General features: G+C 40.8%; 1 protein-coding gene and 1 long non-coding RNA gene across 4 annotated transcripts; both read right to left on the reverse strand.

The window, feature by feature from the left end:
* Nucleotides 1-2,527: 2,527 nt before the first annotated feature.
* ZNF827 (zinc finger protein 827) lies at nt 2,528-111,043 on the reverse strand. 3 transcript variants are annotated; one of them, XM_065688159.1, is made up of 15 exons: nt 110,826-111,043; nt 110,281-110,349; nt 83,884-84,894; nt 78,863-79,035; nt 64,625-65,108; nt 52,553-52,786; nt 41,896-42,144; nt 41,137-41,194; nt 36,402-36,505; nt 16,172-16,309; nt 14,459-14,630; nt 12,804-12,970; nt 9,767-9,958; nt 9,495-9,672; nt 2,528-6,634 (listed from the first exon to the last, which is right to left on the reverse strand). In XM_065688159.1, exons 1-15 carry the CDS (start codon nt 110,977-110,979, stop codon nt 5,827-5,829), a joined length of 4,191 nt encoding a protein of 1,396 aa, XP_065544231.1. In that variant the 5' UTR covers nt 110,980-111,043; the 3' UTR covers nt 2,528-5,826. The 3 variants fall into 3 exon arrangements, with proteins under 3 accessions (XP_065544231.1, XP_065544233.1, XP_065544242.1); XM_065688161.1 differs by lacking the exon at nt 110,826-111,043 and adding an exon at nt 110,586-110,718; XM_065688170.1 differs by lacking the exons at nt 110,281-110,349; nt 110,826-111,043 and having other exon boundaries at nt 83,884-84,200; nt 84,355-84,445.
* Nucleotides 111,044-122,713: 11,670 nt separating this feature from the next.
* Nucleotides 122,714-126,333, reverse strand: LOC136007284 (uncharacterized). The gene is made up of 3 exons (XR_010609583.1): nt 126,270-126,333; nt 124,750-124,848; nt 122,714-123,004 (listed from the first exon to the last, which is right to left on the reverse strand). It is a non-coding gene; the product is annotated as an uncharacterized LOC136007284 (long non-coding RNA).
* Nucleotides 126,334-142,570: the final 16,237 nt, after the last annotated feature.

A 142,570-nucleotide genomic window follows, 5' to 3' on the forward strand; every position in this document is an offset into this window, starting at 1 on the left:
AAAAATGCTGAAGGAGGCGGTGAGAGCAAGCCGAGGAAAACATGCTCACATTCATTCATGGAGTTATGCAGAAATAGGTTCTAAAGTAAGTCCCACTCAGCTGTGTGTGAGCATGTTAGTCACAGCTTTGACCCTCCTGACTGGCTTCCTGTTAAATCTGTTAAAAAGCAAATTCTTCAGTCTAGTGTGTGAATGAGTCAAGAAAGTATTTGATAGTTTTTTGACCAGCCAGAAAGCAAAGCTTATCTATAGTTTTGATTGCATTAGGCTGTGCTGTGAACATTGGCATGAAGCTCAGAGAGCTCAGAGATAGAGAGCATTTTTCTATTCTTTAAACGGGTACCTTCCCAGAAGAGTAACAATCCAAAGTTTGCAATTCCAGTGAAATACTGTCTGAGAAGTGCTGGAAAAAAAGTGACAGCACTTAGAGGTTTGAAAAGCAAAGTAGAGCAGAACTACATGCAGACAATAGAGGATACTACAGGAGCTCAAAGTCTGTTTTCATTAACTGTAGCCTAAATTGGAAAAACTGTTGGGTTTGCAGGTTTTTTCAGAGTTGTGCTGTATGTTGTGTGTTAATCACAGTTGAGAGGGAGGGAAATGGAACAATAAAAAAAAAAAAAAATCAAAACCAAAATAAAGCAAACCCCACAGCTATCATGGAACATCCTCTCCCACCACATCTTAAAGGAGAGAAATAGGCCACAGAGGCTTCACAAGGCTTCAGTGATGTTCCAGAGCATCACTGTCATCTTCCACGGCACAGATGTTGGAGGGGTGGGTGTGTTCTTCAATTTTGTTTTTGTTTTTTTCATTAATGAAACATTTCCAGTTGGTGTCCCCCATCCCCAGCTACTGCTCAGCTCTAAATTTACTTTTATTTTACTTTCCTTTGCTTCTTTAAAACAGTAGGTACTTAAGAACACCATACATGTAAATATAGCCACTGCTGTTGCACAGCAGCTGTTGTGCACATGTGAAAGCACAACAGCTGTATTTCTGATGCATTGCCTGGTGTCTAGCAACTGGATGGCTTCCTAGTATACATAGCAGTAGGTTTCTAAGAGCTACTAGACAAGCCCACAAGCCAAGTGAAGTCCTGGTCTTTGTTTCAGTTGTAATGTGTTAACTCAGCTTCAGTTTGTCAGGACACATGAGGTCTGAACCATCCTGCCCAGTTCAGTGCCAGCAGTGCTGTCCATACTGCAGCCAGAGCATGCTCCTGGGGAAACAGGCTGCACCCTGCAGCCCCAGACAGGATTTTTAGGCCAGGATTTTTGAAAGCAGTTAGTGCATTTGGTTAGTAAGGATGAATTACCTTAAAGACACTCAATTTTCTGGGGCATTGAACTTAGGGGACTAAAGCCGGCCCCATCCCTCTTCCAGGGTCTCTTGCTGGGCACTCAGGCCTCAGCTGCCCCATGTCCAAGGTCATCAGTCACTTCTAGAATATTTAGATGCTTCACGGGTAGTGTCTAAAACTCTGATGCAAAAGATGGTGCCACTTCCCTTGCAGACTCTGCGAGTGCCTCTGCGATAGACAAGGACATCCTGCTTACTGCAGCTCCACAGATGCGTGGCAGTTGGCACACCTCCAGGTAGGAGCGGTCACGCCGGTGTTTTATTAGCTCTCAGAAAATATACAGCAGGGAAGAGGCCCGGCAGGCTCCTGAAGGGTCTGCCTGAGCGCTGACCCCTCGAGCAAGAGGCTAGATTGCTTTTACAGCCAGTACTTAACCTTGCTGCTGATCCTTGTCAACAAGGAGTCCAATTAGCAGTAGAGATGATGGTGGATGATATAATTCAGATGTCTGTCTGTTACGAGCACAACTGATGCATTTTTAAAACATGTATTTTAAACCATGGCTCTGCCATCCCCTCCAGAAGAATCCCTCTCTACAGTCATGTTTTACAGAAAATATTGGGTTTTTTTTCCCCAAAGTCTGTCTTACACCGTGTTCTGCTGGGTTCATGATGACTATGGCAGATGTAGGATTATAAGAAATAATTCTGCTTAAAAAATGTCCACTTTTAAGTTAGTTAATTATTGATTTTTTTTTTTAACATATAAGGCATGTTTAAAAAAATGCATAGATGTAAGATGAACACAGGGTGGTTCCTGCTGTCCTGATTTCACTGGGGCTCCCTCCAAGCAAGGCCAGGTTCACCAAACTGCTGGGTAAGGATCTGATATTTGAACTGTGGGGCTGAGGAGGGCAAGGCCAGAGAACACCATCATCCTTATGGCTGAGCCAGCTCCTCAGAAGAGGTGTTATCCCCCTTGCAGAACGGATATGAGAGAAGGACAGAGGGAAGTCCTGTAGCCATTCCAGGAGTGTGTGCTGTTATTTCTTCATGAGCAGTAAGAACTGGTGCTTTCTTTCTCAGTTTCAACCACTGATAACACCTTCCCTTTTTACTTCATACCTTCTTGTCTTGAAGAATCCTTTCCCCCTCCCTCTAAATCAAGACTGAATCTATTTAAGGTGAAAAAAGAGAGGAAGGAAAACTAAAAACCAAACCAGAATATAGCCAACCTTTTTAATTAGAGTATATTGTACTTCCAAACTGGATACACTAGAAATTGGCAATGCAACGTAAGATGCAAAGAAATATACCAGTTACTGTCAAAATGACCCTGTACAGCCTTATAATGCAAAAAGCTTTATACAATACAAATTTTTATTAATGTACACAAACCTTGACAGAATGATAGTTGAACATAATACAACAAGTAAAAAAAAAGAGAAGAAAGTGCTGAGAACTTTAACTGAATTACTGAATGGAAAACCATGCTAGCTTTCCTTAAAGAATGCATGGTGAAAACAAGTATGAAATTACCTCCATGGTGGGGGGGAATTGATCAGAACTGTTGGTCATTAGTCGGTGGGGGGAGCCTCTGGAGAATGTTAATTTCTTTAGCCTTGAACTGCAAACCAGTTGTTTTAATATGCACGAGCTCTGATAAATACTGTATTTTTTTTCCTTAAAAAAATAAAAACCTCCTCACACACTTTTCCTTACAGAGAAAACTTCTATAACTTGCCAGAAAGAATTAATTTATCCTTTCCAAAGTGCTAAACAAATTCCCAGATATATTAAACATTACTATATCAGATACTGGTACAGCGGAACATTGTTGCATGCTGACAGTTCATTCTTGGAAGTTGCAGCCCTGTTTAAACTGCCATTTGGTTTACATAAAGTGTCCTACTAATATTCCTACATCCTCCTCCTAGACTTTACCTGTTGTACTTTACCTGCTGGTTTGGAAAATAAGCTTTTTGATTTGGAAGTGGTTGCTCATCTATGGTGGGGTCAGAGATCTACGCACTGGGTGTATTTTAAAGAGCAGGTATAGCTTCTGGATGCAGACTGCATATTTCATGCTGGCAAGCTACTCAAATTTTTATGCTTCACATATTTACTAACCCAGCATTTTCTAGTTTGTCTGTACTCTGGGGGGGCAGATGCGTGTTACCAGGAGTTCTGATGGAGTAAAGCATGGCAAGCAGGGCCCTGAGTTAGGCAGGTTGCTTACAGACATTTGTACATACCTTGGAACAAATGGCTTTTCCTTACTGCTGAGACAGACAGAACTGCCACATGCTTGGTAGAACCAAAACTGCCTGCTGGAATGTAAACAAAATGGTGGGACTTCTCTGTCCTTTAATTAGTAACTTCAAATGCTGACCTCCTCCTATTTTGGGTATTTCCCCCTTGTGAGTAGCTTCCAGTATGTTAAGAGGAGTGCACAGATTAGGATGTCCTCCCCAAAAAGGAAGAGTTTGGTCATGACAGTGGAGAATGTTTGGCCATCTCAGTGCAAAACAAATGTAGGAATCTTGCAGATAGGTTAAATGATGAGTTTTGCATCAAAAAAGTTTTCCTACACAAGCTTCATGTATAAACTAAGGAAGATTGAATTCTGTTTCTAGTTGTGTATACAGCTAAGAGCCTTTGGGGACAAGAAATGCATTCCTGAACTGGGGCCTTGCTTTCATGCTGTCAAGAACAAGGGGTTGGCCTGTCGGATCCTCCCGTCCCACAACAGCCTGCAGAAGCCATTCCTTCAGGACAGCATGGAGGTGGGTGGATGCTGTGTAAGATGTGACTCAGGGTACCTCCTACAGCAGCTTGGCCAAGGGATAGAGAGGGGACTCTGACACAAGCTGGGTCAGACATTCTAATTCCTGGTGAAAAGACAATGAGATCTGAATCCAAGAGCTGCCATGGAAAACAATAATCCAGTAAGAAAGCATTCCTGTAAGTCATCTGATAATTTTGAAATGTTTCATACTTTATACTTCCAATTTTAATGCAGAGTATTTTTAATCCTGATCTTCCTTCCTGGATATTCAGTTGTCTAAGAAACACAAATCCATTAACAGTCAGTTAGCTTCTCGGAAATTAAGACCGCTCCTGGCTTTTTGTGATTAACAACGGTTATACAACCAATCCTCATTTGCTTCTTCCTGTGATAAAGTGCTACATAGAACATGTCATTTTAATGACCATGAGTAGGAGTGTTAAATAAGTATAAAGTTAGCTTCCTAGCAGTGTCCACTCTCTCTGCCATTAACAAAAAGGAATAAAGTATTACTAATAACATGTAGGGTAGCAACAGGACTGAGAATTTGCAAGTACAGTTAAAATACTGAGGGTATAAAAGAGAACTGTGTGGTTCAAACAGCATCTTTTTATAGCTTTATATTTCAAAGAAGTTACTGGTACCTTTTCAAATGAACAGTCATCTTACCTTCAGCCCACATTTGGGATATTTTTCTTTTTTTTGCAAGTGAGAAACAAACTAGTGCAAGACTAAAGCACTGTGCAAAACTGCCTTTTTTTTAGTCTGAGTATTTATACCCAGAATTTATCCACACCTTTTTTTTTAATCCCCTTGTTGGATTTTCCTTTTTTTTTCCACCATAGGATTCTAGTTATACAAGTTGTTCCTGCAAACTAAAAGGTAACCACTGCATAATACAGTATATATATATATATATATATTTATATGCCCTTTTAAAACAAAAGATGTACGCTATGGCCCAGAGGTGGGTATTTGTTAACACCTGTGTAACAGTTAAGAAGCGGGCCTGCTGTGTGAGTGCGTAGACTGCGCACACTGTATCTGCATGCACGTGCATACACACGTTTCATTGTCATGCTCTGATCCTGCAGTGCTGAAAGCAACTTTTTCCTCCTCAGTTCTACCCCAAATCCTCAAACCTTGACAACTGAGCAAGCACAAGGCATTAAACAACTGAAGAAAGCTGCAAACAGTGCTGAAATAATAGACCAACCCACCCTGAACCAAATGTTACTCCTTCCACAACTCTGCAGTTCAGGGAGAGATGGAAGGCAAGGGAGGGAGCATGTGTGTGAAAAGGGGAAAATAATAAGAAATAAATAAGCCAGTACAAGGGATGTGCAAAAGCAATGTCATGGCACGCTACAGGTAGACTCTCTTCCACGCACCCACACACACACCAAGCCCCAAAATAAAATGCATCAATATGTAATCTTACAAGTGCTGATTGCCATTAAGGACACTCTTTTTTTTTCAGCTTAACAAGACAAAATAGTTTCTTAGATAAGAGTACTGGGAACATGCCTCTGAAGGTAGAAGTATGCAGTAGGTCACCTCTTGGAGATTTAATAAAGCAGCTTTCATGTCAATGCAATAAGTATACACACAGAGCCATTTTCTAAACCTCACTAAAGATATAGTACAAGTGTTCGTTACCTCTTGGGTCTACGTTTTGCAGCAATGTATACCTGCTGGGTTTGTTGGGGTATTTTTGGTACAGAATGTAACTGCCCTCAGACAGTTTCTGCCCTTTCTGTTAGTCCAAGGTAGGCAAGGAAGGAGTGTTTAGGTGAGGAGGCACCTCCTGGCGCAGTCTGAGGTCTGGGTGGATGGAATGTGAGCTCGTAGTGGTTTTTGGGGAAAAACATTGTTAAAGGAATAAGGTGGGCATACTCTGAGTTCCAGTATTTATCAAAGCACAGGGAAGTGCCATTGATGGCCAAGGCTTTCACTGCCAGGTTTGGCTCTGCCCCGCTGCCATGTGCAGCTGACATCGCCACTGTTTGCAAAGCCTGGGAGGCGGACATAACTGAGAGGGGCGACAGGAGGTTTCTGGAGCTATTCACTGGTAGGAGCGGACTGGCTTCCTTGGAGGTTGAATACTGGCCCTTCTTCTCCTCTTCAGAGCAGTCCCCATTCTGGTGCTTCTTCACATGGCGGCTGAAGACAAAAGGGTGGGTAGTCTTGAACAGGCACTCATCGCAGCTGAAAGTCTGGCGTGGAGCATGCTTCAGTTTCTTGTGCAAGTTGAGATTGTCTTTGCGTTTGCAGCTGTAGCTGCACTGGTCACAGTGAAAAGGGCGCTCACCGGTGTGGACACGCACGTGTTCAATCAGCTTGTTGGCGGTCTTGGACAGGTAGCCACACTGGTCGCACTTGTAATGGTTGCCAAGGCGGTGTTCTCGGATGTGCATCTCCAGCTCCAGCTGATTGGCTTTCACTGTCTGGCAGATCCGACATTTGTACTCCATCTTGTAGTGAGTCTTCAGGTGGCACTCCATCGCTGCAGGGCGGTTAGTGGAGTAGATGCAGAATGGGCACCTGGCAACACAGCAAGGAAGGGCATGGACAGAGAAAAGAGAAGTCACTCAGCTTGAAGGCCTGCATTCCTGGTTTAACCCTGTCGCTCAACCCCTCTCTGACCTACTGAAGAGGGGAAAAAGGCACTTAGTTCTCCCTGTGGAGCCTCTTTCGAATACTCAGTTTACCCTGACACATTTCTGCCTAGAGGAGTTTTGCCCATCCAATGGCAATAGCACTCACGCGTTCCTAGGAAAACACTGATTCACGCTGAAGGAGCATCCCTTTAATCTTCTGGCTTACCTTGATGGGGAAGATTCTGCAAAGCAGGCCGGGTAGTGCAGAGTGGGTGATTGATTCACAGGTACTTTGTGTAACGACATTCCTAGTGTCTGCACGAAGTCACTTTGGCCATTTTTTCCGTTAAGAAGTGGTTTAAAGTGAGTGTTTACAGATGAGTATGAAAGCAGCTGTTTAAGTAAAGATGGAATAAACTTGTAATACCACATGTACAGCAAAAGCTTAGGAAATTCCTCTTATGTGACCTTGAACAATAAGCTTGCTGGGTATCCTGCTAGGAGCAGCTGAAAGCCAGTCTGTTAGGATGTTTTGTAGGGATTCCCATTTCTGGGAGTTGATCTAGCCATGCTCAAAGGGGGCCAGTGCTTGGCAGCATTTGCCTACAGCTGCCTCTGCCACGGCAGGAATTGTTCATGTGTGGGAACAGGATGTGGGCTCTGCTTACTCACAGCGGCAAGCGTCCGGACCGGGGTGGATGTGGCAGAGGGCCTCACCCCTGGTTCCTGAACCAGGAAGGGCCTAGAAGGCTAGAGGAGGGAAGCTTAAAAGCTTGGAAGGAAGCCCGAGCTGACCAAGCCCAGACACCAACAACTCCCAAACATACCTCCTTTTGGTTGACGTAGCTGAGAGGAAATTGGTGAGGACAGCTACCTGCCAGGGATCTCTGCTGTGCTAAACAAAGCTGCTCCCTTCCACAGCTAACTGTGAGCTAAAAGAGCAGGTCTATATAAAGAAATACAACTGTAACTACAGCACCTAGCTGCTGTCTTACAATTGTCTCCACTGCCGTTGGTCTGCATTAACAGTGAGGCAGGTCTGCCAGTTGTGTTCTAGCATTTCATATAATTTCCTATCAGAGATCCTCTCTCTCCATATGTGTTTTACCTTGCTACAACTGGTTGCCCATACAGGTATAATATTAAGTACCTGCCAATCAAGAGCACAGTAAGTAATACAGGAGGACAAACGGATACTAAAACATCCAGACACTTTTCCTGATGCACATCAAGCACTCTGATCCAGAGAGGGAGCCTAGCACTGAGGCTGCTAACATAATCAACTCTATTGCAACAGAGGACTCATATGTCTGTGCACACATACCTCTTCTGGGCTGGGTGCTCTCTGGATCAGAATCTCAGATTTTGACCTGGAGCAGGAGGAATCAATTTTTTTCCTCTTCCCCCACAGCAAACAGGAGACAGAAAAATACAGTTTACTTAGATCTCTTCAGGCTCTTCTGGATGCCTTAAAAAAAAATAAATCACAGCTTTTTCTTGGGTGCACCTTTCAAGATACCCAATTATTACTTGAGTTGGGCAGGAATAACTTCTCTAGACTGAGAAGCCCATTCTGTCAGGAAGGCCTGAGTCATAGGTCATGGTTTTTCCTTGATAAATAGAACAGATTCTGTGCAGCTTAACCCAAAGTGCATTAGACAGCTGGTCTGTACATCCAAGACAGACATCCCGCTGTTCTGGCACACTACTTGTTTCTCAATCTGGTCATCTTCCCAGATTCAGTCATCACATCTCAAGTGACCACAGATCCCAGTTCATGGAACTACTGAGCTGGAGACCAGATGCTGCCTGGCAAACAAAACCAGTTTTCAAAATCAGCAGTGCAAACTGATTGAGCTACTCACGGTAACGTTAACTGTGGTGTGCTCAGTCACAGTGCACTGAAAACAACAGTTTGCTTAGCAAGAGCAGTAGAAGCAGGGAGCCCTGTGCTGAACGCTGCCTGGGCATGAAGTGGTTCCAGACTCTTTTCCTGCAGCAGCTGGAACACAGAAGAGGGACGTGCATCTTGCATAACTGTCACATTTCCCGCCCACAGAGAGCAAGCATATGGCCCCAGCAGTCCCTCCTTCCCTCAAGGGCCCAACTTTGACATAAGGGCACACTCATTCTCTAGAAACACTGCTCTGCACCAACAGACTTTCAAGGACACCATCTCAGCCAAAGCCAAAGGGCTCTTCTTCTTAAAAGAGTATATTACTTATTACATGTTAATTTATACAACAGTAATTATCCTGGGTCATGCAAACCAAAGCAGAAAGCAGCCAAGTTATTAATTCTTGGATAGGACTGACTTTGTATTAGAGCCTACAAAGGTTATAACCTTTAAGATTATAACTTCATACCTAGTTGCAGAGATCGCACAGGGTTTAGTTTCTTTGAGCTGGGGGAAGAATAGAGCCTGTGCTGTGTGCTGTCCTTTGCTCTGATGCCTTGAAAAAAAAGCCCCTCTTAGTCTGCAAACAAGCACCTCTGTGTAGTGCTCCATCATTCTCTGGAGGACACATCACATATTGTCTCCTGTTTGACTTGAAAAGGGAAAGGATCATGGTTTGCTAAAGCTCTACAACCAGTAGATACAACATCTGCTGTTAGGTTACCCATCTGCTGTAATGGTGGCAGCCTACACTAAGGACTGGGTTGAGTCACCCCAATAAAACGAAGCTCCAACTCTGGATTATCAGACATCTAACTGACCCTTCCTAATTGACTTCCTTCTGTCCTAGCCACATAGTATTAGGGGTGCTTAACACAGTAAAAGTTTGTGTACTTGCTTTCCTTACTTGAGCCCACCGGTGGGGACAGTGTGGCATTTCTTGTGCTCCAGCAACTGTTCAGGTGTCTTCATGAACTTGTGGCACACATCACACTCGAACATCCGTGTGATCAGGTGGATTTGCAGATGGCGCTCAAACATGTTTTTCGTTTTGCAGACAAAGTTACAGAAAACACATTCAAAGCCTGGAAAATAAAGCAGTAAAATGCATTCCTTATGTTGGGGCCAGACTGACTGTGTAGAAGGTGACGAGTCTCTATTTGTTTAGCAGTGTTTTACCTTTCTCTGACTTCTCTTCAGTGTTCACTGAGGTCTGACTACCAGGCACTACCGAAATGACTAGCAGGTTGTTTGAACCCTTGTTTTTTGGAGTTATGTCTGCATCTTCTTTGCTGTTGGCAGAGTCACTCAGTGCTGACAGCGAAGATGAAGATGGACTCTTAGATTCGCTGGGTGTCTTCCTCTCTTCAGCTGAAAAACAGAAGTAAAGAACACTAGTACAGCAGATCAGATGAAATTTCAATAATCCCATTTTACATTTCAGAAAATTATATTTAAAGTTAATTCAAACATGCTTATAAACAAGTCTGAAATTAATTAATCTGGTAAGATTAATTCGGTAAATTTGCACCTACTTCCTTTTTATTAGCGTTTACAACAGTACATCTCTCAGTTTACCCTAGAACTGAGTGTATCTGTAATGGCAGTGGGAAGGACATGTGCAACTCTACCTCATTACAAGTCTGAAAATATCTCCAGAAAACACTTTGGTCAGCGCAGAGTTCAAAAACAAAGAAAACCTTGTCACCCAGAAAGGAAGCAGAGCTTCTGTAGCTTTGGGATGTGGAAACCAAAAATGCCTACTGGTCCAACCTAAACTTCCCATTTTTCTGCTTATGTGGGTCCAATAGCTAAATCTGGGAGAAAGGGTGAAGGAGAACAATTTCACTCACTGTACTGAGAAGCATCCTCCCTAATGATTATAAGAAATAACAGCTTATTTTATTGAAGATAATGAATTTAAAAAATGTTGTTTAACTGGATCTAAAACTGAAACCCATTGGTTTCTTTATGCGTGCAATAAATGCATGAAGTTCAAATCCCAAACCATGTCACACACTAGAAGTGAAGCAGAGGCGACAGTTATCATATGAGAACTTCTGTGAGCCAATGATGTGCAAATTATTACCTCCCACCTATGTCTTGGTTTAATCAGAGCTGTGTTAAAAAGAAACTTTCCTAAAACTTCATATTCTCCATGTGATCAAAGGCCTCTGCAAACACCAGTCCCTGTGTGCCTAACTTTAAACTGATGAGCGGCACCTTTAAGTCTAAGATAAAAATGTAGGAATGCACTAATGAAATCTGATGACCCGAGCTGTCAATAGGGAGGATGACTGGGATATCATATAGAAAGATTTGCTGACCTTGGGGACCAGAGTAATAGAAATGGAATGAAATTTAATAGCACAGAGTACAAGGTTATGACCTGAAGGGCTAGTAACAAGAATTTTTGCTACAAATGAGGAGTGCTTAGGTTGGAAACAGTCAAGGAAAACAAAAGAAGAATTTGAGCAGAACATGGGATGAATATGAGCACTCAGGGGAGTCTTCCAAAATAGGTAAATATGATCACAGAATGTTATTGTGTGATTTATTCCCAGTAGCTGCTACTGTTTTACACTGCCACCACTACTTATTTCATTTCACCATGTACAGGCTGTGATTGCATATGTCGAACAGAGGTTCTAACAAGAACATATGCAGTGAGGGATTGGTACAGTGAGAAAACTGTGTTTCATCTCAGAAAAGGCTCCACATACATTTAGAGGGGAGAGGGTCATTCTCCATAAATATACTAAGGGAATAAATACAGTGGTAGGAGCGAAGAAAGGTGGAGGAAGCAAGGGGCAGACTGCTGTTTCAGATAAAGGACTGTTCTGGCACAAGAACAATGTGCATGTATTCTGCTTCTCAGTAAGACACACTGGAAATTTCTTAAAAGTCCCTAATGTTTAATGCAGAAAAATCTGCAGCTGCCTATCTATGGAAGTAGTTGGTTTAAAACAATTACACTTGTTTGAAGACATATGCCAACATCCTTACAAACAGGCCTTTTATGACTTGCTAACATCACAAGGTAAGGGACTGGATTTGAGTGACCCAGAAAATCCATTCTATTTTTTACTCTCTGTATTTGCCATAGTTAAGCATTTGGCTGAATCACCAGCTGAATGGCTCGGTTTGACAGGGTGAAGGAAGAACAAGGGAGTTTTTTTCCCAGTATAAGCTTGTCACATGGCTACAGGTGGCATTTCTCATTTGCCTTGACTTCCTATATGTGGAGTAAGATGCTAACATTATCAGGGAGCAGTGCTGAGAGCTATGCTGGCATAAAAACCCTTGAGAGCTCTCCAGTACTGTGTGTTTCTGTAGTTACATTTAACTCATGTATCTGTAGCACAACAAACTGCATTCTTCTCTCCTTTCTCCATCCCTCCCTGTTTTCCCAATTTTATTCCTGGTAGGACAGGAAAAGCAATTTAGCAATGGAAAAATTATGCTGGATGCAATTCAGGTTCAGTATTGTCAACACAATTGCTAGTAGTTTTGTGGCAGCAAAATGCTTCTGCCTGGTGTTGTAAGACAAATTAATTAAAAGGATTCTAATTTTCTTCTCCTTAAATTATGCCAGACTTCATTAGTTGCACTAAGCATATGGAGCTTGTTTGAAAACTGCTATTGCTCTTCTCTTTGGCTATTAAGTGAACAGGGCCAGGGAGAGAACACAACTTGTTCTGTTATTTAATATAAAGTTACATTTATGGTATTGCTGAATCACAGTGTCAACTAAACATCCGCCTGAGATTCCAAACTGACAGACTGTAGAGGCAAACACACGGAAGAGCGAAGCTCAACATATTGTGTATTTCAAATTTGCAGCCAGGTATGCACAGTTAGCACTTAAAGTCACCTTATCACCACTGAAGTCAGACCAGGATTTTGATGAAATAGTAAACCAGTCAGAAAAACAAACGAAATGTGCTGACTTCAGTGGGGAGGGGATTGGGGGGGATAAGGGGGATAGCAAGAACCAGGGCTAAGTAGTCCTTCATTTATTTCACTAAGCCTGGAAATTGATCTGCGCTGCCAGATTATTTGCCTGGCTGGAGTCCAATTCACTTTAACTTTGAGAGATAAGGCCTTAATTAGCAAGCATTTCAGTGAAAGTAGAGTGCTAATGGGAAGTGTGAAGGTTGCACCTAAAAAGCAAGGAAGAGAGAGATCACTGCAGCTGGGAGAGAGGGATCATCACCTGTGTGCTTGCTGTTGACATGAGCCTTCATATCTGCCTCTTCCATGGTGACAAAATCACATGCTGTGCAGCAAATGGAGAACATCCACTGCTCTTTATCCACATGGAGGGACATATGACTGACAAACTGGACATTCATTTCGGTCTCAAACCCACACACATGACAGCTGCAGGCAGAAGGGAATTCAAGAGTAAGAAACATTAAAGCCCAAACCACAAACAGAAGCATACTGCCTTTCCCTGAATTTGCAAGAAAAACTCTGCACAGATTTCTTCTCTTCCTCACTGTTGAATGTTCACTGCAAAATTCATTTGTCTGCTGAACTGCCTTTGAACTGATGGCCATGCCAATGTGATTAAGGGCAGGCACAATGCAACAATCCTGTACATGCTATAATGACGCTAAATAATCATAAAGTTAATTAAAAACTACAGATTCCAGATGCTGCGCATCACCTAACTGATTCCTTTGGGCAATAAGAGACATTGCAGCTCTGCCAAGATGTTTAGTATGGCTGATACACTGACAAACGGAGAGCTTGCTGCACACTCCAGGAGTTATTTTCAAGCCCTGGAATGGTTCCCATGCCAAACTGGGATCTTGTGCAAAACTGCCTGGCAGTTTCAGTGTAAGCAAGTAAAAATGGGTTCAAACATTTCTTATGCTTGACTGCAAAACAGCAGTCATCAGATATGCAAATAATTAGCAGGGATACAGATTTCACAGCCAGTGCATAAACACAGGGATATTGAGAGGCAATGGAAAGGACCCTTTAATTTAACTTTCTTTGCAGAGTCCTCCTCTTGCTTTGATTTGGCCATTAACATTTAAAACAAGCAAAAAATATTTTAAAAGGTGAAAGCAAAATACTCTAGGGTGCTATCTTGCTTTCCTGAGGAGGATGGGCTGGATAATCTAATCCAGCAGGTCTCATTCACTTCTTACTTCTATGATTTTATAATTAAATCTGCCCTTGGCACTTTGACTGAAAGTAAGAGTAATTTGGTAATCTGCTTGGCCACTGGAGTGCAGATCACAGTTTGCAGAGCACACAACATTGTGTGCAACAAGGAGAGCATCCAAATATCAATTTTATCTGGACAATTCCTTTTAATTTTTCAGGCAAATGCTCATAAAGGTTTTCTTTCTTTCTTTCTTTCATCATGTTGGGCACTGGATGTATATACCTCTAGCAAATGGAGGAAATGTGTATCTCGATATGAGAATTCTTACTATGTTTTACTATTTGATAGCATAGATTCGGCTAAAAACAATGGAGCTGTCAGAGGCAACTGGAAGCACAGTGCTTTAGATTTGCCATGAATCCATGCAATGGGATGTTTCCAAAGACAAAACTTAAATGAACACTGCATAAAAAGTTAAAGAGGCTTTTAAGAGCCCAGCTGCCTTACAGAGCTGTTCAGCAAAACCAACCCACACCAACCCCCAGAGTTTCTCCAGGTGGCCAGCCAAGTCAAACAGCACTAGGCAGCCAGCTGGGTTTTGCTACTAAGCTCAAATCAGACATGAGCAAAATAAATACTTTCATCACAGTTCTGCCCTGTGACACCAGAAGGGGTGGCCCTGCCCTTAGGAGGCAGGTAAGACATTCAGATTCCAGTGCCTGGTGCACAGCCCCTATTTGGGTCCTCACCTGTAGTAGTAAGGGTGCTTCTTCCCATCGCTGCCTTCAGAAGTGACAGCGCTGACAATGTCCTCAGTGTCTGTACTCACCAGCTTCACAGAATGGACGGTCAGGTGCTGGTTCAGATTAGCACGGCACTTAGCAGCATAGGGGCACAAGTGGCATTTGTACTTTCTCTCTTCTGGAAAGAAACAGAAAATCTTACATGTATACTTCATTTTGAAGCAAGCTATTTTTAAAGCTGCCAATAACCAAGCATGCATTCCTTTGGGCTTCCCCAACCAGCTTTCAGAATGAGGTACTTTGGGGGCTTGACTTTTTGGAAACTTAGAGGAGTTCACAGCAATTACTCAGAAAACAAAAAACCTAATTTGGAGGTAGTTTAGGGCTGTTTATTTTTAACCTTCTCTACTATTTGTAGTCAGATAATGTAAAACTTTATAAACTGGAAAACTAGGGCAACTGCTGCTCTGAGAGCTGCAGAAGAGCCAGTAGAGAAAGAGGTCAATAATCTACAACTACTTTCTTTACCTAGCTTCTTTTGTTTGTTTTTTGTCCTGTTGAGGTTGTCCCTGTGATCAATCACAGACAGTGGATGGTTGAGGATTCTGTATTAAAATCTTAGGCTTAGGAAGGAAGGGGACACTGTATCATTAGGCCAGTTCCGAACACAAAACTAATAAAACCCCCTCACTTTGAGTTGAAGAAAATAAAAGATTAAAATAAACAAACATTACATCAGCTTTTACAACCTTTCCCTTTGAGGAGCTGCTGCTCTAAATTTGAAATATAACACTACAAGTGTTAGGGGAAAGGCATTCAATATAGCAGCTATTTGACTAAGGAAACCCCAAGACACCACGGAACAGAGCATTTGAACTCTTTCAGCATGGCCCTACTAGGTACTGCAATGTACACTGCCATTATACTAATATTTTTCAGCAGTGCATGAGAAATTCTTGCTTTCAAGTCTTCTTTTGTGCAGTACACCTCAGCAGGCTGACAAGGTGCATCTTCTGTATAAAAACTCTTAGTCTCAGTTGAAGTGATTCACTCTAAGAAAGTTGGTACGGGGTAGAAGAGCCCCTCTTCCTCTCATAACTAGATGATGAAGGAAAAGATAAGTGGCAGATATCAAATCCTTTCAGTTTCACCAGATCTGAGACATCAAGGCCAAATCATTTGTTGTTCAGTGGCACTTAAAAAGCTTATCGGGTGAATGTAAGAAAGGCTGTGCCTTCTCTTCAGAACTCCATTAACGGGCTTGGTTAATCAAATGGTATCTACAGGCTGGTCTACTGGAACCTGGACAAACTGGAATTTACACATTTTGTAAAGATAAATTACAAGTGGGCTGTAAAGAAATAAAATGTCAGTTAACTCCCTGAACCCCACTCTGACATTCTGTCCTGGTTTAGTGCTTGGCTCTGCTCTACGTGCAAGGGGCCGAGGATGGTTCTCACACTCTTCTGCTCGCATTATTCTCCCTCCACTCAAACAGAATCACAGAATCACAGAATCCCAAGGGTTGGAAGGGACCTCAAAAGATCATCTAGTCCAACCCCCCTGCAAGAGCAGGGTAACCTACAGTACATCACACAGGAACTTGTCCAGGCGGGCCTTGAATATCTCCAGTGTAGGAGACTCCACAACCCCCCTGGGCAACCAAACCATGATGACTTCCTCAGCACTGTAACAACCAGCCACAAAGCATCGGCTTACCTGTGTGCAGTGAGAGATGCCGGGACAAAGTCTGCTGTCGACCAAACACTTTTCCACACACATCACAGGGAAAGAGCTGGTCGTTAAATTTCCAAGATGGCAATCCATTTCCCACTTCCAGACCCAGCTTTTCTGTTTCTGTGCCAAAAAACACATCAACAGAAAGTTGTATTTTAAGAACTCTGACGACTTGCAAATTTCATTCAGCAGAATCCTGTAGGTGTCATATAAAATGCAACACCTCGGCTGCATGCTGTGTGATCTGGCATATGAGTTCATGTAAAAAGGAAACTCCCAATGATGGAAAGGAAATTAATCTTTCACACAGCATCTTTCATACATACTCTAAAGCGGAACACTTACTCAGAGTGTTCTAGACATAGAGGTAGTTAAAAGAATTAAACCAAGTTATGTAATGAGAGAAAGTCAAGAGTAAGCAGTGCAAAGCATTAACCTCTAATTCTGTTTTTGTAGAGAGGCTGCTCCATTGGCTTTTTCAATCACCCACCTTTGCCTAGTGCATGAAGAAGGCCTAGTACGAGATGGTGGTCTGTTTTACACTGGATTATTATTCATGGCTGAAGGAAGATTTCCAACCCTTTTCAACTGACAAAAGAATTTTTGCTTCATGAGCAGTCTTACATTGGAGGGGAACATAAGATTGCTCAGCCAAACATTAAACCAAGAGGACACAGCATGCCAACAAGTGGCTGGTATCCAGCATTAGCTCTACCTAGCACCTGCTGTTCTTGGGCATCAGAATCCCCAGCAGCTTAGAGGGCCATCCAATGATAAACTGAGACCCAGAGTGAGCCATTATTTTTAAAGAAGAGGTTTTAATTGTTTCAGGGACAGAGCCTGCCATACAAAAAAGAAACTCCACGCAGCATAAAACACAGACATGAAGGCACTGTAAGGAGGTAGAGAGACAAGGGCTGGCAATGAGGAAGAGGAATAAGGGTCACACTGTGCTTCAAGAGGATAAAAGCATGACCAGTTTTTATCTTGACATAAGGGAGCAGAGAGCCAATGGAGACCAGGTATAGCAGTGAGCTACTTAGCTCAGTAAGAGAAAGAGTATCAGCAAGCCTTGTGTAAAGAAATATTCTCTGCAAAGGTCCTGCTGAGGAGAAGGGACCCCTGTGATGAGAGGTGCATGAAACTGTAAGGGTACTCAGCAGCTTTCCAAATACAACAGCCAGTGGTGAGGGGGCTTGGTTTAAGACTTCTGGTAAAAGACCTTCTATCTCCACTGGAATGACAGATGCTACATGCAGAGCACCTCTCTAACCTGACACCGCCTGTGAGAGTGCTGCCCAGAACTAGCTCCACCAGTGCATGTGTGCATACCGTGATGGAGGAAAACCATTTAGTCGGGATTTTCAGGTAAGCAGGAGAAAAGGAGCTGGGGACAGGAGTACAAAATCATTGTACTGAGTGTGAGTTACTATCATGGAGGTGGGCACAAACCAGTAAAATCTTCATCTGATGAAGCACTGAGAATGAACACCCCCTTGCACAGGAAACCCCTCACTGAGAGAGCCACCTACCACTGCAGATTTGACTGAATGTGTCTCTCCTTCACAGATAGGTGTCCAGATGGTTTCACTGTGATTTAGGCAAAGAGCTGTTAAATACTGTAGTTAATTTAGGCAATAATAAAAACATGCCTCATTTGGGACAGAGATTCCACACAGCGATCTCAGCAAGTGTAGGGATGGCTGTTGTTGCCAGCCCCTTTCCAGCTGCAGTAACTTTCTCCTGTGACCCTGTAATATACAATATCCAGCACATATTGTACACATAATGTACAATATTCAGCACACCTGAGGAATTCAGGGCTTCTCTGAGTGCTACCACCCAACAACACATTTTTCTTAAAAGAATTATAGAGAACAAGTTCTGCCTATTCAAAATAGTAATTTTGTGAAATTAAGAAGGAAGAAGCCTTCCCCCCCCCAATCCCCTAAATGCTGTAAGTGACCTCCAAGAACTTCAATAACGAATTATTGCTTTTGTTACTATCCTTGAATTAAAAACAATAGAAAAATCTGACTCTCTACTAATGCTACAGATATTTTAGCAGAGCTTTTTGAGTACATAATCAAAACAGTGCTTCTAAAGAGGGAGATGGTAGTAATTATAAGAGAAGGTCACAAGGGCATAGGTTGCTTCGATGTGGTCACAACAAAAATGAATTAATTGGGACACATACCAAACAAGCAGGCTCAATTAAGTAAGTTAGTCTCTTAACAATTCACTTCAGCATTAGTCATCAGCCCTCTTTCATCTCTTAAGAGGAAGAAACATAATATCCTCTTCCTATGGTGGATTTATAGCTATCAGTTCTGGAAGGCTCATGGGAAGCTGGAAAAATATCAGCTTTCTGATTATCTTGAGCTGTTCTAAGCTAGTCCCTTGCAAAGTGGCTGCATATTTTTCACTGATGCAAAAGAGGACACTGTAGGTATTTTGAAAGTACTTCTGTTTAAAGATTTACTCCTGGAGTCCTAACTACAGTGCTTCTTTCTTCTCTTTCGGCTGAACCTTCTCTCAATGGCAAAGTGTTTTTCCTATTCAGCAAGCTGCTTAGCTTATTCATGGGAAACCAGAGTTGGTCTCTGGTGCAACGGGAGCCTCAGTGCTTCATTCTCAGCTCCAATGGAAACCCTGTGCTTCCACCCACCTTACCCTCTGGGCAGCTTTTCCTGCAGCCTGGCAACTGGAGTTCTGTGTCCATACAGTGGTCCCCAGAGCACACCCAGCCAGTGACCTGAAGAATCAGGTGAGTCAACATCCACATTCAGTCCTTGAGCTCTGTCTCTAATTAACTGTGGAGAATGGTGATTTCTGCCAAGTGAGTGTGTGTCCAGTGACTGAGACCATAGCAGTGGATGTACACAGATGTATCCCAAAGCACTCTACCCAGTCAGCATCATTATCCTCTAAGAATACCTTACACAATGGCCAGGAAGAAGATGGACTGAGACTGACTAATCTTAAATAACAAATCATCATTGTAAGAGATGTCCCACAGAAATCCATCTTTCACCATGACATGCCTATACTAAAATGAAGGGGAGAAAGGAAAGAAAGAAAAAGAAAATAAAAGGACTTATAGAATCATAGAATAGTTAGGGTTGGAAAGGACCTCAAGATCATCTAGTTCCAACCCCCCTGTCATGGACAGGGACATCTCACACTAAACCATCCCACCCAAGGCTTCATCCAACCTGGCCTTGAACACCACCAGGGATGGAGCACTCACTTCTGCTTTAAGCAAATACTCCACAACAAATTCCAGAATTTCTGCGTTCCTGGAAATGATAAACATTGAAATTACAAAATAACATTAAAATTATTAAGTAATAGACTGCTTTTCTGTATGGGTTCTGGAGTTTAAAACAGAGTACTCTTAGTACAATGGAAGGCCTCCAAGTTCTCTGGTACATCATTAAAAAGTGATAGAAAGATTAAAACTCAGTATATTACAGGCTAGTGATGAAATTATTTTGAAATCATTTTGTGTAGAAGTCTTAAGAGCTAAAAACTTTATGTGAAGCTAAAACTTAATTCTCAATGAAACATATTGAAATACATCTTTATGGACACCTTCCTTGCCCTTCTGTGTCGTCTGGTATCATTTCCCTACTACCCACAAGTCAACTTCATAACAAGTGGCTGTGTAAAGCTTTTCATCCAAGATGGGGTTACAACTGCCAGGACTGTCACCTTGTGTATTTTCCCTGAGGTGAGGATAAGGTGGACATTAACTGGAGAAATACTGTTCTGTCCCTGTTCTTGCCTCTCCAAATAGATGAATCTCTGGCAAACAAAGCCCAGCTGCTTATGAGAGTCACTATTTACCCCTTTCCTAAACTGTTGGGCATAATTCTGGCCATGAATGCATCTTCAGTTTTCACATTATTTTCCTTCTCCTATCCTCAAACTGGTAACAGCAATACGATGAGTGCAGTAACCACCCCTTCTGAAAAGCCCTTAGCCAGAGTTTTGTCAAGAAACACTGAGAGAAGATACCATATCTGGTTGAAGCTGTAACTGAAGAAAACAAAGTGTGACCTGAATACGTAAGTAACTGTCTAGAGTCACCAAATCAGCTTTGTGACTGCTAGGAGCTATCACGCACAAAAAGTTCCCCAGGGACCGGTTGCTGGTTGTGGATTCTGCTATGTGGTACTTTGATTACTTACTTTCTTTTACTTAGCTTACGTATTTTTCAATTACTGCTTCACAGTGTTTTATGCTACATTATGCTTTAATCTGTTGTTCAGTGCCATGTCTACCTTTGTATCTTTATGCTAAACTCAAAGAATGAAACCACTATTTAACTGGAAAAGTCAAAGCTAAAAAAATAAACCAAACAAAAAGTATGCTGAAGTGTTATTCAAAGAAGATAAAATTCATATTTATAACCTTTGCTGGTTTACTGTCTGCTCTCGCATCCTACAACTCACTTTAACAGCTGCTGCTTGGTTTCATCTTCACACCTCCATAAACCTCAGAAGTAGCAAAATCCACAAGGGCAGATCAGTATGGTCACACGGAATCCTACAGATATAAATTAAATAGACTGCCCTTTGCAGTAAGTATTCCTTAAAGAGGGGGAAGTGAGAGGTGCTGATGAGTCTTTCCAAGGAAGGTCAAAATTTATTATTCCTCCATTATTCTGGAAGTGTAGGTCATATTTATACTTTGGGTTATTCAGACAGTTTGACACCACACAGATGGTCAAGAAGAAATCAGGTAAGTAATTTTGAAAATGAAAGTAACAGCAGTCCTGTGAAGGGAGAAAACAGAGTGCTGGTTAGGCTATTTTCACTTAGTCCTCCTTGCAAACCAAATACAATGAAGAAAACAAGTTAGATGTCTGGAGGATCTGGTGACAGAACAGCCACCTAGGGTGAGTCTGACAGCTAAGAGGGAAAGATGGCTAAACTCAGACTAGGAGATAAATTAGGAATAGGTAGATGATAGCTGATACAGAAAAAAATGGAAGGAAGTAGGCTGTACCTCCTCATACTCCAGGGGCTAAAACTTGATGTGAAGCATACAAGATGCAGAAGGAAGCTCCCATGGGAAAATGCATCTAAAAAATGCCACCAAATCAGCAAAATGAATAAACAGTGCTGGAAAAGATAACTGGGTCTCTGTGAGCTCACGGCAAGAGGATGAATGCGTCCAGTAGTGCGGATGTCCCATAACGAGGCACCTCACTTTCCTCTGAAAGACTTAGGACACTAAACGGTCATCAGATAACTATTAGTTCCTACCAGCCCGAAGCAGATTGCTGCTAGCCTGTCCTCTGCAATCTTTCTAGTACCCCGTTTACACAAGAGGTAAATATACTCTATGCAGCTCTGTATGAACATCACAAAAACTTGTTCCATTTGTAAGGTTGTTCCTATTTTGACAAATAGTTCAAGAAATGATTTCTTTAGAAACAAGGTATTCAGGTCAGGCAATTGTGCAAATACTGCTTTAAAAAACATTTAATTTGGTTAAAGAAATTTTATTTCATTTTTCTGTCTGCATTCATCTATATTATTATAATGTCTTTCTACTTTCTGCAGTGTCTCCATCATCAGATATGCATTTTATAGCTTTGGAGCCTTCCACTTACATGTTCATCTATCACCTCTGGCAAGCACACTGTGTTTAAAAATCGAGAGCGCCTTTTGTGAAATATGTAATTAAGTCTCTGCTGCAAGCTTGTTTGCTGAAAGCCTGCAAAAAGATCACAAGCTCAAAAATATATTGACTACATGAAACTGCAGCATCTCCAAATAGCATATATCTTACTCCCTTCCCAACTTACTTTCACAAAGGTTTCATTTATAGCACAAGAATTCTTATTTTTAGGAAGTCAGTTAAAATAAATGGTGGAATATTTCCAGGTACTCTAGTTCCCAAGTAAGTTATGTCTTGCAACTTGTCCAAGGTATCTGTGATCCTGAGTGGTCCTGCAGGCTTCATTTGTCACTGCCAGCATCACAGCAACCTGTCTGGTCTTGTTTTAGGATGTATCTTTTACTATGAGCAGACTCATCCACTATTAGCCACCGATAAGCAACTTTTTTTGGCGTGAGATTTTTCTATATTCCCCACAAAAAAAAAAGAAGAAAACTTTTTCTTTTTTAAAAAAAAATAACCCTCAAGTTTCAGCTGAACTCACACTAGCTCTGCCTGACCCCTCGGTGGTCTTTTTTTTAGTGCTTTTATGCAGCTATTAAAAGTAGTCAGTGCTGTCCCCTCTAATATCAATACAGGGCGTCTGTTCAGACAAACCCAGGTCCCTTTGTGAGTGTGGTTGGCTGGCCAGTGGTGAGCTTGCACCAGCCTGGGAGGGTTCTATGTAGCCATGATCCCATTCACAACTTGCATCAGGTATGAGAAGTTATTTAGAGGGATTTAATGATACTGTAATAAGAAAAAATTAAAATGAACACAAAATTATTGCTCAAATAAAAGAACCCAAGTTCCACTTGTGAGTGGAACACATACTTTTTGTTTCCTAAGTCCTGAAAAGCTGCACATAATCAGACAGCCTGAAGGACAGAGCAACTGCACAGAGGAAGCAAAGAAAGGCTTCTTGATAAATAAAAAACTTTACCAACTAACGCTCTTATTTTTGCTCAAATGCATTTGCAAATATCTAACATTACTATGGAGTATGGTAAAAAGCAACAATGTAATGATAATTTTAAATCCCTGATATGGAAGAAAGAACCCAAGTGAATTTATGTTTCAGTAGCAGAGTGCTTAAGTTGATCTTTCTAAAAGCATCAACCATGAAAGTTGGAAATGTTTCAGTAAAGAGCTTGCATGAACCACAAAAAGAAACATTAATATTGTACACAGAAGTATTCCACATATGCAATGCTAGGCAACAAGACTTTAAAAGGTCACTGAGAAGTGATAAAGATGTTGGGGCTTGTGAAGAGAGTAATAACAAGGAAAAGGCGAACTTTAAAATGCCTCCATAGAGGAACATGGGAAAACAGTGAAGCCCACTTCATCACTAGGACTGAGACTGTTGCTCAGAAACAGTCAGAAGCAGTTTGAAAGAACAAAGCCTGAGTTAGGGCAAAGGTAGAGACACACTGACTTCAAAACCCAAGGCCACTCCCCACCATCTACCTTTGCGTCAAAACTAACACGTATTTTAACCTAACTTATATGACAGAAGACTTCCAAGTAAACTGTGGGGCTTATGATAACCTTCACCTGCATTATAAAGCTTTTGAGATTTGCTTTTATTTCTGTATTAAGCTCAAAACATATGAAAACCAAGAAGGGAAAAAATCTCCAGTTTAAAACTTAAGCCAATCTGTGTAAATTCTGTGCAAGGCAGCTGGAATTGCAGATTTTTAAGGAACCCTAAAGCTGCAATAAAGTTGAAGTCATTTTCTGAAGATTATTTTTACAACACTGACATCAAATTGAGGATAACACTGGACAATACCATCTATTCCCCCAAACTTGTAATATCCACTGTACAGACAGGATTGTCTTGGTGGTAACTTCATTCCTTATACAGTAGGAAAGGATAAACTATGTAAAACTCTTGACATATGCAAAGTAAGGCCTTGAGCTGTGAATTTACTGGCCAAAAAGAAGCAGTCATGGAAGAGTCCTTGTGGCTCACTGCCCTTGCTCCTGTAGTTCCTTAATCATTCACAGTTACCACAGTGAAGGTGCTCAGTTTGGTTTCATGGCTATAGATGATGAAATGCCCAGATGGAAAGTAGTTTAGTTTTTTCACTGAAGGAGTTGAGACATAGCAAGAAAGGGATAGGAAGCACCAACAAATCCACTCATCCAGAACTGTTTTTAAAGCTCACCTGATCATTGTTGGTCAAGAGAACCATCAGTTCTTTCAGCAGCAAAGAGCTCCATCATCAACTTTACATTTTTGCTTGTTTAGAAATAATAACTACTGTAAATAAAAGTTAAATTCTGCATCTATTGTCAGAGAAAAACCTGATAATGTGCTGTTACCTTGCACAATATATTGTTTCAATATAATGTGAGAGTATCCTTCTGAAAATATCCTCATGGTAACCGTAAGATGTGCCATAATGAATTTACACAAGCTCTCTCTAATTCACTCCCAAATAGGTGGCCCTTGCATTCGGTTCGACCATTAACACTGCTTGTAACATTTATTTTGGATGGCACAACACTGGGTTCACATGAACTTATGAAAGCATAATTTGCTTCTATTTTAAAACCACAATTAATTAATTTCCATAATGCCAACAGGTTTCTACCCTTTTAATTTCTTTCCTACAATTCTGCTTAAATCACACTTGCTAAGAAACCCTTTTAAGAATCATGCAGACCCATCTGTGCACATTTAGGACCACTGTGGTAAATGCATAAATTTTCCCTTTTTTGCTTTCATATTTGTTACTGTGCTTCTACTTGGAAGCCCACCTGAAATAGGGGCTTTTCTTTCATAGAAAGAAGGTAATAACACATCCAGGGCACTTTGCAGAGGCTAATGCTAGCACTCCCCATCCAACACTCAAGACACAAATAAAGACAAACTGGCCTTTACACTGTATTTTGTTTTCCAGCCTTCTGCAGCCTTTTTAGTGAAGCAAAACGTGCTGTACCAGAGAAACTGGAAGCTGGTGATCAGCACCTCAGTGGAGAATGCAAAGTAAAGCCCCAGCTGCAGGCTGAGTCCCTCTTCCTGAGTTGACTGCATTAACACGAGTCAAAGCTAGATGAAACTAACTGCCAACATTTGGCCAGGTCCACCTTTCTGTGTTTCAGCAAGGTGCCAGGGAGAGGCACCACCCTTCACTGTACGTGCTTGTTGCTGTATAAGAAAACTTCTTACTGCTTTTACTGCAGATTCCCCCAGTGATAAGCAGTGAATCTGCCATTTCCTTAAAGCCCTTAACTCATTTTTTAAAGAGATTTACCTCTTTCCCTGCTCTCTCCATTATCACAAGCGCATGCATCTACTTCTGAACCATCTTCCTCTTCCTTCTGCGCTACTCTCCCATCTACTTTCTGCTTGGGTTGTATTTGCAAGGCACTAGTCAACACGACGACTGCCCCAAACTCAACTAAAACACCCAGCAACCAGGAGGGCAAATTTGTACCCTGACTGAAATCATGCTGTAGAAGACAAAAACCAACTCCTCGCCTTTGCTGAGTTTAGTTTACGTATATATATATATAAACTGTCCAAGTAGCCTGATGAATTTTGCATTGAGTTTACTCTTAGGCAGACAAGTATTTTAGAAGACAACCTTGTACAAGATAAGACAGGTGAGGGCTGGAGAATCCCAAGGTAACTCTAAAATGTCAGGAATGATCTGTTCCAATCCCTTTTGCAGAGCAAGAAAGTAATTTTAAAACCTGTCTTTCTGTTTCATGTTGAGATTCTATGTGGAAAAGTTTCATACCCAGGAAACAGCCTGACTCAGTGCTGATGTTCACTTCTATAAAAGATTGTGGTATTAAGAAAGACAAAAGAGGATATGAAACTATAGATGGGTTTGAATAAGATGCAGAGTCTAAAACACAGCATATTGACTATTTATAAACCAAAAGCCTCATCTATCAAATCTGTTTCAAGAGGCTATTTAATCACCACTGAAGATTTGCTACTGAATTTATATCACAGAATTAGAGCTGGAGGGGACCTCAGGAGGCTATCGTTACTGTCCCCGGCCCAGAGGCATGCCAGCCACACACCAAACATATCCATCAGTCCTGACACTGCTTGTCTGACTTACTTTTTTAGAAACCCTCCCATGACAGAGGTTCCACAACCTCCTGTCATGGCTGTACCAGTACAAAACCACTCCGGTGCTACAAAGTTTTCCTTGGTGTTTAACTTAAATTTGCCCTATTGTCACTTAGCCTGTTATTCTGTATTCTGCTCACATGAACATAGGCAAGGTCTTTTTCTCTCAAGGCTGTCATTTTACATATTTGAATACCATAATCATGTTCCCCCTCTTTTCTCCTCCAAGTTGGTTACAGTTGTCCTTCCTGAAGCCAGCTGCTGTTATTTTGCTGCTTTCCCTTCCTCCTTTCCCAAACCACACATTCTATCAATTCATGGCTATTCTTCACCAAGTTGCCTTCTGTCAGCTGCGCCAAAACACACATCCCAAGAACCTGCCAGACCTTGTGTTGTCCGTAATTCACCCTCCAGTAAAAGACAAGGTAGACAAAATCCCACATTTCTCATTCTGTACTTCAGATGAGTGCAGCTGCTTAGGATGCTTTTCTTAAGTCTGACCCCCACTTGTGTTACGTACGTATTTTGAAACTATTTTACTTTAAAAGTAACATATGAAAAAAAAAAACCAAACCAAAAACAACAAACCAACACAAAAAAGGTTAAGAGATGCCAAAACCTGCCCTGGTTGAAAGGATAAAAACCCCCAATTGCTAGTTTTATTTTTGCATGCGGGATGAAACCGTTACCTGCTGCTGTTTTGCTTTGAATTTGAAGTTGGTGATATTTCTTAACAGCTTTTGGGTTGCTGGGTTTTGTGAATGGGGTCTGGTCTAGGTTTGTTCTGAATGAAACCTGAAGGTATTTGTTCTGAGTAAAGCACTTTGCTCTTCTGTCATTTACCATGAGGTTGATCCTGCTTTAGGAGGAACAAACACGAAAGGCAAATGAAATATAAATAATTTTCCCTGTATGAGTGCACTGTATTGGAGGGGGAAAAGTTACCCTGTGTAAAGGCAGCCCATAACAAAAAAAGGATCACAGATTTTCAGATAGATGTCAAGTGCCTTTCAAGACAGCCATTAGACGTGGACCTGAAGGCGCATCTTTCTGTTTGTCTATTTTAATTAACACCTTTCATCTTGAAGGTCCTGTAAATAATTGGCAAAGTAATTAGTGCAGTGACTTCACAAGGAAAAGAAGTGAACTCTGTATGCCCATAACAATTTATTCAAAGTCCTGCTATTTAGCATGTGCTGTATTGAGAAAGGGACTGGCCAATTCACCAGGAGTTTTGTGTGCTCCTCAGAATGATCTGATTGCATTCTCCTTAGATGTTGTGGGAATAGCCAAAATTTCTTAACTGATTGTTGAGAAAAAACATGTACAACAATGCTGCACATTTCACTTGTCCTATTTAGCCTAAGAATGCACTGTGCATGTTTGAGCAAGAGGCAATATGCTGATTTGAAATGGTCTGCTCTGCGTAATAGTATTTTCAGTTCTGAAAGGGACTTTGTTATGAAGACTGTGTGCCTGTGCTCAAGACACAATCTCTATTACTGTATCACAGATCTACAGTACACATGCAGTACCTGCAAACTGTTTGGCAGCAGACCCGGAAGAAGCTGCAAGGGAAATGTAATGCTGTAATCAGTTGCAGCCTCATCGGTTATGATCCCATTAAATGAACCAGAAATTTGGAACCCTCTGCTCAATGTCTGTAGTGCAAAGCGGTTGTCAAGGCAGCTGGGTGCAGAGCGAGAGAATGCTGCACCCAGGCAGATGATCATGGGAATCTGAAGACAGGATGCAAGAGATAAAAACCCTGCCAGAGCCAGAACCACTGTCACATTCAGTTTAGCACTGAATTATGTTGAACAAATTCTGCAAAATCTGTCTTGCTTTGCAGAACTATGCCAAGCATAGCCCACTTCTATAGCAGCCCAACTATCTCACCTTCCTAGAATCACTCTCCACAGCTTGCCAGCTATCTGTCTCTTGCTATCAGACTTCGGAGAGCAACCACGGTGGCTGACAGACCCATGTCTTCCAGAGAGTGCAAAGACAGAGAGTGTACACCAGTCAATGTGTACCCAAAAGACATTCTTTTTGTGTGAAGAATGAAAGTAAAATGCATGTTGGAGATAAGGAACTAAAATCAGTTACTCAAATGAATCTCCCAACTCTGCCACAAAAATCTTCCTACTATCTATGAAGCTGTCATACAAGTTGGATTTGTCAGAGGGATCTCTCCATATTCTTTTTCATGCATCTGCATGGATTTTGACACAAACATACACATGCATACACATATACGAAAGGAGAATATCTGGCTGAATCTTAACCCAGACAGGTACTGGAAGAGGAATGGAATAAACCCAGTGCTTTTGAGGACTGAGAGAACCAGACTTTGCAAGGCTTAGTGAGTACCTACCATTGTGTTCTGCAGGCAACTACTTCCCACACTGCTTTCAACAAGCACATTTCACAGAAATACAGATAGAAATGAACAACAGGACCAAGGGCCACTCTTTTCCACCCTGCCAGGAAGGCAATAGGGGTCAGACATTCTCCTCATCAAGAAACTGAAGGGGATATGTAATGTCCTGAGTAGGCAGAGCTCACAACTCAGATCAAACCTGAAAGCAAATAAAATAACGGGATAAAGGAGGGGGGAAAATGTGCTATAAAATTCACATGCACGTGCACTCGCTCTGCAACTATACTGGCAATAAAAATTGCTGTTCCATCACAACACAGGGATGGAAACTGCTGCCAGGATCTTGAAATACTCTTTTAGACTTTCAAAGCAGTCTGAAGTCTGGTAAATATTAAGGGATTGGAGCATCTGTCATACAAGAGAGCCTGAGAGAGCTAGCACTGTTAAGCCTGGAGAAGAGGAGTCTTGGTGGGATCTTTCCACTCTATATAAACTCCTAATGGGGGAGAATAAGAGGAATTAGTCAGGGTCTTCACAGTGATGCTCAGTGAAGAGGAGGAATGGCACAAATTAAAACACAGGGAATTCCATTTAAATGTAAGAAAGCACTCCTTTTACCGACTGCCCATAGTCTCCATCCTGTGGTTCTCTCAAAAATAATAATCCACAGGTTCTGTTGTCCTGAATTAATTGTGCTCTTAAACCCTCGATTTCCTCTACCAGTTCCAGCACTTAGGACTGTGAAGAGAGCCTTCCTAAAGTAAACAGAGGATTACCCGCAATGTGAAGTTAGATGCTTTTTGGCAGATGTAAGCTAAGAAACCATAAGGAGGTGTGAATTGTTCTAATTCACTCCATGCCTACACAGCTGGGAAGCTATACAAAGGCAATTTAAATGCCAACATTTCATCGCTGTTCACTTTTGCAGAAATCCTCAGGGCTTATGCCTTTCATAGTCCCCTAAGACCTGAGGACATTTTCCAGGGTGACAGAAGTGCCAACAGTCTCCTTTGTCCTGGTTTAAGCCCAGTCAGTAACTCAGAACCATACACCCACTTGCTCATACCCCCCTTCCCCACCCCTCCTCAGAGAGAGATGGGGAGGAGAATGGAAAAAATGTAACTCCCAGGGATTGGGATAAGAACTGCTCAGTAACTAAGGTATAACACAAATCACTACTGCTACCACCAGTGGTAATAATAAGGGAAATATCAAGTGGAGAGAATATGAAACTAAAAGGGGAAAAGGAAAAGGAAACAATACACACAAGTGATGCACAATACAATTGCTTAACACCAGCTGACTGATACCCAGCTGGACCCAACCAGTGAACTGGGCCTTCTGGGTAACTTCCCGCAGTTTATACACTGGGCATGACATGCTGTGGTATGGAATCACGGAATGGTTTGCATTGGAAGGAACCTTCAAGATCATGTAGTTCTAACCCCCCTGCCATGTGCAGTGACATCTTCCACTAGACCAGGTTGCTCAATGCCCTGTTCAGCCTGGCCTTAAACACAGCCAGGGATGGAGCATTCACCACTTCCTTGGGCAACCTGTTCCAGTGCCTCACCATCCTCACAATAAAGAACTTCCTTCCTTATATCCAACCTAAATCTCCTGGTTTAGTACAAATACATTACCCCTTGTCCTATCACTACAGTCCCTGATGAACAGGCCCTCTCCAGCATCTTGTAAGACCCCTTCAAGTTACTTCAGATAGTTAACTCTCTAAAGTGGTCATGTACATATGAAATATGAATACCCCGTTGGCTAGTTTGGGTCAAGTGTCCTGTCTCTGCTCCCTACCAGCTTCTTGTGCCCCTCATCACCAGCAGAGCATGAGACTTAAAAGTCCTCGATCAAGGTAAGTGCTATTTAGCAACAGCTAAAACACAGGTGTGTTATCAGCACTGTTCTCAGACTAAAGCTGAAACACAGCACTGCACCAGCTACTTGGAAGGAAAAAAATAACTGTTTTAGCTGAAACCAAGACACCCTTACACAGAAATCAACCCCTCAATGTGTTCCTTCATTTTTGCAGTGAAGTTACAGTGGTCTCAGGGACAATGTGAGGTAAGTTAAAAATATAAAGCCTGGCAGCAGACTCAAAGAGAAGAAAACTCGTTTCTTCAAAGGAAGAAAACTCGTTGGCAACTTGTGAAGAAATGGAAACTATAGTCAGATCACTCTAACCTCACATACAATTATTAAAGTCATTACTTTCTTAACTAACCCAGTAATGAACCAAAATTCGGAGCTGGTTGCTGTAGATGGCTGGAGAAGTTTAGTTTGCTGCAGAGCACAGGAGACCACAACCAAACACAAATACTGCTGGAAAACAGTATATACGGATGAGCACACCTGCAGGTTGGACCAGAAGATCTCTTGCTATGTACTTTCTAGATGCTTAAAGCCACACGAAATTACAACATCAAGATGTACGCTGACCTTATAGTGTCTATAAAAAAGTATTAGGAAGACACATGCAAAATACTTCATACTAAAGAATGTGTTATCTGTGCAACATGAACAGCTTGATTATTTGTCACGTTCAAGTTAAAACTGCAACCCCTCAGGAGGTATTTTTCAACTACAGTCACAGAAGAAAGTAAACAAGATTAAGTGTGGTCACAGCCACGTCAGTCTCACACAAATGCTGAAATTTCACACGGCTCAAAAATATGGCCTTGCCTTCACCCTGCTCACATCCCAACATTCCCACAAACTATTAGAAAAATAAGGAGATTAGTTCACTACTTCCCCTGATTTGGTTTACAATGTGGCCACACAAATGTTAGTGCCACTGTGTTGGAGAATGTGCAAAGATGAGGCCCAGGGAACAGGCAGATTTTCACCTTCAAGTGTATTAAAGTTACAGTGGAATTACTGCTTTAGAGAAAAGGAGGAGGCTGTGAGCATGAACAGTAACGGGGGAAATGTGTGCATCTCCTGAATAGTCTTGTAGTTCCAAACGTATGGGAATCTTTGTTACACGTATTACCTTAGCTCAATAAACATAAAGATGGGATAATGCCATTAATTACACCCATCAGTAAAAATACAACTGATGGTACCAAAATCTAAAATTTTTGCATTACGTTTCCAATTCTCTACTGAACTAGGTACCATGGTACTGATTCAGTACTGGCCTCTGGACATTTCCGAAGAGGAAGCATGGCCTATCTGTCATCTTACAGGTCAGTGAAGAGTATGAAGACAGTGACAGGAGAGGCTCTGATGCTTTTTCAAAAGAGTACTTAAGCACAGAAGCTTTACTGCCTTTATTTCACTGAAATAAGTGACGCTGGTAAATATATCTCTAGCACCAATGGAAAAAATTAAAAATGCCAGGGCTTATTCGTGGACTACAACTCCCCAAAACCTACATCATCCAGTTCCAAAAGTCTATTTTAGCCATGTGAAATTCACTTAACACAGCAAAAAAGTTTTGCAAGAAGTAGTAAATTTTCACCAAAAAAAAAAAAGAATTATTATCATTATTATTATTTATTTAATCCTCTACAAGTAAGACAGTTTCAATATTCAGCACTGTCAATGTAAATGAAGAAGAATACCACAGGTAAATAGGTGAGACAATAATGAAATATTATGATACTACACACAGATATACATGGAGAAAAAATGCTTCCAAAAACTCATGGCTGGAGTCTTCACCAATATCAGTGAACTGACCAGAAAAGGAACAGTGAATATTGCTCATCTTGACTTCATGAAGGCAAGTTTGATTTACAGAATGAGTCAGTGAGTTAGTGGAAAACTATTAAAACACGCTGAAGATCAGCTAAGGGTCAGGAACACCAGCATAAGATCAAGTTTTTAATTTATCCAGTCATCTGAACTGAACTATATAGTCTGACATAAAACTAAATTCTACTCTGTCAAAAGAAGAGCCTTATAAAACAGAAGATAAAAATGCCCCTTCAAAGAGTCTGCTTGGAATGAAAATGATAATTTTCTCTCCCTACCTTTTGCTAGGCCAAAACAAGGTCATTTTGCTATTCTTATAGGGGAAAGCTGAAATAATTAATTTGGTTTTGATGTGACTCTGTATTAGGCATGACTTTGATACTACGGTAATTTTTAAGCAAAGTGGATTTGATCAATACCATTTTATTTTATTTCCTTTTTTTGAGTAAAAATGAGCTTATTTGGATGGTAACAGTAATACAGAAAAGTGTACTCTAACTACAACTAACTTTGTATGGTTATTAATATACAAAACACCATAAAAAGGAAGGGAAGTAGCTCCCTAAATCTATCCAGTACTTTCAAGCTGTGTATTATAGGAAACTACTTTTTTTCCCTTCTCAGAACATTAAGAATTCACCACAGATTATCAGGGGGTTACCATAACTTCTGCAGGGCTGTTGAGTCCCTTCTGACAGCTGTTTGAGATTTCACTGTCATTTCCTTGGGTACCAGACTTAAAATCTACTGCATGAGAATCACATTTCCTGCCTGTGATACCGCTGCTGATCAGGATTATGACACCTTTTTTTTGCCAGATCCATGGCTATGTCATTATTTAGTTAGTTGGGCTTTTTTTCTCCAGTAAATGCCCTGATCAGTGCATCGCTCTCACCCATCTTTTAATACATCTTTCCTAATTATTTCATACTCCTTGGGGATCTTACATACTCAGTGCCCTACAAAAAGTGCTCTTCCTCTTAAATACTTGATGTTGTAATTTTCTTCCAAACTGGCTATGAAGAGCAGTGGTGTGAGCTGAGGAGGCCACTAAGCTGAAGACTCTAGGAATAAATTTTGGACAAAACACACTTAAAAAACCTCTTTAATAGCTTCAGCACAAGAAACCCCAGTGTTGCATTAGTGAAAGCAGTATCAATATGCAGGAATTTCAGAGTATTAAAGAATCTTGAGAGCTAGAATAATAAGTGACACAATTCAGATTACAAGGTCATATGCCTAGAAAGTAGAAACAAGAATTTCTGTTGCATGCTGAAATCGTCAGCTGAAATAGTAAAGAAAAACATGCTACTATCTGATTAGAAAATGAACTGAGAGTCATCAGCATGTTGTAATTACAAAGATCAAGATTAATCAGGAGGGGCATTTCCAATATGCATACAGAAGACTGCATGCTGCAGAGAAAGTCATTGGTAAGACCTCCTGTAAAACAGCAGGTATGGTTCTACCTACTTATACTTGAGGAAATTAATTTCCCTAAACAGGCAGAAAAAGGCTATGATGTCAGCCAGGAAATGGAAACCCTATCATACTAAAAGAGACTAAAAAACATTGGCTGGCTTTCTTCTCTAAGAAAGATTAGGGGGGTGTAAGATGGAACATCAGACAGCGAACACCACAAGGGAGAAGAATTATCAAAGCTGAAAGGCAGCACTGGTGAAACAACAACTTGGTGTGAATAAATACAGGCTGAAAAGAGAGTGGTCCCAGCCCTTCAAAAGGATGAGCTTCAGAAGCAGTATTCTCATACTTAAACCTGCAACAGGTTTAAGATGGAGCTTGATAATGAATGAGATTATATAACATTGTTACCTATTATAGAAAAGAATTAAATTTGACACGAGATATCTTACTCTCCTATGTTCCTGTCACTTTTCCCAGTTCCTTGCAGCTAGGGTGCCAAGAAGTTTGCAGACAGAAAGTTGGCAGGAGTCTGTGGATACAACCACCCATACTGGTGCTCTCTTGGAAAGAAGCACTACATACGTGGGGTTCAACCAAGGCCACCCAAAATGGACTGGCAGCAAAGGCTTCCTCATGCCCCTCTGCCTGACTGAGTCAAATCTGGCTGCAGAAAGCCAGCGCTGAGCAGCAGCTCAGGCCCCATGCTCGCTCATCAGACTCTGCTAGCTGTGGTGACAGGGGCACAGAGCTGCATTTTTGGATATGAGCACTGCTTAATGAAGGCTCTTGGCCATGAGCAGTAAATCTACTTGGGTTTTAGTTGCTGACTTGAAGATAACACTGGACTGTGAATTGCCTGTAATTTTCTTATGTTGTTCTTTTCTACTTACTATCCTCTTTCAGGGATAAAGTAACCCAAAACAAATCTCAAGTGAAAGGGTACACAGGAAAGCTCCACAGGACACCACACACACATTTTCACAGCATTTTCTGTTACATCCCATTGTCATTTGCAATGATTTGTTACTGTTTCTATACACTACTTTCTTCAGGCATAAAGTTTCTTCTGAGTTATCCATAGCACTACATAGACTATTTCTTTTTGCAAGGCTGAAACTAGTAAGAAATCTATCGATAGATATTCCGCTGTTCTTTTACATGAATATCACACTTGTAATTGATTAAAAATTTAAACCACATTCCTGGTGCTACTGTGAAGTTACACTTCAGGTCCAAGGATTTATTATTAAGCTGAGAAAAATCAACATATTTTGAATGACAGGGTTGCTCCAAAAATAAGAATAAAATAAAAATAAAACAGCAACCCGCATTTCGTTTTCAGTATATGTGCCACTATTAGATATGCTGCATATTAGATATGCTGCTACATATCAGAGTCTTATACTCACAGAGAAATATGTATTATATATAATACACAGATCTGTCAAGCTAGTACTTATATTCCATAAGACAGACTATGGGGCAGCACAGACATACAAAACCCAGCTCCTCAGAAGCCATTCTAACACTCCAGGACGTCCTGACCAGGTAGATACTTTATGTCTTTCACGTGTATGATTAAGTATGTCACCAAAACCCAACCACAGTTTTAGTGGCCTCACTTAAAATGAAGTCTTACGGAGAATAAAAAATTCTTAAACATTCATCTTGGTATGATGTAAGAGTATTGCTGCTAGAGGCCGTGTCCTCTGAGGTATTGAGCACTGCCTGAGGAGTCTAAGAGTTCTTGTCTTTCATCTGGGTATATGAATATTCCATGTTATGCCAAGGTCAAAAGCCAGGATTGAAGCGCTAACCCGGTTTACATTTTAATACTTAAAAGCGCCACACGTGATCTGGTTCTCCTCACTCAGAGTTACAAAATCCACTACTTCCTTGCAAAAGCATGGCTCAGGCTAGCTTGAAGACCCTTGTCCTTATGCTACAAATCTTTTTCTTCCTGCTATGCATATTTACCCTTAGACAACATCTAGCTCTTACCCTCATCTGCCACTTCACAAGCTGTCAAATGACTATTCAAGCATTAAAAAAATGAAGGGTCTGTTAAGTTGTAAATTAAGGGACAGTCTATAGCTGAAAATTAGCAATAACATGCCCAAATCTTTATTGATTGCTAAGAAAAGGTGAATAGCCCTCCCTACGGCTGGCTGTGTAATTACTGACCTTTAGAACTGAGAGCAATTAATTTAAGAACAGATAGCAGTGAACTAGCAAATGACTTATTTTGCAACAGGACAGTAAAGGCACCTATCAAGTTTTTGTATGTGTTCAGTGCCACCTTGAATAGTATTGTTACATACCTTTATTTTCCATTATAATGCAGAATATAACCCAAGCTACACCTGGACACAAAATGCCTGTCAACTAGTTCAGAAGATCAGTGGAAATGTACTTTCAAAACCAGTGACTTTTCAGTATATTTTAAGAGCTCCCTGTCTTTCCAAAAAGGCTCTGAACTAGTTAAATGCAGGAATACTGCATTGCCAAGCTCTGCCACTGTGGTACATGTACTGCAAACATTTCATCTGTACTCTGAAAGACGGAGGTGGAAATGGCCAGTAACAGGAGAATAACAGATAGTAATCTGACTTCAGTCAAGTTCCTTTACATATAGGAGACACACACACAAAAGCCCCTGCCTCTGTTAGTACTTAGTTTAACTTGTTATAGACTCTTGCAGAATGCATGGAAATAGCAGTGTAAAGACTATTAATACAAATGCTTCGGCAATATTTAATTTTTTTCTTTTTATTCTTCATAACAAGCACTTACTGTCATGGGGAACTGTGGCCTTTTGATGAGCCAAACTATATTTTAACAGCATTGGTCAGCTGGTGGACTATCCAGTCAGAAAATGAAAAAAAGCTATATTAGGGAAGTAATGAAAGAAAAAGGTATCTGACCTGGTGCAGATGTCCTTCCATGAAGAGCAGTGTCATTAGGCAGGAGATCTTTTGAGTTGGAGGTGAACGGTGATTGTCTAAATGTGTCTTCAGAAAAGAATGGGCTACAGGAAAAAATAAGATGTCTTTTTGTACACAAAACAGCAGTTAATGGAAGAAGTAAATATGATTTTTGACCTTAACATCTTAATATTATAACAAATACCACCTTGTTACAAGCCCTGTTTAATTTACAGAATTCATGCTGAAAGACATGCAGACTGTGAGGAAAGGTGGGGAGAAGAGGTATGCTTTGGTAAAATTGCATCTCAGAGTGAAAACCGAAGTTGTCCCAAAGGGCTTTTACCTACAATTCAACATCCTAGGTTGGCAATATCACAATACAATCTGGTTCATTAAAATTAACCCTTCAGAAATTTGTATTCTACTGTTGTATCTAGAGACAAAAATCAGGAAAGATAAAAAATAGTATAATTATTTAATAATACAGTGTATAGTATTTTTTAAAATGAAACTTTTCAGATGTGAGCTTAAGATGCTGAATAATTCTTTTCATGTGGCATTCCGTGAATGAAATGAACTCCATGAGTTTCATTTTTAAAGCAGGGAACAATTCACATAAGCCAACTGAATGGGTACTTCCCGAAGAGTATTAAGTGCAAAACTTATCAGCTACTTGACTCCAAAAAGTTTTTTTAATTTTGGTTTTAATTAACAGGCAGTAAAAAGTCAATTTCAATAATGGATTGGCATTTCTGTCAGCTTTCTGTTTTCCGCTCAATTAAAGATCCTAACGGAAACAAGAGTTCCCTGGTACAGTACAGACAGACATCAGTAAGAGATATATCGAAAGGTTCCAAATGGAAAAGGGCAGTCTTTCTTGGAAAACTGCTTACTAAGGCAGTGTATTTCATCTGCATGCAAACTATCAGTTTCTTCTAAGCAAAATGAGAATTACATTAAACATCATGTCTCTCATACTGAGAATCCTTAACAAGCTGCTGTATAGTAGGTTATTTTAAAGATGCAGGACAGGAGGCCAGCTCGTTTCTGCAGCCTGTTCTTATCCAAGAACCTTTTCAGGATAAAGCATGTACTAAGAGGTCTTACAAAGCACTGCGCAGTGGATAGTCCAGATTCAGAAAGTACATGCCAGCAGCACCAACCAAGTTGATCCTACCAGTCCAGATACTCAAGGTGTCAATCTAAACAATGACACTTGCATAAGTTTTCCCTCTTAGAGTTTTTCTGCAGAGGGTGAGCAAGGTGTTCCCCACTGAGCCGCTTGTATTCTGTCAGATCTCTTCTGCCTTTGGGAAGCTTGTTGATAATTAGTTAACATGATCATGTAACACTTTTGTCAATCATGTCATTTGCTTTCTTGTTAAGTTTTGTGGCCATTATTCGTTTTGTGCTGTTCCATATGGGACAGTTAGTGGGATATTTTTGTATTTCTACAAAAAGTTGAATATAACCATAAACACAGTCAGTGTCAGGTTGTGCTGCAGATGAAGTCACGAAGCTGCCCCAAACCTGAACAGTTCAGTGTTTGCAGATAGCTGAACAATGCATAATACTTAAAAAAACAAATCATCATGATAAAGCAAAACAGCTCCAGCCCACATGTACAAAACTTAACTTTTTCTAAGACTTACGCTCCTGCTCAGGGGTGACATAATATAAAACAGACTGAAGCTGTACAAAAATATGGCATTATTTATTGCAACAATCCTCTCATTGCTTTAATAATGATTTGAAAGAAAAACACCAATAGGAAAAAAGTTTTATTGCTGTTGTTAACTCTTCAAAATCTTGTAATCTTCTAAGGTTTCCATGTTGAACTTCCTGCTTCCGCCTTAGATTCAGTCACTGGGACACTGCCCATTGCTGGTTCTAAGCAAAATGGATGATGCAGAGCTTACCTATTTCAAGGCTAGGCCATAATACCATTAACAGGTTGCTGTTGAAGACTGCATTTTGATGTGTCCTGAGGATTTCCCTGTCTGCCATCGGCCTCTGGTGAATTACAGAACCACCCTTGGATACCTCTTTTCTGCCTTTCTCTAGAACGGCAGCTGAGTCTCTTCAGTGTTAGCCTTATTATTATTTTAATTACAGCAGATATGTCCTCCAATTCCCAGTGCAAAGTATGGAGGGAAGAGCTCCTGCTTCATAGTAGGACATGACACAGATTGTCCTCAGTGTGCGAAGTCCCTTCAGATGGGATCCCTTAAGCTTTAGGATTTCTTTTCTGGCTGCACTTTTCCAGTTTTATGGCTGCACAGTTCTCTAGATGGAAGCAACTTATCTTGGCATCTTATGCTGGCATATTCACTTCAAGATCATTTGCTTCTCCACTTTCTTTCTTCTTATCACAGATGGCAGGCTCTACCATCTCTCTCAGCCATTGAACTGTGAGGAATCCTTGCCAGTTTCAGCTGCTTAAGCAAAGTTATATGCTTGCAAAGTCCAGAAACACTCACAGGAGGAATAGCAACAGATAGGTGACAGTTAGAAATGTTAGTATGGAGTAAGACAGCAAAAACTGCTTGTGTATCTCATCTTGGTGAGCCTTGCTGATTTAAGACTCACCAACGACACAGCTTAATCTTTCTGCTCCCCAGATACCCGCAGGTGGATAACACTGACCTCATGTTGGCTCTCTGCAGCTGTCAGCTTGTGAGTCAACAACTGTGTTTCAAATGCATTTCTGTCATTACTCCAGATGTAAGCTGTGAGCCAAACTGCACCACCACATTTTCTTGAGCAGTCTGCGTGCCTCTATCCTCCACTGGCTGCTCCATCACATCCTATTTTTGAGAAGGTGTCATACCCTTACCAGTAAAGACTTCCAGCTGTTTGGTTGGTTTTGGACGGGGTTTTTTTTTTTGGCAGTCTTTCAAGTCAATCTGTTTGAATTGGTAGGATTTAGTACACTGATTCACTCCCCCTTAAGAAGCTTTTCTCATTCACATCTTCTTCTGTTGACAGGTGAGATAAGAAAAGCACCCAGAAGAACTGAACCAGGCACCTGGTATTTCATGCTCTGATGAGTTAGCTGCCATTACCAGGACTTCTCAGTAAAAATCAGTGCAAGTTTGACAAGAGCCAACTGTGCTACACTCTGAATAGTTGGCAGCCAGAAGAAGGGGAAGTTATCTTTGAACTGTCCTCAACCTTTCCAGTTTGAATTACCTTTGATAGATCCAAAAGTAGCTCTGGATTCTCACACTGGTCCTGCTGGTAATGTCATGAGATACTGAAATCTATTTTCAACTATTTGTCACCCCCTCCCTGAAACGCACACTGGATAGTTAGAATCATAGAATCATAGAATAGTTAGGGTTGGAAAGGACCTTAAGATCATCTAGTTCCAACTCCCCTGCCATGGGCAGGGACACCTCACACTAAACCATCTCACCCAAGGCAAGTTTATGAGTAGCTGGAGAACATATGCATCTATCTCCATGTGTATCTCTCAGACTTACGCTTTTTAAGTACTCACAGGAAGGCCTTGCAGGCTGCATATCCCACAATTTCCCAAACAAGCAAACATGGGAAGCATTCACAGTAGCCAGAAGTTAAAAGCTCAATTTAATTATCTTTCAACTTGTAACATCAAAAAGTCCCTAATGTACATTTACTGAGCTGGTCAGTTTATAAAAACTGAATTATTTATTTACTGCAGTTACCATGAAATGAACGGGATAGACCTAGGAATTTAAGAACAATGCAGAGATCATTTCTTCTGCAACAGAAATGCTTTTCAATTTCTGCCTGGACAAAGTTGTCTTAGCAGGGAACATACTGGGAACTTCTGTAGAAGGGGCTGCAGGGGCAGAGAAAGTCTTATTCTGTCTCTGAAGGAACTTGTTGTCACTTCAGTGTGCTCAGCCTCCAACCCATCCACACCGATTAGCGAACTTTTGGGTATGAAAGAATACCTTCCTACTTTCAGGTAGGAACTCTTGCCAGTTCCTGCCTACTCTTAACCACAGGCTCCTAAATATTTATCAGTTCTAGCTACCACTTATTACACAAGAGCTTTGAATTTTCCCATAGGGACACCTTACTTTGCTGTTCATGTATGTATAAACAACACATGGGCTTGTTTCCGGCAACAATACTGTAAAGTGCATATTTCTTTAACAGCACGTGCTGTAATTGGATCATGTTTTTAATTCCCAGGTAATTTCATTCATCATATTAACGTGACTGTAATCTGTAACAAATGTTTCATTAGTGTTGTCTTACAGTCTGACTGTTAAAAACTCATCTCTGAAAGGCATTGTGATGATAGAAATACTAAAATGAAATTTTATTAAAGAAATCAAGTTTGACAGAAGACTGAATCAAAATCACTTCTTCTTACACTGGCCCATGTCTTAAAACCCAGTTGTCGGTCTGCTCTTCCCTCAAGCACTGCATGTACTATGCAGTTTCTTTTAAGTTTCAGTTTTTGTAGGAAAAAAAAAAAAGAATTCTTAAAATGATGTGTGAGTCCTTGATCAGAGGAGAACAGTCATTTGGGTCCAAAGGCCTGTTTTCTCATGAACTCTAAGCAATCAGATCCATAAGTGTAATTTTCCGGATGTAAGTTACATGACTCATGAAAATAACTTACATTTGTAATATCAGGTCGCATTTGCAGGTGACACACATTTGAGTTCACATGGCAAAACAAAGAAATGCCATTTACACTATAGCTTTGCAGATAACAAGGGATTGTACTTACCTGGTCGTAGTTCTGATGGTGTTATCCTTATTGTGGTTGTGCTCTTTGCTCACCTTTTCTGCAGAGGAACATGCATGGGGGCTTGTGATTAGCATATATTGTATTTTCCCTATCAGGTTTTATTCAACATAACTATATTAATGCTTTCTGATAACAGCATAACCCACAGTAATTTCGAGTAAATGGTTACAGCATGATTAGAGAATGGGCATAACTTTATTTAAACTAACACCAGCTAATTTTTTCAGCTTCATAATTTGGTGTTAGTGCTTCATGCAAAGTATTCAGTACAAGCATTCATTAAACACAGTGCTGATATCATTGCCTTTATGTAATAGCTGAGGTTCACTTTCTTCGTTAAGAGCAATGGACAGTGCAGCCCCAGGAACACAGCATGCTGCAGCCAATGGCGCCTATGCCAGCAGCTGTCATCTGCAGGCTCTCCTATACTCCAAGGCCTGGATCAACCAGTTGTCACAAAATTATTTAATTAGCTTTCAAAAATACAGGAGTTGAACTCTGGCTTTTCTGATTCGGTTCAAGTATTGTGAACCTGACCTGTGACAGTGCTCTAGAGCATATGCTAACTATGGGGGACATTTGGCAAGGCTTTTGCATTTCTAATGTGAGGGTAGAAGGGCTCTAATTCCTATTATTTTTCAGCCATAGCAATCTCATGCTTTGATAGCACCTTAATGGTTATACGCGATCTCCTTTTAATGTTCAAGTTCAACTTCCTACTTTTTCCACTGCTTTTACCTGATAACTGGAAGAGCAGCTCGGATGCCATCTTCACTGATATATCTTGGCTGAACAGATTTCTTTCTGGCAGCACGCGGCCTTCTGGTGTCTTCTGCATGTGTTCACCAATGTCTCTCCCTAATAAAGTGCTGTAGCCAACATTTTGGCTGGGTTGGCTGGGTGACACTGAAGCCTGCGAATCGTGAATGTCAACTTCCATTGGTTCTTCCTTTATCTTTACCATCTGGGTTTCCTTGTAACTCTCAGCTGCAAATATGTATTTAAAAAAATAAACAACCACCACAATTATTTAATTAGGCTACAATTTTTCAGAGTACTCAAAGCAGGAATCACAATTACAACATTATAATTTGTATACCGTAGCACTGCAAATGGTAAGGGCAGCAAGCAGCTGACTGCCACAGTGTTCTTTTGGGGGTTATAAATAGAAGCAATCTCTTGAAAATAATTTTTCAAACTAGAGAGCAGGAAACAGTTGCATGTTTGTAAATATGAGTTACACCACTTTCTGTGAATACTGGGTGATCATACACCAGTTAGTGAAGCTTTGTTTTCATTTATTAAATCAAGGTGCAACTACACCAGCTCTCCAAAGGTGGGCACTGAAGACCTCTTACAAACTCTAAATCACTCATCTGCTCCTCTTCTGCTCTCTCTCTCTTTTATGGAAAATTCCAGACAACTGTGTAAGGAACCAGTTCGTTATATCTGCATGTGCTTTCAACATGAGAGAATTATTCTGGGGCCCATGCTTTTCTGAAGTCTAATTTTGTAACAAGCCTATATATTCCCTCGTACGTTACGAGATCCGGTAACCTCAATGACCAGTTTCTGTAAGCCCATACCCTTCCCTCCCTGTCTTCCTCTCTTGTGTCCTAGGCCTAGCAAACAAAACCATAGTCTAGAAGCCGGTTTGTAGTTCACTTTCTATGCTTGAGATTCCTCAGGTTTTGCTGAATGCTCTGGTTTGGCTGCAAGGCAAGTGATCATTTTTAATTCAGAATAAAACTTCTGAAATCTCAAAATCAAGGTTCCAAGATCATTTGCCTCCCACACCCCAAACACCTACACAGCCCTTTTGATCCAGATTTTCTGTTGTTGGTGTGAAAGTTTCAAACACTACCAGAACTTTTGTTTTCAATTACCCAACATTACGATGAATCTCAGCACCAAAACACAGTTTGGTCATCCCTGATAACTAGCTAGTCAGCTTGTTTGTGCCATCTTGTAGTCTTTAGCCAAAACCCTTTAGCACAAAGGCATATGCATTTCACCTAAATGTAAACTGCTGTGTGTCACCAAGTCTTTTTTCATTCTCCTGGTTTCTCCCTCTCCCCATCTTCCTGTTGTTCTTAAGTGGAGGGGAAAAAAAAAATCGAAGGCAGGAGATATAAGGCACTTGGATATGTTCCAGGGACAATTTACATGAAGTGCTTTCAATCTTTCCTTGTGACATTTTTAATCCTTAAACATATAAACAAATGCTAAAAAACTTTACCATCTATGATCCACCAGATGCATTTCAGACTTCAGATATCTTCATAAAGAATTCTCAGCTGAAGTCAAGTTAGAAATACAATATAATCCCATTTTCTCCTGGTAAGCAGATTTTTCTTCCCTCCCCCCTTTTTTTTTTAAATATATTTTTATTTAAAGCTTCCATTAGCCTCTTATTATAAAACCACAGAACACTGCATCTGTGTTTGAAAGTGTAAAAATAGCATGCTGTGCATTGAAAGCGAACACAGAACAGCGAAGGAACGCATCAGGTAACACTGTCAATCAGAAGCTCAGGTAACTCCGCAAACAAATGAGTTCTTCAGATGTCTGAGAGATCAAGCTCTGCACCCAGCCGCCAAATTTAGGTGCAGAGTCAAGCTGACCTTTGCTGCTCTCTCTGCTTTTAAAATATTCTTTCTATTTCTGTTCTTGCTCCACAGTTTAATTCCCGGTCCTGCAAATGTTTTTGTACCAGTCAAACTGATCTGACCCCAACTAGGGCAAGAGTCAGGCAACACTGATGACCTTCTCCCCCTTGTAATCAGCTAGCACTCCAACTGCCCTAACTAAATTTACATATTTGATCATTTCCTTTGACCTTTATCTTCCCAGCTGTGCCCTTTTGATCTGACAGAATGTCCCTGCCAAAGATGAATCCTGTCATACCCTGATTCCCAAAAGCAAACACACAGAGAAGACTGAAGGAGGGTATTTATGATAATATGACAAGAGCTAATGAAGGGGAAACACAGTCAGTCTGTCCCATGAGCAGCAATCAGAGGCATACAATCCAGCTGTGCTAGATTTTGTGCTGGCAAAAGACTGTAATTAAGGTCATGCCCATACCCATCTCACCACACAGCAGAGTTAAACTGTAAATTCTTGAAGATTATTTTCCCTTCTGTGCTACAGACATTGGAATACATTTGTGGAGCAAGGTGATACCCCTGATTTCCTTACTTAGGTATCTCACATGGTCATAGCACAGCTAAAGTTTTTCAAGTCAAGGGCTGGCACACCGAAAGGTCTACCTGGTTCAAATAATTAAAATCATGATAGCTTTGGCTTCTTTCCAGTTTTACATTTCTCGTTGAATAAATGGAATAGGTTAAATAAATTGCAATGTATCAGAATACAATGTTAGCATGGGAGAGTAATTTTCTTCATGTCAGATTTTTATAAAAGTACAGACATCTAATTCCTAGCAAAAAGCAGCACGGGATAAAGACTTAAGCAGCTCTGAAGTATCCAGATCGTTATCTCCTAAACATAGTCTGCTATTCATTCAAAACTAACCCGGATGAAGCTCAGAACAACAGCAAGGCACTGAACATAGCTCATCTGGCAGAAAATGAACTAAATCACCTAATGTGTGTTTTTTCTGCTGTTAACTTTGTGAAACAGAAAGAGCTTAACAAAATGAGACAAAATTACTGCATACAAGGATGTACTATCAAGCCACAGAGATGCTGTTTCTTTACAGAGCAGTATGACTTTTAATCAGCTGGTCTATAGAAGCCTCAATGAACTTCATCATATTCACATTGACTGAGACAATTTTCCGCATCAGTTATGAAAAATGCCGTATTGGACAGGCTTGTTCCAGGAAGAAAGTAATTTCTTCCACAGCTTTCAGGTTCTCTGGCATTCACAAGCACAAGGAATTGCATAGTGGCACTTGCTAAAAAAGCCAAACAAAACAGAAACATAGAATGATACTTGTATGACCTAAAATCTCAGGGTACAGCATTCATTTCTGGTTGCCTGACACTGTTACCTGAAGAAGGTGCAGCAATAAGAACACCTCTGAAATTTAGTGTTAACAATGCCTCTCTGCAGGTTAGGACAGAGACTGACAGGTTTTAGGAAGAGCTTAGTCAAGCTACGCCTCAGAAAGTTGGGAATACCACAATTCAATGCAAGTTGTGCACAAGTCTGCAATGTGCCCTTGCGGCAATCAAGGCCAACCATGTTCTGGGCTGTGTTATCAAAACTGTACCCACCACGAGAAGAGTCTTACTCTCTATTCTGCACTTATGAGACTGTTTTTAGAACTGTTCCTCATTTGGGGTTCACCAGTACAGCTGACATCTTGGGGCACTGACATCCTGGGGCATGTTCAGTGGAAGGCTACCAATACAGTCAGGGGACTGCTGCAAGACATCAGAGGAGAACAGCTAAGAGAACCAGGTTTGTTCAGTTGCTCATATTTGCTGAAATGCCCATCAGCTTTACAAATCAACTTTATGAATCAACTTAGACAAGAAAGCCTTTCCCATATGTCTCATAAATTGGACTCATGTACTAGTTTTCACAATCAAGCAGACAGGGGTAACTAGTGGGTCAACTTGTACTGACTTCAAAAGCTTTCAGTATGAAGAATCAGGCATTTTGTTATGCTAATTGTTCTGATTTGCTAGAAATAAACATGCCCTAAAACAGCTTAAATAAAACCTCAGAGGTAGAGAACAGTTGGCGAGCCCTGAAGGTTCTGCTAGAGACACAACAAGTAACATCTGACGTTCCCTAGGGCGCTGTGCTTGACGCTTTATTTTGCTAGTTTGTTTTTTTGTTTTCTCAAACTGCTGTTTTATGTAAGACAATGTCAGTGGGCTTTGAATCAATGTAACAGGGTCTTGCTTTTTAACAAAAAATCATTAAATGGATCATATTTGTTAAAGTGGAACCCCTGAATTTTGTGACTGTGAGGTAGTTTCACAAAAATGCAAGCCAACAACAACAAAAAAAGAGCAAATTAAAGCAGTAGACTAATTTGAGTTGTGACACGCATCTGCTGCTCCTTCAATTAAATGGTAGGATTATGGTGGTTACCTGAAACACCCTACCTGCAAAACACCAGCAATCCCTCAAAACATAGATTAAGAAGCATTTGATAAAAAGTCTACGTACGCAGTAAGTAATTATTTTACAACATATTCCTATCCAACCAATCTCCCAGTTTAAGCAAATCATAGTCTAGCATTTCTGCCACAAGCTGTACTTTTGCAGAGAGCCTGGCTCCATGTCTCTTTTCTTTATAAGCTGACTCTTCAAAGGAAAGGGGTTTGCAAGAGGCCCTTCTGCAAATACTGTGCACCTATAATCCCTTGACGCTTTGCCCACTTTCCATAGCTTTGCGGCCGCTCCCACCTGGCTGAACATCATCAAGAAATAGCAGCAAAGCAAAGGATTGCAGAGGGGGGAGGAGGTGGTGGTATTTAAACTCTTCAATGACAATTCCTAAAAAAATAAAATAAATAAAATAAAAATAAATCCAGATCATCAAAAGAAGTACATCTGAACCACAGACACCATGATTTCTTAGTATGCCAAATTATCTGATCTTTTAAATTTACATGGTTTTCATTAAACGTCAAAATTACCCTGACGTGGAAAAAAAAGAAGATGAATTGCAGTAACTTAGAGGTGTTGTATAGAATCTACTGAAATAAAAGCTAGGCTGTGTTAGAAGGTACTTGGTTTTCTGTGATTTTTGTGGTTTTGTGGTTTGGTTTTTTTTTTTGAGATCTATAGGAGGAAAAAAAACTTAAGACTTTGCAGACTTCCATTCTTTCCACCCTATACTTCTGTGAATGGGTGGTGTTTTTTCACTTTTTCCCCCCTTTTGGATTTAGACATTAATGTTGCAATGAAACATGGCAAACCCCATCAATAGGTAAGAATCCATTGCTAGTGGAGTTCTTCTGGGATTATGTTATGCAGATGTCATAGAAAAACGTATTAAATGTACCATGGCCTGATAAGAACTTCATCCAGCACAGCATTCACAGAAGAGTTTCAAAACCTTCGAAAAAAAAATCTGGAGCCTGACACATTGCAATAATAAATCTAGCAACCTAGAAACTTGTGTCTTTTTCTGTGCTGTAAATACAACATAGCTTCACTCTAACCATTCACGATCAATTTCACATTTCTGTTGGTTAAAAACAAACAAACAAAAAACCCAACAGAAAATGCTTGGCTAGTAGCAGGATGTAACCTGGTGACGTGACTTGCTATGGCATGCCATCTCTCTAATTCCCATCAAGAGAAAGCCTTATTTTGGGTCATACACTTCCCCACTTTCTTTTCTGGGCTTCTACAGAAGCACCTGCTGCTGCCCAGAGCTTTCTAATAAGCTATTTAGAGAGCAAGGAACAAAAGACTTCCCTGTATTTTCACTCCTCTGCCCATTATCAAGGCTCTCTAAGCAGGGATGAAAGCACTCTTGACGGCACCCCTGCAATCTAGGTACTGAGACTCTTACAAGGTCCTGACAACAGCAAACTCCAAAGACAGCAGCCTACCTCCATACAAGCGCTTCCCAGAAGAGTCCGCAAAGTTATGAAAAAGAAACATATACCAAGGTCCCCAACTCACCCAAAGAATGCAGTAATGTCCTTTTTCTTCACCATAGTAACAATAAATCAAAAGACTGCTAACTCAACCCACTAAACCTGGAAAGATTTTGTAACTGCTAAGAATAATAGCTTACTAGCCATGGACTTGTCGATTTACATTGCTGATGACAGCCAAGCATAAGGCCACCCAAGCCTTAAAATGAGGTAAATCTGACACCAGCTGTCCAGCCACACAAAGAAAGATTGTGCTCCTTGTTAGCAGACTTTTTAAACTTATAGTTATTGAGTTCCCCTGGAAGTCTGTGCTGCTGTGACTGGACTGGCTTTGGTATGAGCTAATTTAAAGCCTTCTCAGATAGTCCCTCACCTCACTGTACCCTAATGTACAATGTGCCATTTTTATAATGGAAGGTGTTCTGGATTTCATCTTATGCTAGAACTGCTAGAACTGTACTATCATTCTTTTTTTCTCTTTCTTCCTCTTTTCAAATAGTTCTAGTCTATGTGATTTTAATTTAATATAAGATAGTGTCAAAAACATCAACTGCAAGGCACAAAATTGGAAATCAGCATAAACATTTTCAAATGGATAAAGACTTAATCAAAAAAAGTGGGAAAACCCCCCAAATCTCCCACAATAATCTGTTGTGCTGAAAGAGGAATTGTCATATAGTTGTGACAATATAAAGATGATAATAAATGGAGTTGATCAAGAATGCTTTTGGAATCAACTGAATGCAACAAGTATTCATGATCTTGAAACAAAAATTAAGTATGAGGTAACTGCAAATGCTGATGATCCAAAATGATGACACACTGTTGGTGCTGGGCAATTGGTGTATTACAAGAAACACTCTATGACCCAAGGATGAAAGTACAAAGAATCCAAAGGAACTGAATAGTACAAAGGTCATGCATTTGTTAGCGATAACAGGGATATGTGCAATATATGGGAAATTGATCCACTGGAAAAAAAAAAAAAGAGAGGAGGAAAACAACCTGAGTTACTATAGAAATGTGAGATGATCACAAATAAGATACAGCTCAAATAAAGGCAAATGTGATTCAGGCAACATTTCTAGGAAAGACAGGGACATACTAATTTCACAGTTCAAGGCACTAGGGTGAAAGACTACTTATAAAATGCTAGTACCTGGAATAGATTTGATACACCTCCAGCTATGCTTTTATTTTTGGAGAAGGGGTAACACTGTATGCTTCTGAAAGATAGTATGTGCCCAAAACATATTAGCAGCATGATTATTTCAAAAGAAAGGTGAGTTTTTAGACTTACACCTTAGCAGGTAAATGCAAATGGTTATTTTAAATTTCAGTCTCCTCTGAAACCTACCTTTCTATTTACAAGATTGAGTGCATAAGACTAACCAGATGCACCACTTATTTCAACATTTTTGACACATAAATTAGCTTTTCCATGAAACAGAACTGCTAAGAATGCAGAAAATAGGTTCAGGTGTATTTTAAATACATCACCTCCATTTCCTCTAAGTGATTTAGTGCAACCTTTAATAGCAATTCAAAATCCTGCAGGGATGGCCCCCTTCCAAACAGAGATAAGAGTGATTTGCCCCACTCCACTATCTCCTCGAATCTATTTGCTTACCATTGGATCTAGTCTCAGTCAAAACTTAGTAATGGACAGAATTCACAGTTCACTTTAGTACATTCATATACATCATGGCAGACATTTCATGTTCTCTAAGATGTAGGTTAAAAGTCTGCACTAAAGCTCAAACTTTGCCTGTTAACCCCCAAAGACCATTTCTTCAAAATGTGCGTTTCATTAATTTTTAAGTTCCAGATCAGTTGTTAGGAAGTTTTGTTTTGACTATCTGGATGGAAATGGGTGCTACCTACATATTCCTAGGACACATTAACATTCTTAGTTTGAATAATTCTTTGGAAGAAGTGTGAGTAGGTATCAAGTGACTAAGTATCAAGTTTGTGAACTGTGAGGTAGAAGATTTGAATCCAAGTGGACACAGCAGACAAAAAAGTGGTATAGAAAGGCATAGCATCTCCAGATAAAGTTCTGTACATCTACCTCTACAATAACACCTAGTAAATGTTCTGTTACTGTTCTACTACAGTGAATGATGTTCATTCTTCCACATTTCCCTAGCTTTAGAAAAGTTTCTGAGTGGCCGACAAATCCCTTCATTATAGGGGTCTAGTGTGGGCTGGTGCATATTATAGGAGAGACTTACTGCGAACTACCAGTCCACACTAGACTCTAGAGCTGAAAAGGCCTTCCACTACACTGGACAAGCTCAGCTAAGAGCTAGCAACACAGCATCTCTGTTTGGGAAAAGAGGTTTCCCAGTGAAAAATATAAAGCAGTGTATCTTCTATGTGAAAGCATGGTCTATGCCTAAATCCCAAGAGGCTGCAACAATTACCAATATTATTGCTTAGGGGATAACAGAAGCATGTATATTAGGAACACAGAAAACAAAATACTAGGAAGGGTCAGAAATCCGTTGCTGAATTTGTATGCAGTACAGGGTTTGGTAATAAGTATCACACAGAGGAAAGTGAAAATAACAAAGCAAGGATGTAATCCATTCAGTCTTCACCAAGAATATATATAGCCTGGAAGGACCCGACTTAACCTAATTATATAATATATCAACTCTAATAAGGGCACTTGACTGAAGATTTCCTACAGACAGTAGAACATCCAGATATACTCATTACTCTCCATTCCCCCCCCCCCCCCCCCCCCATTCCAGTATCAGGAAAAAGAAGGAATCTTCTTGTTTTCACTTTATTCTAAGGAAGCGGCTTAATTGTTTAAGTTCTAAATCACCAAAAACAGAATGTAGAATTGCTTCAGATAAGCTGAGAAGTCAACAGTGATCTGAGTATTCTACCAGACAAAGTAAACATTAAAAAAAACCCACAAAAGTGACTACTGATCTTATATATTCCTTTTACATTTTTCCTACATTAAACTGTATCTTAGTGTTTCCCTCCTTCATAGTTTTTGACTTAGATGGCAATTCTTGAAAAGTGCAAGTTGAAAACAGCGAAGTGATAAACTTTGTATAACCCCACCCACTGGCTGATTCAGGAACACCAACTACAGCAATACCATCTGAATAAATCCTAGAGTAATGCTTTACCTTCTCATCTATGGATTAACCAAAAAGATCGCTATCAGCAAAACCTGCTCAATAGCGAGCAGTTTAAAGTAAGAGAAATGTTAAACTAGTGCATTTCTTACTACAACCTTTAAAGACAGGGAGTTCCCAACAGAAGTGACCAAAAATTTTGACCAAGATTTTATACATGCCAGAATTCATCTATATAAACAGATATTTAAGGAACAAATGTCCTAATATAATAACCTGCAATAAAACTATTTAAACACAGCCTGCTAGTGCTGAATTCAAGAATCACAATCAAGAAGCCTATTGTCTCCAAAGTACTTTAGTTACAAAGCGTTTTCTTTATGAAAATAGATACATAAATTTATGTGTGCCAGCAAAAATCAAGTCACAGGTTAACATTCATTAGGCTGTAAAGTTCTGTTGTCAGAACACCATTCTCAAACCAGTTACCAGCAGCAAAAGTGCACTATATCAATAACCAAATGTTTAGTATTTGGGACTCCGTAAAATAATTGGGAAACTTCTGCTCTAATTAACTTCTGGTTTTGCACCATTAACACGAAATTCTTGCAATCAATGATGCAAATTCTTTAGAAAATTAAAGTGTGCAGGTATGAACAGGAGTGAATTAATGACACATTAGAATTTATGTGGGAGATTCTGGTCAATTAAAGTCTTCCAGCTATACATTTGACCTCAAATTCAATGTTGAAAGCATCCAATCAAGCCAGAAATATTCAGATGGGTTTGGCGGGGTTCTCAGAAGTTACTAAACTTGTAAACATTTCCACTGGCACCTCTTGCATGACATTGGCATACTTGAAAAAATAAATAAGTCCAGCTTTGGAGAAGACTTAAAAACTAACTCATCCAGTTTAGGTGAGGAAGTACGAAACCCATCCTCCGAGACTGAGTTTCACATCTTGTTCCTAAAAATTCAAGTTTATTAGAACTTCAAAGCCTTTTTGTCACTCACTTCACCTGTTCCCAGCAGGGAGAATTCAACCCTTTCACTTTCTCTTAAAGTTAAACCTTGACTCTGACAGTGGGACAAAACATAATTAGCAGTACACACATTTTTATTTGACTCCCTCCAGCTGTACCAGTACATACGCATATTCACATGCATACTTGTCTGGCAAAAGGATTTATCACTAAGGCAAAGTAGGAGAGTTCAAGTGGTCTCCCAACACCAGAAATCTGGCTCAGTTTGCATTATATTTTTGACTGTGTATCTTACAATTATGAGTACAAGATACTGCTGAAAAAAATAAAAGGCTTTAAAAGTCACCATTTATAAAGCTGTATCAGATGTAGTTCAGTACAGACACACAGTCTTATGGTGTTAATGAGAGACATGAACAAATTGGTAATAACATGTTTTGGTACACTTAAAAAATGACAACATCTAAAAGCTTTAAGGCATCATTTCTTTTACTTATCCCACAGTCATTAATTTGAAAACCAGAACACAGATAATTGGATACTATGGCAACAGACCAAACTGAGGTGTCATACGTATATGAACCTGTGTAGACAGACCTTTTCTATTGTTCATTCACTTGTTACTAAAGCTAAATATTCCTTCTGCAAGGTAAGCTTGAGAGCATACATGAAAAAGAAATTAAGAAGCTGAATGCAATTAAATTAAGTATCTACCTGAAAGCTTCATGAGGAGCTCAGATGCTGCCTTGACTGACATGTCCTGCCTCATTACATTTGCCTGTGCTTCCTGTGGCTTGAGTTTCTCCTCAGGGACGTTTGGAGCTGAGGCTTCAGGTTCCTGGCTGAACACATAGCTGGACTGAGACAGGGCTGAACTTGGAGCTTCTTCATCTGTAGGCTCCTCTTTCACTTTAAATTTAGGAGTCAAGGGCTCTTTTTGATTTGCAGCTGTCAAGAGAAGGAAACAAGTGAGACTTAACAAGGTATGTAATATATAATCACAGAGTAGCTAGTAACAGGAAGAAACAGTAACATGAGAAATGCTAGAGCAGGCAGTGGAAGCAAGCATGTCAAACAGTATTCAAAGACACTTCAAGAGATAAACAAACTTCTGCATCTTTTGAACAAAGGGATAATTTTGAAACACAAAAAAACCTGCATGTACCAAAGCTCAAGAAACCATTCTTCTTCTCTTACTTTTTTTGTCCCTATGGCTCCTAAAGGCATTCCTGTGGTCATTGGTTTGTACAACTTCTATAGACTTGATGGAAGTTTACAACATCATTTCACGTAAGGGCAAATTTGGAAAAGCCCATGGGTACTACATATTGAGCTCTTAGAGCGTGGAAGAGAGGCAAGAGATGAGGAGCAGAAAGCTATGAAGGAGGGGATAAAGGCAAAAGATACCAAATTCTTAGGTCCTTCAAGCTGGCACTTGTTAAGAAAGAGAGCAGAGAGATTTTAGGAAGAGAGCTCTGCACTAGGAGATGCTACTAGAACAGTGTTTCAGGTTCTACACCTGTAAAAGACAGCAAGTTTAAAATAACCCTTTCAATTACTCCATGTAAGCAGCTGCACAACCTTAGAGAAGGGTACAGAGACTTGGAGGTATTTAAAATCTACACACTGAACAATCTTCTTCTTGAATGGTCTTTCCAATACCCTTTGACAGTGGTGGATCCTTTGCATGGTGTTTGGTTGAAGGGATAAAACCAAGAATGCCTCTTAAACAATACCTCCAAAACCAAGCAACATAAATTCACAGGCAGATTGAATGACAAACAGGAGGCTAAAGAAGTTGCACTATTTTTCAGCAGTTCTTCTTATAATTCTTTACATTTGACCATTAAGAGATATTTCCTCCCCTACCTCTTAGTGCCTTTTTCTTGTTCAAAATTTCACTTTAAATTCCCAGTAACACATAGCAGATTATTTGTTCAGTGCCCCAAACTGCAGTGAGTTTATGTTTCTCACCTCTCTAAAACTGTCTCCACAATCCTGAAAGATAGAGCATCATCCCCATTTTGTTCGCCTTCTAAGCATTCCCACCATTTACCTCACTATTGCTCCTACATATTTTCCTCTTTCCACAAGACAGTCCTCTGCATTACCCCATAGCACAACACTTCAGTTTATATTCCAGGCTTGTTAGATTCTTCTGCTTTCCTATTGGTTGGCAAGCCATTACCAAAGAACAAGATTAAATCAAGTGATATAAGCAGCATGTACATAGACACTGCTCCAAAAATTTTTTATTTACATTACTCCAAAAATTAAATTACCTTATATGTGTAATTTTTAATATGACCTATAAGCACTTAAGCACTTTTACCAGTATGAGAAATTGCTTTTCCCATTTTTTAGTTGTTTTTTTTTTTTTTTTAAAAAGAGCAAAAACTGAAATATGAAACATTCAAACATGCTGTAATTCATCAAAATACAGGTTAAGGCTCTCGGACTAATCTTAACTTTACCAAGGTACTTACAAAACACTTCCATCTATCTTCTTTATCCACACCTACGTCTTTCTGCATCTTTCTGGCTCAGTCTATCCTGGGGTTTGACCTAGGGTGATTAATGGTCACCAAAAAAACCCCAATAGACCCAAACTTTCTATGCCACACTTCCTTCTCTTTTAAAACATTCTACTTTAGCTGCTACTGATATAAAAAATACCTCCACCAGGAGCTGAGTGCAATTGATAGAGACCATTCTGCCTGAATGTTGAAAAAACCTGGAGAAATCTTCGAATTTAGTAATTTCAATAAGTTATTAATTCAAACTCTCCCAGAACGTAAAGGAAACATGAATCTGAGAAAAGAGGTGGAGACAACCCACTAAGAACAGTTATGAACCTGTGAAACCAGCTATGTTTTTTGCCTGTGAACCAGGGCAGAAGATGAACCAGGCAGAGAAAGCACTAGAGACCAGGCCAGCATACACTTTTACCACTCAAAATATAAAGGTGATATTAAACTCACACAGAATCACAGAATTGTTTGGGTTGGAAAGGACCTTAAGATTATCTAGTTCCACCTCCCTGCCATGGGCAGGGACACCTCCCATTAGACCAGGTTGCTCAAGGCCCTGTCCACTCTGGCCTTGAACATACATAGGTCAGTGTAAGACTGCAACCATGGTTCCCTTATAAGCCAGGTTAAGAACAATGAAAAAACACCCACATACAGATCAAATCACTATAGCAGAATTCATATAACATCACAGCCTTAAACTAGGAACCTTTTTCAGAGTCAGGCTCTAGAGTATGCAGTAGCGAACACATTATGGGTTCCCCTACCACAAAAAGGAGGATCAAAGTGGGCACTTTTGGAAGAAATCAACATTTATTAAACCCTCTTATCACCAAGCATAAATTCAGCAGTCAGTTTGACCCAATCCAAGGGCAGGTGGCAAGTGCTCTATGCTTTTAATCCCAGGGTATTCCCAAGCCCTACTGAGATGAAGCCAAGTTCTTTTAGCTCAGAGAACCTAAACTTCAAGGTAGGTCACATCAGAGTTTAAACACACTCAGAATGACTTGAAGGTGGAATCCAGCAAGTTTCCCTCCTTTCCTATGTTTCACTTTCCTTTTTTCTCCCTGCTCCACACATTAGCTCTCCTACTGCTGCTCTATTAGCTCTCCACACACTGCTGTATGCCACTGCTCCCTCACACTTCTGAGCTGCCTCTTGAGATACCAGTGCTAAAACTATGTTGACAACAACCAGCATAACATCAGAAATAATCTAAATGGGCTTTTCATGAGATCTATATACTCAGTTTGCCCCTGTGTGTCTACAAGATGTCACTTAAAAGAAATACAAAACATAGTCAGGGTCCTACAGTCCATAGGAGGTCCTGAAGATGCGCATTTGGCAGTATTACCAGGGGAAAAGAAGCCCAGACTATTGTTCTTACTCATGTTGCTGGTTCTGCCTACTCTAGCTGCTGTGCTTTGGACAGATGCTAGAATTAAAAAATTAGGAAAGAAGTAGGCTTGTATTTCCTTAATTAACTGACAGCACATTTTTTGAACTGACCACACTTTCCAAAAATCCAACACTCTAATTGTAGACACAGAAACAGATGAGTTATTTACCTCATTTTTCTTCTCCCAGGAAACAAAAACAAATATAATCAGACAACTGTTGGGTCGCTTTCAACCCAATTGCTTCTATTAATGGGACTTTTGCTTCAACTAATGTAGCCTTTACTCCTTGAAATATACTAAAGTCGATTCCAATGTAAATGAAGCCTAAATAGAAGGGCAAATAAAAAAAAAAAAATCGGGGAAGTTATCCAGTCTATCAAATCCATACATTAAAACAGGAGGAGAAAAAAATCCCCAAAACACCAGAAATCCCCACCACTTTTGCCTCTGTCCCATCTTGGATCCATAATTACAGGCAAAATTGCAAACACATGGGAAATAGCAGCTATGACGCACCCACTAGTCATATTAGAGAGAACAGTAAACAGATGTAAGAAAAAAACATTGCAAATAAGGGGAATAAATGTTGACTGAGACTAGAGGGGTTAAAAAAAAACCCCAACAACAAAACAACCCTATGATTGAGGAATCTTTTAAAAATTAGAACTAGACAAGGATTAAAAAGATGATGTTTAGGTCTATTAAAGTATATTTGAATGACAATATTATTAGTCCCCAGAAGGAATAACATCTTCTACCTACATACAAAAATAGATACACATATATATACTTCATTTGTATTTAATTTACATTCATTCTGAATTGCAGTGAGAGCAGACTGATGGATGTGCTGCCCGCAGACTGAGCCCAAAAAAACCCAGCAATTTAATTTTGAAATATACAATGAGCAAAAAAACCCAAACCAACCCACCCAGCAAATGCAACCAACAGGCAGCAATCTCTCAAGCAGAGTTGATAATACTCCATTTGTTCCATTCTATTCCATACCCGGAAAAAAACCCCAACCCAGATCAAAGAAGACTCCAGACTGCTGATTTTTATCTTCCTGGCAACTGGAATCATTTGAGCCATTTAGCAAAAGTAGATGATGGAAGTTATAACACTTTCCTCAACCTGCCAAATGCCACAAAAAAAAGCTTTGGGCATCTGCCACTAATCTGAAACACTCTGACAGAAGCTGCTAACTGCATCAGTCCACTTACGAGTATTTCTAAGTGTTTACAATTGAAAGAGGAAAAATGGGCTGATTACTTCAAGCCAAGCTCAGTGTTACAAGTCACAAGCAGCAGAGAGTTGGTCACCATTCCATCCATCTGTCTGAGCAAACATGAGAAAGAATCCATAATAAAAATGCTGTCACAAAAGAGGCCACAAGAAAAAGCATCAGAGCGTGGGTAAAAATGAACTGCAATGAAAGTACCATAGTACACTGCTGCACTATCCTATTATTTTACAAGTGATGCCTGACTACAGCTAGAAAGATGAGACTGAGCGGGCCAGTCATGGCTAACAGAAAAGTGAAGACATATTCCAAAAGGCACTGCATATTGAACTGGTCTTGAGATGTTGTGGGAAAGCCTCCCTTTGTGATCCTTCTCAGAGCCACTGTGGCAAGAGAATCATGGCATGACTTCTGCCTGAGGAAGAAAGGTCGTGCCAGAGCTAGAGTATCTGAATGATGTACAGAGCCTTCCATTGCACATGGTAATTTGTGAGATGTGGCAGTTATAAGAAACCAAGGAACTCTGACAGATCAGTTCTGCAGTATTTGGAAGACACATTTTCCTGACACTGAGCACCAACATTCTGAAGGCAGCTACGGTTAATAAAGAATATAAGTTGAGCCTTCTACTGTTTTTTGCTCTAGTAATTGAAATGCGCAGATAGGTATTGGCATTCTGCATGCAGACTAGGGCTTATATTTTGCTGATATTCAAGAACTGAGTAAGGGGTACAAACACTGCAGTGGAAGCCTCTAGTGAGCTAATTGCTTTGCAAGAAAAATCTATGCAATTGGAACCAGCTGGAGAATCTCCAGACTAAAATCCAATTGGGCTGATAAATTATGTCCAGCTTATTAAACATTGAGGCTGTCTACACTGTAAGTGGCCCAAAAGGAGAAATACTGTTCTACTGGCAGCCTAGATGGTCTCTCATTTCTTTTTAGTGCCTTCTGCCCTGGCATATTATATCTGTCCCAGAGCACCTCCTGCTACCTAACCCTCCTGGGAGTTCTAACTCAATTACATGTCATTTTCAAAGCCCTCTAACTCTGCTCTCAGCCAAATAAACTAACCAATAGGGCTACAAGAAAGAGAACATGAACTATTGATAAAAACCCAACTTATTACTCAAGGGCACTCAGCATTACAGCATTTCTTTTTAACAAAACAGCAGAACACCAAAATAAACAATCATGAGAAGTATGATGATGCCAAGACTTGCCACCTCTGGGCTTCCAGAGACCACTTAGAATACGAGGTCTTTCACACAATCTTGCTTAAGTATGTTAAAATATGTAAGAAAGATTAAGAAAAGACGTGCTAACTATCCCAATCTTCTCTAAAGCTGCTACCTGGCCTTGTAGAAAGTGTTCCCGCCCATGGCAGGGGTCATAGAACTAAACGATCTTTAGGATCCCTCCTTACCCAAACCATTCTATGATTCTGATTTGTATTTGAGGAGCTGTAGTCAAGCAAAATGAGACACAGCACTAAGAATGACCAGTCCTGCTGCTGTCCCCTCAAAATTTCACAATGTTCTAGTCCAAGGAGAATGGAGGAATTAGGCAAATTGCTACAGCACCTGTAGGACGACACAACCACCCAAGCCCTAAGATACCTGTTATATTGCCAAAGTCCCACTTCCTAAACAAGGTTGTAATATCTGCCAAGACCACCTTCTCTTTTCCAGATAAAAATAAAAATAACAGTAGAACAGGCAAAATTCTGGGGAGGCTACAGAAAAAAAGAGGAGAGTGAAAGGAGCAAAAAGAAATTTGTAGCTGATAGTAAATAACTCTTAGTAGTATAGATATTTCTTCTCTCTAAAAAGGTACAGAAACAGAGAAAGAGAGAAAGACCACCAGACTGACCTTTATATTTGTTTAAGAAAACAATACCCAAAACAATCAGAGATGAGGGAACTAACAATGTCTCCAATTCCCCTTTTGGATAGATGTGACAGAAAGGCTCATGAGCTAGGACTTCTGCTCAGAGTAATGGTGTAATCAAGGAAGCAAAAGAGTCTAGTCTTATACTCTAAGAGTTTGTATAGATATTAAAACTAAATAGTAAGCACAGGGCTGGTCCAGAATCATATTCATGTCTTCTTTTAAGCTGCATTGGGCTGAGTACACAAAAAATGTACTTTGTTATTCTGCATTTAAAAAGAGTGGATTAGAGCAGAATCTACACTGCTTTATCTTGCTAAGTTCTACTTACTCCTTCAAGGTGTGAAGCATGATGGGGTATGCCTTTAAGGATGGTGGGAAACTGTGGATGTAAGACTAGCAATTGCTAAAAAGAGATTATAAGGGTAGCGATACATCAGTGGCAAAGATTAGTACAAGCTTTTATTTGCCCAAGTCTTAATTAGCTGTGCTATTGCCCCTTTTCAGTTTTATTTTAAATTAAAGATTTATATGGAAATTGTGAATCTGGAGAGACACTTCAAAGAGAGATCTTGATGACACCGGGGTATTTACACTGACAGCAGCATTATGGAATTCAAGGTATTTTTAAATTAAGGATATAGCTCAATAATTGCCAGCCCTGTGCACTTACATATTCTAATTGAAATTTTACATTCTGGCATCAACCATGAATCCTAAATATAGGCAGCATGGTCTTTTCTTTGGAACTCACTACCCAAATGCATCAATTACAACAATTTAATTAGACATGCTTTTATTTTATTAAAAATAGCTGTTTGAAGAGTTAAAGCCAGTCAGTCCAGTATTGTCAATGGCAAATTTAAAACATTTCAAATTACTTGTATTACCTTTAAGGAATGCAGTAATTTTTAAGAACCAAACAGAACAAATAAGCTAAGTGATTACTTAGCTTATCTACTAATATTTTGTATCTAGCTGTCTGATGATTTACTACTTCATTATTCCATTAACAGAATCAGCTAATAAAACATGAATGCAAAGTCCGAGTATTTTGGACAGTCACCAAAACCCCATGGTGGCATTATTTTCCAAAATAAAGATTTTACTCTTCACAGAATAGTGACAGAAGATAAACCTTAAAATGGGAGAAAACATGGTTTCTCATTTGTTTAACAGGACCAGCCCCAAGCCCTCAGCATGTTATCTCTCCTTCTTCCTCTCTATTTTGAAGTTTTTTCACGCAAGTAACTTGGGGAACATTAAAAGAACTGCAGAAGCAGGGCACACTTGATAATATACACCATCACGAGATAAGAGAGTGACGCATGCTTTCTAGAGTAACACACTTGGTGAGCACAGGGAAGATGTGGAGAGAGGCCAGCAATGAAGTATGCCTTACAATTACTGTTTCCACACAGAATTCCTTTGAGATCAATAGTGCAAGAATCCCATTCATTCTGATGGGATTCATTTATTTTTGAATGTTATGAAAAGTAACTGCAGCAGATAACATAGGCACAGTAACAGCTTCACTAGAGTACACCGGCCATTGTAATTTGGATCACTGTGAAAGCCATTTTTTATTACAAAAGAACTTAAAGCCTTAGAAGTAGGTGAAAGGACATCAGTATTTAAAGAGATGTAGAGATAACATCTGCCACTGAAATCTTTGAAACAGGAAAAGCAAATACTCTGCAAATTAAGATATGAACGCAGTTACAAAGTTTCAATGTGGAATTAATGGACTGGGGTAAGGAAACATTCTGGCAAAGCACTGATCCAGCAAAGTAGTTGGGCAACTTCAATCATACAAGCAGCCTACTGAAGTAAAAGGGGGAGGATTTGAAGGCAAAAACCTGCCCATGCTTAAATATTCTTCTGTTTATATGTTAAGAGTCATCTGATAATTGTCTTTACAAACAATAACCCTCTCAAATTTTAAATAAAATTTCAGAGAACCCTTTGAATTTCTTGTGAACATTAAAGAATCTCCTACCTTAAACTAGGACCTAAAGAATGGAATTGGGGGGAAAAATATCAAGATTTGTTCTGGTTTTTTTTTTTAGATTTACATTTGATGATATGTGTTATGCTTTATTTCATAAAACATGTAACTGAAAATCTTTCTGGCAAGCAGTGGAACATAATAAGGGCTGAAGGGATCTCAAGAGGTCACCCACACCAATACTTCCCAGCCTCTTTAAACATAAGCTCCCCTAAGCCTTTCTGAAAAAATTTCAGGGGCCATTTTGAGCAATGTCATCCAATTAGTTTCTGGCCCACTCAAAATCAGGTCTAACATTGAACATCTGTGAATTTTTTCCCCACTTTGCTTCTCTACATATTGCTGCTTGTTTATGTTCAGATAAAATTTCTTGCAACTGCTTCTAATGCCCTGTGGTCCACTGGCTGAGATACACATACACAGATCTGGTCCATCCTACTGCCTAATATGTGATCAACCATATCTGACAGGTAGTTATCTAACCTGTTTTTAAAATCCTCCAGTGGCAGACATGCCACAATCTCTCCAGCCACTCTACCATAGAGTTTTAGCTGCCTCAACTTTTATGAAGATTTTCCTAGTGCTGGCTTAAACCCTACAGCAACATAAACCCACTATTTTTTATTATAATTATGATGAATCAACAGATTATTTCCTTCTCCCAAAGACAAACTCTTCAATGCATTAAAGGCTTATTAATGACTCTCCTTAGTCTTCTCTATAGGCCTCACAACCTCACTCCCTTTTATTCATCTTCACTGGATGTGTTTTCTAAATCTCCAGTCATTTTTGATGCTCTTCTCTGAAGTCTTTCCAACCGTCCATACTCTTCACGAACTGTAGTGCCAAACCCTTGGACTTCATAAGGACTAAGAGCAGGACCGTTTCCCTGTTCTTTGAAGCTGTTTCTCTCTGTATATACTCCAGTACAGTAACTGCCTTTTTAGTACCACTATGACATTATCAACTCCTGTTCTTTTCCCACAGAACTGTTACCTAGCTAGCTGTTCCTGGGTTTGTATTTGTACAACTGTTTGTTGAACACTTGCACATTTTTCATAGATCTATTTTGAATGTGACCCTTCTAACTGTCAATTACTTGCAATGTACTCTTTTCCAGCCATCTGATACCCACTTCATCTAGGCTAGAAAATGTACTGCATTGCACAATCAGAAATAATACTGAGTCAAGATTATAAACATGCTTATACTGTCTTTCAGCCTAGGTGCAGCAGTTAAACTTATGGAAACTGTAACTCTTAGGTCTGAAGGGAGACAAGCACTTTTCTGAGTCACACATTTGGAAAAAGACGCTGAAACTGCACAGAAATGAAAATCAACAGTCCCTGAGGTTTCCCATGAAACCTGGAGGCACACAAACTGACACCAACCAAGAAGAGATGCAATAAACATTGGCAAGCAAAAATAAATGTTCATTTAAACCATCAATATTCAATAAGAATAAATGCCAGATTCTAAAAGTCTATATATCTATCTACTGTTTCTTTCTTAGCCACAAGGCCTGTCAGAGAAGAAAATTAGATTGTTTTGACATAATTTGGTCTCGACAAATCTGTGTTGGCTGTTACAACTGGCATATACAATTTGAGATGTCAAAAGATTTATATCATGGAAAAGGTAGGGCAAGTAATTGAAGATCTGATGTGCCTAACAAGCGAGTGTCGTAATAAAGAAATCACTCGAAGAAGCTTGGTTCAGCACAGCAAGCAGTCAAAAAAATGCAGCTAATACTTAGGCAACTTCCCAGAAAAGAATTATTTCTACTCTAAATTTATGCACATTGTACGGAGGAAAGCATGAGCTAAATGTATATAACACAATATAAATCTCAGGAGAAAAGAAATTCCTTTCCTTTTAACGTTGCTCTTCTTGTGTAGTAAACTTGGTGACTGGCAGTACATTTTTATCCAAATATGCACACATACAAAATTACAGATACATCTCACTCCCCCAGTGACTTTATAACATGTTGCTAGGTAACAGTGCACACAAGTCAGGTTTCAAGACCTTTAGTAAGTCACCATAAAATAACTGCATAGGCCTTTTGCATGAATAATCTACATTCGTATCCTTTTTCTGATGCCAATAGATCAGACGTTGAAAACATGACTGTCTGCCAAACTGTAAACAGCTCCCCCTGAATTGCTACATGAAAAAAACCACACCAAAATGTTATATGTTTTCTCAGCTTTCAGGCTTCCCCCCTCTCCTGCTTTCTGCTCTCATTCTTGCTACATGCAGCCATCATGAGCACTACCATCTATAGGTCAGTACACCTAGTGTGTAGAGCCACTCAGTGCACAGCAATCCAAATCTAAGATAGACATCAAAACAACAACACATATATGACAGCTGTCAGACAACATAAAAAATGGATTTTGTACAGAGTCTACATTTAAAACTCTATTAAAAAAATGTACAAGCAAATCAAAACACACTCAGCCGTGCTCAGTTGTTGCTGGTCATAATAATAAGTTACACCAACAGTTTATTATTATTTTTTAGAGAAGGCTTTTGTTGCTTCTTCCAACCCACACAGCAAACCATTTGTACCAGCTCATTTCACCACCTGCTTCTTCTCAGCTCTCTTCCATGGTTGGCTCCATGAAGCCTCAGGCTTGATTTCTCATGTTTACCCATTCTACTCAGTTCCCCAGAGAGCTGTGATCCCAGAGATATAAGGGTCTGGGCAGATGAAGACAGCAAGCCTTCAAAAAATAGATGGCTGCAGTTTCACCAAGGCAATGGCATCAGGACAGAGCTAATTCCTCAGTTTACCTGACAATAAGGTTTGCTAAAATACAACTTACATTCCATTTGAAGTAAAAAGGTGATCAATTGTTTTCTAATGAAAAGGATATCTTTTATCTCCAAAGTCTAAAACTTGCCATAGGGACTGCCATCTCCTTGTGAAACAGGGTTTCTCAAGAGACATTTTTTCTGACTCTTTGCTCTTTAACAATTCTGAAGTGTTCAGTCAAATCAATAAAAGGGCACATAAAAGATTCACCCTAAACATATCTGCAACTTCAGAGTCTCACTCTTAGAGCACTATGAATATCATCCTTAGAGCGATAATCTGACAGTGAAAGAAAACACAATAAACACGTCATTTGCATTAGATATGAATTTAAAGTAAAACAGTAAAAAAAAAAAGTTGAAAAAATATTCATGAATCTCTAGGACTACCCTTTTAGTGTTAATAATCAAGAAATACAGTAACATTCATACTTCACACATATTTAATGGTTAGACATCAAATATTACTCTGAAGGAAAGGTGACCAGTCTTATTGGTCCTACTTAAACAGATGGGTAAAGGCAAAAACTTAAGAGCTGAATATTCTAACGTGCTGGGTACTTGTGACCCTCAGTAATTTCAAACCAGAACTACAAGTATTCAGCATGTCTGAAAAACACACCAAGTGAGACTTGCCAGGTAACTGTCAATGAACATGAAATCCTGGATAGAAAGTTCTCTCACCCAGTCCTACCAATTAAACAGCAAAATCCTTTTCTCCTCTCACCATTTTCCACCCATCATGCACCGCTCCTTATCAGAAGAAACAAGAAATTATAAATTAAGAAGTTGCAATGTTTTTCTCCCTGCAATTCCATGACTTAGCAAACCCAAGGCAAAGTGGTTTTTAGGCTGTAAATAAGCAGCTGATGCTGCCTCTTGCTGAACAATTACCTGACAGCTTCATAAGAAAATCTGATGCCATCTTGACAGAGATGTCTTGGCTGAATAGTGCTGATGCTGTATTGGCCACAAAGTCAGAGGAGTCTTTCAGCTTTGTGTTGTTGGGCACTCTTTCAACAGTGCTAAGAGCAAAAGGTGCAGCTGATATGCCATTGTCATCTTTGGGCTCTTCTTTCACTAGTAAAGGTGGAATACCTCCACTTGGCTGCCCAGCCACATCAGGTGTTTTAGATACAGATGCTGATCCTGTAAGGTCAGGTCCACCTCCTTCCCTCTGTGGTCCCGGGCAGGAGTCACTATTTATCTGTGGTGACCCCTTCACCTCAGTTTCTGGTATTTCCTCCTTCACTTTGGATTCTGTCCTGAGGAAATGTTGATGGCAACGCATATGGAGTTTCAGGCTGAAGTGGCGGGAGGAGGTAAAAGGGCATAGCTGGCATTGAAAGGTCTCACCCCTGTCTTGATGCTGATGAACCTAGTTCAAGAGGTGAAAGATAAAAGCATGTATTAAGCAGAAAAGAATTTACTAGCATTATAGAAATCTCAACTCTACACCTGTCACACCATTTAAAAAAAACTAATGAACTCTTCATTCTGAGCACTTGGAAAGAGGTCAGGCACTAGGAACTCAGTAGGATTCTTTTACACTTAAGTCAATGAACATAAACATAAGACTCAACTGAAAGAAAATAAAATCAGGAACATCTGTTTCTGCAGCACGGAAATGATGAAGCCTGCTTTGGATCAAACTGTTCTTACAATCATATCCTCATGACCTGTCTGTGTATAAAAAGACTTCCAAGCCGTAACTAGTAGCTTTCTTGATTACAAACAAAACCCCCTTATCTATTACGTGCTAAGCATGATCATTCTGTTTAACCTCAGAAATAACGATTGTCCAGAGCAAACCAGCAAAACAGCACCCTCACAGCAATGTCCATCATTGACTCTTGCATCATGAGAGTGAAAACACAACACCTGGCAATACCAAGGTAGTACTGAAACAGTTTGTTACAAATAAATTCTACCAGAAAACAAACAGCTCTGTTGTATATAATATATATATAAAATATAAACATCTTCCATTTATTCCATTTTATCAGTCAATTAATGATAACAGTTAATCTTTCTGTCCTCATATTTTGACTACAGGCTCTTTCTTATAGAAGCTGCATGCTCCAGTATGATTACAATGCCTAGTGTCCTCAGGCTCAATCCTGATTCCCTTTTAAATAAAACTCTATCCATCCATCCGTGTGTAATGGTTTACACATTATTTGAACAGGCACACTCATTAATATAAACTATATACATACAGTTATTCAATTCCGTTTTTAACACAGTACTTATGAAAAGCAAGGAACAACTGAGCCCAGTGTAATAGTGGCAGGTATATTGGAAAGTTTTTTCCCTATAGCTTCACAAAGGAATTTTAAATCCTGACAGCAGCACTCCAGAGTACTCCCTGCAGAAAGACTGGCAAATACATACATTTGTTTCTTACTAATTGATGAACATGGGATCGGAACAAACTGGTGCCAGGCTGAGCTCCACACATTCGTTTTCACTTGTGACTCAAGTTGGTTGGAAAACTTTCAGTGAGACAGATTTTTGTTGGAAAATGGCAATTTGTTGAACACACAATATTTCACCTGAAATATGGAGAGGTTTGACGAACTCCTGGCAAACAAGGCATGATTCCCCTACCCTACCGAGTGGCACTCCCGGCTCCCTGGCTTGGCTCAGAAGCAGCAGCTGTGCCAGTGATCCAAGGCTCGCTGCTCTAGCCTGAGAGTCCAAAGGCCCTGAGGGCTCCAGCTCTGATCAAAGTTCATCTCTACACTAGGGAGCCTGAAAAACCTAGCTTTATCTAAGGCTTTCAGCACTTTGCAGCTTCCTGCAGAACTGAGATCTAGATCTCAAGTAGGGGTGCAGACACTGCAGAGCCCTGGGAAACAGCAGCCTTTCCCAAAAACAGCTCTGTAAAAATTCGGTTGGAGTTTCCCATGGTTGTAGAATTGGCCTGATTAATTTTCTATGTAGCAAGAGGAATTCAGTCACAAGCTCGTATCCAGCATCTCTCCTCTGAAGATGGGCTTAGAGAGTTGGGCTTGTTAAGCTTGTAAAAAAGCAGGCTCCAGAGAGACCTTCCAGCAGCCTTCCAGTACTTAAAGGGGGCCTACAAGGAATCTGGAGAGGGACGTTTTACATGGGCATGCAGTGACAGGACAACGGGAAATGGCTTTAAACTGGAAAAGGATAAATTTAGAGTAGGTATTAGGAAGAAACTCTTCACTATGAGGGTGAGGCACTGGAAAAGGTTAACCAGAGAAGCTGCGGCTGCTCCATCCCTGGCAGTGTTCAAGGCCAGGTTGGATGGGGCTTTGAGCAAGCTGGTCTAGTGGAAGGTGACCCTGCCCGTGGCAGGGGGGTTGGAACCAGGAGATCTTTAAGGTCCTTTCTAACCCAAACCATTCTATGATTCCCATCTCTCACACACATGACCTGAATTCAGATCTGCTAAAATATGAAGCTGAGAGGTATTCCTCTTTCGGTCCTTTTTTCTTTCAGTGAATACATATTTCATTAGTACTGTATAACTTTTCATGTAGTAGTTTTTCAAGGGCTCTGGAGATTAGGTACTAAACAAGCAGAAGGCAAGAGAGAATTTCTCTTGGCCAGCCGCTTTACAGAATGACATTCTCAGTATTGTATAAACATGACGTTTACAGACAAAGTGATTCTGGAATCTTATAATTGCACCTGACAACAAAAATATTAGAAGCTAATGCTAACCTAAGTCAGTTTTAAAGCAACAACTTTGCAGAAGAATAGCAGCACAATTAATTCTAAATATTAACAGGTTGCAACAGAAATATCAGCCAGATTGACTGTCTACACTACTGGAAACAGGATGGTCTGTGAAAACAGAAGTATGTAAGCACTCTTCTTCATCAAGAGCACCAAGATGTACTAATGGTAGCAAGCACTCTCACCATGGCAACTTTATCTCTTACACCCACTGAGATTCTGCCTGCCATGGTTTCTCTACAGGATCCCCTTCAATCAACATTTCCCTGCCTACATATTTAACCACTAGATGCCCCTCAGCACAATCAATACTATGCCTTCTGAAGGCTGCCACTGCTGCAGTCAGGTGGTAAGGTCTGTGTGGGAGCCTACCATGTATGGCATGCCACCCCTGCAGTATCTTTTGAGAATGGATGAGAATACAGGAGACTGATTCATCTGATTCAGATTTTTCTCTTCCCAAAGACAATAGCAGGATCACCAATGGATTTCTTCTACAATAAAGTATGCTTGTAACTTGCAGCCAAGGAATGACAGAATTCAAACCCAAATATTTAGAGTTTTAACTGGGATAATTTTAGATCTATCAAAAAACCTGACATGAAAGAGCATCAAGTCAAATATTTAGCCTTCAATGGTTCTAGTCCCACCATAAGGCTTAAATATATTTTCTTTTTAATTATCAAACATAAATATTTTAAAATTTGAACACCATTAGAATCAGAAGCTAAGAATTAAAGTCCCATTAAAGGAAAAAAAATTCCCTTATTTACTCATCTGACAGCAGCTAAAAGAGCCAAGAGTTGCCATTCCATGCTATTTGGAGAGAAAAGTCAAGGCAGCAACTATTTGCTGCAGAATAAGAGACAAGAAACCCTGTAGAGCTACACAGAAAACCACAGGGGAGATCCAGGTCAGACAGTGTTGCAGTCAAAAAAGCTGTCTTCTCCCTCCATGAGACAAGAGAAGGGCTCTTACACTGCATTAATGCTGCAGAAACCATCAGATGTCATCTTCAGACTCAACTAGGCTGTTCCTAGAAGAACCACAGGTAGAAGGAGACACGAGGGCAGCTGACACATTTTCTGCTATGTCCCAGTATGAGCTCAGCTGCTGCCAGATTTGGATCTATGTGGATATGATATGATAAGTGCCTATGTGTCTAAAGTGATATAGTAGGTATCACAGAAACATGGTGGGATGGCTCCTATGACTGGAGTGTTGGAATGGAAGGTTACAGGCTCTTTAGAAAAGACAGGCCTGGCAGGAGGGGAGGGAGAGTATGGACCTCTGTCTGGGGACAGCTGAGCAGTCAACAGAGAGTTTGTGGGTCAGGGTGACGCTCCAGGGCAGCTTTGGATGTATCAGTCATGAGACGGTTGAATTCAAGATCCTCAGGACAGTGAGAAGAGTGTGTAGCAAGCTCACTGCCCTGGACTTCCAGAGAGCAGACTTTGGCCTCTTCAGGAACCTGCTTAGTAAGGTTCCATGGGATATAGCCCTGGAGGACAGGGGGGCCCAAGACTGTTGGTTGGTATTCAAGGATCACCTGCTATAAGCTCAGGAGTGCTGCATCCCAACTAGAAGGAGGTGCAGCAGGAGGGCCAGGAGACATCCTGGAGTGGGTAAGGAGCTGCTGAGGAAAATTTGAGGGAAAAAAGAGACTTATAAAAGGTGGAAGCAAGGACAGGCGGCCTGGGAAGAGTACAGGGATGTTGTCCGGGAAGCTAGGGACCAGGTTAGGAAAGCTAAGGCCCAGTTAGAATTAAACTTGCCTGGGGATGTGAAAGATAACAGGAAGGGATTCTATAGATACGTGGCAAATAAAAGACAGACTAGGGACAATGTAGGCTCCCTCCAGAAGTTGTCAGGAGAACTGGCTACCCTGGATTTGGAGAAGGCTGAGGTTCTGAATGACTTCACTGCCTCAGTCTTCACTGACAAAGGCTCTGACCACAACACCCAAGTCTTGGAAGGCAGACGCAGGGACTGGGAGAATGAAGACCTTGGGGCCAGTGTAGGAGAGGATCTGATTCAAGACCATCTGAAGAACCTGAATACACACAAGTCCATGGGAATGAAATCCATCTGTGGGTCCTGAAGGAGCTGGTGAATGAAGTTGCTAAGCCACTGTCCATCATATTTGACAAATCATGGCAGTCAGGTGAAGTTCCCGACGACTGGAAAAAGGGAAATATAACCCCCATTTTCAAGAAGGGGAAAATGGAAGACCCGGGGAATTACAGACCAGTCAGTCTCACCTCTGTGCCTGGCAAAATCTTGGAGCACATTCTCCTGGAAGGCATGCTAAGGCACGTGAAAAACAACAAGGTGCTTGGTGACAGCCAGCATGGCTTCACTAAGGGGAAATCCTGCCTGACCCATTTGGTGGCCTTCTATGATGGGGCTACAGAACTGATGGACAGGGGTAGAGCAGTTGATGTCATCTACCTGGACTTGTGCAAAGCGTTCGACACTGTCGCACGTGACATCCTTGTCTCTAAATTGGAAAGACATCAATTTGATAGGTGGACCACTCGGTGGATAAAGAACTGGCTGGATGGCTGCACACAAAGAGTTGTGGTCAGTGGCTCAGTGTCCAGCTGGAGACCAGTAACGAGTGGTGTCCCTCAGGGATCGGTGTTGGGACCGGTCTTGTTCAACATCTTTGTCAGTGACATGGACAGTGGGATTGAGTGCACCCTCAGCAAGTTTGCCGATGACACCAAGATGTGTGGTTCGGTTGATACACTGGAGGGAAGGGATGCCATCCAGAGGGACCTCGACACGCTTGTGAGGTGGGCTGATGCCAGCCTTATGAAGTTCAACCATGACAAGTGCAAGGTCCTACACCTGGGTCGGAGCAATCCCAGGCACAGCTACAGGTTGGGCAGAGAAGAGATTCAGAGCGGCCCTGTGGAGAAGGACTTGGGGGTGCTGGTCAATGAAAAAATGAACATGAGCCGGCTTCAGTGTGCGCTCACAGCCCAGAAAGCCAACCGTATCCTGGGCTGCATCAAGAGAAGCATGACCAGGAGGTTGAAGCAGGTGATCCTGCCCCTCTACTCTGCTCTCGTGAGTCCTCACTTGGAGTATTGTGTGCAGTTCTGGTGTCCTCCACATAAAAAGGACATGGAACTGTTGGAGCAAGTCCAGAGGAGGGCCACGAGGATGATCAGGGGACTGGAGCACCTCCCGTATGAAGGCAGGCTGAGGAAGCTGGGGCTGTTCAGCCTGGAGAAGAGAAGGCTGCGTGGGGACATCATAGCAGCCTTCCAGTACCTGAAGGGGGCCTATAAGGGTGCTGGGGAGGGACTCTTCATTAGGGACTGTAGTGATAGGACAAGAGGTAATGGGTTAAAACTTAAGCAGGGGAAGTTCAGATTGGATATAAGGAGGAAGTTCTTTCCTGTTAAGGTGGTGAGGCACTGGAATGGGTTGCCCAGGGAGGTTGTGAGTGCTCCATCCCTGGTGGTGTTCAAGGCCAGGCTGGACAGAGCCCTTTGTGACATGGTTTAGTGTAAGGTGTCCCTGCCCATGGCAAGGGGGTTGGAACTTGATGATCTTATAGTCCTTTCCAACCCTAACTATTCTATGATTCTATGATCTCTCTGAATCATGCTGCAACAAACTGCAGTGCACAACCTGCTCACAGAGAATGGTTATTTGAAAATTCAACAAACCCACTTTTTTACTTATATCAGAAAAATTTAAGGACTCCTCCCTTCTGAATTTATTTCCTCTCATTTTGGATATTCTCCTTGCCTGTGCAAAGTACTTGCATCATCTTTATTTTAACCCTACAAGCTTCCTGGTCTCAATCCTTCATGGTTCTACAGTTTTTTTCAGTGTGTGCTTGCTATGACATATGTAATAATTTTCAACAGAACTATATGCTTGTCCTGGATTCAGCAGTAGCAGTCATTTTTCTCAGTCTTAGTACCTGGTGCAGTGCTGTGTTTTTGACTTTCAGCCTGGGAACAGTGCTGATAACACTGATGTTTTTAGTTGCTGCTCAGTAATGTTTACTCTGACCAAGGACTTTCTGAGTCTTATGCTCTGCCAGGGAGGAGGGGAAGCCGGGAGGAAGCAGAGGCAGGACACCTGACCCAAACTAGCCAAAGGGGTGTATTTCATACTACAGCACATCATGCCCAGTACATAAACTGGGAGCAGTTACCTGGAAGAGCTAGATCACTGCTCGGGTCGGGCTGGGTATCGGTCAGCGGGTGGTGAGCAGTTGTATTCTCTTCCCTTGTTATTTCCCTTATCATTATTACCATTGGTGGTAGCAGTAGTGGTTTGTGTTATACCTTAGTTACTGCACTGTTCTTATCTCAACCCATGGGAGTTACATTCTTTTGATTCTCCTCCCCATCCCTCCAGGAATGGGGGAGGAAGTAGGGGGAGTGAGCGAGCAGCTGCATGGTTCTGGGTTGCTGGCTGGGCTTAAACCACGACAACGCTCCTTACAAACTTCAGGACCAGTTTGGGCATGTGATAATAATTACCTACTAGCCATTTCTTTATTTGTTTCTTTCAGTTTCTCTTGCTGCCTCCTCATTCTCACAAGACAAAAAAAAAAAAAAAAAAAGGCCATTTATCTTCTCTATCACATGCATTATTTTGATCACACCTCACACCTTTGATCACACCTCTCTCACCCTCCTGGCAGTCTCATTCTTTTCAGATTCTTTCTTCCATAGGAGTTCTTGCCATCACACTAATCATTTTGATTGCCAGCTTTTAAAATCCTTACTGACATGTCTTTTTGATGCAGTGACCAAAAGTGAGTATTGTAAGTGGCAGCACACCATATGTTAATAACAGCATTGTAATATTTTCAGGGTTATTTCTGTTTTATTCTATAGACACTCAAGTATCCAATGTAGCTTTTTTAACCACTGCTGCACATGCTAAGAAAAGGCTTTCATTGAACTGTCTACAATGATTCCCAGATATTTTCCCTGAGTAGTTCATTATAACAGACAACCAGGTGCATTATTAGACTCTTGTTTCCAACGTGCAGTACCTTGTATTTGTCAACAATAACTTCATTTGCCCCTTGTTGATCTGTCAGACAGCCTCTTTTTGTTCCCTTTCAAGCTTTACCTTTTCAGATTTTGATTCATGCACACAAGGTTGTATTGTCTACAATTCTCTTACTCACAGACATCATTTTGTGCAGATCACATTTGCTAAAATATACACAATTCCACTTAGTAATGGAATACCTCTCTGTTAGCCTTCTGTCACGCTTAAAATTGCTAATTCCTGCCTACCCTTTGTTTTACTGTCTCTTGGTGAATTTCTAATTTGCCATAGTACATCACATTGCTTAATTTATTTGGCAGCTTCTCAATGAGAAGCTTTGCCAAAGGCTTTTTAAAAGACCAAATAAATTTCAATCGATTCCCTAAGTCCATGATTTTCCTGACATGCTCAGAACATCTGCGTAGAAGAACACATGATTTTCTTTTACAGACACCATATGCCCCTATCACATCTTTCGTATCACTATGGGTTTTTTTTCTGTTAGGTTTTTACTGACATACTAATGCTTCTAGTATCATAAGCAGTTTCTTAAATAAACTTTTCATACTTAAAAGCAACAGCCCTGCTGATTTACCCACTAACTGACATGCTAGGAAGTACACACTGGCCCGTACAGATATGCCACAGTTACAAATACACGTAGTCTCACCTAACAGAACACAATGGTGAGTAGAGTTGAGAGAAATAGCAGCACCTCCTGCAATTTTGTGTTACTGGTGAGATAGATGTTTTCTTTTCCCCTTCCTTAAAGTTGGGGTAATGCTTTGCACAGACTCCCTTCTAATTATGAGGCACAGGAAAGGAAGGACTGGCATTCACCTTTTGCTTGTGGAACTTAACAGGGGGTTTTGCTGTTATTTTTTAAGCACTCAGAGTAAGATTAAGTATTTTTTCTGAGAACTTACAACTCCAGGCAAAATCAGAGCATAAGAGGACTGGGGTGCTGAATCCATTCACTGTTATATTTGCTTCTGGCTACTCAGTCTTTGCTCTCTTTTTGTGATCTAATTATCACTCTTTTCTTTGCCTACTATCAGTTTTATTTTTCTCACAAACTTTGAAGTGGATTAACATTTTCGTGAAGGGCATCTGTCTAAGCAACTACTACAATCAAGAAATACTACAACCTGGCTGTGCAGCTACCGGCCTACCCCCCGATCATTTTTGGGGTTTGATTTTTATTTTCTTTTTTCTCTTAAATCTTTTTTAGTAAAATGCTGCCTTCAGTGACTGCATTAGAGTACACTTGAGAGGTCTCCATTCTGCATCTATCATGTGCCCCTCTGCTTTTTCATTTCATGCTCATTTCTCATAAATTCCTTCATTTTAAAAATATTGCACTTTCAAAAATTTAGTGCTATGGTGCTAGTTTTGATAGGATCCTTCCCCTCAGGACACATACATTATTTATATACTATTTTCTTTTTAAAACTATTTCTTTGCTTTGCTTGAAAGCGAAGGGCGGGGGGGAGTGCCTCTGTAGGGCTGGACTAGGCATTTACAAAAAAATGTTGCGTTTTTTTCCTTTTATCTTTAAGATTTAAGGTATCATTGCATATCCTGTCTTATCCTTGTCTCGTATGCAAAAAGTGACAAGATCAAAAGGCAGATATTTGAAGTCATTTGTGGCACCTGTCTGAGACTCAGGGCACAGACTTCACTTGTTGAAAAGCTGCACAAGTTTGCATTACCTCCTGTTGCCTGATGGAAGGTAATGGAATCACAGGTGCCCCCCCAGGGCTCTCTAAGTTTACCTAAACCAAAGCAAAAATCCTCTCATAAAATACAGTCAGCCTCCTTCTCCCTCCTTCATCTAGTGAAGATGCTTTAAAATAACCTGTCCTGTACTTCATCAAAATGGATAAGGAATACTTATTCAATTGTCTGACCCTACATGGAAAAGAAAGAGGGAAAAGCAAATCACTAAGGGGTAGTGAGCATCTAGCTACATTCTTCAGGGCCTTTTCTTATTCCCACCATCATGTAATTAATAGCCTCTCCCTAATCAAGAGGCTGATTAGAGCCCTCTTCATATCACATAGGAACATTAATTTGAGATCGCACTACATGGTCACTCTTCTTAAGCAACAGAAGCAGGAAGATTCCTCGGTTGAGCATCACATGACCTGCCTGCCACTGTCTAACTGATCTGTTAAGCTTAATCTTCTCTTTCCTCGTTTTCTGCCATACCACTATGCTTCAGCATGTGTCCGCAATGCCAGACTTTTCCACTGCTAGAATAGCTGGCTAGCTCATTTCTGCCTAATGTCTATATAGCAGCATAAGGAACATTTATAGGTATTATTTTTGGCCATATGCTCCTCTTCCTCATTCCCCCTTCCAAGTGCTCAGGCTAACATCCCATTGCTTTCTTGGAACATATCTGCATGATCTCACAAGCCTCTCCCATCCACCAATTGCTGAGGAGAATATGTGCATGATCCAAAGACACCAATTGGCCAAAGTCTGACTGATGCTTGTGGCATTGCTCTAAGGTAAATTTAACCCCTACTTCCTTACGAAAAGTCTGAGCACATCATGCTGAATTACACTTCCCCTTCCTGTTCCTTTTTGCAGAAGTACATTAAGGTTCTCTCTCAAGAAGAAAACAATGTATTCAAACTGGATATACGTTCAGAAAAACAGAAAGAAGGACTCAAGCATAACCCTTTCTGCCTACTTCAATAAGATACCTGTCTCAGTTACCCATTCTTTCTGTCCAGCTTAATTTTCAGTGTTCTCAGCACCTTTGGAAACCACACTATGATACCACAATCAAGTCCTGAGATGCTACCCCCAGATTCCTGGAAAGAAGGGCCAACATTTACAGTTATGCATGTTCTGTAATTTGTCACCAAAAACACTGTACTGTGTCTATTTTAGGATTTTTATGAGGTACCTATCACTGTGGAATCCAAGTGCAACATAACTATTACAGATAAAACAGTGTGCCCTAAAAGACAGACAATTCAGCCTCCCCTTTTCATTGTGTGCCTGTGTGGAAACTTCCCTTGTGCCTCCTTTCTTGCCTTTCTTCGTCTCCAGTTGTGAGCTGGTCCTGGCAAAGTGCCCTTGCTAGAAGAATGTTCCATCAACATGGTGGGTAGCACATGTAGATCTGAGTATAGTTTAGGGCTGGAATCAATACAGCTCTCTATTAAGAATTCTTTAGCAGGCAACAAGACACCGAAAATGCTGGCAATGTTGTATTCTGGGTCAAACAGTTTGACATGTTATAATTACCATAAAATTACACAGTATTTATATTATTTAGTTATTATTCATTAACCTAAAGATACAGACAATAAGGAAGGACCATATGGACATGCACAAACCACTCATGGAAATTAAATCTCTAAATAACCAGTTTCAATGGAAAATGCCTACAAGAACATAGAAAAAAGAGGAGGTGTTTCAGCTCTTGGCTATGCCGCCTAGGAGGAAACAAAGACAACCTTATTCGATTTTGAGGACTGCAGCTGGACAGAACACCTCAATGGGTTTTGCCTGTCATCCTTGTCAATACAACATAAAACCTGAAAACCAAAAGCAGCCAAAAGGATAAAAGCTTGGCTAGTGTTAGTATCCTAGAATAAAAATCGGCTTATAATGAATGACAAACACCACCCTAACACCCTAATTCGGAGTGGCTTTTTGCTTTTGAAAAACGTGTCTTCACCTGTAGCTGCAGTTGACTCATGGGCAGGGAGAGAAGGGCAGAAAGATAAGGCCAGCTCTACCTTCGTGGATTGCCTGCCAGGAAGGAGATAAGGCCAGGTAGCTCCCAAAGGATTGCAGGACAACGAGAAGAACTGAAACATCTGACTGGCATAACCAGAACAATGTATGCTAAGTAGCTCCCAGCTGTGCTGTACCATGCCTGATGTGTATTCATTCCATTTTGAACACTGTTGGCGTATATATATGTCAGTTATCATAATCTCATACCAATTTACATACAGATTTAAAAGCAGCACCTTCTTATAATGAGAAATCTGGTAATTTTTTTATTTTTAATCTTGTTATCAGTTTACACTTTAACCAAAGGGAATTCAAATTACTTCTGACACTGTTGGACACATGACTAACATGCCCCTACCTCATTCACCTGCTTCAATTTTGTGGTAGAAAATGTTTTTATGAATGGCCTACTCGACAGAGAAAAGTATTGAAATTAAGTACTGAAACCCACTGAAATAAAGGTAAAATATTGTCTTTCAGATTCTTGTGCTTGTGATTTTTTACTCCCTATCCATGAGGTTATAAAAGGACAAAAGAGCAAATACAAGCCATCTAGTTTAGTAAGATAACTGCCTTCATCTTAAATAGAGAGCAGTTTTACCAGTGAAGACCACATATCATGACCTGCATGACTGAACTGCGTTGACTCCTCATCAGACTTCAGATCTTATCTCCATAGTAAGGCTAGAGGCTGTAATCTCTTACATTGTGTCAAGCAACTCTAGGCCCTACTCTGACCTCAATGACGGTAGTGCTGGGGTAACGGTTGGACTTGATGATCTTAAAGGTCTTTTCCAACCTACTTGATTCTACGATTCTATGTCTAACTGAGCATTACCTGGTAATAATTACTGTATTACCAAATAATTAACACTACGTGTTACATGTTTGTACAAGGGCTCTGTATTAAGATGATATCAGCTCAGTTAGGTGGGAGCAGAAAAGAGCACAAGGACTTCAGATAGCAACCAATTTGACAGCACACAGAGACAGTGAAAAAGTTCCTCATTTTCTTCAAGCTGTGACCACCTATGGAAATCATCATGCTAGAAAGGAAGGGACAGGCCCTCAACTTGCTCCAAAAAGAAGGGGGAACAAAAAAGGGGGAAAAAAAAAGGGAGGGTGGCAAAAAAAAAAAGAAAGCAGAGAACAAGAATTTCTGCAGGGAGTAATAGTGACAGGGGAACAAAACAGGGGACAACAACAGGTCTTTGCCAAGCAAGAGCAAGCTTTTAGCTGACACATGCTTCTTTTGCAGCCTGTCAATAACCAAAACCAAAAACCTTTCTTTATCATAGAATCATGCTATGTCCCCATTCCAGCTGCTCATCTACTCCTGTTGGCCATATGCACAAACAAATGTCAACATGGAACATCAAGTCCAGTCCTAAAAGAAAGAGCCATAAACACCAAACCTACTTGTACCTAATAAGGATTAGCATGATACACCAAGGATGCCTGGGAATAGTGCACTGATCCATGGTAGGAGCATTAAGGGATAAGCCCCCAGACTTCAGAGGGATGATTCCAGACCTAGCAAAAACCTGAAATACAGCAAGATTTGCTTTTGTGATCAGTGGGATCATTTGAATCATTTGCATGGAAGTGAATAGCTACTTGTCCGAAGCAAGATTAAGACTCCTGTTTAGAGAGCTCAAACTCTGCAATAACATATATAAAAGCTGAACAGGCATTTCTGTTCCCATCCACACCAGTCTGATACTCTGTTATACCCATTTGTCCAAACCAGACAAAATACTATCTGTAATAAAACATTTCACTATTATAAAACTCAACAGCATTAACAGGGGAAACTTTTTGCACTTTAGCTTCTTCATCCATGGGCTAATGGGACAGGTACCATTTTTACTTCATCAGTCATGTTCTATAGCTTGTAAGACCACGCGCTTCACATACTGCAGCCACGTAGTACTTCAGCTACGCAGGCAGGCAGTTTCTTTACGTGTTTCTATTTCTCTGTATCAACACAGACACTGCTTCCTTCAAAAGAACATTTTCAGTTTGAGCCTAAAACTAAGGTTGTTAAAAGCACCCTTTAAACATAATGGAAACACCTCAAAACAAAACATTACAGTATAAAATGTCTTTTTGTGTGTGTGTGTGTGTGTGTGATTCACTGCTGAAGTGCCTGCAGTTAAAAACTACACCAGGAAGAAAGTTAAAACTGCAGGCATGTCTGTGGAAAGTCATGGACAGATCCCCTGCTAGTGCTGGCTGAGCTGAAATGCCCACTTAGTGTGATGCAATGGCATGCAGAGATACTAGCTGGCATCCTGAAAAGTAGCACTGCCGTGTTTGCGCAGTGTCGTACCTCAGCTAACAACCCTGCTTCTGGCAGTTCCAAGCCCAGAACTAAATCAGTCACAAACAGCTTTTGCTGCACCAAGTTGACATAACCCAAGGAAGTTTCCACATTGCAGAAAATGGAAAGGCAAGCAAAGGAAAAAAAAAAAGTTATTTCTTTCTCTTTTTATGGTCTCTAACTGAAATAAAGGCATCACTAGGAGAACAACTAGTGAAATTTTGTTCTTGCAAAGTCAAAACAGTTTTGATATACTATCTTTTTTTGATGATGATTCAATTGATTCAATTGTCCCTTACCTTCATGTGTGATTTGAGATTGTCCTTGCGTGCACAGCGAAATGGACAGAGCGGACACTGATGACTTTTCAAACCTGTATGAATTACCATGTGCCGTTTCCAGTAACTCTTCCTCTTGATAACCAAACCACAGATTGGACACTGGAAAGGTTTTCCTCCTTCTTCTTCTGAGGCTTAGCAGAAGGGGAAGAAAAAGAGAGGATCCTTTACAGCCACTTGTCGAATACTTTCCCCTTGTAAACATACTCAAGATACCATTTTTTAATGCTAGAATTTAATCTGCAAAGGGACACATCTGTTAAACAACAACATGTACCTGCAATTTCAGTGTGTGTGTGTGTGTGTGTGTGTGTGTGTCCCCTCCGCATATGCCTTTTCCCCTTAATCTAGTTATTCTCCCTCTAAGAAAGGTCACCATAATTTGTAAAGGTTAATGTCTAAAACATCCTTTGGCTAATCAGGAGGGGATGCTACTCTATCTCACCTGGTCCTAATGGTCCTTATAATTTAACTAAACTAAGATGGATGTCTCTCATAATCATCACTTTGCAGCTTCATTTCCTATCAAAGGCCGGTTGCAGCAGGGTATGGAAAATATGCTTAACTGTCAAAAAATGATCCATTTCCATATCTGATGGTTAGCCATCAGGGGAGCAGGATATAAAGCATAGAACAATCCACAACTCAACTGAAAAGCATGCTGGTATTGCATATCAGATATATTGAACTACAGAAGTGAATGACTTCAGAACCCCTGCTGTTGAAATCCTTTAGTTAGGGCTCAAGCAGATACTGTTGCAACTTCAGTCATCAGGGTCTTCAGGTCATGGGTTTTCTTCTGCTCCTCTAGTTGCCCAGGGCTTTAAACCTACTGCCTTCCTAAAATGTTTGCACTCTGCTTTACTGCCCCCCATTTATCTAAAATATGAAAAGGATTTGGTGGCATTTATCAGGCAAATGTGGTTAATGTCATTGAGTGTGGAACCATTGGAAGGTTGAAGGCAAGAGAAACCCTTGCTGCTGACTTTACACAACTAACCAGCTATTCATTCTCTCACCACAATTTCCTCTGCTTATTGTAAAGAAAGGCCTAGTGTTAACGTGAAATTGGAACCCTTTTACTCACTGTGAAAGACTATTTCCAATTATCCAGAACTCAGCAATGTGCATCCTGCTATTTAGAAATTCTCTCAGAATATTTAATCTCATTATTATCAGTTATTTCCTACTGATAAGGATATAGCAAACATCAAATTCCCTTGATGAGGAACTAAGTGATAAAAACCTCCAGAAAGATTTGTCACATCCTAAAATCTAATTCTTGCTATCAGGTAGGAAACAAAAACACTGTAATCCAACTGATTAGGTAAGCATTGTGTAAGCACAAAAAAGGACACATTGTCAAAGCATGCACCTTTGCAAGTTCAGAAATTCTTGTCATGAAATATTCTATCACATTCAATATGTTATCAAATTGTTCCACCTTTTGCACATCTGAAGAGTACAGCAACATCAATGCTAAAATTGCTTGTGCTTCAGTTTTTAAGTATCTTTACTTAGTTCTTCACACAAGGCAGGAGAAAGACAAACCACAGAAAAAAAATGCGTTAGTAGCATTTTTACCTTCATTTCTTTTCTTTCTATTGTATCTTTTCTCCTGCCTCTGGCTATCATCACAAAGGATGCAGAAAATAAATGTGTAACAAGCTATTACCTGTTTTCCACCCCAATAAAAATAAAACTGCAAACAAGATGGATCAATAGTAATTTCACACATTACAAAATACGCAAAGAATTTGACTGAATGCATGTGATTTCACCAGTAACAATGACAATGGTACACAGGAATTATGTCAATGCTCTCCAAAGCTGAACCATGTTAGCTGTTTGCTATCCTACAGACCTCAGCACTAAGAAAGAAAATCATGGGCTTCAGCTCTTCTTCATCTATGTTGATGTCTATTTTATGTCACATGGTGTCAATCAGTTGGAAAGAAATTACTCCAGCGAGGAGAGAATCAGTCAGTGCTTCTCAAAGAAGCTTCAGGAACAAAATTGCAAGCATCACAGGCAAGAAGTTACACCAAACCAGCATTCAGTCAATAGAAGAAGGGTCTGCCACGCACACTTTCTAAAGAATTTTATCAGAACTTTAACAGAGATTGCAGGCTACCTCTGAAATTTCATCCCAAGCACACGAGCATTTCATAAATTGTCAATATTAACAGATTGATATTAAAGTCAGTCTTCTCTGGACCTCTTTACTATAGCCTATACAAGGAATGATCAGTCCACCTAACCTGACGTGCAGTTTCAGAGGTAACTATGCTCTGATAAGCCATGGCTCCAGCTTCTTGCCTGAAATAATTCTGAGCAAATGTTCTAAGCAACATGGTGGACAGAAGAGCAGCAGACATACTCCTGTAATTAACTTATTCCTCTTCAAATAGCCTCCACCTTTGCTGTTCTTTACTTGTCTACATATAATTAATCTGAGTATTGGTCTCATAACCAAAACTAGATGTTGCTGGTGGGTAAGTGAATCAGATTCATAACAACAAAGCAAACTCACCGGTGCCTTTAAAGTTTAAAGTGTGAGAGAGGACCCCCCCACACACACCTCTCAAGCTACACCTACTTGGAATAGGTGTCTCATTCTCGGAACAAGACAAAACCATAATGGCTCAAGAAGCAATCACACAGACACAAAAAGAGAAAACATTATAAAATGAAAAACTACTTTTTGCTTTTAGTATCATAAGGCTGTAGGGTGCAAAAGGAATCAGGAACATGTGACACTCACTTCCATGGAAAATACACACTCGCAGCTGCTCTACTCAACATGTACAGAAGTGAAGTCTCCAATCAAAGGTCACTGAACAGTGACCTCTTTTTTGCAAGCTGCACTTCTCCACAGCTGAAGGGACCAAGGACTCTAGCTTTCCATAATAAACATTCGGATACGCTAACCAACAGCTTGCTTTTTAGTTTCAGTCATTTAATTATTTAGAAAGGAAAAATTTAGCAGCATATCAGAAAATGGACTTAAAGAACTTTTGTCATGAACATCACACTATAAAGTTTGCTTGGATGCCAACTGGCATTGGCTCAGTGTGCATGAATTGAAAGAAAACACCCTTCCTCTTGGGGTACTAGTACCATACGTTATAAAAAATGAATAGTTATTCCTTGTTTACTAAGGACCTGAGGCAGTCAGCCCCCATTGTTATGTTTTAGCAGCACAGTATGCTTGGGTCTTCAGCAAAGAGAATATTTGCTAGGAATTTGCTGCATCAAAGCTAGTGTATAAAGCACCAGTACCACCAGCACACTTGCAATCTGGTACAGAGCACTCCCCTTGTATAAGCTGTACAGAGAAATCTCACAGTCTGTCGGTCGAACACAGAACCTGGATTTTACTACAACTATCTACTTTTTCACAGTAAAAAACTTACTATGTGACCAGCTTTTTCTCCCACAGGAAATAAACTAATAACTTCAGATAAATTTTAACCTTACTTCTTTCCTATACATTGCTGTTTTTCTTATATGAAGGCCAGTCTTCATGGGGAAAGTTACATTAAATTAATGCACACAGTCACACTGGTGTAGCCAGTGTGGATAGTTCTATTCCCACATGAAAGGACCTTTTTCTTCATTTAGGTTATGTTACTCCAAAAAGGACTTCATCTAAACTAATGAAAACCTCAGGCCAAAACCAAGCCAGGAATAGATTGCCCCTTCAACTGTCTTAGCAAAACACACCAACAAAGCATTTGTAGAATACATGTAACTCAGAGAAAAACACTGGTACCAGCTGCACCTCATCACATCCCTATCTCTCTTCTTCCAGGGGAGGATTAAGCATTTCTGTCTATCCAGTAGCTTCTACTCTGCAAGTTTTTACCAAGAGCTGCACAGGAACAGATCAGACCTTCTAACATCCCTAAAAAAAAACCGTTAAGTCAGAAAGATGGTATTGCAATGATGCAACGTCCATGTCAGGTTTCATGTCTATATGCTGGCTTGCTACACCTGTGCAGTCAAGCTAGTATTCCTGATAAAACTCTGTCTGATAAAGCTCTAATATACTGAACCACTTTGTGCATCATGTGAAGATAGGTGACACGCTTCTTTCCCCTGTGCAGCAGAATGCCACTCTAAGGAGAACACTGACAACACCTGAAGCTGAATGTTCCACCTGAAATACAAACCCATGCTGTGAACTTTTCATAGAAAGAGATGAAAGAAACCTTATCTTTCTTTATTTTGAAGGTGGATCATTGAAATTTCCCTGCATGGTTTGCCAGTTCTTGAAAGCTTTCGTTACCAAAACTGTTTCTTCTTATTCCCTGCAAGCCTTATTCCTTGATGGCCAGCAGCTGGAATTGGTGAAGGGAAGTCAGAAGTGTAAAAATGGTTCTTGTTGAAGAAACTAGAAAATGCAGTTTGCCTTTTTTTTTTTTTTTTTTTTTTTAAGGAAAAAAAAAGACAAAGGACTGTAAAATACAGAACTGCTGCAAAAAAATTTAATTAAAAGAGGCAACATAATAATATACTCTAGTAAATTAGGACAGGGTAGTAAGTGATTATACAAAAGTCTATTTGTGACAAAGACAGCAGGAGGGAGAATTCTCCCTTGTCCAGTATTTCAAAAGCACTAGTTTTGTACATGCCTACTGTTACCATGAACTCCCTTACACGGATTATTTGATCTTCTCCATTAAATATTTTTGTGGACTTACTCTGAGCTTGGTAAGAGAGGAAAACACCATTGTATAGAATAAAAAAAAAAAAAAAGTACTGAGCTATACACTTATATCTTTCAGATATGGAAACATTTCTGACAGTTTGGTCTTCAAGTGGCATTTTAAAAAGCTTTTCTATTGTTTACCTAAAGTACTTATTTCTTATTCTCATAATACATGAAATCAAACAAAATGCAGGCCCACTGGAGATATTTATACAAGCCTATAGGAAAACAGATACATTCTGTGTAGGGGTTCAAACTATATTCATACCTGTAGTAGTGGGTTTGGATGCTCTTCCCTTAGGGACTGGCAGTAACAATAATTCCAAAGACTGTGGTGGAGTTGCTTTCTCTTGCTTCATCTCTGAAAGCTGCAGGGGATCCTCAGCAACCAGCGATTTCTTCTTCTCAGCCAACAGGGTGCCTGCAGCCCTTGCAGCAACCTCCTTGAGAAGGGCAGCTGAAGAGGTCATGGAAGCCAGAGAAAGGAAAGAACTTGCTGGAGGCGGGTGCTCCTGCCCGGGAGTCATGCTTCTTTCACTCACTTTCTTAGACAAAGCTGCTAACGTGGAGCTGGCTGACTGAGAACTAAAAGGTGAGGAAAAGGATTCAAATCTTATAGTGTCATCAGTCCTTGAAAGAGATTTGTCCTGCAGAACAGCATTGGCTGCAGCTTTCAGTTTCAGGATAGCTGAATCAGGGGACAAACCACAGGTGGTGGCTGAATTTGGCAACCACTTACCTTGATTCCATATAAAGTGACTACTTGCATTGTATTGGTCACTTTGTTCCTGTTTCTCAGCAAGCTTTCTGGCAAGAACACTTAGCTGCTGGGCATGATGAGCAGGTGGAGAGAAGGAAAGGTTAGAGCCAAGATTTACAGGGGACTCAACCCTGCCATTGACAGTAACAGCAGCATCCAGCTTGAGGGAGCCAGCCTCCAGCAGCCGCCTCAGGTTACTACTCAGTGGCTTATTTGGACCAGGAGGTTCTTCTTCACAGAGAGATGACACATCAGGAGAAAGGTGCTCTTTGCTCTGTAGTGTGTCTCTTAGTGCCTCATTTTCAATGGATCCCAGCTCCGCTGTGTTGCTGCTAGGAGTTGCACTTCCCAAAGAAGTATCTGGGGAAGTGGACTGCTCTTGGATACTGTCCTCAAGAGACAACTTAAAGTTCTCCTGGACTTCTCCATATGATGCCTCTGAAGGAGTTTCTGAAGAATTTCCAAACCAGCGTTCTTCTTCACTGAGTTCACCTTCCACTTCTTCCTGTCTGGTACCATCTGTATGGAACCAAGAACAACAGTATTATTACCAAATATGTGTAAAATAACTTCTTAGCATGAAGTATGCTTGGTCTCTACATGACCCTCCAGAGCAGACAGTTAACATCCCCCTGAGGTGCATGGATTTGGCATCAGCCTGGACTGAGTGACCAGGAAAATATTTTTTATTAAGTCTTTCTTTGAAGACAAGATTGTGACAAGCCTGTCACCTTTCAATCAGTCTAACTAAACCAGCTAAAACCGCAACAATACAAATATGCACCATACATATTCAGGTATTGAAACTATTTAATTATTGGTGTAGTTTGTATATCCTGCTATTATGAACTCTGTGGTATAAAGTAAGGATTGAATGGGCCCAGAAATTAGTGGATACTCATGTCTTTGTACAGCTACGATGGGTGTGCCTTCAAAAGCCAATCGGGTAAACCCAGGACACTGCTCAAAGTAGTTTCTTCCAATTACTTTAAATCTCAGCCCAATCCTGCAGTGACCCCTATCTAAAATAGAATAAAATTTGTACCGTCGATACACAATTCATTCCTGAATAGCTGAAATGACTAATACGTGAATGTAGGCTAAAGCTCTCATCTCTGCAGCACTATGAGAAGGAATATCAGACATACAGAACTAGTATTTGTGTTTTTTTCTTCTTAATAGACACCTCTTGCTTATTATTTGCTTGTCACTCTCCATTAATGTTGAAGTTTTAAAGACCATACTAAACTGAACTTAGTTTAGCGGAGAAGGTGGGGTGGGGGGGGTGGGGGGGTGGGGGGGAAGGGGAGAGAGAAAAGGGAAAAAAAAAGTAATAAAAATAAGCATAGGTCTCAGTTACATTTCCTCCTCTTCGGTAACTGCAACACATCTAGTCTCTCCTGAGACCTAACTGATAGTGTTTAAAGCACTGTGACCCTGGTTTGCTCTTCTTTCTGATAGGTATTCAAAGTCATACAGACATGACCAAGACTTTTTTTGCAGCTCTTACTGGCCAGTCAGAATGTATTAAGAACAACAGCAATACCAGAATGGAATTCATGTTATCTTCTTTTGCCAGTGTCCCAAGCTACAAAAGAATCTTTGCAATCATAGTCCAGCAAAACAAAAGGATTTAATATAACCCTCCACTGACATCCTGGAAAATAAGCCTGCATGATATGTACTGCACCTACAATCGTGTATTATTCCCAGATTCCCTATTTAACTCCAGCAAACTGCAAAAGTTGGAGAGAAGTTGATGCATAAAACCTTATATTTATATTATTGTTTTGATCCAATGAATTTATGGAGGAAAAACCCAGCTAAATATATCATGAGCTTAGAGATACCAACATACACTCTGAAAGCAAAGATTTTTTTTTTTTAATATTATACAGAATAAGAGCAACAGTCTCTCACAGTAAGTTCTTTTTACTCAAAACGCTTTAGAAAAATATCACCTGCTTTAAGAGCCCACAATAAAACCACCTAGTTACCTTAGGTTAGTAATTCAAGCAGAAGAGGGCTAGCATCTTCCTGTTCAAAACAAACAAAGCACTTACCTAAAATTATTCTGACATTAAACAAGTTAACATCACAGACACAGCAAGATTAATAATAATATGCACATAAAGGCCAATAAAATGCACATTCAAATCAAGAAGATAGATGCTAATCAGTTGAACCTACACTTATGCAGGTTAAAGGAGAACTGAACGCATTCTTTTTTCACCCTGAGCACATTAAAAACTAACTTGAGGCATGTCTGTACAGTTGGGCGCACTCAGATGAGAGATTCGTCTAGTCATCCCAGATGCAAGCAAGCTCTGGACTGGAAGCCAAAATAAGCAACTTACTGGCACTTTCCAAGTACACCGATACACCAAGAGCAGGGCACATCCTCTGGGACACAGCCTAGAGTTGACACCACTACACAGCTTCTGAACCAGAGCTAGCCTCATCCTACCACTCACATCTGTATGTGTGCTTACAACTGACTGTTAAAACAACTGCTCTTCCCCTCTTCAAATCCTACTCTGTGTCTCTGCTCCCCATTCATAAATAAGGAGGAATAATTGTGTTTCCCTTCACTCAGAAAGCCATCCAAATTTTAGTTTGAGAGACATTTAAGCGTAAATAGTCACAAGAGAAACTGAGCTTCTCTTTAGAGAAACCTCTAGCTTACTAAATGCCCAACCTTTTCTGTTCCTTGCCATGTACCTCGATTTATTAACATTGATATAATAAATTTTAAATGTTATACAGAGTATGAGCAATAGTCCCTCACAGTAAGTCCCTTTTACTCAAAACCCTTTACAAAAAAATTTCCCAATTTCTCCTAGTTGTAACCAGCCTTTAAATACCAGTTAAATAACGCTGTTCTACAAATCTCTCCATCTTGTTCATCCTATTTGCAACAGAAATGAATTCTTCATTCTCACCTGCACCAGTTTTTGCTTTAACCATAGAAGTAATGTCCCACATATATTTTCACTCTCCCTCCTTTCTAAAGCTGACATCTGAGAGAACACCTACAGTAGCTAAGGAACAGGACACCGGTATTTGAAGTTGATGGTAAGGATGGGGAAAAGGAATTACACCTGCTATGGCCCAGGTGTACAGGTGTACAACCACACTATGCCTGTGACCAAAAAAATAAGGTAGCAATAGCAGGAAAGACAGGAACAGGACAGGGATTGCCTTGCTTTTTGCAGACATGCATATTCTCCATTGGTCTTGCCTATACGAAGACTAGCCACCAATATCTTATTGACAGGGAGCAGCAGGAATGCAGTACTCTTCATTTAAAGGTTTGCTACCAAGGCCAAAATTTCCCTCCTCTTTGGGTGACTCAGTGAGAGCTCCCTCCCATGTTGCTAATCTACCTGTAACCACCCAATTGCTCTCAAATCTCCAAGTGGTCTCCTTAACAAAGGGCAAATTTCCTTTGCAGCATCTCTATCCCAAAAGTCAGATGGATTTTTTTTTTCTTCCTACCAGTGCATTTTCTTTCTGTACCCAGAAACCAGACCTCTAACTGCTGACACAGTTCTAATTTCCCTCTTCTCAATAATTCCCTCAGTTACTGCAGTATCAAGCCCACTGTATTTTCAGGATGTAAGGTTAATGCTGAAAAAGCCACCATCATGAGCTCAGTCAAGCCTTCTTTTAGACAGCAGTGAATTGGTTTAGAAGCATAACAGTGAAGCCTGGCAATTTAATTTCCAAGCGAAGTTGCCATTTGAGGCCTTCAGGGCAGGATTCTAATTCACATTGACTTGTGAGCCTGTGAGTTTGAATAAGCTTGAGAACTCCAGGAGAAATCAGCCCAACCCACCAACTTTCCTGTGATTTCAAATTGATTAAAAAACTTCCCTCAGAACTCAAAGGGTTTATGGGACACACAGACCAGGTTTATCCCAAACAGGAGCCAACATTCTTGTGTCTGTTAAGAAACATCAGCTGTATTTCACATCTCTGTCAGAAGATCTGTATGATATGTTTTCTCTTCTCTTGCAATATAGCTAATGAGCTCCAGTCAGAACTCCTTGAATGCTAGAATGGGATACCACATTTGAATTTCTCCTCTCTACCATAAAGATACCATAGCTTGTTATTACAGAATTACTTATGAATGTTAAGCTACTGGCATATCATTTCTACTGCAGCCTGAAATGCTAAACATGGGTAACAAACAACATGGAAGTTGCAAAGCAGGAAAATGCAACTTCAGAGTTAGAGGCAAATTCTGACTAACTTCATCTGTAACACAACATGGTTGGGAATCTCACCAATTTCTGCCACTAGTAAGATTGCCTCTTCTCAACCTGTCAGTGCCTCTCCTGCCTGATTCCCACAGCAGTTCTGGAAGGAGAACCACTTCCCCAGCTATTTGCCACTGGCAGAGGCTGGTGGAAGTTACAGGTGTCCTGCATGCTTTGGGACTACCCCATCACACAGCACCCAGGAGTCTCACACAGGTACTTCCCACTCCTGTTAGCAATGACAAAAGGCACCAAAGTGCTCTTGGGTGACTGCTACCACTGATGTCCAATATCAAGCCCAGTATTAAAAAATCTCTGGCAAAGGCACAAACGTGCAGAAGCACTGCCTAAAGAAGTGCCAGATTCCCTCGCTCACCCACTCGTCTGTTTGTTTTCAAATACAGAGAAGTTCTGTTTCCTCTTCAAGAGATCAGTTTGACAGACAAATCTTATTGATCCTGAAGTATATTATTTCGCTCTGTAAGCCTGTGCCCTTTTACTTCAAGTGGTGATTAGAATTTGACCCTAGTATCCATAGAAATGTAAATATTAACTTGCCCTAATTACTTATATCTGGAAACTGAAAAAGGCAAACATGTTTGTTGATTTATATACGGAGCCGCGCAATTCAAATGCTGGAAACTTTACCCTAAGTAATGCACACATGCTGTTCCTGAAAGTGGCAAGTGTGAGATGATCCACAGTTCCACTTTGTATGACGAGGTGTGGAGACATCCACAGTCTGTGGATGTCTGGAAACAATCTGTGCAGTACACAGAGAGAGTCTCCAAGTTGTGTCACTGAGCAACAGACAATGAAAGCACGACTGAAAGAACACCATTTGGACCACCAGAGAGAAGTGAGAAGAGGCTACAGCTAAGAAACCCACCCCAAAGAGGCTGAATTTTCATGGTAAGGGGGACAAAATTTCACTTTGATCATCCAGAGCAATAATTAAAGAACTTCAATACAGAATTAACATTGCAAATCTTTATGCTACAGTGATACAAAACATATGGAAATTGTAATTATGGGATTACAGAATTAAAATTAAAGCAAATATAAAAGTAGGTAGAAGTCAAATAATTTCGTAGAAATGCACACAGGAAAATTGCTGATGAGATAAATAAGGTAAGGTTGCCTAACTTCAGCAGCTACATTTCAAGAAAAATCTGGGAATCTATAGGATGAGGATTTAAAGGGACAGCAGAGCCAAACTTCATTTTTATTATATTGCTACCAAATATGTTGATTTATATAAGGATTTCAGATATGATCATTCAAGTTTGTGTCAATCTAAATAAAGTACCATTGCATTTTCTGGCTATTTGGCATCCAGGTCATCTTTCTAATTTGTTGCCCTAACAGCTGTAACGCCAACAATAAACCATTCTCTGTATTATCTTATACTAAACACTATACCTAGGCCTACAGAAAGAGCTAGAATCAAGAGATAAGTTTACACTATGGAACTGAGGAGAGCTGCAAAGATATCTGAAGAATTTAAAAGGATGCATTAAACTTAAATGATGCAGTATCTATCCATAAAAAGTTCTGAGGAAACACAGACTGACTCAGATGAGCAATCAGTTTAAGGACAAGGCAGATGCATCAAAAATAAGGCAGAGACAACACCTGAGCAACCTAGAACTTAGCCTCAGACTTTTATCAAGAATGGCAAGCAAAGGGGAGTGAAGAGAGAGAAACAGCAGCTGACAACCAGGAAGGCATGGACAACTGTAAAGGCATTTAACTAGTCACGGACAAGGAAGAGGTGAGACATAGTAAATTGGTGTGCATATGTTTGGCCTCCAGGATGGCTTCCCATGTCCTACTCCCTCCCATCTGCTTTTTTAGAACCCTCAAATGAGAATTAGGGATCAGGCCATAGGCAAAAATTCACTCTTCTGGCAGTCCGTTTCAGAACACCCTCTTTTTAGAGGTGCTGTAACACATGCTCCACCAGCATCATATCCAAATAAGAGCAGTTTCCCATCACATGATGGCTGCATGTTCAAGAAGGGAACACAGGCCATAATGTCTGTATCTTAGCTCTCTGACAGTCAGCCAACTTATGCCCTTTAGAACGGTAATACAGAAGGATGCTCACTTCCTTCAGCCAAACCCAGTGAGTACCCTGGCATGGAAACCTTGAGACTGACCAGAGACCGGTTGCTAGCCACCCTGGGCAGAGCAGTTTTAGTGGAAGCAGGAAAACAGAAGCCATACTGGAGGAGCTCCAGGATAAAATCGAGGAGAGGAACTTGAAGTCCTAGCTGCAACTGGCAACATTCAGTGAGAACTATCAGCCACAAAAGTGTCACATCAAAATCTAGTGCAGATCAGATAATACTGAAGAGAAAAGAAGAAAGGAGCTACAGACTCAATACAGTAGATACCTTAGGTGAACTATGTACACTGTGTAAGCGCATCATTTTAGCAATGGTAAAAAATAATTACAATTAAAATAAAAATAATTACTTGCTAATATCATATGACTTTCTGACTCATTTTGTCTCTGGGTGCCAGCTTCACATAATGCCTTGTTGATTTCACAACCAGGTATTACAGAAAGCAGCATGCACAGGCCTAAAAACAGCAGTCATGTCTGGGAAGTCTATTCTGCAGTATCCTATATAAACTGCTCAGTCTAGCTACCTAGAAGCTAACCCTTTTGTATGCAGGCTGTCTTTAAGCATTTAAAATAAAAAAAGAGTGATTGTCATTATTTGGGCTGAACAGCTTCTGTTGGCTCCCACACCCACCAAAACACATGGATGTGTGTGCTGCAGGACTACCTCAAAGAACTAGGTGCATTGTGCACTGACACCCCACAGGCTCCACCTCTAAAAAGCATTTACAGCCACATCTGATTAGACTGTATATTTCCAAAAGAATGCCTGCAAGAAAATAACGATTTTAATAAAGACACATAAACCTGCCTTAACTCCTTTTATTATACCAAGAGCAGAAAATAAAAGTCACAATTACATAAATAGCCATGTGCTAGAGTGACCTCAGTCACCTGTTTTCCCTTCATTTCTGTGACCTATAATAGGTAAGCAGCACAGGATGTCACTGTCTTCTTTGAATGGAATTTCTGGCTCATTCTCTTATCAACGGGATGATTATTCAACTCTTGACCTCATCACAAAATGGTTTAGCATTGTTGCCGGTGCTTGAACCAAATTTCTCTACTGCAGGCTGACCTAGAGAGACCAGCACAGCTGCAAGAAGGAACTGCCAAAAAGCCATAGCTCTTCTGTTCTGTCCTTTTCCACTGTATTTAAGATGTGTAAAAATACTCACACAATTAGAAAGGAAAAGAAGCCCTAGGTAGGACTCTCCATTTTATCTCCACATCTTCTAAAATAATGATTTTCCTAACTGGAGGGAAGGAGGAGAGGGGAAGAGAAAAGCACAGCTTTTAAAGACAAGGCATATACCCTCTACTTTTATCCCTAACAAAGCGACTTTGAAAAAACTGACTTACAAGAAAATCACAGAATATTCACCCAGCAATTTCTCCAGTACTGCTTTCTTTTAAAAAGGGCTCCAAGATGAACAAGATTAGAGAAAGTTAATTACCTTGCAGTAGTAAATGGAACTCTTCAAGATGCTTTGCCCATATGCACCAGCAACTGTGAATGTGCCTAAAAACCACGCATTCAGGTTTGCCAACTGCCAGACAACCACAGAAAGTTAAAAATGCATGTACAACACCTCAGCTTTCTCTCAAAGGCAGAATCCAGGTGCGATGGACTCTTCCAAGGAAGAAGGGAAGCAGCGTGAATTACTGAACAAGCTTCCCAGAGGCAACATAAAACTGCCTTTACTTCCTGTCCCTCAAAGGAGAATTTTATGGTAGATGGGAAACAGGGCCAGTGGTCTTTTATTTTCAGCAACAAGCCCCAGGGTAAGTGTGTCAAGTGGGTTTCATTACCTGCCAAAAAGATCCTTCTTTTACTAGCTAAGTATCTATGGAAGAGGACAGAAATCATGGTTTCTCCTGAGGTGAGCTGTCACTATTTAATGAAGGTTCTCACAGCTCTTGACAAACCACAAGACAGGACCTCATAGTGACAACAAGTCTGATCTCCCCCAAAACAAGCCTTAAAAAATATGACTCCTAATATGATGGATGTTTGACATCTTGCCTTCAAGAGAGATGAACTATTCTGCTGTTCTCAGCAAGGGGTTCTAGTTTAGTAGCTGTAGGATCAGTCTTTGGGGAGTGTTGCTTCCACTGGGACTCGGTGATTTTAAGCACCAAATGAACAGGCACTGCCTTAGAGTGCAGTCAGAAAACACTGTTAAGGTGACAAAAAGTACAAAACCAACAGAAATAGTGGTATTGCACACACACACACACACAGAGCCCTTACACTGCTCTGTTGTTTGACTACTTGGTGAGCCAATTTAAACTCACTGATCTGGCAGAAAACTACTCTGTGAAGAAATCATAGAATCATAGAATAGTTAGGGTTGGAAAGGACCTCAAGATCATCTAGTTCCAACCCGCCTGCCATGGACAGGGACACCAAAAATCAGAACAAAACTGATGCAAAGGAGGCAGGAATGGGGAAGCAGGAGAAAGAGTCAACAATCTGAGCCACCTATCTCCTGAGGCCTTTGGGGGTGCAAAGTAAATAACATCTTGTCAGTGGAAAACACCAGAGAATTCTCCCTCCCAGCAATGTTTTATACCTCTCAGGGAAGAGCAGCAGGTAAATGCAGTCAGGATGGCCATAGCAGTCAGTATCATGTAGGCTGCTTCAGAAGCCTTATCTGGGACATCTGCAGCTGGGTTGGCCACCATAGACTCTTCTGATACTAATTTTAAAAGCTTCTTCTCTAAAATTGGTTGGCAGCACCTTCCTGGGAGAAGAAGTCCTGAAGACCCACCCAGAAATAATATCTTAATAGTGAGGCCCAGTAATCAGCAACCAAGAAAAGCAGGTGGGCAGAGCAGTATGTCTTACAATGTAATATATATGTGTAACAATGTAACATATATAATACATATATATAGTATATGAGTATAATAATATATACATATATATAATATTTGTCTCACTACAGTTTAGAATTACTTTGTTCTAGCTGGATTCTGCCACTATTTGAGGCTCAGCGATTTGAAGTACTTGAGGTGTGTGCATGAAACAGAGCACAATACATATAGCCTTAGAGGAGGGGAGTATTTCTGAAGACCATTTCTCAAGCAGTATGCCACAAAAGAGCCTCTTACACAAAAAGCTTTCATCAGCTGACTTGACCAATACCTAGAACTCCTGGAGAGAAGGTAGACAAAGACAGTTGATTTTTATGATTGAGGTTTTCAGAAGACACAAATATTACTGTAGACAGCTTATGCTGCAAAGGCTAGCTAGTATCCCCAAGACAGATTCATAAAGCACATAAAGTGTCAGTATAACAATTGAAAAACATGTTCCTTACAAAACATATTTTATGGTACCAATGTTGTTCTTGTAACACTTTTATGGAGACTGAGCAGAATACCACAGCCAGCCTTATTGAAAGTTTCTTCCACAGATCCTCATGAACATCCTACAACAGCCTACACTTGAATTTGGGTACACCTTTCATAAAGCACAAGATAGTGATCAGAATGATTTATAAACTAAAGGAATATGGCCAACTGAAAACCTGAAGTTTGTACATTAACATATCAAAGGAATACACCTCTTTTGCCTGATGAAAACAGAGAATATGATAAACCACTTGCTGTAAAAACAAACACACTTTTATGCTGCAACTTCTGAGCCAGATTCAAGTCCCTTATCAAGAATTTCAGGCTTCCTTGGGTCTTTTAAAACCAGCTATGATAACAGATTAAGACTCTGATAGAGCATTATAAATTTGAGGACAAACTAAATATGCAGGAGATTAACTGTTATTCCCACAGCTCTATTTCAAATGGGAATCAGCTTTAACAAACTTCAATGGTTCAAGTGGTCTATGTGCAAGCCTGCCCAGGGACACTCCTTGCAACTGGAGTGGTAGTGTATCATTTACATCAGTGCACATTTCCCATTATGGGCTTACATACATGTTAAGTTCAGTACAGCGATCAGAAATCCTACCTTTTTTTAGTGATAAGGAAATTTAAGAATGCCTTAAAATCATTCCTAGTTAGCTGAAACGCACTTTGCTTGTTTATTTGTTTTGTTCTAGATTGATGTCTACAGCAATAGGCTGTAGCAGTGAGAAACTATCAAATACCAAAAGGTAACAGGGATGCTGGCACCTCCAAAATAAGAAGAGTTAAACATTATTCTCCAGACTCCTATTATCCTTAGTATACAGAGTCAAAACCTGTCAACCTACTTCATAAAGGAAGGAAAATACTTCAAGATTTGCCATCATGGCTCTTCGTTAGAAATGAAACCCCAAACAATTCTAGCAAAACATTTAGAAAAGCTGGCTAAACCAGAAGATCTCCATATGAGGGAGCTTAGTTTCCAATTCACATAAAAATATTCTGGGAGATAATCTCATGAATGCCAAATGGTCAATATAGGAATCTATAATATTTTTAAGCCATCCTTGAATGACAGTTAACTTCATAAGTGGGAAGAGATTTTATTCCTTTGGCAGGTCATTAATGAAGTCTTCTTTGAAACACTGCTTACGGAACAGAGAACTAGTATCGCTGTTAGGAAATTCTAAGCAGAAACACAAAACTGCCTTATCTTGAACATAGTCTGTCTGCAAACCAGAGGCTCAGCTACTCATTTCCAAGTGGCTACTTGCTTTGTAGTAGCTAGTTTCTAGGTCATAGTCTTCTATTGTATATTTGAGGTAAAAGACCTCAAAATACAGAATTATTATTATTTTTTTTTTCTGATGAGATCCCAAGCTGCAATTATCCCTGAAAGAAAAAGATACAGAAGGGAGGAAAACTCTAGTCAGACTAGACTATCACTACAAGTTCCAGCAATGAAGTAACTCAGCACTCATATCATCATACATTTCTGCTTAGGTATTATGCAAGACAAGATCCATTCACTTCGACAATTCTGCTTGAGAAAATAGGTAGATCATACTATGATATTAAGGTATCTAAAAGAAAAAAAAAAAGAAAGGCAGAATAACAACCTTAGTTCCTTATACCTTTCATCCCTTAAAAAGCAATGGATTTCAAGAAAGGAGGTGGGCACACGTGCATGATCATGAAACTAGACAAAAACCTCTGCCTTGAACAGCTCAGGTACAACCAGCAGAATTTCTTTCTGCATACCCTGAAATGTGTTTTGGCGCTGCGATAATCAGTCTCCAAGACAAAGACTAAGCATAAGATATGGTTTAGAGAATCTATCTGCTGACTGTGTGGCTCAAAGCATTTTAAAGTGACTCTGCTCTTTTTGGCTGTCAGTGGCATTCACAAGGCTTTGGCAAACACCAGAAGAAAACTGGGAGAAGCACCCTTAATGGTATAACTTTTACATAGCGAGAACAATCCAAGAAAAGAAGCTTCCACAACAAAACTGAAGTAAGATATTAAGCACAAAAAGTAAAGTTTCTTATAGCACATTTTGTCTGATCTAGGTGCCAAAAAAAAGGCAGAAAAGCTTTGCTTTCTATTCATTTAACTTGGTAACAAAATTGGTGGTCCACACTATTTTGCATACCAGTGCTCTCTGGTTTTGAGCTACATCTGTAAACTGCTTGCTCTTACTCGGTGCCTTCATCAGCTAACAATTCATCTTAATTAAGGCCTGTACCTGACCTGCCACCTCCCCAGAACTGGCTGCAGTGACAGCTGTCTCAGCTCTTTACTGCGACAAAATGCATCTTCATTGCCTGAAATGCACTGCAAGCCTCAGCACAGTCACAACCCCCACAGTAAAAAGTAGGCACAAGAATCCTCATGGTTTTCATGATTTACAGCAGCTAAGAATAAAGTGATCTGTTTATGCTATAGATTACCATAACACTGATTCACCCTCAATGCATGCAACTCGCTTTAGTATGGTTAGTCATTTAAAACTGACAGGGTCATCACAGCAACATGATTTTAGTCACCCTTACAGTTGGAAAGGAAGCAGATGAGAAGTTGCAAGTGTCAATTCAGCTGGCAAAAGGGGCTGACTAAAGTGAAAAAAGTGTTCAAACATGCCACTTTGTTGCATACAAACAATTTGCAATGAAAATAAATAACCCAGGACACTCCCTTATCACAATTGCAATTTAGCATCATGGCCTGTGAACAGCCATAAGTTTAGAAAAAGTTCTCACATTGCCTGGAAGACTAAAACTGGTCTAAAAACTCCAGGAAAAAGCCATAAATCACCTATGTTCTGAGCTGTGCTGTGCAGGGCAATCCCAAACTTTCCTAGGGGACAAACCATTGACCAGAAGGCTAATCAAGGCACCAAAACCACACTGGCTGATTACCTGCTCTTTCACCCATTCATTTCAAGGAGTCACCCTCATGTGTTGTACACACCATATAGGATTGTGCTCTTAAGCGACCCAGAGTAAATTTACCATAGCTACCACCACGTATCAGAAAAAATTGTCTGCTAAGACTGGTAAATCAGTCAATTACCTGCTTTCCTGATTTTTATTCGTGTAAATGTTTTCATCCTTACACTACCAGTACCAGTACCTATGAGATGATGATTTGTACATTACCAAAACCAACTATGTAAATTGCTAGAAAATCCTTAATTACTAAAAGCATGATTACAACAGGCTTATTTACAAAAGATTTCAAAACACCAAAGAGATTGCTACAGAAAATAAAGCTCCCTTTCTGTCATTGCTTGAGGCCACTGTCTACATGTTTACTGTTGCTCTGTGCATGACCCTCAGCCCACCTGAATACCATAGCAAGAGAACCTGCTGTCGCTCCATCAACAGCGCCTGCACAGCTGCACATATGTAAAGGGAACGAAGTTCCCAATCTCTCCTCAGCTCCTCCTATGAAGTCCCACCTTTCTCCCCAAGACACACACTCCCCCAGCCCCTGTAAAATAGAAATAAATCATTAACATACAGGGGAAAGTAAAGACAAGCAAATACCACTGAAGCACTGCAGTTACTGACTTCATCTTCAAAGCAGAGATGCTTTAGTGCCGCTGGTGGGAATCCAAAGAACAGTGCAAACCTTGCAGGTACTGGAAGAGTATGGAAAAACCCAGAAGGCCTTTGACCTTGCTAGTGAGATGGTTTGGACTCGTAATTATCTCAGATAAAATTTTGTTTTTCATAGTTCCTCTCTCACTGGTAATAGCAAGAGATTTCCAGAAAAAAAAAGGAAAAGAATCATAAAATGGTTCTGGTTGAAATGGACCTTCAAGCTCATCTAGTTCCAAACCCCTGTCACAGGCAGGGACACCTTCCACTAGACCAGGTTGCTCAAAGCCCCAAAGCTAAACACAGTACTCTAAGTGAAAATGCATGATTATTACACACAAGCTGAAACCAAAAGGCTGATGATCCTTCTTCCTCTACACACAGAAGTTATTAAATACAAAGGACTGTACAATAGATCTGTTTTCCTCTATCTCTTCAAAGGCATTGTCAATTTTTGCAATTAAGAAGTGAAGAACTCCCACCAGGGTTTGTACAGAGACAAGCTAATGTAAGCCCAGCATAGCTTTAATAATTGAAGGAAGCTCTTCAGAAGGTTTCAGCAACACTTTAAAAACGTACAGAACCTATCTAGTCATTTATATAAGCATATTTTCTATCTTCTTCCCTACTTACCTTGGCTCCTCCAAAAGACAACTGCTCTACAGATGTACAACCTCAACTATTGTTACCTTGGTTGCCCTGAGAAACTGCAAAGTGCATCTTTCCTACAGGACATCTAATTAGATACAGGCTCTCTTTCAGGCTGAAACTATCCTTTTATTGGGTCACATGTGCCTAGGACACTAGGCTGACTCCATGGCTTGTACTCCTATGCACTATAAAACCAATGAAGGTGAAGGAAACAGTATTTCTCTCTCATGCACTAGGCAATCCTTGAGAGCACTGTCAGATGTCTAACCACTACCACAGAAAACAAGTTAAGGAGACACTCAAGTGAAAGAGTAATCAGAAGTCCTACAGAAGAACATGGTATTTTTGATCTGCTTTCTTCATGACTACTGGCTCTAATTTCCTAAACCAGGCCAAAAATGTCAGGGATAAAACAAATGGCAACCTTCACTTTTCCTTTTCTCTCCAATGGATTAAAGGCATGCTATGTCTCTCTTGAACCAGCTCCAAATAACTTCTCATTCTATTAACTTCTGAAACTGCCAGTAGTCTTCAGGGAGTGACACTGATAAAGCAGTGATATTACCAAAGTGAAAAATGGGTATTTCTCTACTTTCCTACCTTTCCTGACCAGTGTTCTCTGGCTCATCTAGAAAACTTACCATAAATACTGACTGGCAAAGGGAGAAAAGAGAAGATTTATCAGTGATAAAAGCAGTGATTATATCACAAGTGGTTTTGGAGAAAAAGGAAGAAAACTAGTCCCCTTCAGTGTAGTAGCACTACACAAGGATTAAAGCCAAAAAAACCCCCAAAAAGCTGTCTGTGAAGCTCTCCCAATAGGTGTGAAGAATCTCTGAAGATAACTTCCTGTTGGAAGTTATCTTCAGGAAAAAAGAAAAAACAGGAACTCAAAAAAGCTGGAGATTTCATGTCTGTAAACTCTCCTGCCAAGGCTCCAAACTTCCCCAAAAACATCATACAACCCCAGCAGTTCTGTCACTGCAGTCTTGGACCCAAAAACTGTTCCAAGGAACATGGTTGTAACTCAACAGCACCAGTAAAAAGGCAAGAGAAAAACTCTTGTTTGCCAAAGGGAGGTTTTCATCTCCTGAGCACAAAGTTAACCCAGCTAGCTTCTAAGGAAGAAAGGAAGAACACAGCTTCTCTCTCCATCTCTCTGCGTCTTTATTGCTGCAGGAGGCTGGCTGCTCTTCGTATTAAAAAAATCTGGAGTTTGAAAACTGTCGAAGAAATGGTTGCATTTGCCTGCCTTGATGATATGATGTACTGTCGTACATTCTGACCTATGCTTACTTTGACTTTTTTGGTCAGCTCATTATTTCCTTCTCTGGGCATGAATAAGACAGCTCAACTTCCCAACAGCCCCAGTGGCATTCTGGCAAAAGCAATTCATTCCACTAGATTCAGAAGAACCACTACCACTATGAAGTCAATAATTCAGACATCTCTGTTTAGGTTACACGTGGGGCCAGGTTCTCTCCTGTGTGACATGTGAATATTTGGAAAAGGAGGAACAAAGCCTCTACAGCACTCCAATACCCACTTGTCTTTTCTAACCTAGCCTCAGCCAGGAGACTATCTTATCAACAACAGCTGGAAATGGCTGTTAACTAGCAATAAGTAGATCCAAGTGTGTTCCAGCTGTGGCTTCATCTCTGACCCTTTCTATCTCCGATTCACAATCTATTCTAAGTTGCAGTGATGTGAACGTGTGTGAAACTACAGTATTATTTCTCTCCTAGGAACATCCCCATGCAATGAGAAGCCCCACCTGGGAAGGCCAAGGCAACTTCCATTACATTTGTATCACCCTAGCAGTGCATGGGAGAGGAAGGCTGTGAAGCTGGCCCATGGCTGATAATAAACATGAAATCCTAGATTAAAAATAATGTTAAGTGTAACTCACTGAATTCATCTTAAATTTTTCTAAATATTGAAGTTGGAAAGGTAGGGACAGCAAATACTGCAAACTTTCTTTCCCTTTTATTAACATACAGAAAGAGAAAACCCCAGACTAACCACTCAAAACATTGACTCTTGAATATATGGAATTGCTGTTTTAGAACACATTTATGAAGGTTGTTCCTGTGATCATAAAGTAAAAGAAACAACAAAATCAGCTAGAAACTCCTATGTCACCTTAATATGTCAGCTGCTGCAACAAACAAAACATAGGAGCCCTCGAATCAAGCTGCTACAGTGCCTTTAATTATCCCTGTTGTGTCTACAACCTCTATTAAGGGGTCACAAGTGAAGGGAGGAGGAGCTCACAAACCATACATATGGCAATATTCATCCATAGCAGGTGACATCAGACCAGCATACCTGCTTTAACAAAGATCTCCTTTGGTTTTGGCTAATTTCTGTTTATTTTTGCTATATGCAGCTTCTCCTGCTCTATTTCTGGTAAACAATGTGCTCCCAATTTACCATTTTACTCTGCCCCATTACTCACCTGAGATGCTTCATGCACATTTGCTTTGCAACTGGTTTGGAAACAAAAGGTTTAGGTTTCAGATACTTAAATTATTCCTTCTTGTAAGTGTCACAGGAATTTAGTTCCCTATAATTTATTTTTTTCCTCTCTAAATCAGATTAAAATATAGCAAATTATATTCTCCGTGTTTCTAATTCCTCCCACAAGGATGATATTATGGTAACTTATCTAAAGGAAGCTTCAAGAAGTGTTTGTTTTGTCGTGCTGTGTTTGCTACCAAAGACAGCTGCTTTCTCGGTCCCTGAGAGGATTGCTTGGGGTTAACAAGCAAAGCCAAATAAGAGAGGATTAGGAAGCTACTCGTGGTGGTAGGTGAACACACAGAAGCAGACCCTTCCGTGTGGAATAGGCTACTCCTCACTCCTAGATACAGTGTTTAAGGCACTGCCTCAGCTTTCAACCTTAAAACAAGTCAGAGGTCATATAATTAATGTGGAAGCACTGAATAAAAAGTGGGCATTGCTCAAACCTTATCTTATTTTAAAGAGATTTAGGATTCTGTGCCAAGCTCTCGGTACAAGAAACTAACACTATAGCTACTTAGGGCACAGAAAGAGCATAAACAGCAGCAACCTGCTTCTGTGTTCTGCCTAAAAATCTATGTAAAATTCAGACGCAGAAGAATAGCTAAAAGCTATAAAGAGGAGGTTTCATGCTCATGTCCATTCCACTGTTGGCTTTTCTGCTGAACAAACAAACAAGTGTGTCAATGGCAGTGGGATCTGATTTTTTTTTTCAAAGTGCATTTCTTGGCCAAAAACTCTGTGGGCTTTACCAACACTTTTTATGCAGGCCAGTAAATGCCTTCAAAGACAACAACTCTGATTCTCATGAGGGTATGTCTATACTAAATATCGCAGTGCTATGAAGTGATATCTGAGCCAGCTTGAGTATACCCAGAAGTATTATAGCTGAATTAACCTGGGTAGACTGCTGTGATAACTGCCTCTCATACACAGGGTAGCTTATTTAGAGCTTTCTTTGTTATCTCAATGTGGCACAGCGCTGTGCAGGAAGACAATATAAACAATTATGGTGAAGTCTATTTAGACCTTATGGGCAATGTAAAAGTACCTCAAGGTGGGCAGAAGAGCCCCCTTCAGAGTTATATGCAGTGCAAAGAACTCCCTTTGGCAATACAGAATTGACAAAAGGATTATGTCAGCCCTTCCTTTCCAGAACTTAGAGCAGGGTGAGAGCCTGGGGGCAGCAAAAATTAGAGCAGCTCTCCGCTGTTAAGCATACACTGGTGCCTGAAAAAGGCTCTTCATGGCCTCAAAGCGCTAGAAATACAGAGGTAGGTAAGGGGAAGTTCTGCTCCAAACACACATAAAGAAATGGGTCCTCAGTCACTAGTTGCCATGTCTAGATTTGGCACAGCAGTCTGTAAGGGGAGAGACTCTGGCTATGCTTCAGGAAAGCAAACACAAACAGCTATAGCACCAGCTGCTATCTAAATCCACTTGCCTGACACCTTCTTTGTTCCCTACCTACTTTTCAGTGTATAATCACCTATCTGTGGAAAATCTCTTATTTTAATTTTTAAGACTTTTTTTTTTTTTTTGAGATGAGTAATTATTTGCACTACTACACAAGTCAAAGTAAAGTCTCAAAGTACCTTGCAAAGAATTTGTGTTCATTAGTGGTCACACATGGGGATCACTCCTTAAGCTAAATACACACTTGTTAAAGCCATCAATTCTTTTAATGCAATTTTCTAAGAGTTACTTGCCATTTATTAAGAATTCACCAGAATTTTCCTTTTTGCCCTGATACAGCATCTTACAGATTCTAACAGGCACCAAGATCCAGGACATGTCCAAACCATTCACTTTAAATAGGAGGTTGTAATTTTAAAGTAAGCTCACACCAAATCTTCTCCCTTACAGAAACTTGGAGATAAAAAGACTACACAGGGAAGAAGAATTCTTTGCACCTGCACAGAAAGCCTCACAACAGAGGAAAAACACATCCAAGCAGCAAACCCCAGATGAGGGCAAGCAGAGCTATAAACCCTTCTAGAGGAAGGGAATCCCTAGAGGTAGGAACCACAGAGAATTCAAAGGGATGATGACATAGCTTGCTTTGAGTTGTTTCAAAAATTTTATTTCTACCCCAGTGGGAGAGCATCCTAAATAAAATAAATGAAACAGTGCAGATGTTTGGAACCTGATTTTGCTTTCTGAAACAGCTGATTAAACCATTCATTACAAGACCTCTATCACTTAGTAACCCTTTCATTTTTAACATAATTTATTCTAAACAGGAGCTAAATCATCAGTCTTGAAAACAGCATGAAAACACCTCTCTCCTGGTCTACTGTACAATTGGCACAGGTCGTTTCCCCCCCCCTCCCCCAGCTTCCATCCCTGATGCCTAAGTACTGAAAAGAACGAGGGAAAGGACTATTTATGTAGCCCAGCTTTTCCCTCCTTACTGCATGTTTCTCAAAAACATCCCCCATAACTCTTTCGCGATTCCCAATTAATCAAACTTGGACTCTGTGAATTCTTAGCCAGCAAAACAGAATAGGCTTCTCTTAGTGTTAGGCTTAGCTTGGGATTCTACTGCTCAGTGTAATTACACAACAAGCAGGAAATCCCTTCAAAAGCAGGAGAAACTTGAAGGAATAAAGTTAACTACTAATCTGACAGGCTGAGACTGAGCACTCAAAATATTTGGAGTCTCGACCAAAGAGGATGCCAAGTGTACGTGTACTAAAGGTACGCGAGGAAAAGAAAAATTATCTTTGTGAGCAGAGTGTTTCCACAATTTTGACCCTAAGTTAGGTTTGTAAAACAGAAAAACTAAAAAGACAAGTTTTCACATGAGCTTATGAATACAGGTTGCTGAATCCATCATTAAAGTAACCACAATGCCGAGTATGTGTGCAGAACCCATGCTGACTGTACCCTGCAGCATGCATCCTTTCTGCTGAAGAATGGGTCAAGTCTGATTTTTATTATTAAACCTTTCCCCAAAGATTTTATTTTAATGTAGCTTATTATCTACCTTTCTGAGTTGTTGTGGGTTTTTTCTTTCCTTCAGCCCAATATCATTTACCATTCTTCATGCCCATATCATTTATTAGGCTTCATAGAAAATATTTTTTTTAAGTGGAATAACAAGTTTTACTTTGGGGGGCAGAAAGAGAGAGAAATTCCCCCCACCTCCTTGAAAACAAGATTCTACTACATACTACCATCTACTTTGTAGTCCAGAGTGTTTACATACTGATTTTTTTTTGTAAAACACACAATACTTCAGCTCCCACACATCCTGAATGATTTTATATGCATAAACCTAAATGATACAAATCAGGTACCAAGAATAGCAAACTAGGCAGCAAAAAAAATGGTATGCTAGAAACCAGGACAAAAGATTATTTAGAAGAGGCACTCTTCAAGCATGACTCTGGAGTACTTCAACAGCTGTAAAAAGATTCCGGGCATAGGCCATATTAGCTCTCCCCAGCCATCTGAACTAATGTCTATATTATGATTTCTTTGCAACGTGAAAGAAAAAAAAATCCTCTATACAGTGCTTCATGACAAATCATATGCCTTGTGAAGCTTCACGTTAGAAACCCTTTTAACTTCCAAAAAGTCCTCTTTTGTAGGTCATGCTCTCATTATCTTGCTCTGGGATCTGGTCTGATTAAATTATAGGAAATTACTAATACTTCACTTTGAACAGCCAACTCCTTCTGGCTCTTCTTTTTCTTTTTTTCTTCTTCTAAACTGAATTCCTCCTACTCCTGCCTTCTTACATATGAAAAAGACAACAATCACTCTGTTACAAAGATTAAGTCATATTCTTTCTTCATCCCTTTTAAAATTTCAAAGTAAAAACGCATTCTGACTCCAAGTTCTCACATTTCCCATTCCACTGCTCTACCTGAGGTTTTCATGTCTGGCCAACTAAAGTTCGTGGGTTTATTCTATAATGTTTTGCACCCCCTCTAAAATCCAATTCACAAGATCCTAAAGGCTTAAATAACTTAATGAGCACAATGCTGCCTCTTAGCAGTCCCATTTACACTCCAGTGTGCTTTATTCATATTTAGCACTATCAGATATAGCCTACCATTTACCAACACTAAGCCATAGTCTACCATTGAATGCATTTAGACATTGATCACTGAATGATTTTATACAAGTGACTTAGTTTGCATGATGGAAACACCTCTCTCCTCCCTCCCTACCCCCCCCCCAAAAAAAAAAAAGAAAAACCAAACCAAAACCCACCAAATTTAAAACTGCAGACTTTACACATCAGAAAAAAAAGCCTTAAAGTGAGAAGGTATTTCCAAAAAGCCTACGATGACTTCACTATCATGAGAAGGACAAAAAAGAACGGTGTTTTCAGGTGGAATAATGTTGCTGTTATTCCACCCACCAAAAGGCTGCTGTTCACTTGATAGGTGCATTACAGTACCACCAGGACAACTGCGATGATAGCAATGAGATTATTAACCTAATCATACTAAGAATAATAATTTTCCCTACATGGCTTCTCTTGTTGACAATGAGCTATATCATGATCCCTGCAGTGGTAAGAGGTTAAAAATAGTAAATAGAAAATATGTTAAAAGCTTCCCCTTGTACATGCAATGTCTGCTAGTAAGGTAATAAGCTCTACTAAAAGAGAAAAATTCCTGCTACTGGCGAAAGCCTTTTGTCTTGGAAGCAACTTTCAAATGCCAAATGATAGTAAAGGCTTTTCTGACATTGGGAAATCTTTTGAAAAACCCATCCAACACATCCTCGCTTGCTATCAGAAAGTATCAAATTAAGCAAGCTGCAGAAATAAAAAAGGAAGAAGCGTTAAATCACTGTTAATTTACTTGTTTGACAGTATTTTCTCTACACTTTGAATCCAGCAATAAAGCCCCAACATAGTAAAAAGCTTCACAGAGTTTAAGGGTCTTTTCATTGTACAGAAACAGCTGAACACTTCAACACAGTATCTGGAATATCTAACACTATACCTGACCACGAAAGCAAGAGTTATGCCCCCTCGCTATCACATACCTAGCTTTTGATACTGCAACTAACATTGTATCAGTTCTGCATCTCCTTTTTTTAACAAAATAAACCGAATAGAAACACCACTGCAGCTTGTCCAACATGAAACACATTCTTCAGAAAGTAGCAGTAGTTCAGATTCCCCAATGTAGCAGCTAACTCTGCCTGCTACTATGTAACAAATGCAAGCTTTGCATAAGTGGTATCGCAGCATTCATTCACAAGCTGCACTGCCTCTGAAATAGAACCAAAACCCAAGGAGCACCAATTGATACACTTAGGGCAATATAGTGATCTAGATCTTAAAACATTTAACTGGAGAACCTCAAAACTTCCCAGCACTTTTACTTTTCAGGCTGAACTCTTCCAGAACACATTTGTGCAGTTCAGAAGAAACAGACTTTCAGGAATTCTCAGAGAGAAAATAACAGCGTGAGGTAGAATGGAAAATAAGGCAACAAGGAGTAGAAAACCAGGGTAAAATTGTATTTATACAGAGTTTTAAAGATTCTGCTGCTAACTGATGAGGAAAAAAAACCAAAAAAACAACAACCAAATCCATATGCTGAAGTAGCTGAAGGGGAAAAAAAAACCCTAACACACACTAAGGAATGAGCAAAATTCCTTTAGACATTCCATTGAAAATGAATTGACTTGGCTAAGTTAGTTGTATCCAAAAGTAATCATAAGACACTGTGCACTAGGCAAATTTTTAGCATACGGATCTAACTCTGTCACGGCAAACTGAGTCTACACTGGCATAGTATTTAGTTTGATTATAAATGAGACATTGCCTATCCAGGAACTCCTAAAGTCCTTTCACCATTCACTTGTATCTTAAATTTAAAAGGATGCACTTTTTCTTGTATTTGACAGAGTGTGAGTGAAGACATTCTATTGACATCTGTGTCTAAACAGCTCCCAAGCACAGACTTCTTTACACACGGAAACTCCACTTACAGTATGTGCTAATACCAGAGTCTCAAAGGGCCCATCCACCTGACTGAACCCTGAGGTTCCTTCGTCCTGCTCTGAGCAGGAGCTTAGGGCAGATGACCTCCAAAGGACCCTTCCAAACTAAATTATGCTGTAAACAACTCAGATGACTGAAAGCTTAACCTTAACTCTGCCCTTTTAAGCAGATGCCACCAAAACATGGAATTATTGCACCTAATAATATCAATCCTTTTTTTAGTTCAACCACTGAAGCTTCAGTATCTAGCAACTGCATTGAAACTACATTAAACAGATGCAACAGCCTGATACATCTCTACCAAACTCTTGCGCGAAGAACTTCTTCACCATAGCATGTGTTTTGGCAATGCAGTCTTCCTTTATGAAATTACCTCTAAAGTCAATGGCCAGAAACATAAAATCAGGGTACCCGTGAGCAGCAGCTGCATGTTATCACATCTTCAGGTGTATTTCAGGCTACATAACAATTTATAAGAAATTAATTAAGGCCTAGGGATGCTGAGAAGGCTTCCTCCCTACGCTACACTAGAGGCCACAGGACTTGCCAGACTAAGTTATGTTTGCTCAGTTACAATGCAACAGTGGGAAGTTAATCTGTGTAACCACATCTTACTACTTATTTCCCAAACAATTGTTAACAGAATCCAAAATATCACAGAGAGGTTCAGTAAGATGCTGCATCGTTTATGTGTATTGGAGATCATCCATACACCAGCGGCAACCTGTAACATAACTTTGGATTGAATCATGGCCTGATAACCACAATGGGGCAGAGTTAAGGGTCAATATGGTATTAGCCATCTTCTCTCTAGGTGCTTATGGTGCACTTCACATTCTTCTGCCATCACTAATATTCCAAACCAGAATACACACACAGTTCCTCTAAGAAATGTACTGCTGAAACCAGTAGGAACAGCAGAATAAAAATGTATTTTACACTGAGTACTCATTAAAGCAACATGTTGCAAAAATAATCACTATTTATAGAATTTGCACACTGAATGCAATGGATTACGAGGCATTTTCTGAACCTGCAGGACTGCAGGCTAGAACAGTATTCCCGCAATTCTTCCTGCATTATCTAATATATTATTATTATTAGTGTCAAATAACAGCTTCTGATCGCGTGCAATATAGCTGTGAAAGAAATTAAAATAAATAAACCCCATTAAAGAGTAGCACTTGTGTGGGACATGCAGCATGTGAGTGTTTCACACATCAGGGGAAATAAAAAACTCCCACGAATTGAACTAAAAAATTAACCCGAAAGAACTGCAAATTAGGCCGTGCAGAAAGAAAACCCCAAACCAAAACAAATAACACACGCACAGCTCGGGTCGCACAATGAAGGCAATTGTTCCGCGGCCCAGAAGCAGCCGTGACTTCCCCCGGTGCGGCCGGCCGGGAGGTCGCGGCCGAGGGGAGCCCTCGCCGCAGCCCGCAGGCAGGGGCAGGCAGGGCCCCGCCGCCGAGCACGGGAGCGGCACGCCTGAGCGAGCTAAAATGGAGCCCAGGTTTGATGTCGGCCCGAGAGGCCGGCGGAGGGCAGCCGCACCGGGGCGGGGGCGAGGGCAAGGTCAGCCGCCGAGCCCGGCCGCAACGCCCGCCCCGCCGCCACCGCCTCCCGCTCCCGCGGAGCTTCTGGCAAGCCGAGCGGCGGCTTTTGCCGCTGCCCGCCCCCCGCCCCGAAACGCCCCTCCGCGGCCGCGCAAGGCCCTGCGCGCCCGGGCTTGGCCCCTGCCCCCTCCCGCCGCGCTGGGGCCGGGGCGCTGCAGAGGCCGGCGCCGCGGTCCCGCCGCACCCCCTTCCCCGTTCCCCCCGCCCCGGCCGGCACCGGGGACGCCAGCCCGGCTGCTCTAGCGGGCGGACCGCCAAAGGGCTGCGCGGGGGCAAACAGCGAGAGGAGGGGAAGCGGGATAAAAACCCCTCCATCCCCCACCCAGGCAAACCCCATCACAACTCAAGCCTTTGACTCCGGCTGAAAGGAAAAGCAGAGAGAAATGTCTGCGGGGCTGCAAGTGCCGCCCCCCCGCACCGGCACCCTGCACCGGCACCCTGCACCGGCACACACACACACACCCCGGCCCGAGTGCCGGTGGGAGCGCTGCCCCAGCCCCCTCGCCCGCATAGCGGAGGGGAGACGGGCGGAGCTCCGCCTGCAGCGGCGGCCCCCGGGCAGGGGCCACCCCGGTGAACTCCCAGTGACCGAGCCCGGCTCCAGCACCGGCGGCTCAGCTACCGCCCTGCCCCTAGCCCTGGCGGAGGGGCTGCAGGCGCGCCCCGAGCAGATGTGCCGGAGCCAGACAAATGACCCCTCCATCCGCCCCCCGCTCTCCCTAAACCAACCCTGAGGCCAAGCAGGGGCAGGGTATTTTTAGGTTCCTTCCCCTCCCCTCCGCCTCCCTCTCAATAGCCGCCGAGCGCTGAATACACGGAGAAGGGGGAGAGCGAGCGGGAGAAAAGTTAACTGTTTTGCGAAGAGGGGAGAAAATAGGCAGGGAGGGGGGAGGGAGCGAGGAGGAGCAGTACAGGGTGAGCTGTGTCAGGGGATGTGTGTATGCGTATGTGTGCTCTCACGGGGTGCCCGCAGGCGGCGGATCGGATGCACTTTAGCCCTGTGCTCTGCTGCTCTCGGCTGGGGCAGCGCCGCCGAAGCCTGAGTCTCGCCTGACCCTTCGTTTCACTGCGGCCAGGAGGAGCCCGAAGCCCGCCGCCGCCTCTCCCTGCTCTGCAGGGACCTCGCCTGCCACGGTCTGCCTCCCCGCCGACCCCTCCCCCGCCGCCGCCGCCGGCGGCCCCGGCCCCCTAACGGGGTGGCCGTGGGGTCGGTATGGGGTGCTCCCGCCGCCGGCAGTCCCCTCCACGGCCGCTGCCCACTTCCCCCCCTCTCCCGGGCCGCCCAGCCCCGCCGCAACCTTTAGCCGGGGACGGACCTCTCGGCTGGTTCCGCACAAGACGCCAGCAGCCGCTTCCCCTCTCGCCGCCCTCTCCTCCGGTGCTAGCCCCCCTCCCCACCCCAATAAAACAGATCACCCCCTCCCTCCGGCCCCAAAGAGAAACCCACACCGCCCCCCCTGCCCCCCCCCACCCCCCCCAACAAATGCACAATCACGGGCAAGGGGAGGGAGAGGGAGGAAAGGGCGAGAGACGCGAAGAAAGAAGGGGGGAAAGGAGAGAGAGAGGAAAAATTAAAAGGGCACAAGGCTGTTCATCACCAACATGGCTGCCTTAGCTCAGACCTAAAAGAGGAATAACCCAGGCTGTGTCTTTGTCAGTTTCACCTCTGTAACCCTAAACTAATGCACGAAACGGCGGAGGCGGCTGCAGAGGGGAAGGAGACGGGGAGAGAAGGAAGGAGAAAATGGCAAAAAGAGGGGGCACTTACGTGAAGAGAGGCGCTTGGGCTGCTCCTGCTTCCTCCTGGGCATTTTCCCCCTTTTTTCACATTCTCCTCCTTGGTTTAACGGGAGATCAAATAAGACCGGGAAGGGGGGGCACGGAAAGGCACAAAGCCGGGGCCCCCGGGGGAGCTGCTAACCGGGGCGGGTTTTCCCTCTTCGCCGGGGGAACGGGGTCTGAAGCCGGTTTTCCCGGAGCCACCGCGAAGGGCTCCCTCTCCCCCTCTCTCTTTCTTTTTTTTCCCCTCTCCTCTCCCCCCCACCCCCCACCCCCCCCAACCCGGTCGTGCACCTGGCTTGTCCCCGGTCGCAGTATCCCTCAGCGGCCGGGGATGTGTTCCCGGCGGGCGAGCGGGCGCCGTGCCGGGGCGAGAGCTGGCGCGGCGGTGCCGAGGGCTGCGCCCCGCGCGCCTCCCGGCCCCTAACTAACACTAACGCCGGGATCAAAGGGCAGCGGCGGCGCTCACGGCTCGCCCGCGGGCGGCTGGAGGCAGGCAGGGACACACGGACACAGACACACACACACACGCACCCCGGCGGGCGGGCGGGCACGCACAGACACAGGCACACGCAGAGCAAAGGGGAAGGTGCCCCCGCTCCGGCGCAGCGCTGCGCGGCGGCGGGGTCCAGGCGGAGGATGCGCTGCCCCGGTCCTGCACCGCTCCGATTCGTTCTTCTACAAACATAAAGGGGTTGTGTATGGGAAGTAGTGAGGAAGATATCTGTGGGTCTTCGCACTGCGATTCCCTCATTTCTGGTGGGAAAGAAAATAGTAACATCAACCCGTAAAAAAAAAAAATAAAATAAAAAATTAAGACTTTTCGTGTGTTAGAAAAGAAAAACCGTAGCAATGCAAAGCTATCCCCGCGGAATTTCTCGGATGTGTTCAGCTATTCCTTCACAAAGCACAGGAGCCGGATGGGCTTATTGCAACCCAACTTCATAATGGGGGGCAGAAGGTGATTACACACAACTCCCTTCGTGCCAAATTAAGCGTACAAAGTAAGCAAGAAAGGAAGATGGGCAAGTGAGCATGTGGGTACCCTGTTCCAGAACCAGGTGCTGTCAATTTCTAGTACAGGTTTTAAAAAGTGGAAAGAATGCGAGCAGCATGGAAATCACAACTCCTTGAGAAGTCTGAGTGTGGGGAGAGGAGGAAATCAAGATTAGGTCACCCCTAATGGTTGATTTAACTGCTACATGATACTTCCACAATGCACACAGCAATCTGGACTTTTGAAATTTACTTTTTGTTTCCCTCACCTTGCTGTAATGCAGGTATATGAAGCTTTATCCTGAAGCAATTCAAGCGAGCATTATGAAGCCAGGATAGCAGTTTTCAATAACTGATACATACTTTGATTACTTCACAAATCACACATCTTTCTTCAAAGACATACATGAAGGTCGGTGGAAAAAAATAGAAGAGGGATTGGGTCTCACTAAAGCACAAAAGGTACTTCATGAAAGAGAAGTGCTCTCTTTGTGACTTGCAGTCATTTGGATAAAAGTCCACATAGAGGTTGTTAATGATTTAAACTCTAAAACCTGTTACTACAATTGAAGTAAAATGGTTTGAAGCATGGTTGTTTCACAGAGCTCTCTCTTTGTGTGAGGAAACTTTGAGCCTAGCAGAGCGCATAGTCAAAAATCATGAGTCAGATGTTGCAACAATAAAAAAAATGCACGTATACCTGTTAGATGATTTTCTGTTTGCTTTTGACAGCCTGAGTCACTATTTTTATCACATCAGTTTTTCATCCTAACTTCAAAATACTTTTTAAAAATAAACAGCTGTCCACAAAAAACACAAACCAGCAGATTTGCAACCTAAATCTTTTCAATAATCAACTTGCACCCTTAACCACCTCAAGTTAGAATGCTTTCAAATAATATTATACCCATTTTGCAGCCAGAATTATCTTTTCTACAGGGGAAAAGAAATTAAAACATTATAATATATATGTGAATCTCAGGTTCACTCTCCTGCATGTGCAGTTCTGAGTTTCAGAACCACTGAAAACCCAGAGCCAAACCAGACTCCTCGTGACTTCAGTTGGTTTACCATCTGACAATGAAGCTAAAATACTTCATTTTCATTGATTTACTTATTTTTAATCCAGAAATAAAACACAAAATGTATAACCTTACACTTACTCATGATCATGAGTACCAGAGTCAGAATTCCCTTAGAATGTTTAAGTCCTGGCTTTTCATTCAGTTCTCTAGATTGCTCTGGGTTGGAGATTTGTTTTGCATTAGCAATGGTAACAAAAAAATAGAGACAATCTTTACTATTGTGCTCACAAATCTCAACTTTGACATGCCTGGGACTAGCAGCAGAACTCTGTTCATGCAGTACATGAACCCTTCTTAATTATTTTTTAAATATACCCTAATGGCAGTTGTTTTGAACTAGGACAGCTTCATGTGCAGTGACTTTTTGTCCATCTGAATGACCCCATCTGTGCAGGAGGCCGCAAAATAGCCATTCAGGCAGGGAGAGCACTTGCTCTGTGCTGTGATCCCATGCTGCTATGGCAGCCCTTCTTCAGGTGCTCTAGGAGAATGGGATGTAGGAAACATGGCACTCTGCATCACTCTTTCTACCTTCTATTCCTCATGCATGGCATGGCATAAATTAATGTTGACATTGTCAGCATTAATTTACAATATGTTGGGGGGGGGGTAGTTCCCCACATCATCTGAAACCCCCTTTAGGGTAGCTGAGGTGGCCACAAAGACTTGAAGGGAACACAGCTCTTTGAAAGGGCCATGGGGACTACAAGTATAGAGTAGCACTAAATCTCTCTGAGGGTGACCTTCACTTCGACAGGCATCCCAACAGTTAGCCTAAGAGTTTAGTGGGCCAAACTTTAAGCCCATTCTGCAGTGAAAGAAATCCCAATGGTTGAATGAATTATCAGGGAGAAACTTTATATACTCTAGCTTTGAAGAGCCTGGAAATACTTCATATGGGAACAACGTGGGTCTTCATATCTATCCTGGCTAATTGTGTGCTCCACACACTGTCTTAGTCAATACATCATACAGCCATCACACTGAAGTCAAAGCCACATCTAAAGTCTTAACTTTACATTCTTTTACCCATCGGTTTAAGGAAGATGGTTAACAATGTGGCGCCATTTAAAGAATAACCTTCCATTACATATTTGGTGGTATAGTACAAAAATGTATGAAGTCAGCTGACCACACTTTTGAACATTTCTAGTCCAAACACAAGAAAATAGTTGCAAGTCTTCCACAGATAACATAATATAAATAATGCATTGCTTCTGCAAGTCCTGCTATTAATAAGTAATGATTGTATGGCACCTTCCAAACACCAAACCTAGTTACACATATGAATTAAGTTCAGCCTCAGAAACCGCTTTTGAAGAAAGTAAATATTTTCTTCACTTACACATGAGAAAAATGAAACAAATCGAGTAAATAAGATTTTACACAGTAATAAATGATGGAACAATCTTAAAACCTTTGCAGGGTGTCTAGCAACTGAACTATCCTTATGCAATGTAGCAAATACTTGAATCAGGTGCTAAACAGAAACTTAAAAATTGGCTGACATCCTTCCTCACTTTATTCTTTTCAACTTTAAAGAGCTCTGTTCCCAGACTCAATTCAAGTTTTTTTTAATGAACTGAGTGGAAAAACGGGACCATTTTAACCAGTTTTTGGGCCTCAAACCACACTATGGTACTAGTCCACCCCTCTGCTTAAGAGCCTTCCAAAATGTACAGCTGTGTCCCCCTGAGCATGCAGAGCAGAGCTATCCAGGCTCCATGGGCTCTCATTAGTAGCAGACCTATCTTTAGATTAACTTCCTATTGAACATACAAAATCTTTTCCTATAACCTATCTTCAATATCTAATATGAAGCACATGGTTTTCATCAAAATTGCCCTCTCTGCATATCTCTTGGAGCACATCCTCAATGGCCTAAACTCCTCCTCTTTTCTATTTTAATTAAAGTCAATATTTCTATACTCAGCAGTAACTATGAATCAATCCCGCAAACAAGATTTAATTACAACCTTCTCTTTGCTTTAAAGCATTTAAGAGGCAAACAAACAGAAGGGGATGAACAAATCCATAGGATAACAGCTCATGGACACCATCACCCATGTTTGCAAGCGCTCTGTAAGCAAGTAACATTAAGTGATGGATTTGCAATAATAATAATTAATGACAAGTTAGTGACTGGTGAGGCCACCAACCAGTTTCACAAAAGCCAGTAAGCAATGAACAGAAGTCATTACTATCTGATGATTGTTACCTGGGGATGGATTACAAACAATTACAAAGTGGGAGGTGGAGTTGCATAACCAGCAGATCCTAAAGGACAGACAGGCTTCAGCTTTTATAAAAGACAACCAAGTTCTCTTTCCTCAGTTTTTAACCTTTTTCTTCTTAAAATGAAAGAAAAATTAAAGGGCCACAGCCAGTGAACTATCACAGCAACCTAGACAAGAACTCTTGCAACCCCTGAGAGCTCTGGCAGTGCTCTCCCAACTCTTCAGCTGCCTATGCCATGCTTGTAAACAGAGACCATAGTGAACTAGGAACGCTCTATACCAAGATTTTTGTGAATTCCACTAGTCTTGCAGCCTCAGAGTGGAGAAGCATCAAGAAGTACAATATATCCTTCTTCTCTTCGCTAAAGAACAACTGTTTTCCCAGAAGCTTGTCTAAATCCTGGCAAACAAATTAGCCATCATCATTTTACAATTCCAACACAAGATGCTTCTAGTTGAAATGAAAATTTACCATGTTAATACTTGAACCATGGTGTTTGTTTTTTTCAGCTGTTAGTATAGCGCACTACCTTAGAAAGGTGATAGAGCTCCTAATTTCAATTAAAAGAAAAATAATCAATACTTAAAGCTGCTAGCCTTAAACCCATGTTGATATATAATCCTAGATTTTGCAGGCCAGAAATACATTGTATATAGGACTTGGGAGGGATTAGTGTCCACATTGTTTTGTTGCTGCTCAAATATTGTGGGATGTTTATTCAGATTTACTGAGGATGTCTCATGATTCTTATCTTGCCATAAGCGCAGCTGGCTTTTCAATTCAGTAACTCACTATACCACCTCTTCACATCTCTTTTCTATAAGAACATTTTGCCCAAAAAACTCACTTGAGCCTATGACTATTAGACTTAAGTCTACAGATACTTGAAATGCAGAATTTCTTGCCCAAATCTGAACCAGCAACTTCTTACTCAGTACAGATTAAGCATAGAAAAAAATACATTAATATTTTAAAACATAAAATACTAAGCAACTTTTGAACTGATGAGAGGAATTTGTTTAGTCAACTGGGGACTGGAACACTTAGCTCAGGGCTATTACTGTTACAAATGTGGAAATAAAAAGGGATAAATATCTGCTCTAATCTTGATCTTTTTTTGCACCATTTTCCATTCTTCATTTAAATGCACTGAAATCAGTATTTTTACCCCATCCTAAGAATGGCTAAAGTTAAACCAGAGCATTCAACTCTGTCATTTTACTTCCATTTAAGATTTCGTGAGTCCCTGGCTAATGGAAGGTTTAGGCATGTGCTCATTATCAAATACCTGCCATGGTTTAAGACGTTACCATCCCCCTGGAGAAGCTAACTGCTACCACCCCCAAACTGGCAAAACAGGATGCATTTGGCCTCCTCATCTGTTTCAGTGTGAAGTCTTGTAGCTTACTTAAACAGCAAGGCAATAGCATTTTAAGCCACAGCTGTTTGCTAAATGAAAGTGTGTCCAAGTTCTTAAACACCTTGTTACATGTACATTGAGAGTCAGAGTCTCTGCTGCACCAGCAAGGTGGCAAATTCCTCAGGGAAATCAATTCTGGTTTCTCAATTAGCTAGCTAGTTTTCTGTTAAAACACTAGAGTAATACTGAGACTGCTCTGCACCATGAGAACGGACAAGATCCCACGAGCCCATCTACCACCTAGGACTGTGTATTTGCCAAAATCATCTTCCCTGACACAGCACCTTACCAGAGGTGTAGCAGGAGGAATGCAGGTACAGAAGTGGAAGTGAGTAGTACTGATGCCAACTATGCCTTCTTTGTAATACCTTAACAGATAAAAGAAGGGCAAGATAGAATAGAAGAGCAACTGGAGACAAGGAAACATGGTGGTGCTGAGATCTTGTATTCCCAGGGAAAAGAAACACAGTAAGGTAAGGGAGAGGAGGAATACGTGGAGATCAGGCTTCTAGCAGACTTCACCTGCCTGATGTGACAAATTCACATGGCATTCAGCTCTGTTTCACCATGCTACATGTCCTCTATAATCAGCTCTCACCTACTGGCAAGCAGAAGGGTTTGGGCTGCAAGTCAGCCTGCTGTCACCATTGCCTGCTGAGCATGAAGTCATGCGGCCAGTCCTCTCCTGTAGGGAGTATCTTCTTGCACTGGCACTTCCCCATTGTATCAAACAGCACAGAGGAAAAGTTTATTTGTCTTTTGAGATACTAGGAATAAAGCCTAGCTTCCTCAATCCCTGCTGACACTACTTGATGAAAATACCTTTTCTAGTCCCTACGTTTCAGCAACACGAAGGCCATCCACTTGTTTTCAAGTTTGTAGTTCACAGCAAGATGCAAATTATTTGTCCATAAGATGTAGGCCAATAATAATGCAAAATCAAACAGAGCAACACAAAACTTCATGAGTAGGAAGAAAGGAGAAGAGATAATGCCTAGAGGAAAGTAGCTTACATTTCCACATAAAAAAGTTGGGGAATGCATCCACAAGAAATCTGAGTGCATCCTCAACAAGTTTGCAGACAGTGTAAAACTGGAGGGAGTGGCTGACACACTAGATGGTTGTGCCATCTTCCTGAAGTACTACCTTGACAGGCTGGAGAAGTGGTCAGAGAGCAATCTCGTAAGTTCAAAAGGGAAAATGTCAAGTTTTGCATCTAGGGAGGAACAACCCCAGTCACCAGCGCATCCTGAGTGCCTACCACCTTGAAAGCAGCTCTGTCAAGAGGGTCCCTGGAATCCTGGTAGGTAACAAGCTGACCACAAGCCAGCAATGCACCCTCACAGGCAAGAAGGCCAATGTTGGGAAGACTATTGCCAGAAGGTCTAGGGAGGTGATTCTGCACCTCTACTTAGTGCTGGTCAGGCTGCATCTGGAATGCTGCATCTCACTCAAGGGCTTCCTGGTACCAGAAAGATCTGGACTTACTGGAGAGAGTCCAGCACAGGGCCACAAAGATGATTAAGGGAATGGAGCATCTATCATATGAGGAGAGGCTGAAAGAACTGAGACTATCTAGTCTAGAAAAGACTCAGTGGAATCTTATCCATTGTACTAATGTCTGATGGGTGGGAATGAAGTTGAAGGAGCCAGACTCTTCTCGACAGTGCCCATTGAAAGGATAAGGCAATGCACACGAACTAAAAAAACCCCAATCAAATCAAAAGAAAACCCAATCAACCAAATAAAAAAACCTGAAACAAAACAAACCGGAAAATTTCAACTGAACACAAGAAAACTATTTTTTTACTGTCAGGATGGTAAAACACTGGCACAGGTTGCTGAGAGAGGTTGCCTGAAAAACCCACTCTAGCTGACCCAGTTTGGGCAGTGGAGTTGGATGAGATGATCTCGAGAGGACCCTCCCAACCTAAATGGTGCTGTGAAGTTACTGTAGCATGAGCATTTACTGTTTTTTAAACATGGTGTTCTTGTCTGATTCTATGGGGGTAGTTTAGAGAATACAAGTATTTCACTCTGCTTTTTTGCTAGTAGGACTGTTCAGGCAAACACCCTTTGGAGACCCAGAATTCTTTAATGTCCAAATACTTATTTTTAAAATTCTTACTGGTTTAAGAGCTACTTCCTATCAGAAGGAACCATGGTTGATGTTTTGCTCCCTCACTTTTTCTCCCAATATGTTTCCCACCGTGGAGACTTTTTAAAATAAATAAAGATGAAAGCTAAAGATGCAAAGCAGGAAGAAGAGTGTCTTTTTAAACCCTCCAAAATGTATGCATTGGAAGTTTGTTGTCTTTTTTCCTAGACTTAGATTTTTCTTAGACATTTACAAAGCTTCATTACATCCACCTTTCAGCTGGGGACATGCACTCTGCCTCCAACAGCAGCACATGGTAGTTCACTAACAAATCCAGATGTAGAAAATTAAGGCAGCTGTTCCAAGCAAACCATTATCACCAACACACCTGATTCTGTAGGTGATGTGGCCACAGGATTTAATTGCTTTTTCAGCCAACCTGCACCCATGCTTCCTTTGTACAATTACCTTCTTTTCCCAGTAAGCATAGTCTACTTGTACATCCCCTCATATGCCAGTTGCTTGCCCTAAAGGTTCCCATTTCATGGAAGTAAAATTCATGAGGTACCCATATAATTCGACTTCTTGTTACTCTTACTCCGATTTAGATTTTGGGATAGCTAGAGGTAACGCTGTACACTGACGGACACCTGTTGATTGCAGCAGCGTTTGTCAAGACCAGAGGCGCTCAGTACTGCATGGTCATGGTGGCTCCCCACACACCAAAGTTGCATGCTCTTGCCTGCAGAGGGAGTAACGGCCCCGTGCAACAGGCTCTCGCACACCTCTTTACCTCCAGTTGGAGCAACTGAAAAGCAAAATAAAAGGGCTGTAGGGCAGGGGTTTTGCCCGTCTGTATGCTTCCCTCCAAGAAGGGCAACCGTATGAATGAAGAATTGAGGGTCCGAAAACGGAATAATATGTTAGACGGCATTTGTTTACCCCTTTGTATATGTCCCGCAACAAACACCCACAATTTTGTATTAAAGAATAAAGGCTAGAAGAGAAAAGCAAAGTGTATTTCCTACACATGGAGGGTTTTGCGTGTGCCAAGTCAATGGAAGCTGACAGGAACCTGAACAGTAAGTAGTTCCTGCCTGCCCAGAGAAGGTATGGATTTCCCACTTAGACTTGTGAAGGCCATCAAACAGGAAAACAAGGAAAAATCAAAGTAAATAGCTATTAGAGAAGAGGTTCAGCAAGACAGTTGACTTGTGCAAGGCCTAACTGATTTAAAATGTGTTTGTTGGGTTTTCTTGGAAATCTTTACTATATTTTCATCAACGACCTGGATGAGGGAACTGAGTGCACCCTCAGCAAGTTCGCTGATGACACAAAACTGGGAGGAGTGGCTGACACACCAGAGGACTGTGCTGCCATTCAGCGAGACCTGGACAGGCTGGAGAGTTGGGCGGGGAGAAACTTGATGAAATTTAACAAGGGCAAGTGTAGAGTCTTGCATCTGGGGAAGAACAACCCCATGGACCAGTACAGGTTGGGGGTTGACCTGCTGGAAAGTAGTGAAGGGGAAAGGGACCTGGGGGTCCTGGTGGATAGGAGGATGACCATGAGCCAGCAATGTGCTCTTGTGGCCAAGAAGGCAAATGGCATCTTAGGGTGCATTAGAAAGGGAGTGGTTAGTAGGTCAAGAGAGGTTCTCCTCCCCCTCTACTCAGCCTTGGTGAGGCCACATCTGGAATATTGCGTCCAGTTCTGGGCCCCTCTGTTCAAGAAGGACAGGGAATTGCTTGAAGGAGTCCAGCGCAGAGCCACAAAGATGATTAAGGGAGTGGAACATCTCCCTTATGAGGAGAGGCTGAGGGAGCTGGGTCTCTTTAGCTTGGAAAAGAGGAGACTGAGGGGTGACCTCATCAATGTTTACAAATATGTAAAGGGTGGGTGTCAGGATGATGGAGCTAGGCTTTTTTTCAGTGATATCCAGTGATAGGACAAGGGGCAATGGGTGTAAACTGGAGCATAGGAAGTTCCACGTCAACATCAGGAAGAACTTCGTTACTGTAAGAGTGACAGAGCACTGGAACAGGTTGCCCAGGGGGGTTGTGGAGTCTCCTACACTGGAGATATTCAAGGCCCGCCTGGACAAGTTCCTGTGTGATGTACTGTAGGTTACCCTGCTCTTGCAGAGGGGTTGGACTAGATGATCTTTTGAGGTCCCTTCCAACCCTTGGGATTCTGCGATTCTGTGATTTGGAGGTTTTATTCATTCTAATGTACTGAGTGGCAACTGATGAAAAAACAAGCTTTCTTGGTCTCACTAACCATTAAGTTAGGTAGCCTCTACCACAAAGTGTCAGGAACAGTAGCCATCAGAAACAAAACAAACTTTACAAGAGCTGTAGCAAATCAACTCAGGAGGGAGGTACTGGGATGCTTTCATTTACATGGGGGGAAAAAAGCAAACTTAGTGGCTTTTTAAATCATCATCCTAGTAGCAAAACAATTGGAAAGAGGGCCAAGAAGGTACTCTAGTGCAGCTTTCCAAGAGAAAACAGTATTCAGTATTGGAGAAGGTACTACAGCCAAGCTGAGATTAGGAAGAAAGAGTGTGGAACCTCTTTCTGATCTTCTAGTGTGAAAAAAAAGAAAGTCTGCTCCGTGGAGAAGAGTAATGCAGAAAATATGACAGGAACTCTCCTGTTCAGGGCTTATCAGGTTTATATGATTCATACAACCCACCAGTCCCCACAGCTGTGATAGAACAGACATAATTACTTCTGCTGCCCACTTGGGTACGCTAATCAAGGAAGATGATCAAGTCTGACCCCCACCTACTTCCCTCCCTTCCGAAGCTTTTAATCAACTTATTAAAAATGTTGAGAGCTCATCACTCTACAAAAAAATAAAAAATAAAAAATGAAAACTGCCATCCTCCATTGCTGACATTGTTGGAAACGTTCATAACACATGGTCTTTTACCAAAGGTTCTGCTTTGTGCTCTCCGTGCCTGTGTATTACTAAAAAGAGTAAGGTCCAACATCTTTCCTAGAGCTAGATACTCCAAGTTCTAAAATACAAAACAGGAACAAAATTAAACCATCATCCACAAATCACCCCAAAACCCCCAGAAGATGCTAAAAAGATTAAGATGTTTTAGGTTGCAAGCAAAGACTTTACACTTGCTGGCTTGAGAGCTCAAATATTTCAGCTGATTGAAATTGTCATACCACCATGTAATAAGAGAAAATATCTAACTTATAAACCTTTGAAGCGTAGGAGCCCTTTTTCTTCCCAAAGTTACCTCTGAACTCTGGCCTCATCCTCCCCTCTTTCATCCATCTTTACAGCTGAAGCACAACCCTGCCTTCATCCTGACCCAGACATTCTTCTAAACTACATGAACATCTAAACTTTATATTTTTCCTCTGATCTAATTCAAAGCTTCTAGCTTAATTTGCTTCTAAAAATCAACCATCCTTACCAAACTCTCCCATCTACAAATTACTGTCTTCAAAAACTTCCTGGAGTATCTCTGTCCAATCTTTCAAAATGGGCTGCCTATACTTTTCAAACTGACCTTCTCTGGCAAATTGCTCTTCTCCAGGCCCTGTTAAAGCTTCCCATTATCTCAGTGACACAGTTCTCAGAGAGGCTTCTGATACTACTCTCTTACTCTTTTTAGCTCCTCCTTGTATACCAAGCATTGGGGTTTTATTGGCCCAGTAAGGCCATCTTATATCAAAGTAGCAATGAGATTTTGTTATAGTTAGGAGGGGAAAAAGTACTACATAAACATTAAAGGTCCTTTACAGCCCTGTCCTAAGGGGCTATACCTCCTCAGACCACTGACTGAGGCAGCTATACTTGCAGACGCTCGGAGCAGAGGCGCTTCCTTCTTGGCCCATAACACAAGGCAGAGAACTCCTCAGGCCTTACTCACCTGTCCTTTAAGACAGGCAAAATCCTAGCTCCTGGTTTTTAAATACTTCTCATAAAAGGGAGAAAGTCTGCTGAGGGAAAAGGCTGTGTCAATATGCAGAGGATGACAAAGTCATGAATGCAGAGAGATTAGGTTATAGGCCAATACTTGTTTCCTAGTGATAAGGTTAAGAATAATTAAGACAGTGACCTATTTGTGGTTGCAGAAATAAAAATCCTGCACGAATTTAAGCAGTTTTTACATCTTACTAAGCATGGCCAAGCTCATCATTCAACCAGCCCGAAACACAGCTACCTTTTAAAACCCACCACACCTTTTTACTGCATTTGAACTGAAGAAAACCGGCACCAGGTGAGAAGAGACAGCGCACCTACAGCATCACCCACTCTTCCAAAGCCCTCCTTCGGCTCTGCAGGTCTCCTTCCCGAGGCTGGAGGAGAGCCCTTCCGGCACGGCAGCAGGCACCCCGCCGGCTTTTGCCTTTAAGCGCGGAGCGACAACAGGCGCGCCTCTCCTCTCATCTTCTACTCCCCCCGCCCCGGGCCTCCCTGCCATGCTCTGCCGGGCCGCCGGGCCGCACCGGGGCGCTGGCGGCCTCCCCTCCCGTGACCCGACCCCGGGGCCCCGCGGCCGGCGCCGTGCCCGGCGCTTCCCGAGCGCAGGCGCCGCGGCAGGGCAGCGGGGCGGGCAGTCTCGGGCACAGTATGCTTCCAGCGGGAGGGAATGCGCAGAGGGACGCGCACCTGAACGTCCAGGGCGAAGGGTGCAGTAAATCATCCCGCTGACACACAGTGAGCGGGGTCTGTCGGAGTGAGTTACGGATGTGCCCCGTTGTATGGAGGTACTAAGAGGCTGCTGGGGCGACTCCAGCTCTAACTTTAGATTCCATCTCTTCTGTTCCTATCTCCGGTTCTGACAGAGTGATTCTTAGCATGGTTTTGATGGAACCGAGCTCCATTCAAAGGAAGTGGTTTTTTCCTTTGTGTTAAAAAAACCACCATTAAAAAAACAATAAAAAAAAAAAAAATCCCAACGCACCAACATCTCCCCTGGAAACACATGCAACAGTCAGTTGTATTACTATTTCTGCTCCTGTAATATGCTGAATCACTAAGAATTAAATGACTAAACAGAATTTCAAGCAGGCTTTTAGCTACCGCACTGTAGAAACTGAGTAATGCCAGCTTTTGAGTAAATTAACACAATAAGGGGGAGCACAACGGCACAGACACACCCGGCCGGGGACACGATGACAAACCCAACCAGTCTGTGAGAATTGATCAGTGCCATCTCAAAAATAACCCAAGCTGGTCGGTAGTTTATTTGTGTGTCTCAATTTGTGCCTCACCATGTGCTCAAAGATGTTTAGCAGCCAACTTTTTCCTTTTTTCTAATTAAAACTAGAACATGAGTAGCAATGTTTTAAAGAAAATGACATAGTCGAACAGCGTGTCCACCTGCACTTTTAAAATCTCCCCACAAACTCTACTAGATTCTTGGTGAACCAGGGCCCTTGTCTGTCTCTTAACACCTCCCCACCTCACAAGCTTCCCTAGTCCAATATCATGTAAGATCTGCCAATGGACTTTAGCAGCAGCTTTCACTTGGGCCATTTTCATGTAGGTTTAGCTGTGGAACTGCTTGTTATTAACACAGAAGTTGTGAATTAACACAAAGATGAGAATGAGACTCTAGAGGGGTTATGAATTTCACCTGCTAATCTCAAACCAGTCAAATGTGTAAATGCTAATGCTGTTAACGATCCAACTGCCAAAAAAAGTTTTGGAACTACAATTTCTATCCCAAACCTTTCTTCACAAGATACTCAGGAATGTTACAACCCATCAGGAAAGCGTGGAGAGCCAAAATGCACACGCTCCATAGCGGCATCAGAAAAATAATTAGACACAAAAGTTAGGATACAGATACTGTGGTTTAAAAAGTTGCTGCTCATCAACTGAGCTTCTCTAACTGCTCTTGCACAGCCTCTTAAACTGATAAAATGGCAAGTACAATGTGTTAGACTAAAATACCTTTGTTTCACTTGAAATACGCCAGAGATGAGAAAAGCATGCAGTGAGCTACCTTATTATGCCATTGTAACTCAATAGCCTGGGATAGTCAGTACAGTCCTAAACCAGTGCGGTTTCCAAGTTCTGAACAGGAGGATCCATACTAGAAATAAAGGAATCACTCTAAATATGCCAACACATGCTGGATTCAACAGCCAAGGTTAATAGTGACGACTGAAAACTTTCTTAATTATACCAATTTTATTATCTTTTTGATGGCCATTTACTGTGCACCTAGAAAATTGCTACTTTTACTACTGCAAACAGGGAGCAGTTTCCTCAGGTCTAATCTGATTTTATTAAATTGGTCATAGCAATAGCACCGCTGATGCAGTCAACATTTGAATGTGAGAAGAAGCATCAGAGTACACAAATACAGAAAAACTGGTTCAGCAAATGGGTCTTTTTGTACTCTCACATCTAGGGGAGAATCCAGATTTGTGGATTCCCTATATAGCTTGTGACTGTAGGTGCCTGAGAACCAGATCTGTGATCAAACCACACACTGAGCAGCTCCCTAGGGCTAGTAGAAAATGGTAGAACAAGTTTCTCTAGCTGAAGCCAAATACCAGGTAATACAGACATACTTTATAAAGCATACGTTATAAGCTGGAAAGAGTTCCTTCAAGAAAGAAAAGGAACTTGGCTCACCTTTATCCTAGAGTTCACTAACCAGTGGTCCACAGTATGAAAAGCTGTGTGTCATTAAGTCTTCTTATAGCTTCAATCCTTCTCCTCTGCTCCTTTGTTCTGGAAGAAAACAGCAGCAATCCATGCCTTTTCTGAGCAAGCCTATCACGTACCATTGCCTTTATCTGTGGAGGCTGGTGGACATGTTCCTTAATTCAGATCAGGCTAAACTATGGTCAAACTATAGTTCAGTCTCAGTTTGAAGCTGGAAAGCTTCTAACAGTAAAAGCTAACTTCAGGTGCTTCCAGAGCTGAATAGCAGCTGAGGCTTTTTTCCCTAATTGCAATCTTACATGTAGGTAAGGTTAGGTTGGGAGGGAAGGAGGCTGAGCAGATTTGATTGGTTGGGTGTTTTTTTTTTTGGAACAGCTGTTGAATACTAGCCTGTGAACATGCTTTGGGCAGATAGAAGTGTGGGCAATTCACTGTATCTTCCCCACCACCACTTTCAATAGTTCAGTTTATTTCTGCAGAAGAGGAGAACCCTCCCTGGGTGTTTGATGGAAATACCCTGTAAAGATATAGAACAAAGGCTGAAGAGCTAAAATAACAGGATTGTGCTGTTAGTCTTCAGAAACCTTCTTGTCAGTCTGTCTCAGATTGCATCTTCAGTGCAGGGAAGTTGTCCTGGTCACCAAGCTCCCTGCCTCTTCATGCATCAGAGTTTCCTTCCAAAGTAAACCAGGCAGGCCAAGACAATGCATACCAGTTGTCATTTCAACACAGACTCAGGTGGCAATCTTGCTCACCCAGTAACCAAGGCTTACATATGCAGCTGATCAAAGTATTATTTTCCTTTTGTTTTGTGGAACACCTCAGCATTTTTTCTTTTTTTTTACTTGTAGAAGTGGGTGATGGAGAAAAAGGTGGATCAAATCCTGATGTTGAAATCCTACCAAATACCTTCTTGTTCTGCTTTAGAGGATGGCCCCACTAGCTGGTACATATATAACTTGGTTTGGGGTAAGTCAAAACTGCTAGAGAAAACTGACTTGTGGTAAATTAACAATCATCTGCATGCTTTTCCCAAACACTATTATTTTCCAAATAAAAACCAGCTTTTCCTTAGACTTTCTTCAGTTGCCCTGATGAAGCCACCAGTTCTTTGAACCTGTTTTCTAGGCCCATATATCTTTTACCGACTACCACAGCTTTCTAGAGACCAGTTAGACTGGAAACAGAAGAGAGTTATTCTGGTAAAAAAAAACAAAACCAATAAACCCCAAAACCCCAAACGTCCTCAAGAATTATCTCTAAACAGAAATGGCTATCACATCAACATGAGATAAGAATGCTTGTATTATCATTGACACAGTACTGGCATGTTACAGAAAACCCCTTTTCTGCTACAAGAAGTTACTTTCTTTTTAATCAGGTTTTTCTATTGCACCTGAGTACATATCCACAAATATTTTATGCAGTCATTTAATGCACTGAAGTCAGCAAGCAGAGCCTAAGGGCCTGAAGAGGAAAGAACTCACCATTCATTTGCTTGAATGGTCCTTCCATACATCCATCCTCATCAGCCAAACCCTACTTGTTAAGTCACACATTTTAAAAGTAAGTAGCACAGGGATTTATGAGCCCTGCTTCCCATGCTGAAAAGCTGGGAGAAGGCAGGAATCAGCTTCTATCAATGACAAAAAAAGAACCCCAGAAGTAAACTCTTCAGCTGTAAGCAGCAGCACAACTGTTGCACATTTGCCACAATTAGCAATTACAGTGAAATCCTGGTCCCGAATTCAATCAATGACAAAATCCTCACTTATCTGCTCATAGCTGGGGTTTTGCTTATAGAGGCTAATAATTCTAGCAAAGTGTTCCAAGGCTTGAGCGACTTTACTGTTCCCAACTGCTCTTTCCGTCTCTTTGCCAGAAGTCAATTTTCCCATAACAGAGTCAGCAGAATTAATCATATACCTTTGCCTTAGCCTCTGCATTTTGCAGTCCAGGTGTTAACACATAGTCAGGCAAACTCAGCTAGCTGCTCCTGATCCAAATTAAGTGGTTACTGATCCATTTCTGATGCCCTGGCAATCCCTCCTCCTGCTTCTGTTGATTTCACTTTCTACCTTACCATTTTCAGTTCAGATTTGCAACCTTATTGTTTTAGGGGCTTTATTTTAAGAAACACAAAACATAGGGTGATATATTAAACTTTTGCCGGGGGCTGTGCTGTGTAGATAGCAGCCTGTACCAGAGGAACACAGGTAAGCTGTCAGCATGGTATGTCATCTCACAGTTCTCCCCTCCCAAACCAATTACAGCTAATTCAGCCACTTCATTGTTGACAAAGTTTCAGACATGCAGTAGTGTCAGGTTTTATTTCAAATCTTTTTGGAATTAGTGGAAGATTCCAGCCTTGGGGAGTTTTAGGCAGTAGATAGTAAATGCAAAGTCTGCTGGTCTTCACTATGATAGAGAGACATCCATTTAACATAACCTAGATTTCTAGGTTACCTGTTGTCAAAAGAGAGAGTTAAGCAGTATCAGCTGGCAACTGTTCCCATCCTATGGAAGGTAGGATGAATTTCTCTGGAGAAGATTTGCTCTCTCCATGGACTGCATAGGGAACTGAAAGACTGGTTCAGCCCAAAATGTCAAATTTGTAGGTACTCCATCATTCATTTAACTAAAAGGAAAGCCATTTAACTAACGGGAGAGTTGTGTCCTAAGCCATCACACATAATCTGACACAGCATAGTCACATGGCATGATTTGACATTCAGTGGCAGTACAGTTCGAGCAAATATAAGCAATTGCCACCCACCTTGTCTATCATTCCTCCTTTTCTTCACCATGCTAGCAAAAGCATTTGTGTAGCACACTGTGAACAAGATTGGACAACAGATGTTGCTAAAATTAACTCAGAAAAACAAAAACCCAGTCACTCATCATTCAGATGGCTTCCCCAAAGACCCCACAAACTGCACCTCTAAAGCAGAAAACAAGGGTTGCCTATGACTGAATTGACCATTAAAGCCATGCCGGGTAAGACCACACACTTTGCCTGCAGTCCCCATAGGCTGTTGTACACTGTTAAGCATTTCACTGTGTTCTCTTTCTCCATGCAGATGCCCATCTCTTAAGAAAATGCTAACACACTCCCTACCTGACTAGACTCTGTGACCTTAAGTATATTACATATCATGAGCTGTTAAGGTATTTCATAAGTTCTGTAAGTATGTACACAAGAGGAGCAACAGTATCAGAAGCCCACCTGCTAATGTCTCTTCATATACCAAATCTGTCCTTTCCAATTGCTCAGCACACAAGGCAAGTTACACAAAGGTCTATTTGCCCACCTGCAGTTTATCAGAATTAACAGTTACTGTGTTTGATAGTAACACTTTGGAAGGCTTCTGTCACAGATAAGACCTCTATGAGGAACACACCAGACCCACCACAACCAAGAGGGCAACACGACGGAAATTTCATCTGCCAGATCCGGTAGGTTTTTCAGGACTGATGAATCCTAGTAAACACTCAGTGAAACAACCAGTTTCCTCAGATAAGGAGGAAAGGTTGCAAATATCCTACTACAGTGACTTGAGCAATTATACTTTCAGGTAAAATATTGTTTCTATACCGGCCCTGGAGGTTTTTACTACTGAGGTTTAGGTTTTCTCAGGCCAGATAAAAAGCATGCCTTTTCCCTTTCCTCCTCCCCCATTCCTTACCCCCACCCCCCCCCGATTGCAGTTAGGTAAATTGTAGTTATTTGTTTGTTTTTTGGTGGGGTTTTTTGTTGTTGTTTGGTTTGTTTTTTGCTGTTTTTTTTTTTTTTTATCAGAATAAATCTGTCACTGTTTCTTGCTGAAGGACTCTCTTCTCACTGCAGCCATACTTCCTGCATTGCTGGACCAGCACGCTGCTTCCATCTCTGACAGGGATCAGAAAACAGTCCCACCCATGAATTCCCAGATTATAAATGAGATTATATTATAAAAGAAAAAAACAAACCCAAACCAACTAAAGTGTTCCACAGGATGATGACTGGGACACAACTATAGCAACCTTCTCTGAGGCCCTGACACTTTACGAGCCAAGGTTTACTTTGGCTATGGTAAGCCTTCTGACAGAAAGGACGCACTAGTGCCACTGCCACTTGTGGCCCCAGAAGTTCTGCTCTGATCTGTATCATGCTGCCTCATTTGCACAGCCACACACTTCACCCTCTACTGTAACCTGTTACATCACCTTCTCCTTCAGATCCATAGCACACAAGCTATTCTACTCAGTCTTGCTCTACCAATGAAAGCAGTTTACATCTTGCATCAGACTCTTATGGTAAAAGACAACTTCTGCTCCCTCATACACCCCCATGGGGAGATGGATGAAAAAGGTCTAGGTCAACAGTTTCCAAACTGGAAGGTCACACATTAGCTGAGTGACCTTGGAGGAGTAGGAATGTGAAGAGCAGGATGTTCTGCATCCATCATACTGCATCCCTCCTTTACAGATTCTGTGAATTCAGCTTACCACCTAAACACGTTCCTGAAAGTTGCTTTAGGAACCCTCTCTGCAAATTAAAAGGATACCTGTCATTAGTAATGGAGCTGAAAATAACAGAGGAGAAATTAAAGAGGAAAACATTTCCAGTATTTACATACTATAAATACTTTGCCTGTCCTTTTCTCTCTCATTTGAGTTACAAATTGTCTTGTGTAGATTATTTGGCAAAAATTCTAGTGATACCTATACACGTTTCCCTGCTCTGATAACTGAAACAAGTTGGAGGCCTTAATGTTCTGCTAAGCAACATTCTTCACACTTTGGTGCAAAGTGTATTTAGAGGAAATGTAAATAAGCTAATCAATACTTTATACCTCAGTTAAAGTACCACAAGCTGAAATGTGGTTCTAATTCTCTTTCTCTTTACCTTGCACCTAATTAGTGAGGAAGTTAAAGCAGAGGAGAAAAAGCTTTGAGTTTTAAGGGGTAGCCCATTAAAAAATGGTTTACATTTTTTACCCTTCTTTACACTGAAAGTTTAAAAAGCAGAAAATGGAACTTGGTTTTTTGCCACGATCTTTGGATGGTGTTTTGAATTGTTTAATTAATATACTGCACAAACCAGTGTAAATCAGACTGACTTAATCTGTTTTTCAGTGGCTAAAGTAATGAAAAAAAATGTAATAGTAAAGAAAATGAAGGTTGAGATTAAAGAAGCCTACAGTTAATGACAGGCTGAAGTTCAACTGTCATGTAATCGAAAATGTTTGAGAATGGACAATAATTAAAGTCAAGCAAAGAATGAAGCTCAGATTATTATAATGAGATATGATATGTTCTTCAGACTATTTGGAGGTTAATGTTACTTGGTTTCATATGGTTACGGGTAAGTAAGTACTGTAGCACTATATAGTAAAAATAATGTAAATGGATACAGTCTGCTTCACAGTGACCCAAGGTTAATGGTAGTTGCTCTTAGTATATTTAAAAGGTTTAAAAGAGATGTAACAACCTCAGCATTACAAATCTAGTGCAATAGCACTAGAAAACGGCACCAAGCAGGCTAGCATAATACTGGTGTTCTTGGTTCCATGAAAGCAGCTTCCAGTGTAATGTATGTTGGCTTTTATCTGTATAATTATACTGAATATGTTCATGAATTCTTTCATTCTTGAATGGCACCACCTTTTCAGTAATAGATCACTGGTATGCATCACTCTGATAAGGTATTGCACTAATATATCATTAAAGCAACAGATGTATTAGTGTAATACATCACTGGGACAAAGCACTCTGATGATGATATATTCCTGAAAAGATGGCACCATATAGAGAAGACGAGGCCCAGGAGAAGACTTTTCCTCAGTTTAATAGAATAAAAGGTATGCCTTCCTGGCACAAAAATGTGATGCTCGCTATAAAGGTATGGCACCACTATTAATTGTATTCCCATTTGTATTGGTAATTTGAGGATCATATGGCTTGGAGACAATTTCTTGTGGTTAAAGAAAAGATACGATGTAAAAACAGACACAGTCTTCCCACAATGTCTTATCTCCTCAGCCCTTCAAATGCCTGATAAAAAACCTCACTGTGTTGAAAGCTTCAAGATGCCTGTCCTGTGTTGGAGCAATGAGGCTATGGGAATAGTTCACAGAGCCTGGTAATGACATGGCCTTGCAGAGTTTGCCCGAGGAATGGGGCTCAGCTATACAAACAGGCAGAGGCCGGGGAAATCCACTGACATTGTCTTCGGAGGCTCTTGCTGACTCACTGCTTCCTAGAGCAGGGATTATACCACAGCCACTGTGCCAGCCAGCAGAGAAGTTGTACTGAAATAGTTAAGAGAGCCCCATGCAGCTCCAGAGGCACAGACTGACCAGTTCTGTTCCAACCTCTGTACAACAGCCTGCTTCAGGACTTCCCATGGCAAATCAATTGCATTCAAGCTTATGTAAAACCAAGGTGCTTTTTGGGGTGAATCAAATAAAAGAATACATACTTTGAAAAAGGGCTCAGGAAGCTGATAACAGCAGTCTAGTCAGTAGCATGTACAAAAAAACTCTCTGGATTCCAGCAGTCCCAGGTTATTTCACTTACCAGGATGTGTATCTGGGCAGGCAGGTCAGGGATATGCTCCCTGGCTTATTTCAAAGGAATTTCACATATTTAATTACAAAAGATATACGCTGATGTATGAAAGAAAGGTGAGGGCTGTGAACAATTAGTCCTCTGAAGCAGTCGTCCTTTGTGTTTTACCATTTTTAGCCCGTAAAAATTCTCACACAAATTGAAATTCAAATGATAAATGGTTGAATCTGAAAAATCTTTAAAATAATTGTTCAAACACAAAGGTCCAGATTACAATACCTTCAGTCATGCAGAGGTATGCTGTATTCTTTAGCCACCATAATGCAAGGGAGTGTTCAGATTCAGTGGTGATCATTGGTGATCATAGCTGGGTCCTAGATGAAATTGATTTGAGATGTTACAATGAGTATATTGGCCACTTTTTAAACAACTCCAAAGAATATTAAGGAGTAAGAGCAGGATCACTATGGAGTGAGAGAAAGAGAAAAACAAACGTAGGGAATGAAAATAAATGTGGTGGAAAGAAAGGCAACAAAAGAACTAAGAGAAGAGCTGGAGTGGCAAGAATAGAAGAAAAAAGGGCAGAATTTCCCCCCCAGTTTACAGTGTTGACTTCAGTATTCAAAGGTTTTACTGTATCAGTTATAGGCACACACGCACACACACATGCGCGCACACACATGCACATGCGCTTTTCAGTGTATAATAGAAGCAAACCAGCCCATTGGACATGTTTTTACCGATTTATCTTGGTGAAGATACTAACACTTTTACAAAGGTATTGTGTTTTACCAGATTAACATCATAAAGTTTTGTAGGGTCAAAATGACTACAGAAGGGGTGAGGCAGATGGGAATCAGGATCATGAAGTTTTGGAAAGCTTTATTCTAGCAGTGGGGTATTGTTTCTCTTAAAAATTTTTAATTTTGAAATTATAAAGTGATAAGTCAGTGGTATTAAGATGAAAAAATAGCCTAATGGGATCTGTCTGAATAGGACTGATACGAGATGGGACTATATGTTAGTACTGTCACCATCAGGCCAACATGCTCTAGTCAGGGAAAATGGGTGATGTAAAATAATTAATGTATGCATGTCTTCATAATTCAGCTTTAAATTATCTAATTCTTCTCTTCACCGAATGCTCTCCAGCAATCTTCTATTATTTCATCAGAAATATTTGTATAATTGTTAGATAGCAAAAGATATGGGGTTGGTTTTATCTTTATTTTTTTCCTTTTTTAAATCAAGTTCATTTATTTATCACATAGAAAATACAGCACCAAATTCTCACTCCCTGTAAATGAAATTGTCTTTAATGAACCTCCGTTGATTTGTTGTAGCTGAAGATCTCTTTCACAATGTGGCATTTGATTGGTATCAGAGAAAGGGAAACAGATGCATTCATTATTTCAGTTCAGTAGCACCTAAGAATCACAAAGAAGGATAAGCACAGTTACCATTTTTAGGCCCTGGAGAAAGAAAAAATAAGAAGTCACTTCCTGACTTGTAAGCCTCACCGTCTGGGATTTTGTTTTGGTTTGTGACCCACTTTCACAAATTATGACAACTCAGTTCCTTACACATCTGAGCTGAACAGATGCACTATGGGGGGAGATCATACATAATATTTAGAGTCTCCCCTCTGCTTTTCTAAACAGATGAACATCTGTCTAAAAACTTAAGCCCCAAAGTCAGCTATGCACTGTACAATTACTCAGCTTTACAAAAGAAATATCACTGAAGTGTCATTGGTATTATAATCTGGTCAGTCTCCATGCAGATTTGCTCTTACTTTGAAGAAAGAATCTGGAAATAAGTAACTTCCAAGATGATATCCTTTCTGTAGTGGTTATCAGCCTTTGGTCACCAGAACTCAGGGATCTGCAACAGGAAATTCAAAGAAGCAAACTTACTCTAAGTAGGTTAAAAGTGCTATACACCTACACTGGAAATCAAAAAGGATTAGAAAACACTGGTTTATGTAAGATTAAGCTTTACATTCATATTTCCATCCTAAATATTTCCCTTAGCAGTTTCTTTCATGTATTACTTGTCTTCTAGCCAATATCCTATACTCTTCTTTCAGTTGGAAACTGAGACAGTGGCTTAAAGCTTTTTAACACAGAAGCAAATTATGAAGTAAGTCTCCGTAGAAACTGTCACAACTCTTTCCTTGAATTTCTGGATGGCCAAGAATGCTTCCACTCAAACATGAGAAACACTCTGTGGGGTAAGACCAATGATTCATCCAGCCTGGTATTGTGTCTTTGACAGTGAGAAAAAGAATGGGGAGGAGGGAGTGTTTGGACAACTGTTCCAATTTCTTCACCCCCTGGAGCTCTACAAGGAGTAGTAGGCACACCTGGGAGCTTTCCTCTGTGTTTCCCTCCACTTCCTACCTATATGTTATTGATACTCCGACCCTCACCCTTCTTCCCTTTTTTTAGCTGTTGCACCATGAGTTGTTTTCGTATGTTCAGGTTTTTTGGTGTTTGTTTTGTTTTGTTTTGTTTTGTTTTTCTCCTTTATTTTCATTTCCAGTAGATCTTTCTCCTTGGGAAACCAACTCAAAATGTTCATTGAGCTTCCTTCATCCTGCTACAGCCCCTTCTACACCTTGGCCATTGTGTGGTCCCACTAATCCTCAGCTGGCTTCCTGCTTTTGGTATATTTAAATAATTCTCTACTATTTTCTTCAGCACTGTTTGCAAGGCTCCCTTCAAATTCTTTCTAGTTTTCTTAATTTCTTGTTTGAAATTGACCTGCCATTTTTATGGGCTTTCCTGTTTTCACTTGAGCAAGCTTTCCAGTTCTTAAAAGCCTTCATTTTTCTTTTGATGGACAACATCATTTTCACATTCAGCCACACATGCAATTTTTTGACTGCTTTGGCTTTGTTTTGAATTATGGCACAAGTTTTATCTAGGCTTCTAACACAGTAGCTTCTTAACAGCCTTTAAGGTGCTTCTAGGTTTCTTGCTTTTCAGACTGCTCCTTATAAGGGCAGAATGGCATGTTTTCATTGCTTTCTGCTTTCTTGTTTTATATTCAGCTTCTTGTAACTTGATCAAATGTTAAGTGATTTAGCTGAAATTTTCCATATCAGATGACCACCTTACTCAGGTCTGAGAAAGGGACTTGCAAAAAATATATTACAAAATGAGAATTTTAGTTTGAAATATTCTGTATCCCTAGGCTCTTGAATAGAAAATCATTATTTGCCAGGGAGAAGTATTAGAATTTAAACATCTGAAGCCTCAGAAAATTCCAGCTTCACCACATGCTTTAACTTAGAGGGCTGACCAGGCAACTCCTAATGATCACAGTACAGCCGCAACACCTATGGCAGCTCAAAAAGACATTCTTTATAATAGCCACTCTCAGCTTGCTGGATACCAGGAATGATAACAGCTTTCTGGTCACGTCAATGGACTTGTAGGAATCCATGCAGCAGGGAAGAAAAATCTGTCTAATTAAAACACAGAACTAAAAATTACATCCAAAGAAAGATGGGGAATTGAATGGAGAAACATGTTGTGTGTGAAAAGCAAGTGAGTAGACGTCAGGGCAGACTCTGAAATGAGATCCAGAAGACAAACTAGGTCTGGTTTGACAAGGAGACTGAGATAAAGATAAGAAGCCTCTGGAGTTAAGGCTAAGCAAAAAGAACAAGAAAGGAGGCTATGAATGGAAAAGTGACAAGACTGTGACAGGGACAACTTACAGAGGGTGAGACAAGCAGGAGATGAAGATTGTTAAAGATAGGCAAGAGTACCTGTGTGCACTTTGGTATGCTGCTGACTACTGCCCAGAGTTGAACTTGAGCTTCTGCTGGTGTCCACTGAAATAGTGGTGTTTCTTTGCTGCATCATACTGTAAAAAATAACAGTCATATAATTGAAGATTATCAGAAGGCATACATGCCCAAGGGACTGAGATAAGGTTGTGTTGCAGCACTGGTACTGGCACTTCCTAAATCCTGAAGGCTTAATTCCAGGATCTAATTGAACATGCTTTTAATATAGCTTTCTGCTTGTTGCAGAAATGGTGGTTGAAGAAGGGTAAGGTTGTATTGCTGTACCTATTGAAATGAGCCAGACCAAGCTGGTGATACAAAACCAGTTCTGGTATGGCTGCTGTTGAGCAATCTGCCATTTGAAGAGCTGGGCTGCACCTGCTCTAAAAGGGTCACTCCAGTTTGGAAGGGAAGTAAACACTTTAAGGAACAATTAGGTTTCTTGCCAAAGTTGCAGCATAACTAGTGGACTTTAAGGAGAGAGGAAAACCCTGTAATTTCACCAGTGCTTGCAATCTTCTTAGTTTTTCTCTACCTGTCTTGAGCTGCTTTCTGCATGCTTGCCTTCATTTACTTATCTTTAATTACCAATTTAATTTTTAAATAGAACTACATTATAAATTGCTATCTTTTTATCTTTTCTCTTCCCTTCCCTTTTCTCTTCCCTTCCCTTTTCTCTTCTCTTCTCTTCTCTTCTCTTCTCTTCTCTTCTCTTCTCTTCTCTTCTCTTCTCTTCTCTTCTCTTCTCTTCTCTTCTCTTCTCTCCTCTCCTCTCCTCTCCTCTCCTCTCCTCTCCTCTCCTCTCCCCTCCCCTCCCCTCCCCTCCCCTCCCCTCCCCTCCCCTCCCCTCCCCTCCCCTCCCCTCCCCTTCCCTTCCCTTCCCTTCCCTCCTCTCCTCTCCTCTCCTCTCCTCTCCTCTCCTCTCCTCTCCTCTCCTCTTCCCTTCCCTTCCCTTCCCTTCCCTTCCCTTCCCTTCCCTTCCCTTCCCTTCCCTTCCTTTCTCCCTTTGGCATGAGCAGTGAATATCCATGTGGATACAACATCTTTACAGAAATCTTAATTTATCTCTTGAAGGATTTTCTTTTCTCTTTTTTATTTTGTACCAGAAAACAAGTGGATTAAAGTGAGAAACCTCAAGAGGCTAGGTACATAATTTTGAGGATTCATATACATGCATATACTACACTTTGTAAGTTCTGCTATAAGTACAGTGTAAAGTTCATTCTAAAGTATGTAATGTTTCAGTTATTTATATTTTACTAGAATGTATAAATTTAAGGAAATGCACGTTAAAATGGGATGTCTCCTTGGCGAAGACTTGAGAGAAAAAAAAACAGAAGCAATGGTTCCTTGACCTTTTTTCTTATTTAAAGATTAAATAGGAACTATATTGCTCTTTTGGAAGCCTCTCTACATCTTTCCCAGCGGCACAAGAGGTCAGTATGATCATCAGAACTCTGACATCTTTACATCTCTGATGAAAAATCCTTAATAATATATATAGTTAATAAAATCTAATTGCATAATTCAACTGTAATTTCAGTCATGGTACTTGTCATATCTTTCATAACATATGCTTCTATGATATACGCCCCAACTTTATTCAGCTTCCTCATGAATAAGAGTATATACTTTTAGATAATCAGTAATTGTAGGTTCTTTTCTAAATCCAGCCAAATTTGGCACACTGTAATAAAGTGAAAGGTCATTTCTCAGTTGCTGCTTCTCTGGAGGTGACGCTTCTTTGGTCAAGCTTCCTGACACTGTGTAATTCCTTCTGTTTATTTTACCATTCTGGTACCTCATTAGCCATTGCAGAAATGGGATTGCTTTGACTGTGGTTTACAAAGAGGACAGAACATATCGATATGCACTTAAAGAGTGTTAAAATGCAGACTATGTAAAAGCCAGTGTTTAGGGACAACCTGTAAATGTAACTTAATGAACCAACAGACCATAGCAGCTTCAAAGCACTGAAAATATAAGAACCGAATCAATACTGTGACACAGGATTATTAGTAGGTTACTTTCATTCTTCTGCAAGGAACACTTGCTTGCATTACTTCTAAACTCTTCTTACTAGAGAGATATCAAATCTCACCTTGCCCATACCTAAGGCACCTTTTTCCACTCCCTTGACAATGTCTTCTAGTTCTAGAGAAATAAAATGGGGCCAGAGTCAAATTGTACCTGCCAGCCGTGATGAAAACTGCCTCTGTCTCCTTTGGATTCAGAAAGAAAATCAGATAATCAGATTTTGCTGTCTACAGACATCTTTGGCGTACCAGCCCAAAAACCCCATTGCATGAGTGTTGTTCTTCTGCCCCTCAAGCTGACTTACTGGTGTGTTCCTTCACCAACTTGAGTCAAAAGTCAGAAGGTGACTGTCTGCCACCACAAAGTCCTCACCCCAACGTCCAACCTACTACCTGGTTTTCCCTGGCACAACCCTCAGACAGAGCTAGCTGTAACCTACCAGCTACATTTCATCTAAATCTACAGTTTAGACTAGACTTCTCCTATTCTTCATCGGTAAGACTGAGCCCTCTTTTCCCTATCACATCCCTTTTTAGTTATTTTTAAAATTATTATACTGTCTCCTTTCACCTTTGTTTTTTCTAGCCAGACCATGCCAAAATTTCTTAGCTTCTCTTCATAGGTCTAATTTTTCAACTTTTAGGTATTCTTGTTGCTGTCAGCTGAACTCTTTCCAACATACCAAAGTAATTTTCAAACCTGATGCCCACAACTGAGCTAAAGCTTGCAAATGAGGCTTGCACAGGACTGTCAAGTAGAATAATTACCTTGCTCGTCCCTGTGTATAATCCATTATCAAAACTTGTACAATACTAGGCATTTAATGAGAAAGACTTGTTTTTAATTCATGGTTAGACCGTGGCATATGCGTAGCACACAACACCTATGGTTTGCCTTTGGTTAAGTAAAATTTTAAAAGCTGAAGAGGCAGTAGTAATACTTCCCTGTGAAAAGTAAACAAAGGTGTTGGAAATGTGGGCCCTGATTAGATGTTACAGTCTGCTTCAGCAATGTCAAGAAATTGAGCTGGTCAAGGAATATGCAGTCAAGGCAGTAAGCAATAGCCAGGCCAAAGCTCTTTTTTGTATTTAGCATACATTTTCAAATAATTTTAATCCTACATTTTTTGTCTCAATTTCTTTGCAAGGCATGTCAAACAGTAACAAAACAATTAGATCATTAACTCTTCCCCTCAATGATTTTCTTTTCTTCTATTTCTACTCTCATCTGTTGCCCCCAATGAAGCCTCCTACACGTCTGACACTTAATCTCTACATTAATTTCACCTCCTAACACTGTGCAATATTACATACAGAGTCTTCAGTGAAAAACATTGAAAAGGGAAGGAAAGCAGTCGATAGAGTGGAAGAAAAATCACTGTAGTTTTCTGTAAACTTTCAGCAAAATGAAAACTTTCTTTAATATTTCAAAATTGGGCAGGAGGGATCATTGAAGAAAAAAGTGACACTTTCTTTTACTTGCACTTGTTTTTATTCAGAAAAGTAGCTTTTTCATACTTCTCCAGTGGGGAGAAAAGCTAAAAAAACACTAAACAGAAAAACAAAACACAGAAGTTGAAAAAACTCTTTTATGTTTTCGTTAGAGAGAAACTCAACCCACAAATTTTAACACTAGAAACTAATAACCTGTTAATTTTTCAACTTTCAAGTCATATTAAAAAGAAAATAAAAAGTTTTCTTCACGCACACCTTTTCCCTTCCAAAAGGCAAAAAACCACAAACCAAATAAAACACAGAGGAAAGCCCTATTTAATTTGAAGCTGGCAAATTAAACAATTAAAAAGCGCCAACCAGAAACCAAAGGTTACAAAATTTCAGTATTTCTGAAGAGAGATTAATTTAGATTTTCTGGGAGTTGGTAGAAATAGAAAATGTAAAAATAAAAAAAAATAAAATTTGGTGGTGACAGAGAACAACCACTTGCAGGCTTTTGTTATTTCACAGAATAGCTTCCAGTGAAATGGAACTACTGAAGAATTACTGGAGTTTTATTTCACACCTCTGATTTCTACATTGTGAATCAAAGCTGAGGACTACCATGTACATTGCCTTTAAAAGCAAAACGGGCCTATAAAAATACATTCTAATTAGCAGGCTCAGCTCTACCTATCTTGACATCCATGACATGTCTATCATTGCAGACACCAGTGGAAAACTCAAATGGCCACCTCAGAGACTGTCCTATTGCTTTTTGTGATTTGTAGTAAGCAAAGGTTAATTGTTATCCTTCGTATTTCCCAAGAGAGACCAAAGAAATGCAGAGAAGTTCAGGTGTCTGTAAACACAGAAGTGTTTGGAAACCTGTGGCAAAGGTGGTTATTTTTCTAGCCTTTTGTGTCCTGTAGTTCTCAGTGCTGTCCTTCTGGCAACATCCCCTGAAGTATTCATAAAATTATTTCACAGGACGATGGAGTGTCACAAAGGCTAATTGACTTGTGCTGCTGCAATGATCCATGGTTGTATACATACAGACAGCATTGTTTCCAGCAAAAGGTACACACACATCTGCAACTGGAAACTGGGATTTGAATTCATAACCTTTAGTTCCCAAAATTCAGGTCTTTGTCCAGGGAGTTAGAAGAGCAGCTATAGTCACATAAAAATACTGCTGTTCATGAGCATGTTTATCCTGTTGAGGTAAAGAGTAACAGTGTGTGTTCACTTCAGCCAAAGTGATATATTTCCCAGGGAAATCTGCTGGAAAAATGCCATGGTTCCTTTATGGCCTTTTGGGTATCTGTGCCTGGCTACTACTGAACAGCAGATACTGGATTCACACTGAACTAACCACCTCAGTACTTTTTGTCTCTCTTTCTTGGTTCCTGGTCTTTGCCTTGCACGCCCTACTCTTTTTCCCCTAATGTTTTGTCTGGCTTGTCTACTACCCAGAAATACAGTTTACAGGTATATAAAAGCTTTTTAAATTTAAGTACAAGGTGCAACACTCCCGGTACCATTACTGATACTTACTTAATAAGGAGAACATGTTCCTGTTGTTGCAATGTATCAGGCCCTAGTAATAATTAATTTCTGAGCTTTCTACCTAGTGTAATACTCCAGTCTAAGGAGATCCTTTAGGATTAAAATATGTATTTAGAACGATTTTCAATGCTTATACTTTTAAATTATATAATTAGGGATGTGGAGGATGTGTTCGCAAAAACTTTCTGAAGGATTATATTAACATACTCCCTGTTGAGGCATGATAGCCTAACCTGCCACAGCACCTGAATAAGAAAACCCCTGTAGTTACAGAAGCAATGTTGGTTACCTTCAGTAACTTTTCAGAAAAGCTATTTCCACAGGGCAAAAAAAGGTAAGAAGTGTTTCAAGTATCCTTTAAAGAGCTGTTGAAAGCATTTAGCACACCTATTCTATAGTTTTGGGGAAAACAGGAGTACCATAAAAACACCTTAGAGGACTAAAAAGCTGATGATGAGGATACAGAACTCCACCCCAGGAACAAAGAAGAGGCATCCTGTGTATACATTCACTCATTTCAACTCATTTTCACCTGTGTGCACAGCCCAAGACTCACCCTTGTAAACAAGATGTACCCCTTTGTCTCCAGACACAGAAATACCTGCTTTTAGGGACCTGAATGACATCTGTTGTGACCTGACACAAGGTAAAACAAAATGCTACAGCCAGTGCAAGAGAAGTGCTGCTATTTCTTTCGTGCTTTCCTCAATAAGGAAGTTAGAGACTTAGTGGAAAAGAGGGTGATTTAATGTGTCTTTCTGATGTGCACAGGCAAACCAGAACACAGGTTATGACACCGTAACATGAGACACAGATGTCAGAAAAGAAACATGAATCCACATCTTACTAACACTGTTGATATAGCAGACTTTTGCAAGGCTAGTGCTGAACAAAACAAAGACAGAAGAAAATGAGAAAGGTAAAAATCAGCACAAATATAGCCCATCTTTTCAATGCAAAAAATGGATTGTATACTCATTTTTACATTTTTGCAAGCACAGAACAGCTACAGTTCTTTTAAAAGCACCGAAGGAGTCAAATTCCTTCAGAGTGTTATTATTCCTATTTTTAATAAAAATGCCACAGTGTGAAGGGCACATAGCTTTGCTTTTTCACAGTGTAAGTGCAGAGTGGCAATCATGAATTTAAATTGTGCTTACCAGCTTTTACTGCCTTTCATTTCTATATAACCCAAAGTGTTTTATACATCAGAAGGGTCAGTAAGACCAGGAACTCTGCAACTGTCAGTGTGAAGCTGCCTGTACTGACACTAAGCTGCTCAGGACAGGAAGCACAAATGCCACAGCCAACTGATACTGAAATTTACGAAGACAGAGTTCAATTGCCTAAAAAGGCTAGAGAAGGGATAGGACTACTACTTTTCCAAAGAACCTTTTCTGCACAAAATGACACCTCTAACAGCACAACCCACTTGACAGCTAAGACTGCCAGGTACTTGCTAACTCCTTTTATTTCCTGTTGCACATGTATATGTTGTGGTGATTTATCGTTCAAATACAGCCTTTTTCCAGCTTAATGAAATCCATCATGGCCACAGCACCAAGATGGTACCAGATCATATAATACAACTTTGGTTCTTCTTTCTTCAAATAAAGGACAAAAGGCTCTACTTCCAGCTAATACCAAATACTGTTAGTTACCAGGCCAATTATTGTACTGAGGTATTTTCTGAATGCGATGCCTATCGGCACTTCATAGTGATTTTGGCTCTTGACTGTCAGTTGTTTACAAGTACTGGTACTAAAGCATTGTATAGCTCTTCTATAACCACTGGGAAGTGTATCTAAATATCAATGTAAAGGATGTGACAAAACAAAGTTAGAAATGGGGAGATAGAGTAGGGGAAGAAATGGCAAAAAGAAAAAAAGAATCAATTTTAATAATAGCTTGACAATTGCAATTAAATAATCCAAAGCTCAAGCTGAGCATTTTTGTTACATACTGTATGAATGATGTTTGTACTTTGAAACCTTTAAAATATTTAAGCAGAGAAGAAATGAAATGAACTGCAACCAGTTAAGGTCATCCATTTAGGACAAAATTGATAAAATATTAAAACGAAAGAAATAAATTTTCAAACAGAGATACTAAGGCTTCATAGAGATGTATTATTCAGAGCAGAGGAACATGTGTGACCTCTAGGCTATTACATAATGGAGAAAGGATACGACAGTTCAAATGAGCAGGAACTATAGGCAGCAGAGACAAAGAGAGAAGATGGATTAACTATTCCGTAAACCAGTGCTTTGCTTCCAGGGTACTAAGACTGGACCCCTGTGTTAAAGCATTATATTCTCAGAAACAGCTCTTGGACCCCACTATTATATTGGGCTTAAAAACCTTTGGGAACATCACAGATTATAACTACAGATTGATT

Source organism: Lathamus discolor, chromosome 1 (assembly GCF_037157495.1).
Source record: "Lathamus discolor isolate bLatDis1 chromosome 1, bLatDis1.hap1, whole genome shotgun sequence".
Lineage (NCBI taxonomy): Eukaryota > Metazoa > Chordata > Aves > Psittaciformes > Psittacidae > Lathamus > Lathamus discolor.

Bases quoted from the DNA above. Each gene is read 5' to 3' on its own strand.
- ZNF827 (XM_065688159.1), bottom strand. From the start codon at position 110,979: ATGTTTGTAGAAGAACGAATCGGAGCGGTGCAGGACCGGGGCAGCGCA. The intron at 52,787-64,624 runs GTAATTGTTCAG...TTCTCTTGACAG, and splicing joins TTTTCTTATGAAGCTGTCAG to CTGCAAATCAAAAAGAGCCC. The intron at 14,631-16,171 runs GTAAGCCGATGC...GTTTCTTTCCAG, and splicing joins GCATCTCTCACTGCACACAG to AAGAGAGAAAGTACAAATGC.